Below are 144179 nucleotides of genomic sequence, written 5' to 3'. Positions count from 1 at the left end.
AAGTGGTATGAGGGTGACGTCACCCTATCCCCTCATCTCCACCTTGGGTCAAGCGTTCTTGGAAAACGCTGAGTCATGCTGTTTTGAATGCATTTAAGTTTAAATTTATTTCTTTAAACTTCCTCTTGTGCCGCCCACATCACTCCACCCTGGGTCAGCACTCCATATCACCTTGGGCAGAGTGTGCATTATGGAAAGCGCTTAGGAAAATGGATGGAGGGATGGGGGGGGAGATGTGACGTGGGTCACATCGTTTGGGTTTGTGGTGGGGTGTAGGAGTTAGTAAGTAGGTTAATATTTAGTGTTAGGTTAGTTAGTTTATGTTATGTTAGTTTAGTTTATTTATTTATTTGTTATTTATTAATATTTTTTTTTATTAGTTAGTTTACATGAATTTTAATTTGTCAGTATAATTAGTTTAATTTTATTTGATTGAAAGTATTTTAAATCTAGTTGTTTAATTATATTGTTCAACTTTTAATATATAATTTAATAATATTCATTTTAGTATTAGTCATTAAGTTGGTTTAGTATAATATTAATATTAAATGTAATATAGTTTAGGTTTTAATTAGTTAGTAGTTTTAAATAAATATATATTTAATATAGCGGAGTAGCAATTATAGTTTTAATTTGGTGTTAATTGAATGATGATCTCATTAAAATTTAAAGGATAAGTTTAATTTTGTTACAAATTATGTATCGTGCTAGATTATAGGTTCTATCATCATCTAACTTGTGGAACTATAGTTCTCTTCTAATATGTTTGTTTTTACTAGTTTTAATGTATTATTGTTTTATAATTAGTTAGTTGTTAGTAAATGAAATTTAAATTTAGTAAGATTAGATAATTGAAATGTTTAAAATTAAAAAAATTTAGATATATAAATATTCAGTTTTAATTTTAGTTAATTATTTTTTATTAAAAAGAGGCTTTACAATATCAGTTAGATTGTTAAATCAATATTTATCAAGAGATCTATAGTTGTTTTTAAATTTAGATATCTTTCAATTAATCTAAATTTTGAATACATTTACATTATCATTTAAATAATTGTTTCACATTGTTGTAAGCAAATAACATATCGTATCTTATGATCGATATCAATCTTGCCGATGTAATCTTCCACTAGAGTTTTAAACTTAAGATGTATTGTAGTGAACCTTTACTTCTCTTGCCGAAATTAGATTAAAATGTTGAGCACTCTAATTATTATAATTTAAAAAAAAGAATTATGTGTTTTTGCCCTCGTACTTTGGGCATGACAACTTGATCTTTGCGTATGTGAATATGAGCAAATGTGAGTATGAATTCCAGCAACAATTCGATGGAAATTCTCATTCAACCTTTCAAAATGAAGAGATGAGGGTCTCTTAAATAGACTTTCCTGGAATTCATCAACGGTTGAGATCGATTTCAATTAACGGTCAAGATTAAAAGTGAAGTTCAGTTATAAAGGGAGATTTCCAAATTAAAGGGAGTTAATAGATTTAATTTGAGTAAAATAAGGAGTTAACTAATTCAATTTGAGTAGAAAAAGGAGTTAACTGATTTAACTCATTTTTTATCAATAGTGAACTGGAAATTTCACTTTTTGAACTGAAGAGAGATTTTGTTGAGATATTTAATCTAATAAAATGAGATATGCTCTCATAATTACTTTTTCTATTTAATTAAGTAATATTTAATTAATTAGAGACAAATTTTTTATTTAATTAAATAAGTTCATTTAATTAATTAGGAATGGCTTCTCATTTAATTAAATAACTATGTTTAATTAATTCGAAGTAAGTACTTCATTTAATTAAATAATTTTGTTTAATTATTTCAAAATTCTTTTTGAAACTAGTCAACTCAAGTCAACCATGGTTAAATCTGGTCAACTTTTGGTCAAACTTGATCATTGCGTATGTGAATATGAGCAAATGTGAGTATGAATTCCAGCAACAATTCGATGCAAATTCTCATTCAACCTTTCAAAATGAAGAGATGAGGGTCTCTTAAAAAGACTTTCCTAGAATTCATCAACAGTTGAGATTGACTTCAATCAACGGTTATGATTAAAGGTGAAGTTCAGTCATAAAGGGAGATTTCCAAATTAAAGGGAGTTAACAAATTTAATTTAACTAAAATAATGAGTTAACTGATTCAATTTGAGTAGAAAAAGGAGTTAAATGATTTAACTCATTTTTTATCAATAGTGAATTGGAAATTTCCCTTTTTAAACTAAAAAGAGATTTTGTTAACATATTTAATTTAATAAAATGAGATATGCTCTCATAATTAATTTTTCTATTTAATTAAGTAATCTTTAATTAATTAGACACACTTTTCTTATTTAATTAAATAACTTCATTTAATTAATTAGGAATGGCTTCTCATTTAATTAAATATCTTTGTTTAATTAATTAGAAGTAAGTATTCCATTTAATTAAATAGTTTCGTTTAATTATTTAAAATTTATTTTCGAAACTAGTCAACTCAAGTCAATCGTGGTTAAATCTGGTCAACATTTGGTCAAACTTGATTTTTGCATATGTGAATATGAGCAAATGTGAGTATGAATTCCAGCAACAATTTGATGCAAATTCTCATTCAACTATTCTAAATGAAGAGATGAGGGTCTCTTAAATAGACATTACTGGAATTCATCAACGGTTGAGATCGATTTCAATCAGTGGTCAAGATTAAACGTGAAGTTCAGTCATAAAGGGAGATTTCCAAATTAAAGGGAGTTAATAGATTTAATTTGAGTAAAATAAGGAGTTAACTGATTCAATTTGAGTAGAAAAAGGAGTTAACTGATTTAACTCATTTTTAATCAATAGTGAACTGAAAATTTCCCTTTTTGAATCGAAGAGAGATTTTGTTGAGATATTTAATTTAATAAAATGAGATATGCTCTCATAATTACTATTTCTATTTAATTAAATAATCTTTACTTAATTAGAGACACTATTTTTATTTAATTAAATAACTTCATTTAATGAATTAGGAATGGCTTCTCATTTAATTAAATAACTTTGTTTAATTAATTAGAAGTAAGTACTCCATTTAAATAAATAATTTCGTTTAATTATTTCAAAATTCTTTTCGAAACTAGTCAAATCAAGTCAACCATGGTTAAATCTGTTCAACTTTTGGTCAAACTTGATCTTTGCATATGTGAATATGAGCAAATGTGAGTGTGAATTCAAGCAACAATTCGATCCAAATTCTCATTCAACCTGTCAAAATGAAGAGATGAGGGTCTCTTAAATAGACTTTCTTGAAATTCATCAACGGTTGAGATCGATTTCAATCAGTGGTCAAGATTAAAGGTGAAGTTCAGTCATAAAAGGAGATTTTCAAATTAAAGGGAGTTAACAGATTTAATTTGAGTAAAATAAGGAGTTAACTGATTCAATTTGAGTAGAAAAATGAGTTAACTGATTTAACTCATTTTTTATCAAGATTGAACTGAAAATTTCCCTTTTTGAACTGAAGAGAGATTTTGTTGAGATATTTAATTTAATAAAATGAGATATGCTCTCATAATTACTTTTTCTATTTAATTAAATTATCTTTAATTAATTAGAGACACTTTCCTTATTTAATTAAATAACTTTATTTAATAAATTGGGAATGGCTTCTCATTTAATTAAATAACTTTGTTTAATTAATTAGAAGTAAGTATTCCATTTAATTAAATAATTTCATTTAATTATTTCAAAATTCTTTTTGAAGCTAGTCAACTTAAGTCAACCGTGGTTAAATCGGGTCAACTTTTGGTCAAACTTGATCTTTGCGTATGTGAATATGAGCAAATGTGAGTATGAATTTCAGCAACAATTCGATGCAAATTCTCATTCAACCTTTCAAAATAAAGAGATGAGGATCTCTCAAATAGACTTTCTTGGAATTCATCAACGGTTGAGATCGATTTCAATAAGCGGTCAGGATTAAAGGTGAAGTTCAGTCATAAAGGGAGATTTCCAAATTAAAGGGAGTTAACAGATTTAATTTGAGTAAAATAAGGAGTTAACTAATTCAATTTGAGTAGAAAAAGGAGTTAACTAATTTAACTCATTTTTGATCAATAGTGAACTGAAAATTTTTCTTTTGAACTGAAGAGAGATTTTGTTGAGATATTTAATTTAATAAAATGAGATATGCTCTCATAACTACTTTTTCTACTTAATTAAATAATCTTTAATTAATTAGAGAACTTCTCTTATTTAAATAAATAACTTCATTTAATTAATTAGGAATGGCTTCTCATTTAATGAAATAACATTGTTTAATTAATTAGAAGTAAGTACTACATTTAATTAAATAATTTCGTTTAATTATTTAATAATTCTTTTTGAAACTAGTCAACTCAAGTCAACCGTGGTTAAATTTGGTCAACTTTTGGTCAAACTTGATCTCTGCGTATGTGAATATGAGCAAATCTCAGTATGAATTTCAGCAACAATTCGATGGAAATTCTCATTCAACCTTTCAAAATGAAGAGATGAGAGTCTCCTAAATAGATTTTTCTGGAATTCATCAATGGTTGAGATCGATTTCAATCAAGGGTCAGGATTAAAGGTGAAGTTCAGTCATAAAGGGAGATTTCCAAATTAAAGGGAGTTAACAGATTTAATTTGAGTAAAATAAGGAGTTAACTGATTCAATTTGAGTAGAAAAAGGAGTTAACTGATTTAACTCATTTTTGATCAATAGTGAACTGAAAATTTCCCTTTTTGAACTGAACAGAGATTTTGTTGAGATATTTAATTTAATAAAATGAGATATGCTTTCATAATTACTTTTTCTATTTAATTAAGTAATCTTTAATTAATTTGAGACACTTATATTGTTTAATTAAATAACTTGATTGAATTAATTAGGAATGGCTTCTCATTTAATTAAATAACTTTGCTTAATTAATTAGAAGTAAGTACTCCATTTATTTAAGTAATTTTGTTTAATTATTTCAAAATTCGTTTCGAAACTAGTCAACTCAAGTCAACTGTGGTTAAATCTGGTCAACTTTTGGTCAAACTTGATCTTTGCGTATCTGAATATGAGAAAATGTGAGTATGCATTTTAACAACAATTCAATGCAAATTCTCATTCAACCTTTCAAAATGAAGAGATGAGGGTCTCTTAAATAGACTTTCCTGGAATTCATCAATGGTTGAGATCAATTTCGATCAGCGGTTAGGATTAAAGGTGAAGTTCAGTCATAAAAGGAGATTTCCAAATTAAAGGGAGTTAACAGATTTAATTTGAGTAAAATAAGGAGTTAACTGATTCAATTTGAGTTGAAAAAGGAGTTAACTCATTTAACTCATTTTTGATCAATAGTGAACTGGAAATTTCCCTTTTTGAACAGAAGAGAGATTTTGTTGAGATATTTAATTTAATAAAATGACATATGCTGTCATAATTACTTTTTCTATTTAATTAACTAATCTTTAATTAATTAGAAACAATTATCTTATTTAATTAAATAGCTTTATTTAATTAATTAGGAACGGCTTCTCATTTAATTAAATAACTTTGTTTAATTAAATAGAAGTACTCCATTTAATTAAATAATTTAATTTAATTATTTCAAAATTCTTTTCGAAACTAGTCAACTCAAGTCAACCATGGTTAAATCTGGTCAAATTTTGGTCAAACTTGATATTTGCATATGTGAATATGAGCAAATGTGAGTATGAATTCCAACAAAAATTCGATGCAAATTCTCATTCAACCTTTCAAAATGAAGAGATGAGGGTCTCTTAAATAGACTTTCCTTGAATTCATCAATGGTTGAGATTGATTTCAATCAACGGTTAGGATTAAAGGTGAAGTTCAATCATAAACGGAGATTTTCAAATTAAAGGGAGTTAACAGATTTAATTTGAGTAAAATAAGGAGTTAAATAATTCAATTTGAGTAGAAAAAGGAGTTAACTGATAGAACTCATTTTTTATCAATAGTTTACTATAAGTTTCCCTTTTTGAACTGAAGAGTGATTTTGTTGAGATATTTAGTTTGATAAAATGAGATATGCTCTCATAATTAGTTTTTCTATATAATTAAATAATCTTTAATTAATTAGAGACACTTTTTTTATTTAATTAAACAACTTCATTTAATTAATTAGGAATGGCTTCTCATTTAATTAAATAACTTTGTTTAATTAATTAGAAGTAAGTATTCCATTTTATTAAATAGTTTCGTTTAATTATTTCAAAATTTTTTTTGGAACTAGTCACCTCAAGTCAACTGTGGTTAAATCTGGTGAACTTTTGGTCAAACTTGATCTTTGCGTATGTAAATATGAGCAAATGTGAGTATGAATTCCAGCAACAATTCGATGTAAATTCTCATTCTACTTTTCAAAATAAAGAGATGAGGGTCTCTTAAATAGACTTTCCTTGAATTCATCAACGGTTGAGATCGATTTCAATCAGCGGTCAGAATTAAAGGTGAAGTTCAATAATAAAGGGAGATTTCCAAATTAAAGGGAGTTAACAGATTTAATTTAAGTAAAATAAGGAGTTAACTTATTCAATTTGAGTAGAAAAAGGAGTTAACTGATTTAATTAAATAACTTCATTTAATTAATTAGGAATGGCTTCTCATTTAGTTAAATAACTTTGTTTAATTAATTAGGAGTAAGTGCTCCTTTTAATTAAATAATTTCATTTAATTATTTCAAAATTCATTTCGAAACTAGTCAACTCAAGTCGATCGTGGTTAAATCTGGTCATCTTTTGGTCAAACTTGATCTCTTCGTATGTGAATATGAAGAAATGTGATTATGAATTCCAGGAACAATTCAATGCAAATTCCCATTCAACTTTTCAAAATGAAGAGATGAGGGTCTCTTAAATAGACTTTTCTGAAATTCATCAACTGTTGAGATCGATTTAAATCAACGGTTAGGATTAAAGGTGAAGTTCAATCATGAAAGGAGATTTCCAAATTAAATGGAGTTAACAGATTTAATTTGAGTAAAATAAGGAGTTAACTGATTCAATTTTAGTAGAAAAAAGAGTTAACTTATTTAACTCATTTTTTTATCAATAGTGAACCTGAAATTTCCATTTTTGAACTGAAGAGAGATTTTGTTGAGATGTTTAATTTAATAAAATGAGATATGCTCTCATAATTACTTTTTCTATTTAATTAAATAATCTTTAATTAATTAGAGACACTTTTCTTATTTAATTAAATAACTTCATTTAATTAATTAGGAATGGCTTCTCATTTAATTAATTAACTTTGTTTAATTAATTATAAGTAAGTACTCTATTTAATTAAAAAATTTCATTTAATTATTTTAATTTTTTTTCAAAACTAGTCAACTCAAGTCAACCATGGTTAAATCTGGTCAACTTTTGATCAAACTTGATCTCTGCGTATGTGAATATGAACAAATGTGAGTATGAATTCTAGCAACAATTCGATGCAAATTCTCATTCAACCTTTCAAAATGGAGAGGTGAGGGTCTCTTAAATAGACTTTCCTGAAATTCATCAACGGTTGAGATCGATTTCAATCAATGGTTAGGATTAAAGGTGAAGTTCAGTAACAAAGGGAGATTTTCAAATTAAAGTGAGTTAATATATTTAGTTTGAGTAAAATAAGGAGTTAACTGATTCAATTTAAGTAAAAAATGGAGTTAACTAATTTAACTCATTTTTGATTAATAGTGAACTGGAAATTTCTCTTTTTGAACTGAAGAGAGATTTTGTTGAGATATTTAATTTAATAAAATGACATATGCTCTCATAATTACTTTTTCTATTTAATTAAATAATCTTTAATTAACTAGAGACACTTTTCTCATTTAATTAGATAACTTCATTGAATTGATTAGGAATGGCTTCTCATTTAATTAAATAACTTTGTTTAATTAATTAAAAGTAAGTAATCCATTTAATTAAAAAAAATTGTTTAATTATTTCAAAATTCTTTTCGAAACTAGTCAACCGTAGTGAAATCTGGTCAACCTTTTGTCAAACTTGATCTTTGCATATGTGAATATAAGCAAATGTGAGTATGAATTCCAGCAACAATTCGATACAAATTCTCATTCAACCTTTCAAAATGAAGAGATGAGGGTCTCTTAAATAGACTTTCCTGGAATTCATCGACGGTTGCGATCGATTTCAATCAACGGTTAGGATTAAAGGTGAAGTTGAGTCATAAAGGGAGATTTCCAAATTAAAGGGAGTTAACAGATTTTATTTGAGTAAAATAAGGTGCTAACTGATTTAATTTGAGTAGAAAAAGAAGTTAACTAATTTAACTCATTTTTTATCAATAGTGAACTAAAAATTTCCCTTTTTGAACTGAAGAGGGATGTTCTTGAGATATTTAATTTAATAAAATGAGATATGCTCTCATAATTAGTTTTTCTATTTAATTCTGTAATCTTTAATTAATTAGAGACAATTTTCTTATTTAATTAAATAACTTCATTTAATTAATCAGGAATGGCTTCTCATTTAATTAAATAACTTTGTTTAATTAATTAGAAGTAACTACTCCATTTAATTAAATAATTTCGTTTAATTATTTCAAAATTCTTTTCGAAACTAGTCAACTCAAGTCAATCGTGGTTAAATCTGGTCAACTTTTGGTCAAACATGATCTTTGCGTATGTGAATATGAGCAAATGTGAGTATGAATTCCAACAACAATTCGATGCAAATTCTCATTCAACCTTTCAAAATGAAGAAATGAGGATCTCTTAAATAGACTTTTTTGGAATTCATCAACGGTTGAGATCGATTTCAATCAACGGTCAGAATTAAAGGTTAAGTTCAGTCATAAAGGGATATTTTCAAATTAAAAAGAGTTAACAGATTTAATTTGAGTAAAATAAGGAGTTAACTGATTCAATTTGAGTAGAAATGAACGATTAGGATTAAAAGTGAAGTTCAGTCATAAAGGGAGTTAACAGATTTAATTTGAGTAAAATAAGGAGTTAACTAATTCAATATGAGTAGAAAAAAGAGTTAATTGATTTAACTCATTTTTGATCAATAGTGAACTGAAAATTTCCCTTTTTGAACTGAAGCGAGATTTTATTGAGATATTTAATTTAATAAAATGAGATATGCTCTAATAATTACTTTTTCTATTTAACTAAATAATCTTTAATTAATTAGAGATAGTTTTCTTATTTAATTAAATAATTTCATTTAATTAATTAGGAATGGCTTCTCATTTAATTAAATAAATTTGTTCAATTAATTAGAAATAAGTACTCCATTTAGTTAAATAATTTCATTTAATTATTTCAAAATTCTTTTCAAAACTAGTTAAATCAAGTCAACCGTGATTAAATCTGGTCAACTTTTGATCAAACTTGATCTTTGTGTATGTCAATATGAGCAAATGTGAGTATGAATCTCAGCAACAATTCGATGCAAATTCTTATTCAACCTTTCAAAATGAAGAGTTGAGGGTCTCTTAAATAGACTTTCTTGGAATTCATCAACGGTTGAGATCGATTTCAATCAACGGTAAGGATTAAATGTGAAGTTCAGTCATAAAGAGAGATTTCCAAATTAAAGGGAGTTAGCAAATTTAATTTCAGTAAAATGAGGAGTAAACTGATTCAATTTGAGTAGAAAATGGAGTTAACTCATTTAACTCATTTTTTAGCAATAGTGAAGTGAAAATTTTCCTTTTTGAATTGAAGAGAGATTTTGTTGAGATATTTAATTGAATAAAATGAGATATGCTCTGATAATTACTTTTTCTATTTAATTAAATTTTCTTTAATTAATTAGAGACACTTTTCTTATTTAATTAAATAAATTTATTTAATTAGTTAGGAATGGCTTCTAATTTAATTAAATAACTTTGTTTAATTAATTAGAAGTAAGTGCTCCATTTAATTAAATAATTTCGTTTAATTATTTCAAAATTCTTTTCGAAACTAGTCAACTCAAGTCAATCGTGGTTAAATCTGGTCAACTTTTGGTCAAACGTGATCTTTGCATATGTGATATGAGCAAATGTGAGTATGAATTCCATCAACAATTCGATGCAAATTCTCATTTGACCTTTCAAAATGAGGAGATGAGGGTCTCTTTAATAGACTTTCCTCGAATTCATCAACAGTTGAGATTGATTTCAATCAGCGGTCAGGATTAAATTTGAAGTTCAGTCATAAAGAGAGATTTCCAAATTAAAGGGAGTTAACAGATTTAATTTTAGTAAAATGAGGAGTTAACTGATTCAATTTGAATAGAAAAAAGAGTTAAATAATTTAACTCATTTTTTATCAATAATGAACTGGAAATTTCCCTTTTTGAACTGAAGAGAGATTTTGTTGAGATATTTAATTGAATAAAATGAGATATGCTCTCATAATTACTTTTTCTATTTAATTAAATTATTCTTAATTAATTAGAGACAATTTTCTTATTTAATTAAATAACTTCATTTAATTAGTTAGGAACGGCTTCTAATTTTATTAAATAACTTTGTTTAATTAATTAGAAGTAAGTACTCCATTTAATTAAATAATTTCGTTTAATTATTTCAAAATTGTTTTCGAAACTAATCAACTCAAGTCAATCGTGGTTAAATCTGGTCAATTTTTAATCAAACTTGATCTTTGCGTATGTGAATATGAGCAAATGTGAGTATGAATTTCAGCAACAATTCGATGCAAATTCTCGTTCAACCTTTCGAAATGAAGAGATGAGGGTCTCTTAAATAGACCTTCTTGGAATTCATCAACGCTTGAGATCGATTTCAATCAACGGTCAGGATTAAAGGTGGAGTTCAATCATAAAGGGAGATTTTGAAATTAAAGGGGTTAACAGATTTAATTTGAGTAAAATAAGGAGTTATCTGATTCAATTTGATTAGAAAAAGTAGTTAACCTAACTTATTTTTGATCAATACTGAACTGGAAATTTTCCTTTTTGAACTGAAGAGAGATTTTGTTGAGATATTTAATTTAATAAAGTGAGATATGCTCTAATAATTACTTTTTCTATTTAATTAAATAGTTTTTAATTAACTAGAGACACTTCTTTTTATTTAATTAAATATCTTCATTTAATTAATTAATTATTCTAACTTTGAGTATATGAATATGAGCAAACGTGAGTATGAATTCAAGCAACAATTCGATGCAAATTCTCATTCAACCTTTCAAAATGAAGAGATGAGGGTCTCTTAAATAGACTTTCCTGAAATTCATCAATGGTTGAGATCGATTTCAATCAATGGTCAGGATTAAATGTGAAGTTCAGTCATAAAGAGAGATTTCCAAAGTAAATGGAGTTAACAGAATTAATTTGAGTAAAATAAGGAGTTAACTGATTCAATTTGAGTAGAAAAAGGAGTTAATCGATTTAACTCATTTTTGATCAATAGTGAACTGAAAATTTCCCTTTTTGAACTGAAGAGAGATTTTGTTCAGATATTTAATTTAATAAAATGAGATATGCTGTCATAATTACTTTCTCTATTTAACTAAATAATCTTTAATTAATTAGAGACAATTTTCTTATTTAATTAAATAACTTCATTTAATTAATCAGGAATGGCTTCTCATTTAATTAAATAACTTTGTTTAATTAATTAGAAGTAAGTACTCCATTTAATTAAGTAATTTTGTTTAATTATTTCAAAATTCTTTTCGAAACTAGTCAACTCAAGTCAATCGTGGTTAAATCTGGTCAACTTTTGGTCAAATATGATCTTTGCATATGTGAATATGAGCAAATGTGAGTATGAATTCCAACAACAATTCGATGCAAATTCTCATTCAACCTTTCAAAATGAAGAAATGAGGATCTCTTAAATAGACTTTCTTGGAATTCATCAACGGTTGAGATCGATTTCAATCAACGGTCAGAATTAAAGGTTAAGTTCAGTCATAAAGGGATATTTTCAAATTAAAAAGAGTTAACAGATTTAATTTGAGTAAAATAAGGAGTTAACTGATTCAATTTGAGTAGAAAAAGGAGTTAACTAATTTAACTCATTTATTATCAATAGTGAACTGGAAATTTCTCGTTTTGAATTGAAGAGAGATTTTGTTGAGATATTTAATTCAGTAAAATGAGATATGCTCTCATAATTACTTTTTTCTATTTAATTAAATAATCTTTATTTAATTAGAGACACTTTTCTTATTTAATTAAATAAATTGATTTAATTAATTAGGAATGGCTTCTCATTTAATTAGATAACTTTGTTTAATTAATTGTAAGTAAGTACTCCATTTAATTAAATATTTTCGTTTAATTATTTCAAAATTCTTTTCAAAAATAGTCAACTCAAGTCAACCCTGGTTAAATTTGGTCAACTTTTGGTCAAACTCGATCTTTGTGTATGTGAATATGAGCAAATGTGAGTATGAATTTAAACAACAATTCAATGCAAATTCTCATTCATCCTTTCAAAATGAAGAGATGAGCGTCTATTAAATAGACTTCCCTGAAATTCGTCAACGGTTGAGATCGATTTCAATCAACGGTCAGGATTAAAGTTGAAGTTCAGTCATAAAGGGAGATTTCCAAATTAAAGGCAGTTAACAGATTTAATTTGAGTAAAATAAGGAGTTAACTGATTCAATTTGAGTAGAAAAATGAGTTAACTAATTTAACTCATTTTTTATCAATAGTGAACTGAAAATTTTCCTTTTTGAACTGAAGAGAGATTTTGTTGAGTTATTTAATTTAATAAAATGAGATATGCTCTCATAATTACTTTTTCTATTCAATTAAATAATCTTTAATTAATTAGAGGCACTTTTTTTATTTAATTAAATAACTTCATTTAATTAATTAGGAATGGATTCTCATTTAATTAAATAACTTTGTTTAATTAATTAGAAGTAAGTACTCCATTTAATTAAATAATTTCGTTTAATTATTTCAAATTTTTTTTCAAAACTAGTCAACTCAAGTCAACCGTGTTTAAATCTGGTCAACTTTTGGTCAAACTTGATCTTTGCGTATGTGAATATGAGCAAATGTGAGTATGAATTCTAGCAACAATTCGATGCAAGTTCTCATTCAACCTTTCAAAATGAAGAGATGAGGGCCTCTTAAATAGACTTTCTTGGAATTCATCAACTGTTGAGATCGATCTCAATCAGCAGTCAGGATTAAAGCTGAAGTTCAGTCATAAAGGGAGATTTTTAAATTAAAGGGGGTTAACAGATTTAATTTGAGTAAAATAAGGAGTTATCTGATTCAATTTGATTAGAAAAAGTAGTTAACCTAACTTATTTTTGATCAATACTGAACTGGAAATTTTCCTTTTTGAACTGAAGAGAGATTTTGCTGAGATATTTAATTTAATAAAGTGAGATATGCTCTAATAATTACTTTTTCTATTTAATTAAATAATTTTTAATTAACTAGAGACACTTCTTTTTATTTAATTAAATAACTTCATTTAATTAATTAATTACTCTAACTTTGAGTATATGAATATGAGCAAACGTAAGTATGAATTCAAGCAACAATTCGATGCAAATTCTCATTCAACCTTTCAAAATGAAGAGATGAGGGTCTCTTAAATAGACTTTCCTGAAATTCATCAACGGTTGAGATCGATTTCAATCAATGGTCAGGATTAAATGTGAAGTTCAGTCATAAAGAGAGATTTCCAAAGTAAATGGAGTTAACAGAATTAATTTGAGTAAAATAAGGATTTAACTGATTCAATTTGAGTAGAAAAAGGAGTTAGCTGATTTAACTCATTTTTGATCAATAGTGAACTGAAAATTTCCCTTTTTGAACTGAAGAGAGATTTTGTTCAGATATTTAATTTAATAAAATGAGATATGCTGTCATAATTACTTTCTCTATTTAACTAAATAATCTTTAATTGATTAGAGACAATTTTCTTATTTAATTAAATAACTTCATTTAATTAATCAGGAATGGCTTCTCATTTAATTAAATAACTTTGTTTAATTAATTAGAAGTAACTACTCCATTTAATTAAATAATTTCGTTTAATTATTTCAAAATTCTTTTCGAAACTAGTCAACTCAAGTCAATCGTGGTTAAATATGGTCAACTTTTGGTCAAACATGATCTTTGCGTATGTGAATATGAGCAAATGTGAGTATGAATTCCAACAACAATTCGATGCAAATTCTCATTCAACCTTTCAAAATGAAGAAATGAGAATCTCTTAAATAGACTTTTTTGGAATTCATCAACGGTTGAGATCGATTTCAATCAACAGTCAGAATTAAAGATTAAGTTCAGTCATAAAGGGATATTTTCAAATGAAAAAGAGTTAAGAGATTTAATTTGAGTAAAATAAGGAGTTAACTGATTCAATTTGAGTAGAAATGAACGGTCAGGATTAAAAGTGAAGTTCAGTTATAAAGGGAGTTAACAGATTTAATTTGAGTAAAATAAGGAGTTAACTAATTCAATATGAGTAGAAAAAGGAGTTAATTGATTTAACTCATTTTTGATCAATAGTGAACTGGAAATTTCCCTTTTTGAACTGAAGCGAGATTTTATTGAGATATTTAATTTAATAAAATGAGATATGCTCTGATAATTACTTTTTCTATTTAACTAAATAATCTTTAATTAATTAGAGATAGTTTCCTTATTTAATTAAATAGCTTCATTTAATTAATTAGGAATGGCTTCTCATTTAATTAAATAACTCTGTTTAATTAATTAGAAGTAAGTACTCCATTTAATTAAATAATTTTATTTAATTATTTCAAAATTCTTTTCGAAACTAGTCAACTCAAGTCAACCGTGGTTAAATTTGGTCAACTTTTGGTCAAACCTCATCTTTGCGTATGTGAATATGAGCAAACGTGAGTATGAATTCCAGCAACAATTCGATGCAAATTCTCATTCAACCTTTCAAAATGAAGAAATGAGGTTCTCTTAAATAGACTTTCTTGGAATTCATCAACGGTTGAGATCAATTTCAATCAGCGGTCAGGATTAAATATGAAGTTCAGTCATAAAGAGAGATTTCCAAATTAAAGGGAGTTAACAGATTTAATTTCAGTAAAATGAGGAGTTAACTGATTGAATTTGAGTAGAAAAAGGAGTTACCCGATTTAACACATTTTTTATCAATAGTGAACTAGAAATTTCTCTTTCTGAACTAAAAAGAGATTTTGTTGAGATATTTAATTTAATAAAATCATATATGCTCTAATAATTACTTTTTCTATTTAATTAAGTAATCTTTAATTAATTAGAGTCACTTTTCTTATTTAATTAAATAACTTCATGTAATTAATTAGGAATGGCTTCTCATTTAATTAAATAAATTTGTTCAATTAATTATAAATAAGTACTCAATTTAGTTAAATAATTTCGTTTAATTATTTCAAATTTTTTTTCAAAACTAGTTAAATCAAGTCAATCGTGATTAAATCTGGTCAACTTTTGATCAAACTTGATCTTTGTGTATGTCAATATGAGCAAATGTGAGTATGAATCTCAGCAACAATTCGATGCAAATTCTTATTCAACCTTTCAAAATGAAGAGATGAGGGTCTCTTAAATAGACTTTCTTGGAATTCATCAATGGTTGAGATCGATTTCAATCAACGGTAAGGATTAAATGTGAAGTTCAGTCATAAAGAGAGATTTCCAAATTAAAGGGAGTTAACAGATTTAATTTCAGTAAAATGAGGAGTAAACTGATTAAATTTGAGTAGAAAATGGAGTTAACACATTTAACTCATTTTTTAGCAATAGTGAAGTGAAAATTTCCCTTTTTGAATTGAAGAGAGATTTTGTTGAGATATTTAATTGAATAAAATGAGATATGCTTTGATAATTATTTTTTCTATTTAATTAAATTTTCTTTAATTAATTAGAGACACTTTGCTTATTTAATTAAATAAATTCATTTAATTAGTTAGGAATGGCTTCTAATTTAATTAAATAACTTTGTTTAATTAATTAGAAGTAAGTACTCCATTTAATTAAATAATTTTGTTTAATTATTTCAAAATTCTTTTTGAAACTAGTCAACTCAAGTCAATCGTGGTTAAATCTGGTCAACTTTTGGTCAAACGTGATCTTTGCATATGTGAATATGAGCAAATGTGAGTATGAATTCCATCAACAATTCAATGCAAATTCTCATTCGACCTTTCAAAATGAGGAGATGAGGGTCTCTTTAATAGACTTTCCTCAAATTCATCAACAGTTGAGATTGATTTCAATCAGCAGTCAGGATTAAATTTGAAGTTCAGTCATAAAGAGAGATTTCCAAATTAAAGGGAGTTAACAGATTTAATTTTCGTAAAATGAGGAGTTAACTGATTCAATTTGAATAGAAAAAGATGTTAACTAATTTAACTCATTTTTGATCAATAATGAACTGGAAATTTCCCTTTTTGAACTGAAAAGAGATTTTGTTGAGATAATTAATTGAATAAAATGAGATATGCTCTCATAATTACTTTTTCTATTTAATTAAATTATTCTTAATTAATTAGAGACACTTTTCTTATTTAATTAAATAACTTCATTTAATTAGTTAGGAATGGCTTCTAATTTTATTAAATAACTTTGTTTAATTAATTAGAAGTAAGTACTCCATTTAATTAAATAATTTCGTTTAATTATTTCAAAATTGTTTTCGAAACTAATCAACTCAAGTCAATCGTGGTTAAATCTGGTCAATTTTTTGTCAAACTTGATCTTTGCGTATGTGAATATGAGCAAATGTGAGTATGAATTTCAGCAAGAATTCGATGCAAATTGTCGTTCAACCTTTCAAAATGAAGAGATGAGGGTCTCTTAAATAGACCTTCTTGGAATTCATCAACGGTTGAGATCGATTTCAATCAACGGTCAGGATTAAAGGTGAAGTTCAATTATAAAGGGAGATTTTGAAATTAAAGGGGGTTAACAGATTTAATTTGAGTAAAATAAGGAGTTATCTGATTCAATTTGATTAGAAAAAGTAGTTAACCTAACTTATTTTTGATCAATATTGAACTGAAATTTTCCTTTTTGAACTGAAGAGAGATTTTGTTGAGATATTTAATTTAATAAAGTGAGATATGCTCTAATAATTACTTTTTCTATTTAATTAAATAATTTTTAATTAACTAGAGACACTTCTTTTTATTTAATTAAATAACTTCATTTAATTAATTAATTACTCTAGCTTTGAGTATATGAATATGAGCAAACGTGAGTATGAATTCAAGCAACAATTCGATGCAAATTCTCATTCAACCTTTCAAAATGAAGAGATGAAGGTCTCTTAAATAGACTTTTCTGAAATTCATCAACGGTTGAGATCGATTTCAATCAATGGTCAGGATTAAATGTGAAGTTCAGTCATAAAGAGAAATTTCCAAAGTAAATGGAGTTAACAGAATTAATTTGAGTAAAATAAGGAGTTAACTGATTCAATTTGAGTAGAAAAAGAAGTTAACTGATTTAACTCATTTTTGATCAATAGTGAACTGAAAATTTCCCTTTTTGAACTGAAGAGAGATTTTGTTCAGATATTTAATTTAATAAAATGAGATATGCTGTCATAATTACTTTCTCTATTTAACTAAATAATCTTTAATTAATTAGAGACAATTTTTTTATTTAATTAAATAACTTCATTTAATTAATCAGGAATGGCTTCTCATTTAATTAAATAACTTTGTTTAATTAATTAGAAGTAAGTACTCCATTTAATTAAATAATTTCGTTTAATTATTTCAAAATTCTTTTTGAAACTAGTCAACTCAAGTCAATCGTAGTTAAATTTGGTCAACCTTTGGTCAAACATGATCTTTGCGTATGTGAATATGAGCAAATGTGAGTATGAATTCCAACAACAATTCAATGCAAATTCTCATTCAACCTTTCAAAATGAAGAAATGAGGATCTCTTAAATAGACTTTCTTGGAATTCATCAACGGTTGAGATCAATTTCAATCAACGGTCAGAATTAAAGGTTAAGTTCAGTCATAAAGGGATATTTTCAAATTAAAAAGAGTTAATAGATTTAATTTGAGTAAAATAAGGAGTTAACTGATTCAATTTGAGTAGAAAAAGGAGTTAACTGATTTAACTCATTTATTATCAATAGTGAACTGGAAATTTCCCATTTTGAATTGAAGAGAGATTTTGTTGAGATATTTAATTCAATAAAATGAGATATGCTCTCATAATTACTTTTTTCTATTTAATTAAATAATCTTTATTTAATTAGAGACACTTTTCTTATTTAATTAAATAAATTCATTTAATTAATTAGGAATGGCTTCTCATTTAATTAAATAACTTTGTTTAATTAATTGAAAGTAAGTACTCCATCTAATTAAATATTTTTGTTTAATTATTTCAAAATTCTTTTCAAAAATAGTCAACTCAAGTCAACCATGGTTAAATTTGGTCAACTTTTGGTCAAACTCGATCTTTGTGTATGTGAATATGAGCAAATGTGAGTATGAATTTAAACAACAATTCAATGCAAATTCTCATTCATCCTTTCAAAATGAAGAGATGAGCGTCTCTTAAATAGACTTTCCTGGAATTCATCAACGGTTGAGATCGATTTCAATCAACGATCAGGATTAAAGGTGAAGTTCAGTCATAAAGGGAGATTTCTAAATTAAAGGCAGTTAACAGATTTAATTTGTGTAAAATAAGGAGTTAACTAATTCAATTTGAGTAGAAAAATGAGTTAACTAATTTAACTCATTTTTTATCAATAGTGAACTGAAAATTTTCCTTTTTGAACTAAAGAGAGATTTTGTTGAGATATTTAATTTAATAAAATGAGATATGCTCTCATAATTACTTTTTCTATTCAATTAAATAATCTTTAATTAATTAGAGGCACTTTTTTTATTTAATTAAATAACTTCATTTAATTAATTAGGAATGGCTTCTCACTTAATTAAATAACTTTTTTTAATTAATTAGAAGTAAGTACTCCATTTAATTAAATAATTTCGTTTAATTATTTCAAATTTTTTTTCAAAACTAGTCAACTCAAGTCAACCGTGTTTAAAGCTTGTCAACTTTTGGTCAAACTTGATCTTTGCGTATGTTAATATGAGCAAATGTGAGTATGAATTCCAGCAACAATTCGATGCAAGTTCTCATTCAACCTTTCAAAATGAAGAGATGAGGGCCTCTTAAATAGACTTTCTTGGAATTCATCAACTGTTGAGATCGATCTCAATCAGCAGTCAGGATTAAAGCTGAAGTTCAGTCATAAAGGGAGATTTTCAAATTAAAGGGAGTTAACAGATTTAATTTGAGTAAAATAAGGAGTTAAGTGATTCAATTTGAGTAGAAAAAGGAGTTAACTGATTTAATTCATTTTTGATCAATAGTGAACTGAAAATTTCCCTTTTTGAACTGAAGAGAGATTTTGTTGAGATATTTAATTTAATAAAATGAGATATGCTCTAATAATTACTTTTTCTATTTAATTAAATAATCTTTAACTGATTAGAGACAATTTTCTTATGTAATTAAATAACTTTATTTAATTAATTACGAATGGCTTCTCATTTAATTAAATAACTTTGTTTAATTAATTAGAAGTAAGTACTCCATTTAATTAAATAATTTTGTTTAATTAGTTCAAAATTCTTTTCGAAACTGGTCAACTCAAGTCAATCTAGTCAGCTTTTGGTCAAACTTGATGTTTGCATATGTGAAAATGAGTAAATGTGAGTATGAATTCCAGCAACAATTCGATTCAAATTCTCATTCAACCTTTCAAAATGAAGAGATGAGGGTCTCTTAAATAGACTTTTCTGGAATTCATCAACAGTTGAGATCGATTTCAATCAGCGGTCAGGATTAATGGTGAAGTTCAGTCATAAATGGAGATTTCCAAATTAAAGGAAGTTACCAAATTTAATTTGAGTAAAATAAGGAGTTAACTGATTCAATTTGAGTAGAAAAAGTAGTTAACTCCTTTAACTCATTTTTGATCAATAGTGAACTGGAAATTTCTTTTTTTGAACTGAAGAGAGATTTTGTTGAGATATTTAATTGAATAAAATGAGATATGCTCTCATAATTACTTTTTCTATTTAATTAAATAATATTTAATTAATTAGAGGCACTTTTCTTATTTAATAAAATAACTTCATTTAATTTGTTAGGATGGCTTCTCATTTAATTAAATAACTTTGTTTAATTAATTAGAAGTAAGTACTACATTTAATTAAATAATTTCATTTAATTATTTCAAAATTCTTTTCGAAACTATTCAACTCAAGTCAACCGTGGTTAAATCTGGTCAACTTTTGGTCAAACTTGATCTTTGCATATGTGAATATGAGCAAATGTGAGTATGAATTCTAGCAACAATTCGATTCAAATTCTCATTCGACCTTTCAAAAAGAAGAGATGAGTGCCTCTTAAATAGACTTTTCTGAAATTCATCAACGGTTGAGATCGATTTCAGTCAACGGTCAAGATTAAAGGTGAAGTTCAGTCATATAAGGAGATTTCCAAATTAAAGGGAGTTAATAGATTTAATTTGAGTAAAATAAGGAGTTAACTGATTCAATTTGAGTAGAAAAAGGAGTTAACTGATTTAACTCATTTTTTATCAATAGTGAAGTGGAAAGTTCTCTTTTTGAACTGAAGAGAGATTTTGTTGAGATATTTAATTTAATAAAATGAGATATGCTCTCATAATTACTTTTTCTATTTAATTAAATAACTTCATTTAATTAATTAGGAATGGATTCTCATTTCATTAAATATCTTTGTTTAATTAATTAGAAGTAATTAATCCATTTAATTAAATAATTTCATTTAATTATTTCAAAATTCTTTTCGAAACTAGTCAACTGTTGTTAAATCTGGTCAATTTTTTATCAAACTTGATCTTTGCATATGTGAATATGAGCAGACGTGGGTGTGAATTCCAGTAAGAATTCGATGCAAATTCTCATTCAACCTTTCAAAATGAAGAGATGAGGGTCTCTTAAATAGACTTTCCTGGAATTCATCAACGGTTGAGATCGATTTTAATCAGCGGTCAGGATTAAAGGTGAAGTTTAGTCATAAAGGGAGATTTCCAAATTAAAGGGAGTTAACATATTTAATTTGAGTAATATAAGGAGTTAACTGATTCAATTTGAGTGGAAAAAGGAGTTAACTGATTTAACTCATTTCTAATCAATAATGAATTGGAAATTTCCCTTTTTGAACTGAAGAGAGATTTTGTTGAGATATTTAGTTTAATAAAATGAGATATGCTCTCATAATTACTTTTTCTGTTTAATTAAATAATCTTTAATTAATTAGAGGCACTTTTCTTATTTAATTAAATAACTTCATTTAATTAATTAGGAATGACTTCTCATTTAATTAAATAACTTTGTTTAATTAATTAGAAGCGAGTACTCCATTTAATTAAATAATTTTGTTTAATTATTTCAAAATTCTTTTCGAAACTAGTCAACTCAAGTCAACCGTGGTTAAATCTGGTCAACTCTTGGTCAAACTTTGATGCAGAGCCACACTTTGGAAAATTCAGGAAGAATCAGTCACTCAACTGAGTTGCTTCAAAGGGCATCTACAACCTTCAGGATCACACACGATATATTATAACCATCCATTGTGATTTGAACCAACTGTTCTTATCATTATTATTATTATGAAAACACAACAAGAGATACCTTAGACTCAACTCATAAGACTCCTATAACCATCCACTAGATCTCCAAAAATTTCTTCTTGTTGCCTCCGAATAGACCTACACTCAAACATGAATAAATTTCGAATCGGAAAAGATTTACTCAATCAAACCGTTCAGATTTGGTGTAACTAGGTTTCAAACAACATATAAATTTTTTAGAGAAATCCAACGGTTCAAACTATAGATATTGACCATGCATTAGAGTACATTTTTCTGCAAAACATTGCTTCTTGCTGTCTCTAGATAGACCCGCGAACAGACATGTATAACTTTTTAACCAGACAATAGTTTCTCAATCTAACCATTGATATTTTGTGTAACTAGGTTTCAAACAACATATAAAAATTTGAGAGAAATCCAACGGTGCATTTTTGAGATATTACCCATGCACTGAGACTAATTTTCTGCAAACATACTGAATTCGACCCAAAACTAAAACTTTTTTAATCTTCTGCAAACTATCAACTTGTTTCCAGTGAGAAGATAAGAAAAATATGTTCAAAACTTAGACCATCGAAAACTTGCACAAAGACAAAATAAAAAAAAACATTCCATATCTCTCCAAATTCGATTCTTCTTTCTTTTCTTTTTTTACATAGCCGATTGGCTCTTATTTTAAAACTGACTTTCTTTTCCTAATTAAAGGATATGAAACATTTTCTTCTTAATTAGAAAAGAAGAACGTCTTCTATCCAAAAAAAGGATAAGAATCTGAAACATTTTTTCTACCAATATTAGACAGTTGTTTTCTAAGTCAGGAATATTCCAAAAATTGCCTACTACCTATTATTGGATTCTAAAAATTATTAAACACTCCACCTACGAACTAAAAAAAAAACTATTCTAATTTAAGATCCACACACCTGGTCGTAGGTGGCTATATCTGGAGAGCTTATCGAACTGCTACTCTAGGTATGCCACCACATGTAGGACGTTATTACAAACTTCAAAAACTAAAAGCATTTAAAACATAACATTAAATTCCATATTACATTTTCAACAATGTTTCCTCCTATAGCGTTTCTCTTCTCTGCCACTGCAGCATACTCCCCCATAGAATGAATCTCAAGTCCTCTTGAGATGATGTGTTGTAGAAATGAATCTCATTCTTCTTTCAAACTTTCCAATTTCTTTGAACTAGGATGAGCATATCTACAAGAAAAAAAAAAAAAATATCCAACTTCTCCACCTTGTAGCTTTGATTCTTTAATGTTGTAAATGTCACAGAAAATTCTCCAGCATGATTCACTATACATGAAATCTGCATCCCTGCATAAACATTATTAGAAGAAAATGTATCATCAGCATTAAGATTATTTGAGTTCTCTTTTTGAATATAAGCTTCCTTATACACCATGTAATGTGCATCATATCTATCTTCATCAATAGTAACCATAAACTTATCTGATTCTTGACTATCGACTAGTTTCACATCTTGAATCTTAAGAATCGTATTTATCTTTTCTTCCTTTATTAAAAATTTATCATCATCTTGATCTTCTGTAGTAATCTCACTTTCAAATATCTCTTTCTTATTACAACTTTGCTCAAGAACAATAACAGTATTGCACTCTTTCTTTTCTTCTTCAAGCTGAGTTTCTGTACTACCGCCATGCCTTTTCCATTCTCCCACAATGGCTGCAAATTTTTTCCATAAATCAGATTCTTCTTTAGAACTTGCTGTTACACATTCCTTAGCTTCATCTTCATGCCATTTCTCTTGACATTTTTTTTCATTATGCATATTTAAGGCTTCATCAATTGTCTCCAAAATCTTTTCCATAGGAGTACCTTCCAACATTGTACTCTTCTCTATTTTCAAAGGACATGTTACTGTTCCAACCACAAATTGTTCACACTCAAATCCCATAGGACTTTCCTCTTTATTCTTCTCATCAACATATAATTGCTGCAATTTATCTTCTTTCTGCTCTTTAGGTTCTTTCCCTTCCAAAGGACAACTTACATCTATAGATTCTTGTACGAACTTCACATACATCTACACTCTTTATGGCTGCCTTCTCTATAGTTTTGTTTGCCTCTACCAAAACTTCTTTCACTTCCTCTTTCACTTCATCATGCATTGGAAATGCTATCCTATCAATAAGACCTATACTTCTTGATTCCTTCCATGTTGTATCATCCTTCAATGGAAGCAAAACCATCTTCTTCCCATTCTTGTTGACGGTATATGTGTTCTCTCTACAATCATATATGGTTGACCTGTCATATTGCCATGCTCTTCCCAAAATCAAGTGACAATCTTTTAAGGGCATAATATCACATTTAGTGGTATCAAAATACGGTCCAATGTTAAAAGAAACATATGACTTTTCGAAGACATCAATCCACTGTTCATCTCCTAACCCATAAGCTCTGTAAGGTAAATCATGAGGTACTCTTGGAAGATTTAGTTTCTCAACCATTTCTACTGAGATTATATTTTCAAATGACCCACTATCAACTATAACTTTTCATTCCTTATTCTTGCACTTGCACTTTATTCGGAATATAGAATGTCTTTGGCTATAGCTTTGTCTTTGTGCTTCTTCTTGTCCCATCATTCCTTAGCTAGGTTATTTTCTTCTTATCTAGTCTCCTAGACTTCTTCTAAGACTATTTCTCTCAATCTTTCACAATCACACAAACATATACATAACTACTTTTTCCCAAACCTTTTGCTGAGCTCTGATACCAAAAATGATGCAGAGCCACACCTTGGAAAACTCAGGAGGAATCAATCACTCAACTGAGTTGCTTCAAGGGGCATCTACACCCTTCAGGATCACACACTAAAATCAGATTCAAAACAAAACTTTGAAAATAATTCGATTTTTTTTTCCTTTTTTTTTTACATAGCCGACTGACTCTCATTTTAAAACTGACTTTCTTTTCCTAATTAAAAGATGTGAAACATTTTCTTCTTATTTAGAAAAGAAGAACGTCTTCTATCCAAAAAAAGGATAAGAATCTGAAATGTTTTTTCTACCAATATTAGAAAGTTGTTTTCTAAGTCAAGAATATTCCAAAAACTGCCTACTACCTATTATTGGATTCTAAAAATCATTAAACACTCCACCAATGAAATTAAAAAAAAATTATTCTAATTTAAGATCCACACACCTGGTCCTAGGTGGCTATATCTGGAGAGCTTATCGAACTGCTACTCTAGGTATGCCACCACATGTAGGATGTTATTACAAACTTCAAAAACTAAAAGCATTTAAAACATAACATTAAATTCCCTATTACATTTTCAACAATGTTGCCTCCTATAGCGTTTCTCTTCTCTGCCACTGCAGCAAACTTGATCTTTGCGTATGTGAATATGAGCAAATGTGAGTATGAATTCCAGCAACAATTCGATGCAACTTCTCATTCAACCTTTAAAAATGAAGAGATGAGGGTCTCTTAAATAGACTTTCCTAGAATTCATCAACGGTTGAGATCAATTTCAATCAACGGTCAGGATTAAAGGTAAAGTTCAGTCATAAAGGGAGATTTCCAAATTAAAGGGAGTTAACAGATTTAATTTGAGTAAAATAAGGAGTTAACTTATTCAATTTGAGTAGAAAATGGAGTTAACTGATTTAACTCATTTTTCATCAATAGTGAACTGGAAATTTCCTTTTTTGAACTGAAGAGAGATTTTGTTAAGATATTTAATTTAATAAAATGAGATATGCTCTCATAATTACTTTTTCTATTTAATTAAATAATCTTTAATTACTTAGAGGCACTTTTCTTATTTAATTAAATAACTTCATTTAATTAATTAGGAATGGCTTCTCATTTAATTAAATAACCTTGTTTAATTATTTAGAAGTAAGTACTCCATTTAATTAAATAATTTTGTTTAATTATTTCAAAATTCTTTTCGAAACTAGTCAACTAGAGTCAACTGTAGTTAAATTTGGTCAACTTTTGGTCAAACTTGATCTTTGCATATGTGAATATGAGCAAATGTGAGTATGAATTCCAGCAACAATTCGATTCAAATTCTCATTCAACCTGTCAAAATGAAGAGATGAGGGTCTCTTAAATAGACTTTCTTGGAATTCAACAATGGTTGAGATCGATTTCAATCAATGGTCAGGATTAAAGGTGAAGTTCAATCGTAAAGGGAGATTTTCAAATTAAAGGGAGTTAACAGATTTAATTTGAGTAAAATAAGAAGTTAACAAATTCAATTTGAGTAGAAAAAGGAGTTCACTCATTTAACTCATTTTTTATCAATAGTGAACTGAAAATTTCCCTTTTTGAACTAAAGAGAGATTTTGTTGAGATATGTAATTTAATAAAATGAGATATGCTCTCATAATTACTTTTTCTATTTAATTAAATAATCTTTAATTAATTAGAAGCACTTTTCTTATTTAATGAAATAACTTCATTTAATTAATTAGGAATGGCTTCTCATTTAATTAAATAACTTTGTTTAATTAATTAGAAGTAAGTTTTCCATTTAATTAAATAATTTTTTTTAATTATGTCAAAATTCTTTTCGAAACTAGTCAACTCAAGTCAACTATGGTTAAATCTAGTCAACTTTTGGTCAAACTTGATCTTTGTGTATGTGAATCTGATCAAATGTGAGTATGAATTCCAGCAACAATTCGATGTAAATTCTCATTCAACCTGTCAAAATGAAGAGATGAGGGTCTCTTAAATAGACTTTCCTAGAATTCATCAACGATTGAGATCAATTTCAATCAACGGTTAGGATTAAAGGTGAAGTTCAGTCATAAAGGGAGATTTTCAAATTAAAGGGAGTTAACATATTTAATTTGAGTAAAATAAGGACTCAACTGACTCAATTTGAGTAGAAAAAAGAGTTAACTCATTTAACTCATTTTTGATCAATAGTGAACTGAAAATTTTCCTTTTTGAACTGAAGAGAGATTTTGTTGAGATATTTAATTTAATAAAATGAGATATGCTCTCATAATTACTTTTTCTATTTATTTAAATAATATTTAATTAATTAGAGACACTTTTCTTATTTAATTAAATAACTTTATTTAATTCATTAGGAATGACTTCTCATTTAATTAAATAACTTTGTTTAATAACTTAGAAGTATGTACTCCATTTAATTAAATAATTTCGTTTAATTATTTCAAAATTCTTTTCAAAACTAGTCAACTCAAGTCAACCGTGGTTAAGTCTGCTCAATTTTTGGTCAAACTTGATCTTTGCGTATGTGAATATGAGCAAATGTGAGTATAAATTCAAGCAACAATTCGATGCAAATTCTCATTCAACCTTTCAAAATGAAGAGATGAGGGTCTCTTAAATAGACTTTTTGGAATTCATCAACGGTTGAGATCAATTTCAATAAATGGTCATGATTAAAGGTGAAGTTCAGTCATAAAGGGAGAATTCCAAATTAAAGGGACTTAACAGATTTAATTTGAGTAAAATAAGGAGTTATCTGATTCAATTTGAGTAGAAAAAGGAGTTAAGTAATTTAACTCATTTTTGATCAATAGTGAAGTGGAAATTTCCGTTTTTGAGCTGAAGAGAGATTTTGTTGAGATATTTAGTTTAATAAAATGACATATCCTCTCATAATTTCTTTTTCTATTTAATTAAATAATCTTTAATTAAATAGAGACACTTTTCTTATTTAATTAAATAACTTCATTTAATTTATTAAGAATGGTTTCTCATTTAATTAAATAACTTTGTTTAATTAATTAGAAGTAAGTACTCCATTTAATTAAATAATTTTGTTTAATTATTTCAAATTTTTTTCGAAACTAGTCAACTCAATTCAACAGTGGTTAAATTTGGTCAACTTTTGGTCAAACTTGATCTTTGCGTATGTGAATATCAGCAAATATGAGTACGAATTCCAGCAACAATTCGATGCAAATTATCATTCAACCTTTCAAAATGAAGAGATGAGGGTCTCTTAAATAGACTTTCCTGGAATTCATCAACGGTTGGGATCGATCTCAATCAGCGGTCAGGATTAAAGGTGAAGTTCAGTCATAAAGGGAGATTTCCAAATTAAAGGGAGTTAAAAGATTTAATTTGAGTAAAATAAAGAGTTAACTAATTCAATTTGAGTAGAAAAAGGAGTTAACTGATTTAACTCATTTTTTATCAATAGTGAACTCGAAATTTCCCTTTTTGAAATGAAGAGAGATTTTGATGAGATATTTAATTTAATAAAATGAGATATGCTCTCATAATTACTGTTTTTGTTTAATTAAATAATCTTTAATTAATTCGAGGCACTCTTCTTATTTAATTAAATAATTTCATCTAATTAATTAGGAATGGCTTCTCATTTAATAAAATAACTTTTTTTAATTAATTAGAAGTAAGTACTCCATTTAATTAAATAATTTCATTTAATTATTTCAAAATTCTTTTCGAAACTAGTCAACTCAAGTCAACTGTGCTGAAATCTGGTCAACTATTGGTCAAACTTTATCTTTGCGTATGTGAATATGAGCAAATGTGAGTATGAATTCCAGCAACAATTCGATGCAAATTCTCATTCAACCTTTCAAAATGAAGAGATGAGGGTCTCTTAAATAGACTTTCCTGAAATTCATCAACGGTTGAGATCAATCTCAATCAACGGTCAGGATTAAAGGTGAAATTCAGTCATAAAAGGATATTTTCAAACTAAAGAGTTAACTAATTCAATTTTTGTAAAAAAAGGAGTTAACCGATTGAACTCATTTTTGATCAATAGTGAACTGGAAATTTCCCTTTTTGAATTGAACAGAGATTTTGTTGAGATATTTAATTTAATAAAACAAGATATGCTCTCATAATTACTTTTTCTATTTAGTTAAATAATCTTTAATTAATTAGAGGTACTTTTCTTATTTAATTAAATAACTTCATTTAATTAATTAGGAATGGCTTCTCATTTAATTAAATAACTTTTTTTAATTAATTAGAATTAATTAATGCATTTAATTAAATAATTTTGTTGAATTATTTCAAAATTCTTTTTGAAACTATTGAACTACCGGTTAAATCTGGTCAATTTTTTGTCAAACTTGATCTTTGCATATGTGAATATTAGCGAATGTGAGTATGAATTTCAGCAACAATTCAATGCAAATTCTCATTCAACCTTTCAAAATGAAGAGATGAGGGTCTCTTAAATAGACTTTTCTAGAATTCATCAATGGTGGAGATCGATTTCAATTAGCGATCAGGATTAAAGGTGAAGTTCAGTCATAAAGAGAGATTTCCAAATTAAAGGGAGTTAACAGATTTAATTTGAGTAAAATAAGGAGTTAACTGATTCAATTTGAGTGGAAAAAAGAGTTAACTGATTTAACTCATTTTTAATCAATAATGAACTAGAAATTTCCCTTTTTGAACTGAAGAGAGATTTTTTTGAGATATTTAATTTAATAAAATGAGATATGCTCTCATAATTACTTTTTCTGTTTAATTAAAGAATCTTTAATTAATTAGAGCCACTTTTCTTATTTAATTAAATAACTTCATTTAATTAATTAGGAATAGCTTCTCATTTAATTAAATAACTTTGTTTAATTAATTAGAAGTAAGTACTCCATTTAATTAAATAATTTTGTTTAATTATTTCAAAATTCTTTTCGAAGCTAGTCAACTCAAGTCAACCGTGGTTAAATCTGGTCAACTTTTGGTCAAACTTGATCTTTGCGTATGTGAATATGAGCAAATGTGAGTATGAATTCTAGCAACAATTCGATGCAAATTCTCATTCAACCATTCAAAATGAAGAGATGAGGGTCTCTTAAATAGACTTTCCTAGAATTCATCAACGGTTGAGATCGATTTCAATCAACGGTCAGGATTAAATGTGAAGTTCAGTCATAAAGGGAGATTTCCAAATTATTTGGAGTTAACAGATTTAATTCGAGTAAAGTAAGGAGTTAACTGATTCAATTTGAGTAGAAAAAGGAGTCAACTGATTTATCTCATTTTTTATGAATAGTGAACTGAAAATTTCCCTTTTTGAACTGAAGAGAGATTTTTTTTGAGATATTTAATTTAATAAAATGAGATAAGCTCTCATAATTAATTTTTCTATTTAACTAAATAATCTTTAATTAATTAGAGGCACTCTTCTTATTTAATTCAATAAGTTCATTTTATTAATTAGGAATGGCTTCTCATTTAATTAAATAACTTTGTTTAATTAACTAGAAGTAAGCACTCCAATTAATTAAATAATTTCGTTTAATTATTTTAAAATTCTTTTCGATACTAGTCAACTAAAGTCAACCGTGGTTAAATCTGGTCAACTTTTTGTCAAAAATAATCTTTGCGTATGTGAATATAACCAAATGTGAGTATGAATTCCAACAACAATTTGATGCAAATTCTCATTCAACCTTTCAAAATGAAGAGATGAGGGTCTTCTAAATAGACTTTCCTGAAATTCATCAATGGTTGAGATCAATTTCAATCAATGGTCAGGATTAAAGGTGATGTTCAGTCATAAAGGGAGATGTCCAACTTAAAGAGAGTTAACAGATTCAATTTGAGTTAAATAAGAAGTTAACTGATTCAATTTGAGTAGAAAAAGGAGTTAACTGATTTAACTCATTTTTGATCAATAGTGAACTGAAAATTTCTCTTTTTGAACTAAAGAGAGATTTTGTTGAGATATTTAATTTAATAAAATGAGATATGCTCTCATAATTACTTTTTCTATTTAATTAAATAATCTTTAATTAATTAGAAGCACTTTTCTTATTTAATGAAATAACTTCATTTAATTAGTTAGGAATGGCTTCTCATTTAATTAAATAACTTTGTTTAATTAATTAGAAGTAAGTACTCCATTTAATTAAATAATTTCTTTTAATTATTTCAAAATTCTTTTCGAAACTAGTCAACTCAAGTCAACCGTGGTTAAATCTGGTCAACGTTTGGTCAAACTCGATCTTTGCGTATGTGAATTTGAGCAAATGTGAGTATGAATTCCAGCAAAAATTCGATGTAAATTCTCATTCAACCTGTCAAAATGAAGAGATGAGGGTCTCTTAAATAGACTTTCCTAGAATTCATCAACGATTGAGATCAATTTCAATCAATGGTTAGGATTAAAGGTGAAGTTCAGTCATAAAGGTAGTTTTTCAAATTAAAGGGAGTTAACATATTTAATTTTAGTAAAATAAGGACTTAACTGACTCAATTTGAGTAGGAAAAAGAGTTAACTGATTTAACTCATTTTTTATCAATAGTGAACTAAAAATTTTCCTTTTTGAACTGAAGATAGATTTTGTTGAGATATTTAATTTAATAAAATGAGCTATGCTCTCATAATTACTTTTTCTATTTATTTAAATAATATTTAATTAATTAGAGGCACTTTTCTTATTTAATTAAATAACTTCATTTAATTCATTAGGAATGACTTCTCATTTAATTAAATAACTTTTTTTTAATTACTTAGAAGTAAGTACTCCATTTAATTAAATAATTTCGTTTAATTATTTCAAAATTCTTTTCAAAACTAGTCAACTCAAGTCAACCGTGGTTAAGTCTGGTCAATTTTTTGTCAGACTTGATCTTTGCGTATGTGAATATGAGCAAATGTGAGTATAAATTCAAGCAACAATTCGATGCAAATTCTCATTTAACCTTTCAAAATGAAGAGATGAGGGTCTCTTAAATAGACTTTCTTGGAATTTATCAACGGTTGAGATCGATTTCAAGAAACGGTCATGATTAAAGGTGAAGTTCAGTGATAAAGGGAGAATTCCAAATTAAAGGGAGTTAACAGATTTAATTTGAGTAAAATAAGGAGTTATCTGATTCAATTTGAGTAGAAAAAGGAGTTAACTGATTTAACTCATTTTTTATCAATAGTGAAGTGGAAATTTCCCTTTTTGAGCTGAAGAGAGATTTTGTTGAGATATTTAGTTTAATAAAATGAGATATGCTCTCATAATTACTTTTTCTATTTAATTAAATAAGCTTTAATTAATTAGAGACACTTTTCTTATTTAATTAAATAACTTCATTTAATTAATTAGGAAGGGCTTCTCAATCAATTAAATAAGTTTGTTTAATTAATTACAAGTAAGTACTCCATTTAATTAAATAAGTTCATTTAATTATTTCAAAATTCTTTTCGAAAGTAGTCAACTCAAGTCAATCGTGGTTAAATTTAGTCAACTTTTGGTCAAACTTGATCTTTGCGTATGTGAATATGAGCAAATGTTAGTATGAATTCCAGCAACAATTCGATGCAAATTCTCATTCAACCTTTCAAAATGAAGAGATGAGGGTCTCTTAAATAGACTTTCCCGGAATTCATCAATGGTTGAGATTGATTTCAATCAATGGTCAGTATTAAAGGTGAAGTTCAGTCATAAATGGAGATTTCCAAATTAAAAGGAGTTAACATATTTAATTTGAGTAAAATAAACAGTTAACTTATTCAATTTTTGTAAAAAAGGGAGTTAACCGATTGAACTCATTTTTGATCAATAGTGAACTAGAAATTTCCCTTTTTGAACTGAAGAGAGATTTTGTTGAGATATTTAATTTAATAAAATGAGATATGCTCTCATAATTACTTTTTCTATTTAGTTAAATAATCTTTAATTAATTGGAGCTACTTTTCTTGTTTAATTAAATAACTTCATTTAATTAATTAGGAATGGCTTCTCATTTAATTAAATAACTTTGTTTAATTAATTAGAAGTAATTAATCCATTTAATTAAATAATTTTGTTGAATTATTTCAAAATTCTTTTCGAAACTAGTCAACTGTGGTTAAATCTAGTCAATTTTTTGTCAAACTTGATCTTTGCGTATGTGAATATGAGCGAATGTGAGTATGAATTCCAGCAAAAATTCGATGCAAATTATCATTCAACTTTTCAAAATGAAGAGATGAGGGTCTCTTAAATAGACTTTTCTGGAATTCTTCAACGGTTGAGATCGATTTCAATTAGCAGTCAGGATTAAAGGTGAAGTTCAGTCATAAAGGGAGATTTCCAAATTAAAAGGAGTTAACAGATTTAATTTGAGTAAAATAAGGAGTTAGCTGATTCAATTTGAGTGGAAAAAGGAGTTAACTGATTTAACTCATTTTTAATCAATAATGAACTGGAAAATCTAATCAATCTTCTGTTGTTCTTTGCTCAGGTCTTCTGCTTCTCGAAGTAATTTAAGAGATTTCCTGCCTCTTTTACCCTTTATTCTGCCACAATTTGGTGATTTAGGTCATTCTTGGAACATATAGATACCTAGCTGATCTAGGTTTACTTCTGCTATCTGTGTTGTATCCTTTTTTCCTGTTATGGACTGATCTTGCTCTTTTGGTTCAACTTCTGATAGAATTTGTTTAGCTAGACTCTTGTGACTGACGAATTCTATTGCCAAGTCTTCGATTTGAATATTTATTATATCTCTTCTGAGATCTACATAAGTGTAATCCTCACCCCCTAACTGTAAAATTCATTGAACAAGCTCTTCCTTCTGCTCTGTTGTAGTATTGTCACAATCTTCAGGGCTGAAAGCTAGGACTAATTCATCAGTGAGCTGATTAATCTTCTCCCCTTCTTCCTCTGACATATCTAGTGCGATGTTATATGTATCTGAGAAATTTTCCTTGTTCAAGAATTCCTGAAATTCTTTGATTGTTAACCTAGCTTCTTTGTCACTTTCTTTATCTTGATCCTAAAGTCTATTATTAGGAGTGAATGGAGAGCTGCAGGTAGCTACTGGAGTTTGCCAAAACTTATTTTTTTCTTTGGGCTTCTTCGACATGCTATCCACAATCCTTGGTTGATTAGGTTTTGGTGAGCTTACATCCTTTTGAGTTTCTTGAATACTGCTATCCCTGCAAGAAGATAATAGCATGCAATTTTCCATCTCTTCTACTTGATTTTCTTGGAAATCTTCTGGATCATCTATTTATTGAGGATCATGGATCTTTCCCTGTTGACAATCTTTTCTTTTTGTGGCTATAGTTCTCTTATAATCCTTGTGTTGTTTACCATTTGGTTCTTCCATTTCTTTGTTGCAATTCCTTTTGATGCTTGAAAACTATTTCTTTAAACTGTCAGATCCACTTTTATTAGTCTTGTGTTTCTTTCTTTGAGCTCCTGTTTCTTTAAATTTCTTGTCATTTTTAGGGGAAGCACCCTTCTTCATTACCCTTATATCTTTTGTTGAATCCTCTTTTGAGGCTATTGGTGAGCTTACTATCTTATTTGAGATTATAATTTTCAATGAATTCCTCTGCCCTGTCTGAGGAGCTTGAATGATCTGTAAATCTGGATGTTTGATTTGTTTTTCTTGGTTTTTGTTTCTGCTGACAATCTTAGAACTTAGCTTTTGAAAATTGTTCCTGAAGTACTTGTTGAGGGGAAGGACCTCAACATTGTTACTATGTTTACTATCAGATTTCAAAATATCAATGATTTTCCCTTTATAAGCTTGAAAGCTTATAACATAGGAGGCTTTCTTGGTAATAATTTTCTTTTGAAACTCTGAAGGGTGATTGATATACAGATTAATTAGATTTTTTACACTATTGTAACTAAAAAAGGAAGTGTCAATAGCAATAACTTTACCTATTGCATAGCATATCTCAATAATAATGTCAACATCACATAGTTCCGAAGGGAGAGATATCATGGAGAACCATAACGGAATCATGCAATCCACACTATCTATATGGAAATTTGGAAGCCATTCTACAAATTTTACACATAAACCTTTAAAGAAACATTCACAGACAGCAATAAATTCTTTTTTAATCGATTCTACTTCACATTTTAAAAATAAAGTGTTTTCATCATGGTGGAAAATACTTACCTATTCCTGGCAGTTACCCGATAGCCAATCCATTAGGGGATGGATATCTTTGGGAGGACCAGTCCAAATTGCAAAGATCCCTTTCGATTGACATTCAGACAAAGAATTATTGATATCTTTGATGGTGATGTGAATAGGTTTATCAAGGGGGTTTGATCGCAGCGTTTCGGGAGAGTACTTGCGGATGGATGATTGGGGATTCTGGGTATGCCATTTGTGAGGAGGTATATAAGATGAAGGGGAGGCTGGTTTCATATCAAATTTGTCAAATGAAAAGCCAAAATAAGATACAGTGTTTCTTTGTACAATTTCGGATACGGATGGGTTTGGATAAGAATACTTTGTCATATTAAAAATACTGATCTGTTTATCAAGCTTATCTACCATAAAAATAGGCAATTGTGGGCGACTTCCATGTTGATCTTTGCAATTAGAGGGGGCTTCCGTATTGGTTTTGGCTACTGGAAGCCCTTCTTCCTGACTCAAGTTAATTGTTGCCGATATAGATTTGTCCAGTGCCCTAAATCTGTTGGTTGTAGGGACCTCGAACCTTGCATCTATAGTTCAAAATTTTCTATAATGAGTCTTGCTTTGGTTCGTTGGAGAGCATCCTTGCCTGGTTATTTCGATCACGTGAGAGTTCCTAAGGTGTCTCCTTTTGTCCCTCTGTCCTCGATTCGGGCCTGAATGAAGGATTGGAATTTTCGCTATCGGCATATTCGCAGAGCAGAATAATTTGCTTATATTACCATAAGACACGTTCGATTTAACTCATTTTTGATCAATAGTGAACTGGAAATTTCCCTTTTTGAACTAAAGAGAGATTTTGTTGAGATATTTAATTTAATAAAATGAGATATGCTCTCATAATTACTTTTTCTATTTAATTAAATAATCTTTAATTAATTAGAGACACTTTTCTTATTTACTTAAATAACTTCATTTAATTAACTAGGAATGGCTTCTCATTTAATTAAATAACTTTGTTTAATTAATTAGAAGTAAGTACTCTATTTAATTAATTAATTTCATTTAATTATTTTAAAATTATTTCTGAAACTAGTCAACTCAAGTCAACCATGGTTAAATCTGGTCAACTTTTGGTCAAACTTGATCTTTGCATATGTGAATATGAGCAAATGTGAGTATGAATTCCAGCACCAATTCGATGCAAATTCTCATTCAAACTTTCAAAATGAACAAATGAGGGTCTCTTAAATAGACTTTCTTGAAATTCATCAATGGTTGAGATCGATTTCAATCAACAGTCAAGATTAAAGATGAAGTTCGGTCATAAAGGGAGATTTCCAAATTAAAGGGAGTTAATAGATTTAATTTGAGTAAAATAAAGAGTTAACTGATTCAATTTGAGTAGAAAAAAGACTTAACTGATTTAACTAATTTTTAAACAATAGTGAACTAAAAATTTCCCTTTTTGAATTGAAGAGAGATTTTGTTGAGATATTTAATTTAATAAAATGAGATATGCTCTCATAATTACTTTTTCTATTTAATTAAATAATTTTTAATTAATTAGAGACACTTTTCTTATTTAATTAAATAACTTCATTTAATTAATTAGGAATGGCTTCTCATTTAATTAAATAACTTTGTTTAATTAATTAGAAGTAAGTACTCCATTTAATTAAATAATTTCATTTAATTATTTCAAAATTCTTTTTGAAACTAGTCAACTCAACTCAACCATGGTTAAATCTGGTCAACTTTTGGTCAAACTTGATCTTTCCGTATGTGAATATGAGCAAATGTGAGTATGAATTCCAGCACCAATTTGATGCAAATTCTCATTCAACCTTTCAAAATGAAGAGATGAGGGTCTCTTAAATAGACTTTTCTGCAATTCATCAACGGTTGAGATCGATTTCAATCAATGGTTAGGATTAAAGGTGAAGTTCAGTCATAAAGGAAGATTTCCAAAGTAAAAGGAGTTAACAGATTTAATTTGAGTAAAATAAGGAGTTAACTGATTTAATTTGAGAAGAAAAAGGAGTTAACTCATTTAACTCATTTTTTTTATCAATAGTGAACTGAAAATTTCCTTTTTTGAACTGAAGAGAGATTTTGTTGAGATATTTAATTTAATAAAATGAGATATGCTCTCATAATTACTTTTTCTATTTAACTAAATAATCTTTAATTCATTAGAGACACTTTTATTATTTAATTATATAACTTCATTTAATTAATTAGGAATGGCTTCTCATTTAATTAAATAACTTTGTTTAATTAGTTAGAAGTAAGTACTCCATTTAATTAAATAATTTCATTTAATTATTTGAAAAAAATAAATATGAAACTAGTCAACTGAAGTCAACCATGGTTAAATCTAGTCAACTTTTGGTCAAACTTGATCTTTGCGTATGTGAATATGAGTAAATGTGAGTATGAATTCTAGCAACAATTCGATGCAAATTCTCATTCAACCTTTCAAAATGAAGAGATGAGGGTCTCTTAAATAGACTTTCCTGTAATTCATCAATGGTTGAGATCGATTTCAATCAACGGTAAGGATTAAAGGTGAAGTTCAGTCATAAAGGAAGATTTCCAAATTAAAGGGAGTTAACAAATTTAATTTGAGTAAAATAAAGACTTTACTGATTCAATTTGAGTAGAAAAAGGCGTTAAATGATTTAACTCATTTTTTATCAATAGTGAACTGAAAATTTCCCTTTTGAACTAAAGAGAGATTTTGTTGAGATATTTAATTTAATAAAATGAGATATGCTCTCATAATTACTTTTTCTATTTCATTAAATAATCTTTAATTCATTAGAGACACTTTTCTTATTTAATTAAATAACTTCATTTAATTAATTAGGAATGGCTTCTCATTTAATTAAATAACTTTGTTTAATTAGTTAGAAGTAAGTACTAAATTTAATTAAATAATTTCCTTTAATTATTTTAAATTTTTTTCGAAAAAAGTCAACTCAAGTCAACCGTGGCTAAATCTGGTCAACTTTTGGTCAAACTTGATCTTTGTGCATGTAAATATGAGCAAATTTGAGTATGAATTCTAGCAACAATTTGATGCAAATTCTCATTCAACCTTTCAAAATGAAGAGATGAGGGTCTCCTAAATAGACTTTCCTAGAATTCATCAATGGTTGAGATCGATTTCAATCAACGGTAAGGATTAAAAGTGAAGTTCAGTCATAAAGGGAGATTTTCAAATTAAAGGGAGTTTACAGATTTAATTTGAGTAAAATAAGGAGTTAACTGATTCAATTTGAGTAGAAAAAAGAGTTAACTGATTTAACTTATTTTTGATCAATAGTGAACTGGAAATTTTCCCGTTTGAACTGAAGAAAGGTTTTGTTGAGTTATTTAATTTAATAAAATGAGATATGCTCTCATAATTACTTTTTCTATTTAATTAAATAATCTTTATTTAATTAAAGACACTTTTTTTATTTAATTAAATAACTTCATTTAATTAATTAGGAATGGCTTCTCATTTAATTAAATAACTTTGTTTAATTAGTTAGAAGTAAGTACTCTATTTAATTAAATAATTTTGTTTAATTATTTCAAAATTCTTTTTGAAACTAGTCAACTCAAGTCAACCGTGGTTAAATCTGGTCAACTTTTGTTCAAACTTGATCTTTGCATATGTGAATATGAGCAAATGTGAGTATGAATTCCAGTAACAATTCGATGCAAATTCTCATTCAACTTTTCAAAATGAAGAGACGAGGGTCTCTTAAATAGACTTTCTTGAAATTCATCAATGGTTGAGATCGATTTCAATCAACGGTCAGGATTAAAGGTGAAGTTCAGTCATAAAGGGAGATTTTCAAATTAAAAGGAGTTAACAGATTTAATTTGAGTAAAATAAGGCGTTAACTGATTCAATTTGAGTAGAAAAAGGAGTTAACTGATTTAACTCATTCTTGATCAATAGTGAACTGAAAATTTCCCTTTTTGAACTGAAGAGAGATTTTGTTGAGATATTTAATTTCTTAAAATGAGATATGCTCTCATAACTACTTTTTCCATTTAATTAAATAATCTTTAATTAATTATAGACAATTTTCTTATTTAATTAAATAACTTCATTTAATTAATTAGAAAAGGCTTCTCATTCAATTAAATAACTTTGTTTAATTAGTTAGAAGTAAGTACTCCACTTAATTAAATAATGTTATTTAATTATTTCAAAATTCTTTTCGAAACTAGTCAACTCAAGTCAACCGTGGTTAAATCTGATCAACTTTTGGTCAAACTTGATCTTTGCCTATGTGAATATGAACAAATGTGAGTATGAATTCCAGCAACAATTCGATGCAAATTCTCATTCAACTTTTCAAAATAAAGAGATGAGGTTCTCTTAAATAGACTATCCTGGAATTCATCAACGGTTGAGATCGATTTCAATCAATGGTGAGGATTAAAGGTGAAGTTCAGTCATAAAAGGAGATTTCTAAATTAATGGAAGTTAACGGATTTAATTTGAGTAAAATAAGGAGTTAACTGATTTAATTTGAATAAAAAAAGGAGTTAATTCATTTAACTCATTTTTTTTTATCAATATTGAACTGAATATTTCCCTTTTTTAACTAAAGAGAGATTTTGTTGAGATATTTAATTTAATAAAATGAGATATGCTCTTATAATTACCTTTTCTATTTAATTAAATAATCTTTAATTAATTAGAGACACTTTTCTTATTGAATTAAATAACTTCAATTAATTAATTAGGAATAGCTTCTCATTTAATTAAATAACTTTGTTTAATTAGTTAGAAGTAAGTACTTCATTCAATTAAATAATTTCAAAATTCTTTTCGAAATAGGTCAAATCAAGTCAACCGTGGTTAAATCTGGTCAACTTTTGGTCAAACTTGATCATTGTGTATGTGAATATGAGAAAATGTGAGTATAAATTCTAGCAACAATTTGATGCAAATTCTAATTCAACCTTTCAAAATGAAGAGATGAGGGTCTCTTAAATAGACTTTCCTAGAATTCATCAACGGTTGAGATGGAATTCAATCAACGGTCAGGATTAAGGGTGAAGTTCAGTCATAAAAGGAGATTTCCAAATTAAAGGGAGTTAACGGATTTAATTTTAGTAAAATAAGCAGTTAAATGATTCAATTTGAGTAGAAAAAGGAGTTAACTAATTTAACTCATTTTTTATCAATAGTGAACTGGAAATTTCCCTTTTTGAACTGAAGAGAGATTTTGTTGAGATATTCAATTTAATAAAATGAGATATGCTCTCATAATTAATTTTTCTATTTAATTAAATAATTTTTAATTAATTAGAGACACTTTTCTTATTTAATTAAATAACTTCATTTAATTAATTAGGAATGGCTTCTCATTTAATTAAATAACTTTTTTGTAATTAATTAGAAGTAACTACTCCATTTAATTAGATAATTTTATTTAATTATTTCAAAATTCTTTTCGAAACTAGTCAACTCATGTCAACTGTGGTTAAATCTGGTCAACTTTTGGTCAAACTTGATCTTTGCGTATGTGAATATGAGAAAATGTGAGTATGAATTCCAGCAACAATTCGATACAAATTCTCATTCAACCTTTCAAAATGAAGAGATGAGGGTCTCTTAAATAGAACTTCCCGGAATTCATTAATGGTTGAGATTGATTTCAATCAACGGTCAGGATTAAAGGTGAAGTTCAGTCATAAAGGGAGATTTCCAAATTAAAGGGAGTTAACAGATATAATTTGAGTAAAATAAGGAGTTAACTGATTTAATTTGAGTAGAAAAAGGAGTTAACTGTTTTAACTCATTTTTTATCAATAGTGAACTGAAAATTTCCCTTTTTGAACTGAAGAGAGATTTTGTTGAGATATTTAATTTAATAAAATGAGATATGCTCTCATAATTACTTTTTCTATTTAATTAAATAATCTTTAATTAATTAGACACAATTTTCTTATTTAATTAAACAACTTCATTAAATTAATTAGGAATGGCTTCTCATTTAATTAAATAAATTTATTTAATTAGTTAGAAGTAAGTACTCCATTTAATTAAATAATTTTGTTTAATTATTTAAAAAAAAAATTTCAAACTGGTCAACTCAGGTCAACCGTGGTTAAATCTGATCAACTTTTGGTCAAACTTGATCTTTGCATATGTGAATATGAGCAAATGTGAGTATGAATTCCAATAACAATTCGATGCAAATCTTCATTCAACCTTTCAAAATGAAGAGAATAGGGTCTCTTAAATAGACTTTCGTAGAATTCATCAATGGTTGAGATCAATTTCAATCAACGGTCAGGATTAAAGGTGAAGTTCAGTCATAAAGGGAGATTTCCAAATTAAAGGGAGATAACAAATTTAATTTGAGTAAAATAAGGAGTTAACTAATTTAAGTTGAGTAGAAAAAGGAGTTAACTGATTTAAGTCATTTTTGATCAATAGTGAACTAGAAATTTCCCTTTTTGAACTGAAGAGAGATTTTGTTGAGATATTTATTTTAATAAAATGAGATATGCTCTCATAATTACTTTTTCTGTTTAATTAAATAATTTTTAATTAATTAGAGACACTTTTCTTATTTAATTAAATAACTTCATTTAATTAATTAAGAATGGCTTCTCATTTAATTAAATAGCTTTGTTTAATTAGTTACAAGTAAGTACTACATTTAATTAAATAATTTTGTTTAATTATTTCAAAAAAATTTCGAAACTAGTAAACTCAAGCTAACCGTGGTTATATCTGGTCAACTTTTGGTCAAACTTGATCTTTGCGTATGTGAATGTGAGCAAATGTGAGTATGACTTCCAACAACAATTCGATGCAAATTCTCATTCAACATTTCAAAATGAAGAGATGAGGGTCTCTTAAATAGACTTTCCTAGAATTCATCAACGGTTGAGATCAATTTCAATCAACGGTCAGGATTAAAGGTGAAGTTTAGTCATAAAGGGAGATTTTCAAATTAAAGGGAGTTAACATATTTAATTTGAGTAAAATAAGGAGTTAGCTGATTCAATTTGAGTAGAAAAATGAGGTAACTAATTTAACTGATTTTTGATCAATAATGAATTGAAAATTTCTTTTTTTGAACTGAAGAGAGATTTTTTTGAGATATTTAATTTAATAAAATGAGCTATGCTCTCATAATTACCTTTTCTATTTAATTAAATAATCTTTAATTAATTAGAGACACTTTTCTTATTTAATTAAATAAATTCACTTAACCAATTAGGAATGGCTTCTCATTTAATTAAATAACTTTATTTAATTAGTTAGAAGTAAGTACTCCATTTAATTAAATAATTTCGTTTAATTATTTGAAAATTCTTTTTGAAACTAGTCAACTCAAGTCAATCGTGGTTAAATCTGGTCAACTTTTGGTCAAACTTGGTCTCTGCGTATGTGAATATGAGCAAATGTGAGTATGAATTCCAGCAACAATCCAATGCAAATTCTCATTCAACCTTTCAAAATGAAGAGATGACAGTCTCTTAAATAGACTTTCCTTGAATTCATCAATGGTTGAGATCGATTTCAATGAACGGTCAGGATTAAAGGTGAAATTTAGTCATAAAGGTAGATTTCCAAATTGAAGGGAGTTAATAGATTTAATTTGAGTAAAATAAGGAGTTAACTGATTAAATTTGTGTAGAAAAAAGAGTTAACTGATTTAACTCATTTTTTATCAATAGTGAAGTGGAAATTTCTCTTTTTGAACTGAAGAGAGATTTTATTGAGATATTTAATTTAATAAAATGAGATATGCTATCATAATTACTTTTTCTATTTAATTAAATAATCTTTAATTAATTAGAGACACTTTTTTTATTTAATTAAATAACTTCATTTAATTAATTAGGAATGACTTCTCATTTAATTAAATAATTTTGTTTAATTAGTTAGAAGTATGTACTCCATTTAATTAAATCATGTCGTTTAATTATTTCAAAATTCTTTTCAAAACTAGTCAACTCAAGTCAATCGTGGTTAAGTTTGGTCAACTTTTGGTGAAACGTTATCTTTGCGTATGTGAATATGAGCAAATGTGAGTATGAATTCCAGCAAAAACTCTATGCAAATTCTCATTCAACCTTTCAAAATGAAGAGACGAGGGTCTCTTAAATAGACTTTCTTAGAATTCATCAACGGTTGAGATCGATTTCAATCAACGGTCATGATTTAAGGTGAAGTTTAGTCATAAACGGAGATTTCCAAATTAAAGCAAGTTAACAGATTTAATTTGAGTAAAATAAGGAGTTACCTGATCCAATATGAGTAGAAAAAGGAGTTAACTGATTTAACTCACTTTTGATCAATAGTGAAATGAAAATTTCCCTTTTTGAACTGAAGAGAGATTTTGTTGAGATATTTAATTTAATAAAATGAGATATGCTCTCATAATTAGCTTTTCTATTTAATTAAATAATCTTTAATTAATTAGAGATACTTTTCTTATTTAATTAAATAACTTCATTTAATTAATTAGGAATGGCTTCTCATTTAATTAAATAACTCTGTTTAATTAACTAGAAGTAAGTACTCCATTTAATTATATAATTACATTTAATTATTTCAAAATTCTTTTCGAAACTAGTCAACTCAAGTCAACCGTGGTTAAATCTGATCAACTTTTGGTCAAACTAGATATTTGCGTATGTGAATATGAGCAAATGTGAGTATGAATTCCAGCAACAATTTGATGCAAATTCTCATTCAACCTTTGAAAATGAAGAGATGAGGGTCTCTTAAATAGACTTTCCTAGAATTCATCAATGGTTGAGATCGATTTCAATCAACGGTCAAGATTAAAGTTAAAGTTCAGTGATAAAGGGAGATTTTCAAATTAAAGGGAGTTAACAGATTTAATTTGAGGAAAATAAGGAGTTAAATAATTCAATTTGAGTAGAAAAAGGAGTTAACTCATTTAACTCATTTTTGATCAATAGTGAACTAGAAATTTCCCTTTTTGAACTGAAGAGAGATTTTGTTGAGATATTTAATATAATAAAAAGAGATATGCTCTCATAATTACTTTTTCTATTTAATTAAATAATTCTTGAACTAATTAGAGACACTTTTCTTATTTAATTAAATAACTTTATTTAATTAATTAAGAATGGCTGCTCATTTAATTAAATAACTTTGTTTAATTAATTAGAAGTAAGTACTCAATTTAATCAAATAATTTTGTTTAATTATTTCAAAATTCTTTTCGAAACTAGTCATCTCAAGTCAACCGTGGTTAAATCTAGTCAACTTTTGGTTAAACTTGATCTTTGCGTATGTGAATATGAGCAAATATGAGTATGAATTCCAGCAACAATTCGATGCAAATTCTCATTCAACCTTTGAAAATTAAGGGATGAGGGTTTCTTAAATAGACTTTTCTAGAATTTATAAACGGATGAGATCGATTTCAATCAACGGTCAGGATTAAAGGTGAAGTTCAGTCATAAAGGGAGATTTCCAAATTCAAGGGAGTTAACAGATTTAATTTGAGTAAAATAAGGAGTTAACTGATTCAATTTGAGTATAAAAAGGAGTTAACTGATTTAACTCGTTTTTGATCAATAGTGAAATAAAAATTTCTCTTTTTGAACTAAAGAGAGATTTTGTTGAGATATTTAATTTAATAAAATGAGATATGCTCTCATAATTACTTTTTCTATTTAATTAAATAATCTTTAATTAATTAGAGACACTTTTTTTATTTAATTAAATAACTTCATTTAATTAATTAGGAATGGCTTCTCATTTAATTAAATAACTTTGTATAATTAATTAGAAGTAAGTACTCCATTTAATTAAATAATTTCGTTTAATTATTTCAACAATTTTTTTGAAACTAGTCAACTCAAGTCAACTGTGGTTAAATCTGGTCAACTTTTGGTCAAACTTGATCTTTACGTATGTGAATATGAGCAAATGTGAGTATGAATTCTAGCAACAATTCGGTGCGAGTTCTCATTCAACCTTTCAAAATGAAGAGATGAGGGTCTCTTAAATAGACTTTGTTAGAATTCATCAATGGTTGGGATCGATTTCAATCAACGGTTAGGATTAAAGGTGAAGTTCAGTTATAAAGGGAGATTTCTAAATTAAAAGGAGTTAATAGATTTAATTTGAGTAAAATAAGGAGTTAACTGATTCAATTTGAGTAGAAAAATGAGTTAATTGATTTAACTCATTTTTAATCAATAGTGAACTGAAAATTTCCCTTTTTGAACTGAAGAGAGATTTTTTTGAGATATTTAATTTAATAAAATGAGATATGCTCTCATAATTACATTTTCTATTTAATTAAATAATCTTTAATTAATTAGAGACACTTTTCTTATTTAATTAAATAAATTCATTTAATTAATTAGGAATGGCTTCATATTTTATTAAATAACTTTGTTTAATTAATTAGAAGTGAGTACTATATTTAATTAAATAATTTTGTTTAAATTTTTCAAATTTTTTTTTGAAACTAGTCAACTCAAGTCAACCGTGGTTAAATCTGGTCAACTTTTGGTCAAACTTGATCTTTGCGTATGTGAATATGAGCAAATGTGAGTATGAATTCCAGCAACAATTCGATGCAAATTCTCATTCAACCTTTCAAAATGAAGAGATGAGGGTCTCTTAAATAGACTTTCCTTGAATTCATCAACAGTTGAGATCGATTTCTATCAACGGTCAAGATTAGAGGTGAAGTTCAGTCATAAAGGGAGATTTTTAAATTAAAGGGAGTTAACAGATTTAGTTTGAGTAAAATAAGGAGTTAACTGATTCAATTTGAGTAGAAAAAGAAGTTAACTCATTTAACTCATTTTTTATCAATAGTAAACTGAAAATTTCCCTTTTTGAACTGAAGAGAGAGTTTTTTGAGTATTTAATTTATTAAAATGAGATATGCTCTCATAATTACTTTTTCTATTTAATTAAATAATCTTTAATTAATTAGAGACACTTTTCTTATTTAATTATGTAACTTCATTTAATTAATTAAGAATGTCTTCTCATTTAATTAAATAACTTTGTTTATGTAGTGTCTGCCCTTGGATCGCATTTTGTTATCTTTGCTGAACTCTTTTAGAGTGAGTTTTATGTTGTTGGTTAGCAGCATTCTTTTGAGATTATCAGATATTTTGCTATGAATTCAATTTATTATGTGATGTGATTACTTAGACTCTACATTTCATGTATGTATGATGGTTATTTTTTGTGTTTGCAATTATTGATGATGATTATTACATTGCTTTCAATTATTAATGATGATTAGTAAGATGATTTATTATCATATGTGTTTTATTATGGATACTTACCCCATACTTGCATGTGTATGGTGTCTGTGTTTGCTTTGCATGTTTGCTTTTGTATGACGTTTCTGATGTGGTTAAGGGAGTCGTAGTCACCTACTAGTCAGGATCTACACAATGCACCACTTTCTACCATTGCCTGTTTAGTTTAGTATATATTATGTTTGTACATGCATGGTTGTTATGCAGGTTGCAGGTACCGAGTATCAACTTCTCTGAATTATCAGGATGAGCGTACCCTATCACATCATCTCAATCATAAGAGAGGGGAGATAAATTTTGTAGTCCAAATCCCAACCCTTTAAGCCATTTGTCCTAATTGAAAAATTAGGACAAGTATCCGAGTTGAGTACCCTCTGAATGCGTCAGATGATGTAATTCATGATTTAAACCCTTGGTTTGATTTTGTATGTATTTTGGCTATGATGAGTTTTCATATTTTTATCTTATGAGTCTTTGATGTATTTTTTATTAATTAAGTCTAATTAAAAGATTTAATTAATGGTTTAATTTAATGAAAAATTAATATCATATTTTAATATTTATTTTATATAATTAATTAGAAATTAATTAAATAAAATAATTAAATTTGAAAATAAAAAGTTATAATTTTAAATTTGGAATGTGACAATATTCATTTTAATAATAATATATTTGGAGCTCATTTTTAAATAAATGACTAAATAATATTATTACTAAAGCTAATAAATATTTTAGCAATTAAGTTGTGAAAATAAAATTTAAAAGTGAAAAATATATTTAAATTAATAAAAGATTCTAAATCTCATGTGATTAAAATATAAATATATGAAGATTGAAAAGTGGAATTATCAAAGTTAGTGCATGAGACTTAATAAATAAATTAATTAAATTGGAAAGAGTAAAGTAAATATTATATTAATTAATGTGCATTATTTTAATGTTTGCTCACATAGGAGTTGGCAAATTCTCGAGAGTTGTCATGTAGACACCACAAGAGTTTGCACTCTAAGAATGCACAAGTTGTCTACACTTAGAAGTTAGCATTTTATTTGAGCACATGGTGTCTACAACCTTAAGACTCATCTAGAAGGTTGGAGAAGACCCATGCTTGGTTGTCATGCTTATCTTCTAGTTGTTTCTAGAGACACTCTAGATGCATCTTAGAGGCCTTTAAATAGAGGCTCTCCTAGTGTGTTTTGGACAAGCTGAATGGAAGTTACAAGCTACAAGCTTCAAGCTAAAATAGAAGCTTCAAAGCTTACAAGCATTGGAGAAGCTCATATGCTCGTATGTTTTTACTTGCTTCTATGCTTCTTCTAGCACTTCTAGTCACTTGGAGGATTCGATTGGCTTGGATTCTTGGAGGAATTACGAATGATGGAGAAGGAAGGAATTTTCTATGGACTTCTGAAGCAAGGCAAATTAACATTAGTGTCCAGGTGCACTCATGATATTCGCATATTCTCTTTGCATTATTTCTTTTCCTGTCTTCATTGTGTCTGTTATATGTGTCTGAATATCCTCTGTGATTGAATTTGCAATTTTAAAATTAGAATCTAGATATGCTATTTGGTTGAGAAGAAAACAATAGAAAAAAACCTAGATCCAATTAAGGAGAAATAATTAGATCTAAAATGGGTTTGGATTCGATTTGGAATCAAATTGATTAATGGACTTTAAAAATGGTTTCTAAAACTATTAGAACAATTGGATAAATTTAGAGAATAATTATTTTAAGAGAAAATTCTTAATTCATCACAACTTGTCCTGTCGCTGCCCCTTGGATAGACCCAAACTCAGTCATTCATAGCTTTTTATCATGGTCGAATTTATTCGATCACTCCAGTCAGAATTGACACAATTTGGTCCTCTCCAACATATTTCAATTTCAGCCCAATCCAGCAGTTCATTAGGGAGATATGGCCCTCGTACTGAGAATATTTTATTCAAGGACAGATATTTCTCCATTTTCCATAACCAAGAGTTCTTTATGCTTAAACTTCACAAAAATAATATATCAAAGCATGGAATGAATTAAAAATATTACTGTAATCTTTTCTTATTAGAATATTATTAATATAGTTTTATATAGTTTATTATCTAATCTAATTAAATCAAATTTAATTAAGATTAGTTAATAGTAGAAGAAGTGTAATTAATTATTAGTCAATCTAAGTAAATAGATTTTTAAATGAAAGAAAATTAAAATAAAAGAGATTTTAATATAGTTTATATAGTGGACTTTTTATAATGTATATTAAATACTATTTAATATATATTAAATAATTTAGAGATGGTAATTTTATATTACGTTTTTAAACGAAAAGACTTTAATGATAATGGATTAAGATTTAATTGACATGGAGTCATTGTTATAACATTGCTATAATTTGAATTACTATGGTATTATTAATACGTTTTATATTATTAACTAAATTATTGATATATCTTAATGGTATTAAGAGTTAGCTAATGAAGCTTATGTAAAGTTCTTTAGATCGATTAATAATAGTTTTGATGAGTTTATTATTTATTAATGTTTGTTGGGTCTAAAAAACTATTAATAAATAATAGTATAAATAGTTTAAATAGTTATCAATTAATACGATCAGAGTTAATCTAGAGGAGATTAGTTAATGATTGAAATATTGTAAAAGATATTAATCAAATTGAATTGGTTAATAATTTGAAAGAGTATCAATTAACTGAATCAATGTACATAGGGGAAACTTATTTGAGATAATAATACTTGGTATTGGAGATTTATTATAACTTGTTATTATTAAAATATAAATGGGAACATTGTTGCAGATGTCATGCCCAAACTACATGGGCAAAACACAATTTTTTTAAAATAGATTTAATTGGAATAATTTGACCTTTGCCAATAATTTCTTTTAAATGAAAATCTATAAAGCCTAATTACAACCTTAACATACAAGAATATGAATTATCTATTTTAAATCAATGATGCAAGAATTGTTTGATTCAAATAATCATGCAACCTGAATCTACATCCATGATCATAATTTTCATTTTCAACATGAAAGAAAACTTGAAATTTTACCAAATTGAACATCATCAATTCCATACTATTTTTGAGATACATCCATCTAAATTTAAATCACGATTTAATCACATGATAACCAATTATACTCAACCACCAATTTTATTGGCAAACTTGATTCAAAGGCTCAGACGGGAAAGAACCAAGAAGAAAACTCGGCTTCGTTTCCATTTACAAAAAAGTTTAAAATACAATTACAATAGGATATCAATCCCAAATTTAACAATATAATTGAATTTTCTTCATGTCCCTCATCAAGGGATTCATTTCAAAAAAATTTGCAACACATTTCTATGAACCGAGGAGGAAACAAATATCTGATCGGGTGACAACCAAGCATAATCAAGAGACAATCAAACAAGCATAATCATACATGGCTTACACAATAGGATTCACAATGAATCAAAACTAGGGAAAGGTGGATTCTTCCAACCAGGAGAAGTCAACCACAACACCAAACAGATGCCCAATTGGGGCTATATACCAAGAACTTTCGTTCTTCCATTTCAACATACCATAATCATACAAGGTTTGTGCTGACAAGTAGGGCCCCATAACACAATACCCTTTCTCCCTCTTCTCATCCTGAGAAGAGACTCTACACTGGTTGGAGTCTGACTAAACAAACCTTTCCCAAAATTGGTCACTTCTGCCCTCTCCAAGGGTGAGTAATACCAAAAAACCCATGCAAGAAAAATTTCAAAATTGCAAACATAAACATGAAAGGAAATCATCCAAAAATAACATGTTTTTCGAAGCTTCCCAACATACCCACAAACATACGAACATTGAAACAACAACAAGGTAGCATAAGCATGAAACAAGAATAAAATTTGAACAAGGGAGATGAGGAATCCAACCTTCACAAGAGGTAATGGCAACGAACAAGTTTGAGTAGAGTTTCCTTCTCCTTGCTTCAATCTTCAAGAACTCCTCTCTAAATGTAGAGATTGGGTAAACCCCTCAACTAGTCCAATGAAGGCCTCTAAATAAGCCTCCAACTCAACCACCCAAAAGGAGCAATAAATGCTTTCACCCACTAGCAATTCTAGAAACTCCTAACTCAACCTACACTATGGTTAAACCCTAAGTGGGGATGAGGTGAGGTAACTCAAGATAACCATGGTCAATTTTCGCACAAAGGCAAAAAGAGACTTTTTGAGTGACCTCAAAAGTCAAAAAAAGTGTCTTAGGGGTTGGAAAAGACCCCTAACCCATACCCATACCCTTTGGGTATAATTATATCATGTTTTAAGCCTTAGGAAAGAGGTTTAGAGCCAAACAAAATCTAGAAATAAAATAGGACCAACTAATAACTCTAAAATGCAGATTAAGCACTAATCTGGATTAAGGGTGACTAAACTCGATTAAGAACCCAATTAGCAAATTGACACCAACTTAAGCCAACTTGGGTCCAAAGGTTACACAACTAACCCTAATCAGCACACTGAAGAACATAAACAATTTACGAGTGTCAAGCGACACTAAAAGAACATAGTTACGAACACTAACATTTATTGAACATAGAAAGATACACATACATACATCTCACAGTATAATACGTGAATTACGAACAACAAGGTTTTCAAAATTAGCACATAGAAATCAGTTCTGTTCCTCCGTCGATTTCCTTGGCTAAAATTATTTGCACACTCATTGCACACATCAGTAGTCCCAAAAATGACATGCACATATGTATGTATCAGAAATTCACATAAATTGAAACATACATCAATCAGGGTTTCTTTCATCCTACTTAATTCTTAACCAATTAAAATATCCCAAACCAAAATATCAATCCTACATTACTGATTTCATCAACATACATATATATGAAACATTAAATGACAATCATCAAATATATCTGAAAGTAACATCACACAACATGAAATAATAAAGTATGTTTGAGTATCTGATAATGTCTCGATATCTCGAGTTGTGAGTAACAAAAAAGATAAAGTAACAACTAAGGCTACAAAGGGTCGGGGCAAACTTAGAACATAATGCTTTAATTACTTAACTATTTAATTCATTTCTACTCACATTTAATCATCAGAAATTACATCATCAATATGACATATAACTTATTCATTAATTCAGATTAAATACGAGAATAATCATTGTTAGGCATGCATATACCTAAACATCATAACATCACCAATAGTAAATATTGAACTATCTAACTGCATAGAATCCTAATCATTGAGGTAACAAAATCAATGACATCGTCATTAAGTGAAACACCTTGTATTATTGTTAGTGCAAATTAATGTTTTAAATAGTTGAGACAACATAGTCGTTCTAATCTTCAAGTATTAAAGCATGGATGTATCTATTGTTCTCAATTTTCATTAGGACATCTAAGAAAACTACAACATTACTCCATATCCATTCAAATCTCCTACAATGGACTTGACAGAGAAATTCATATTTAATAAGTACGTGCGAGAAGGGACCTCACATCCTCCCCCACTAGCCTTTGACTTCCTCCTAGAAGTCGCACAACTACAATGTTCATCTTATGCTAGACTTTTTCTAGACCTGTTCCAAAATTTATTCTTATAAAAAGAATGATTAATAATTCACTTACATATTCAGGGGAGATAACATATTTTTCTGATGACCATGTTAAAAGAGAAGTTCAATCCAAAATTCTAACATGGTTATATTTTCCAGGGTCAATTATTCCTTAAAACATATAGGTCATATATAAACAACATTTTAATCTCTTATAAAATACTTATGAAGTCTCTAATAATAATAAAAAAAACCAAGGTATTTTGAATTCCGCGTACCCACTCATAGAGTAACAGTTGTACAAGATTCCCTTAAACAAGGTTTCATAATAAGCAACTTGTCCCTTTATTCAAGGTCAAACATTGTTACTTTAGAGTTTCCACAATGTACTGATTTCTCGATAGGATACTAAACAACCCATTGCAATCTATCACTCATAATAGTTAACAAAAAAAAAATTCATTGCACTAAATCTTGAAGTCTTGGGAAAGGGTGGGGCATGACTACTCTTACTGATAACCCCATACCCTAGTGTTACACATCCACTTAATTGTCATGAATCCCTCTGGTAGGCCCATCATATGCAACTTTTGCCAACAACACTTAGAAAACAAAAAAAATGCCTCAAAATTTAAATTCAACATCAAGGATGAAACATCCAACACAAAAAGTCTGAAATCAAAGAAATAAAGAGTGGCCACAATAGTGAAATTTTAATCAAGAAATAAAGACATAACGAAGAGGAAAAATAGAATTATCAATAATACATTTGGCTAATAGTCCCACATCACACTATTTGGAAAAAAGAAAAGAGCATTAAATATCAAAAATCTGCAATCAGACAAATATGGAAAGAAAAAAAAAATCCAATTACTTACAAATTGACATTACTGACATAAGGCGGCCATGTTGGAAATATTCAAGATATAACAGTTTACTGAGAGGGGAGGGGTGAATCAGTAAACATAAAATCTTAAATCAATTCATATTAACCAGTAAAATATTTAATCACCTAATCTGCAGTATGTAGACATTCATAACACATAAGCACAGAGATTTTGGTGACCCAGAAACCTTCCAAAATAGAAAGTAAAACTGGGGTGGGGATGAAACCCACAAATCTTCTTTACTGCAGTAGGAAGTTAGCCGGTTAAGGCATACAATGATCACTTCTGGTGATCTGCCCTGTTAGGAGCATAAAGGATTGTTATATCCACCTTGTTAAAGGATTTGAAACATACTTCATAAGTATGCACTCTGTTAGGAGATTTAGTACAAAGACTGTTAAGTCTACCCTGTTAAAGGATTTATAAAAACTGATTCACCTGTTAGAATGAAATAGTGGATCTGAATACAACTGATTGCTGATAAGATCCGCTATGCTCTGATTGTCCTTGATATGACAGATAAAACATTTCTGCTCCAATGCTGACCTTGCTGAAAACCTTCAAAATTCAGCTTACATGCTTTCGCACACATTCTTCACATATTCTTCACATACTCTTCACATACTCTTCACATACATTTAGAATGATTCAATACATTACATATATATACCATCCAAGTTAAAATTACATGCAATGGTCGGCTGAATAAAAGTAGACAAAATTTAACTGAGTCGGCCAAATAGCAAAACAAACTCGGTAGAACAAACTTCTTTGTTTACCGACTGAGCTCGGTTAACACTGAGTCCTATGTTAATCGACCGAACTTGGTTAACACTGCATCCGTCTTTACTCGGTTAATATTGAGTTCTTAATTAACCGATCAAACTCGGTTAATGCTGAGTTCTTAGTTAACCGACTGAACTCCGTTAATACTAAGTTCTATGTTAACCGACTGAACTCGATTAATACTAAGTTCTATGTTAACCGACTGAACTCGATTAACACTGAGTTCTTCTTTACTCGATTAATACTGTGAGAAAAGTGTTGTCACTAATGGCAAATAACTTTATGCCAACAGGCCATACCAAGGTCTTTGAGGAAAATGACGAATCTTAGGTCCCCCAATACATTGCAAGGATCAAGAATAGAAATTAGATGGGGGTCTAACGACCATGTCACCCAACTATGATTGATCCCACGTACTAACTACATACCAATCTTCACCAACATCGCCCTATGATTAAGGTTTGTTGTACTAAGGGGTTTGCCTTGATCAAAACTCATTCAAAAGTGCAAATGTGAGGATACTGAAATGAGGTTCCATCAATTCTCTTGTTGTTATATTAGTTTCCTTTCGAAGAATCTTAGCATGTGGGGACAACAATGCCAGAAGAGTTGGTTGATCAAAATTTAGGTTCGCTCTCCTAGGTGAACTAGTTCTACATCTTCCACAAGTTATCTAATACCTTAATACTTGATTCCAATTGTTAAAATAACTATTAAACTAATTTTTAAAAAAATAAAAAAATTAATTAATTAATTATCATTAAATTAATTACCAAGTTCATTCCATCTTCAAACTTAATCAAATTTACCAACTCAAGAAAGATGTCTAGCCAATCCCTTATAAACATTTCACACACATTAACATGTCCTGATAACTCCTTAAAATCAAAACATTAATAACAATATCATCATATCAAAACAATTATTTACTAGAATAATATACTGCTTAGGTTCATTCATTATTTTAAAACTAAGTATAGACATATTCATTCATCAAAGGGCATTTGGGTTAAACTCCAATACTAATTTTATAGACTAATGTTCATAATACCTTTTACCCACTTTATTAAATTTTTGCCTATTAGTATAATTAAATTTAAAATGAAATCCTAACATATAACTTTGAACAATAACAATTAAATCTAATTATTTATTTATCCATTCAAAACTTAAATTAAAAACCAACACTAAGACATACTAAATAAATAACTTAATGCAACATAAAACTTATGCAATTATTCCTATCTCCAACAATTTAACCAAAAAATTAAATAATCATTTCTATTTAACATCAACTATTAACACTAAGCATTCTTTACTAACCACTAATCATCTAAATTAAAATATAGTGTTCATAAAACATAAATTAACACCTACATTAATTAAAGCTATTAACTTTATCACTTATTAATATTGTTCTTAACCTAACACCTACCATAACTAGCTTAACAAATAAAAAGATGTTAGGACAAATAAATAAATAAAAATAAACTAACTACTTCCTAACATCTAACACATTCTAAAATAATTCTAATTTTATAATACATTCTATTAAACTAAATACCAACTAATTAAATCCTAAGTTAATTACCCATACTCATCATTTTAATTTTACGCAAACCAACAAACTAACAAGCTAACTTTAAAACTAACATATATTACTAACTACTTCTATCATTTAACTAAAAGTAAATATTGGGATAAATAATAACTAATTAAATTAGAAGGTCACTAACATATTTAAAATTACTAACTAACATTTAAGTACTAACAAACACTAACAAATTTCTACATTACATCTTACTAACCTTCAAATCTAACCATACTTGTTTCACGAGCCTTAGCAAGAGCACCAATGACAATTTCATAAGAAGAAAATAAATTCTAAAATTTCCTCTCTCTCATAGTACGTACTATATCAATAGCATGTCTCAGTAATCCAACACTGGTATAGATCTTTACAACTTCTACACAGGAAGTAACTGATTGTTCAATTCCATCCATACTCATATCCTTGAGTAGACATTGCAATTTCTTGGTTTGCATGTTATTAGCTAGCAATAAGAGGAGGGGATCATAAACTTCTAAATTAAGTTTGAAGTTTGTTTGACCTTGTGCCCACCTAAAGTAATTCAGTGTTGTTTTTGTATCCTTTTGTCTCTTCTGTCATGCCCAGAAAGTAAGGGCAAACACACACAATTTTTTTTTTTTTTTTTTTTAACTTACTAGGTTCACTAGGGTTTAAGAGTTGATTCACAAAAATTAGATTTACTACACTCATCCTGAATTATACTCACGTGAAGAAATGCATAGATAAAGTAAATTGTCGTTATTAAATTTGTAACAACATTTAGTTCGTTGTCACATGAAGATCTCAACGATAATTTTAAATCATTTGAAGAACAATATAAATTTGTCTTAAATTTAACTACGTAGAACGAATCACATTATCTTGGTAGTCTAACATAACTTGTTATGGTTACAAACATAATGATTAACTTTTTTTAACATCTAACTACCTTTTTACTAATCAAATCAAAACTAATTAATATTTACAAACTAAATCTAAACTAAGTGACTAATCTCTACAATCAACTTTAATACAACTGAGATTCAACTTAGTAATTACTAGTTACTAGCACAATAATACTAAATTACTTCTTTTAACAAATCAAATCAAACAACATTACTTAAACGAAATATTATACCAATAATGGAAACTAACTTTCTAATTACTATCCAATATTTAATCGATTGAATATTAAAAGCTCAATTAAATTTAACTATTCAACTCATGCTAACTACGTATAAAAAAAAAATACTTTCATCCAAAATCTAATCCGCCATGGATATACACATAGAATTAGAGGTAAACATTATCATCCATTATACTGCATATTATAATCATTGTAATACTCACATTAGGTAAGTTTTGCGATCGTAATTTAAGTATAGGTTCTCTACATTACGTTTTAGGATTAAAAACATGAAGACGATTACATCGTTAAGATTTTGAAACTTTTGTTATTAGATTTATATCGATAAAATTATGGTAAAAGTTATTTAAATAATGATACAGATGACTACAAATTTAGTTTAAAGAAACAACTAACCAAATAACATCGACATTAAAACTTATTTAAAATAGACAATAATCTTAACTCTAAAACTAATTAGTACTCAAAAATTCAGACTTACTTCAATACCAAAACTAAATACATTTAAAAATAATAATAATTCAAAGGAATCAAATCTAAATTAACGATTATATCCATAATATCTAACAATTGAAAGAATCGAAATCGAACTAACTCACATCTATAATTTTAAATTAAGACTAATTGATTTCTGATTATAACTATTACTAATTTAACATTATATTTACTATTGATTTTAAATTATTAAAAGAAACTTTCTAAATTTAATACTCTCTTTTTTTTTGGCAAAAAAACTAATCTACTAACTAACACTAACAAAATACGAGCAACTAAACTAACCTAAACTAATTTTAAACTAAACTCTTTATGAATTAACATATATCTTTAAAACTTAAATAAAATTAAAACTATCTCCTAACGCTATAATCCAAACTAAATTTCACTTTATACCAACTCAAATTTATAACTACAAGTTAGATTTTAAAATAAATTATAATTTAAATAAATTAAACTAACTTACTAATACTATAATTCCAAAACTTAATTTATAAATCTACAAATTTTACTAACAAATTAATTTACATTTAAAACATAACTAACAAAAAGTATAACAATTTACAAAGTAACTATCTATAAAACATATTCTAACTTACTTAAAAATTATGCAACACATACTAACCCCTATTACAACTAACACTAACCTAACACTAACTTAACTAACAACAACTAATAAAGTAAAATCTAAAACTACTAACCTACACTAACATCTTAACTTAAATCTAACACTAACTAATTTAATATAACCTAATCTACATAAAACATAAACTAACTATACTAACATAACATAAAAATCTACTAACCTACATATTAGAAAAGCTAGCCTAGACCCACCCACGATCCAAGCACTCGGCTTCCCCTGCAATGATACTCATGCTACCCAAGGAAACTGTGTGTAGACCTGTTCCCTCTGCCCTTGCGTGACTGAAGTTCCATGTCTTAAGTCAAACACATGGGGGAAATGTTAAGCAATGACACCATAAATTTTAAACAACCTTCTTCACTCCCATCGATGTGACATGGGTCTCCACACAGGCCGAGTATGGTATGGCCAGTGGTAGATGGGAACATAGTTCCAGTGCCAAGGAAGATACATGCGCAGGGTACAGTGGCCAAGAAGGTGGTTGCAAGTTTTGGAGTAACCAATAAGTCTCTTGCTTTAATACATGGTGGAGACCTGCGATAAGGGGGTGGTGGCATAGGATATAATCCTAGAAAATTCTATTTCCATTGCTCGATACCCTTTGCTAAGCCTACACTCCAACCCTCAATCAAATCAAACTGACGCCTAGGGAGAAGTAGTCATGAGGAGAGAAAAGTAGAGTGACTAGATAGGATATCCTAGGGTAGTTATTACTAAAGTTTTATAGTTGAGATAGGATATTTTCAATCTATTTAATTATTATTATTTTTGCAATTAAGTCATTTCATCTGTTTAAAAGAAACAATGATCATAAAGAGAAAGGCATCTAGCAGAATATGCTCTGTTGCTAATGGGTCAAGTTTTGCAATCCACATACAAATTCCAGAGAGAAAATTTGCTCCTGGACGTGTTCATTTTTTTTTTTGAAGTAATAATTTACTCATTAGCTAAAATGTGATGTTGCTATCAAATTAGTGGTATCTATACTTGTGATAACATTGATTTATACTTAACAAACATATTAATACAAGGAAATGTGTAAGGTCATTATTATTATTATTATTATTTTGGTTCTTCCTCTTATAATCTATGTTTAATCAATCATCATATGCAAGTGTATGTTCATTTTTATTTGAATTCAATGAAATACACACTTCTCTTGATTAATTGATTTTTTTGATCTTAATGAACTTAACAAGGAATATGATCCTATATTGAGAATTTAAAAAGGGGATGGGTAATTCTTAATCAATTTTAATTGTGTTCCTAATGGAACTTAACAATGAAGAGATAACATGATGATCTCAAGAAGGATTATTATTTCATGACAATACTCCAAACATTGAATTGAAAACTCAACACATCAATTGCCTTTCATTACCATGATTGAAAAACTTGCAAATTTTATAATTCAAGACATCACCTATCATCCTATTTTCTCACTTACATAACCCAAACTTTAAATCACAAGAAGACATTGCAAGGTAGATTTCATAATCTCTTTTATTTTCTTTTCTATTATGCATCCTGGTTCAAGGCTCCATCGGGAAAGAACCAGTAAGAAAACTCGATGTCATTGCCAATCATTCATAATATCAATTTACATATGATCACATAAAATTTACAATTCAATGATAATCTCATCAAGCTTCTTCACAAGACTTTCTTCTTTTAACTTCAAAACTTCATGGAAACACAAGGAGAACAAGGCTGACCCAAGGTAATTCAACACAACACAAAGACACATTTCAACACACACCAATCCCGATTTAACACAATAGATCCATCCATAGGACCCTATTTAGGGGGGGAGGTGGATTTTCCCAATGGGAGATGTCAATCACCATACCTTAACATAGCCCTTTCGGGGCTAAAATATTAGGAACTTTCTTTGTTCCACAAATGCCCTTTTGGGGCCAATCTAACAAGGAATTTCTTTCCTTTCCATACTCAAGATTTCACATTATCAACAAGGTATGTGATGATCGGTAGGGGCCCATACACCCTACCCATTTTTCCCTCCTCTCACCATGAAAGGAGACTCTGCACCATTGAGGTCCAACTAAAGCCCTAACCCCAACGTGGCCACTTCTTCCCTATCCAAGGGTGAGTAATGCCAAATACACCCCATGAAAACCCCTCAAAAAAATACATCAAGACATACAAGGAAACATCAAGAACAACACAAAAAAAAAAACTCTCCAAATCAACCCAACATACAAGCAAGCAACATGTAACAACACAACACTATATGCAAGAACAAGCATGATCCAACATGGAGAAAGGAAAATACAAGAGCCAAGAATCCTACCTTCACCAAGGAGTTATAGTAACAATGGAGGTTGAGAAGAGCTTATCCTTTTTTTCCTTCCATCTCCAACTATCTTCCAAACTTTCTCTAAAACTAGAGATTGGGTGACAACCCCAAAACTTTCTCCAAAAAATCCACTAAATAGGGATCCCCTCACTCAACTAGACTTCATGAAACCTTATGATGGAGTTTGAGTTCCACTCAAGTGGATGACAATCCATTTTCGCAATCCACCATAAATGGGATTTTTGAGTGACCCTAAAAGTCAACTAGGGTGGCAAAAGTGGGTGGAAAGTACCCTCAACCCATACCCTTACCCATGGGTGCTTAAATTTAACATTTTTAAGCCTTAGAGACTTGGTAGGAATACATAAAAGTTAGGGGAAAAATAAAATCAAATAACAACCTTTAAAGATGGACAATACAAGGATAACAAAATTTAAAACAAGGGGTTCAGCTTGTTTGTCCATTGGATTTCCCGACTAGATTACCTGCACACTCATTGCACCCATCAGTAGTTCAAGAAACATATGTTCATAAAATACGCATCAAGATTTTCACGTTAATAAAAGCATTCATTTCCACAATTCAATTATCCATCTTATTCTATTCATTAAACTTGTAAAAATTCAAAGTGTTAGTTCGCATTCATTCACTTCATCATACATGTTTATAAGCATTAATTTAGATCGAATTACTAGAATAATCATTGTTAGGTATGCATATCATAAGCATCATTGATAAGATAATATGAACTATCTAAAGGCATACCAATTAATCATTGAGGTACCAAAATTGGCAAACCTCATTATCAGGTGAAAGCACCTAGCATCATTGTTAGTAACAATTAATGTTTTAAATAGTCAAGGTGATGAAATAGTTCTTGAATCAATAAGCGTAACATGGTTGAGCCAACTGCTCTCAGTTTCATTAGGGCATTCACAATATAAAACATAACTTCATATCCATCCAATTCTCATACAACAGATTTTTACAGAGGAATTCATAGTCAATAAGTACGTGCGAAGAGGAACCTTACATTCTCCCCCACTAGCCTTTGACTTCCTCCCGAAAGTCGCATATCTAAAATGTTCATTCTGTGCTAGACCTTGTCTGGACTTATTCCAAAATTTACTCTTATTAAAAGAATGATTAATAATTCACATACATACACCAGAATGATAAACTGTTTGTCTGATTACTATTGCTAAAAGAAGAAGTTCAACCCTAAACTCTGACGTGGTTACAATTTCCAGGGTCAATTATTCCTTAAACATCTTGGTCATATATATAAACAACACTCTAAACCCTTATGAAAATAAGCTTCTAATAATAATAGCAAGGTAAGGTATTCCACAAGTCCATCGCTACACATGCACATCTAAGAGTCCTTTCAATTAACCTATTCCCTTAACCAAACTTATGTTGGTGTACAATTTTGTTACTCATAATAGTCAATAGATAACATTAATTCTATGCTCAAGGTCCTGGGAGAGGGTGGGGCACAAATATACTCACCAATAATTCCAAACTAAATGTTAAACATCCACTTAACTATCAAAATCTTGTTTTGGTAGGCCGACCATATGTCACTAAAAAAAAAATTCACAAGAAAAGCCTCCAAATTTATATTCAACATCAAGGATAAAACATCCAATGCAAGGATCTAAAATCAAGGAAATAAAGAGTGGCCACAATAGTAAAATTTTAAATAAAATAAAAATAAAATGAAGGCATAACCAAGAGGCCAAATGGAATTATCAATAATACAGTTCGCTACACATCCCCACATTACATTAATGGCGACAAGGAAGAACATCAAGAGTACAAAAATCTGAAATCAAACAAATAAGGAAATAAGTCCGATCACTTACAAAATGTACATAACTGACATAGTGCGGCCGTACCAAGGTATTTGAAGAAAAAGAGAAATCTTAGGTCTTCCAATTACATTGTGGGGATCTTGAACTGATCTCATAAGGTGGTCTGATGACCATGTCACTCAAACTCTGGTTGATCCCACACACTAACTACATACTTATCTTCATCCACACTACTCTACATTTAGGGTTCATAACTAGTTTCCCTTTAGGGTGATTTTGTTCAATATAGTTTCCAGTTTCTTAATAAGATCATAATATACTCTAATATAACTATAACATTATTACACTTAAATCAATTGTTTTTTTTAAGCCCTAAAGACTACATGTATCCAATGTGGTTAAGCATCTTCAAAAGTTAATAGAAATTCCAAGTTTTGCTTACTTTTATTCTTAGTATCATTGTTTAAAAAGAATACATTAGCTTCGTAAAATTATGCAAGGAGAATTCCCTGTTTCGTATGGTAATACTTAAACGTCCACTCTTATCGTGGACCCATTATTGCCCAAGTGTTACGAAACCTTGCTCTGATACCAAAATGTCATGCCCAGAAAGTAAGGGCAAACACACACAATTTTTTTTTTTTTTTTTTTTAACTTACTAGGTTCACTAGGGTTTAAGAGTTGATTCACAAAAATTAGATTTACTACACTCATCCTGAATTATACTCACGTGAAGAAATGCATCGATAAAGTAAATTGTCGTTATTAAATTTGTAACAACATTTAGTTCGTTGTCACATGAAGATCTCAACGATAATTTTAAATCATTTGAAGAACAATATAAATTTGTCTTAAATTTAACTACGTAGAACGAATCACATTATCTTGGTAGTCTAACATAACTTGTTATGGTTACAAACATAATGATTAACTTTTTTTAACATCTAACTACCTTTTTACTAATCAAATCAAAACTAATTAATATTTACAAACTAAATCTAAACTAAGTGACTAATCTCTACAATCAACTTTAATACAACTGAGATTCAACTTAGTAATTACTAGTTACTAGTACAATAATACTAAATTACTTCTTTTAACAAATCAAATCAAACAACATTACTTAAACGAAATATTATACCAATAATGGAAACTAACTTTCTAATTACTATCCAATATTTAATCGATTGAATATTAAAAGTTCAATTAAATTTAACTATTCAACTCATGCTAACTACGTATAAAAAAAAAATACTTTCATCCAAAATCTAATCCGCCATGGATATACACATAGAATTAGAGGTAAACATTATCATCCATTATACTGCATATTATAATCATTGTAATACTCACATTAGGTAAGTTTTGCGATCGTAATTTAAGTATAGGTTCTCTACATTACGTTTTAGGATTAAAAACATGAAGACGATTACATCGTTAAGATTTTGAAACTTTCGTTATTAGATTTATATCGATAAAATTATGGTAAAAGTTATTTAAATAATGATACAGATGACTACAAATTTAGTTTAAAGAAACAACTAACCAAATAACATCGACATTAAAACTTATTTAAAATAGACAATAATCTTAACTCTAAAACTAATTAGTACTCAAAAATTCAGACTTACTTCAATACCAAAACTAAATACATTTAAAAAAAATAATAATTCAAAGGAATCAAATCTAAATTAACGATTATATCCATAATATCTAACAATTGAATGAATCGAAATCGAACTAACTCACATCTATAATTTTAAATTAAGACTAATTGATTTCTGAATAACTATTACTAATTTAACATTATATTTACTATTGATTTTATATTATTAAAAGAAACTTTCTAAATTTAATACTCTCTTTTTTTTTGGCAAAAAAACTAATCTACTAACTAACACTAACAAAATACGAGCAACTAAACTAACCTAAACTAATTTTAAACTAAACTCTTTATGAATTAACATATATCTTTAAAACTTAAATAAAATTAAAACTATCTCCTAACGCTATAATCCAAACTAAATTTCACTTTATACCAACTCAAACTTATAACTACAAGTTAGATTTTAAAATAAATTATAATTTAAATAAATTAAACTAACTTACTAATACTATAATTCCAAAACTTAATTTATAAATCTACAAATTTTACTAACAAATTAATTTACATTTAAAACATAACTAACAAAAAGTATAACAATTTACAAAGTAACTATCTATAAAACATATTCTAACTTACTTAAAAATTATGCAACACATACTAACCCCTATTACAACTAACACTAACCTAACACTAACTTAACTAACAACAACTAATAAAGTAAAATCTAAAACTACTAACCTACACTAACATCTTAACTTAAATCTAACACTAACTAATTTAATATAACCTAATCTACATAAAACATAAACTAACTATACTAACATAACATAAAAATCTACTAACCTACATATTAGAAAAGCTAGCCTAGACCCACCCACGATCCAAGCACTCGGCTTCCCCTGCAATGATACTCACGCTACCCAAGGAAACTGTGCGCAGACCTGTTCCCTCTGCCCTTGCATGACTGAAGTTCCATGTCTTAAGTCAAACACATGGGGGAAAAGTTAAGCAATGACACCATAAATTTTAAACAACCTTCTTCACTCCCATCGATGTGACATGGGTCTCCACGCAAGCCGAGTATGGTACGGCCAGTGGTAGATGGGAACATAGTTCCAGCGACAAGGAAGATACATACGCAGGGTACAGTGGCCAAGAAGGTGGTTGCAAGTTTTGGAGTAACCAATAAGTCTCTTGCTCTAATACATGGTGGAGACCTGCGATAAGGGGGTGGTGGCATAGGATATAATCCTAGAAAATTCTATTTCCATTGCTCGATACCCTTTGCTAAGCCTACACTCCAACCCTCAATCAAATCAAACTGACGCCTAGGGAGAAGTAGTCATGAGGAGAGAAAAGTAGAGTGACTAGATAGGATATCCTAGGGTAGTTATTACTAAAGTTTTATAGTTGAGATAGGATATTTGAAATCTATTTAATTATTATTATTTTTGCAATTAAGTCATTTCATCTGTTTAAAAGAAACAATGATCATAAAGAGAAAGGCATCTAGCAGAATATGCTCTGTTGCTAATGGGTCAAGTTTTGCAATCCACATACAAATTCCAGAGAGCAAATTTGCTCCTGGACGTGTTCATTTTTTTTTTTGAAGTAATAATTTACTCATTAGCTAAAATGTGATGTTGCTATCAAATTAGTGGTATCTATACTTGTGATAACATTGATTTCTACTTAAAAAACATATTAATACAAGGAAATGTGTAAGGTCATTATTATTATTATTTTTTTGGTTCTTCCTCTTATAATCTATGTTTAATCAATCATCATATGCAAGTGTATGTTCATTTTTATTTGAATTCAATGAAATACACACTTCTCTTGATTAATTGATTTTTTTGATCTTAATGAACTTAACAAGGAATATGATCCTATATTGAGAATTTAAAAAGGGGATGGGTAATTCTTAATCAATTTTAATTGTGTTCCTAATGGAACTTAACAATGAAGAGATAACATGATGATCTCAAGAAGGATTATTATTTCATGACAATACTCCAAACATTGAATTGAAAAGTCAACACATCAATTGCCTTTCATTACCATGATTGAAAAACTTGCAAATTTTATAATTCAAGACATCACCTATCATCCTATTTTCTCACTTACATAACCCAAACTTGAAATCACAAGAAGACATTGCAAGGTAGATTTCATAATCTCTTTTATTTTCTTTTCTATTATGCATCCTGGTTCAAGGCTCCATCGGGAAAGAACCAGTAAGAAAACTCGATGTCGTTGCCAATCATTCACAATATCAATTTACATATGATCACATAAAATTTACAATTCAATGATAATCTCATCAAGCTTCTTCACAAGACTTTCTTCTTTTAACTTCAAAACTTCATGGAAACACAAGGAGAACAAGGCTGACCCAAGGTAATTCAACACAACATAAAGACACATTTCAACACACACCAATCCCGGTTTAACACAATAGATCCATCCATAGGACCCTATTTAGGGGGGGAGGTGGATTTTCCCAATGGGAGATGTCAATCACCATACCTTAACATAGCCCTTTCGGGGCTAAAATATTAGGAACTTTCTTTGTTCCACAAATGCCCTTTCGGGGCCAATCCAACAAGGAATTTCTTTCCTTTCCATACTCAAGATTTCACAATATCAACAAGGTATGTGATGACCGGTAGGGGCCCATACACCCTACCCATTTTTCCCTCCTCTCACCATGAAAGGAGACTCTGCACCATTGAGGTCCAACTAAAGCCCTACCCCCAACATGGCCACTTCTTCCCTATCCAAGGGTGAGTAATGCCAAATACACCCCATGAAAACCCCTCAAAAAAATACATCAAGACATACAAGGAAACATCAAGAACAACACAAAAAAAAAACCCTCCAAATCAACCCAACATACAAGCAAGCAACATGTAACAACACAACACTATATGCAAGAACAAGCATGATCCAACATGGAGAAAGAAAAATACAAGAGCCAAGAATCCTACCTTCACCAAGGAGTTATAGTAACAATGGAGGTTGAGAAGAGCTTATCCTTTTTTTCCTTCCATCTCCAACTATCTTCCAAACTTTCTCTAAAACTAGAGATTGGGTGACAACCCCAAAACTTTCTCCAAAAAATCCACTAAATAGGGATCCCCTCACTCAACTAGACTTCATGAAACCTTATGATGGAGTTTGAGTTCCACTCAAGTGGATGAAAATCCATTTTCGCAATCCACCATAAATGGGATTTTTGAGTGACCCTAAAAGTCAACTAGGGTGGCAAAAGTGGGTGGAAAGTACCCTCAACCCATACCCTTACCCATGGGTGCTTAAATTTAACATTTTTAAACCTTAGAGACTTGGTAGGAATACATAAAAGTTAGGGGAAAAATAAAATCAAATAACAACCTTTAAAGATGGACAATACAAGGATAACAAAATTTAAAACAAGGGGTTCAGCTTGTTTCTCCATTGGATTTCCCGACTAGATTACCTGAACACTCATTGCACCCGTCAGTAGTTCAAGAAACATATGTTCATAAAATACGCATCAAGATTTTCACGTTAATAAAAGCATTCATTTCCACAATTCAATTATCCATCTTATTCTATTCATTAAACTTGTAAAAATTCAAAGTGTTAGTTCGCATTCATTCACTTCATCATACATGTTTATAAGCATTAATTTAGATCGAATTACTAGAATAATCATTGTTAGGTATGCATATCATAAGCATCATTAATAAGATAAAATGAACTATCTAAAGGCATACCAATTAATCATTGAGGTACCAAAATTGGCAAACCTCATTATCAGGTGAAAGCACCTAGCATCATTGTTAGTAACAATTAATGTTTTAAATAGTCGAGGTGATGAAATAGTTCTTGAATCAATAAGCGTAACATGGTTGAGCCAACTGCTCTCAGTTTCATTAGGGCATTCACAATATAAAACATAACTTCATATCCATCCAATTCTCATACAACAGATTTTTATAGAGGAATTCATAGTCAATAAGTACGTGCGAAGAGGAACCTTACATCTTCAATACCTCTATAATAGACACTTGATGAATACAACAACCAACATTTTCAAGTGCCTGTTCCATATAAGAACCCCATTTGCATATACTCATAATGCGACACACACAAGCTATGCATGTTTGTACGCTTCCTCTGACAATACAAATTTTAGATTGCTGTCCACAATCAAGTAGTTGATATCTACTAGCTACTTGAAAAGCTTCATTTGGCAATGACGAAAGTTGCCTTCTCCAGGCAAGTGAACAATTGAAAATAGAATATTGGTACCAGAGATGTAAATACAGGCCTGCCTGTACATGATCTATATGTCTCTGAAATAAGTGCGCTTTTCCAACCTATATACTCGCTGCACAAAGATGGTGAAGTGCATGTCAGAGATGACAACACTTGGGAAGGAAGTTATAACGTTTAGAAGCAAGGTAAATTTAATATATGTTGACTTAGCTCCTTTTAAACTTATCCACACTCCCTCACCCCAAGATTTTCCATGCTACCCAAGGCTCACATGGGCACTCCCTTACGTGGGTCTGCCAAAGGAAGGACATAGGAGGCCGTAGTTTTGGGGTGCATAGAGGGGGAGTCAATGATGATAGGCATGCGTCCTCTCTCCCCATATTTGGTTTGCATGCCAAATAATTTTTTTTAGCTCCTTCATAACATAACACCGCCCTCCCTCATCAGTTAATATATCGCCACCCAGCACGTGGCCCAATAGAGATTCATAGGTGAAATACAAATGGGTGTGGAGAAGATGGATCAAATGCTTGACTAAATAAATCTGTTGCCCATTAGCAAGAGGCCAGCCAAGACCATACGCATTGACTCCAAACCACGCACATGGGCGCAGAACCCCACGCTGCCCATCCCCTTACATGGCATGCTGCTCCTATCTTACCAATCACATGGTCTGCATTTTTCCAGCTTGGGCGGCTCCCAACTCTCTCTACACATGAACCAATGAGAGGCTAGTCACATGCATGGTGAAGTGAGGGTGGTTAAAAGCCGTCCTCCCCACTTGCTCAAATTCACATGATTTTTTTTGAAAAGGAGACCCCCTCCAAACAATATGCATTTAATATATGCACCAAGTCAAGGATGACTGCGCTTAGGGCTAGAAGGCTAAGAAGAATTATGGTTTTAAAGTAAGGTTGGTAGAATCCTAGGATATTTAAGAGTAGATATTTATCTTTCTTTCTTTATTTTTTTTTTTTAATTTTTAATAATTTTTTTTATTTTTTTGAATTTTAAATTTTAAATGAGTAATTGTAGAGAATATTCCCTGTCAACACAAGGGGATTAAACTTCTTTTCGCATACAGAAAACAAAGAATTACTTTTATCTAAGAATGAACAATTTCTCAATGCCCATTTTTTTTTTAAGGGTGGGATTTTCAATTTTATTTATATAGTCAAGGGGGAATTTTTTTTCAATTATAGCATAGAGTTTAAATGTCTAATTAATACAATAAGATAGGATTATTTCTCCTTCCAATCAAATACGAATATGCTAGAGGAGATTTAATTCATGTAGTTTTAAATGTCCGCATTTTACATGGACCCATTGTTGCCCAAGTGTGACGAAACCTGGCTCTGATAATAGAGTGACGTATGTGATCATTAAAGATTTAATAATAAGATTTCTACTATAGCTTGTCCTTAAATATTAGCAAGTTATTATTATTGAACTATGAACATGAATATTTGTGTATGGCTGACTTTTAGTTATTAGTCAACTAATATTCATTAGGTTGATGGTTTGGTTGTGAAATTATTAATTAAATCAATTAACTAGAGTTAATTGGATTCAATTAATAATTATGTTATGTAATGGAGATTTAGTTGATATAATTCTTTTAATGAGATTGTAAATTATCTATATCGAAGTTGATAAGTCTTATGATTTGAATAATGACTTTAGATATTATATGGTTGTCGACGTTGATAACAATTAAATTAAAAGACTCAAACTTTAGTAATACTTAATTAAGTTTCTAATTGAAAACTATTAGAATGTAATAGGTCATGGATGGTGTACCTATGTTAGTTGATCATTTTAATAAAGTTATAATCTTCTTATTTGAAAACTAGTAACTGGCTTTCTTATAACCTAAACGAATAATGATCCTTGATTTATGTTAAAAGTTGAAGTAACATTAAAGAAGAGTTAATCAATTAAAATATGGATCTTAGTTAAATGAAGAGAACAATTTAACTAAAGGACAATGATGATCAGTTTAGTGAATATTTATCCTTAAGTTATTCTTAGAATGTAATTCTTAATAATGGAAGGATAATGCTATCGGGGAACAAATGGGTGTCTTGTAGGTCAAATGATGAAACTTAGACACTTGAAGTATATTTTCAAATAGAAAACTAGAAACCCATACACATTATTCAACTATGTAATATAGAAAAACCAAAACATGTGTTTCCATCGTGTTTTCTATATGCTTCTTGTTTTGGGTTTTGGGTTGACTAGTGTTGACCAGTCCCTAAGTTGTTACCAGAGGCTCAGGGGTTATGAGATATGATAACATGTTGATTTTATTTGGTTTCGATCTTTATAAGCCCAACCATGGTAATGTGATCGTATGCTCTATGAAATGTTTGTATTTACTGATTGTTATTGTTCATCAGTCTTCATGTGTGAATCTGAGATGTATATGCATGAGACACTTGAGCTAATCATTTTTTTGAGTCATCAATTAGTTATCCTTGGATTATTTTCTAGTCGCCATGATGGGACTGAAATGTGGATTTATTTATTGATGATGTCATATTGTGACATGTTAGACTCAACCATTTTGGAGTCTTCGATCAGTATGATTTTGAGATATTCTTGGTTGCTTGTTGAGAACCAATGGATATGGTGATTTATTCTGAGATATATTTTGGTTATTGAGAACCAATGATTATTATGATTATCAGTGATGCCTTCAGTTGCCAATAGAGAACTGTTGTGGTCATGATTTTCTATGGATGCTTTTTCAGATGCTCATGGAGATTTGATGATTCTTATCTTGGAGATTTGATGATTCTTATTATGGATATTTGATGCTTATATTGTGGATATTTAATGATTCTTTTTTTATGGATTATCTTTTGGATTTTCTTTCTAGTCGCTTGTATAGGACTGGGGTGATTTTATGATTCCATGAGCTTAGGGTAGGTAATATGCTTGTAGTGTCGGGAAGTGGCTTGCAATGGGGGTCGGGGCCCTAAGTGGCTACCAGGGTAACTCATTGTAAGTTTTGTTAATAAGTGATAACATTTACACACTAAATGGGGATTAAATGAACCTAAAAAGATAATTGTTGATGTTCTCGCCCATGCCTTGAGCACTTGTACAAGCTAGGATGGGAGTAGTGAGAACGCATGGTTGCGATCGTGCATTTCGTAGTATGCCTCGTCAGTATGAGAGGATACTAGTGGCCGCATGAGATCAGTATGGACTCGTAGAGTTTAGCTAACTGCCAGGGTACCTTGTATGTGATAATTGCGATGACACTTTCCTGCTTGCATAGTAGGTTTCCTACATGTCATTGTGTGCTTCTAGAAATTAGATGTTGATTTTGTGTCTGATGGAAATTTTGAGTTAGTATACTTTTATGATTCTTGGACTTATAGAGATTTGTGCTTTGTGAGTTGATATCCTATTTGGGACTTGAGATTATCTCCTCAGCACGGTGGGAGTGGACCACTTAGGTTCCACGCGGTCAGATGGTACTGTATTTCCACTCTTATCATTTGAGATCCATTGCGACACCGTGGCTGGAGTATTCTTGGTTGGTATTCATCTTCATTATGTTCTTGGAGTATTATGATAGATGGTATACTCTATGATGGATGTATTTATTGGTATGTTTTCTTATATTGATGATTTGCATATGTTAGATGACGGTATCCTATGCTTTACTTTGCATTTTAGTAGGATGTTTTAGGAGTGACATTCTTAATATATTAATAGTCGATGATCTCTTCGGTGCTTTGGAATGTTACGCACGGAGGGATGGCTAGGATCCACGATGGTCTAATGATGCTATTTATCGTTGGGAGGAACCGTGCACTTAGTTATTTATGTTTGTGGTATATGGTTATCTTTTATGATGGATGTTTATATCTTTATGATGATGATGTATCATGTATTGTTTATGGTTTCATTATGTTATTGCATCATGAATTAATATTCGATGATGATATACTTTATTTATATGAATGTTTATTCTTTTAAGCCTTTCATACCTCATAACATGTACAGTGGATGATTGAGCTAAACTAAAATGTAATTACAAAAAAAAAGACACTTGTATATGGTTCAAGAACATTGGATGTATCATTGTTATTTCATAAGGATGTGATGTTAGACAAATGGTTATGATTAGATGTGATTCAACATTAAGATATCTTTAAAGAATGTAATTTGTTATGTTGTGTTATGTTTACTTTCAGTTGGATGCTACTATTGCTTCCGCAAATGTTATGAATGTTTTTACTTTCATGTTTAACAAAAAAAAAAAAAAATTGTTTGGCAAACTTAGTGAAATTCTTTGGATCCCTTGGCGGGGCATTACAGTTTAATTAACAAGAAGTAAGTACTCCATTTAATTAAATAATTTCGTTTAATTATCTCAAAATTCTTTTCGAAACTAGTCAACTCAATTCAACTGTGGTTAAATCTGGTCAACTTTTGGTCAAACTTGATCTTTGCGTATGTGAATATGAGAAAATGTGAGTATGAATTCTAGCAACAATTCGATGCAAATTCTCATTCAACCTTTCAAAATGAAGAGATGAGAGTCTCTTAAATACACTTTCGTGGAATTCATCAACGGTTGAGATTGATTTCAATCAATGGTCAGGATTAAAGGTGATGTTCAGTCAAAAAGGGAGATTTCCAAATTAAAGGGAGTTAATAGAGTTAATTTGAATAATATAAGGAGTTAAATGATTCAATTTGAGTAGAAAAAGGAGTTAACTGATTTAACTCATTTTTTATCAATAATGAACCGAAAATTTCCCTTTTTGAACTGAAGAGAGATTTTTTTGAGATATTTAATTTAATAAAATGAGATATGCTCTCATAATTACATTTTCTATTTAATTAAATAATCTTATATTAATTAGAGACACTTTTCTTATTTAATTAAATAACTTCATTTAATTAATTAGGAATGGCTTCTCATTTAATTAAATAACTTTGTTTAATTAATTAGAAGTAAGTACTCCATTTAATTAAATAATTTCGTTTAATTATTTCAAAATTCTTTTTGAAACTAGTCAACTCAAGTCAACCATGGTTAAATATGGTCAACTTTTGGTCAAACTTGATCTTTGCGTATGTGAATATGAGCAAATGTGAGTATGAATTCCAACAACAATTCGATGCAAATTCCCATTCAACCTTTCAAAATGAAGAGATGAGGGTCTCTTAAATAGACTTTCCCAGAATTCATCAACGGTTAAGATTGATTTCAATCAACGGTCAGGATTAAAGGTGAAGTTCAGTCATAAAGGGAGATTTCCAAATTAAAGGGAGCTAATGGATTTAATTTGAGTAAAATAAGGAGTTAACTGATTCAATTTGAGTAGAAATAGGAGTTAACTGATTTAACTCATTATTGATCAATAGTGAACTGGAAATTTCCCTTTTTGAACTGAAGAGAGATTTTTTTGAGATATTTAATTTAATAAAATGAGATATACTCTCATAATTACTTTTTCTATTTAATTAAATAATATTTAATTAATTAGAGACACTTTTCTTATTAAATTAAGTAACTTCATTTAATTAATTAGCAATCGCTTCTCATTTAATTAAATAACTTTATATAATTAAGTAGAAGTAATTACTCCATTTAATTAAATAATTTCATTTAATTATTTTATAATTCTTTTCGAAAGTAGTCAACTCAAGTCAACCGTAGTTAAATCTGGTCAACTTTTGGTCAAACCTAATCTTTGCGTATGTGAATATGAGCAAATGTGAGTATGAATTCTATCAAAAATTTGATGCAAATTCTCATTCAACCTTTCAAAATAAAGAGATGAGGGTCTCTTCAATAGACTTTCATGGAATTCATCAACGGTTGGGATCGATTTCAATCAACGGTCAGGATTAAAGGTGAAGTTCAATCATAAAGGGAGATTTCCAAATTAAAAGGAGTTAATAGATTTAATTTGAGTAAAATAAGGAGTTAACTGATTCAATTTCAGTAGAAAAAGGAGTTAACTTATTTAACTCATTTTTTATCAATAGTTAACTGGAAATTTCCTTTTTTGAACTGAAGAAAGATTTTTTTGAGATATTCAATTTAATAAAATGAGATATGCTCTCATAATTACTTTTTCTATTTAATTAAATAATCTTTAATTAACTAGAGACACTTTTCTTATTTAATTAAATAACTTCATTTAATTAATTAGCAATGGCTTCTCATTTAATTAAATAAATTTGTATAATTAACTAAAAGTAAGTACTGCATTTAATTAAATAATTTCATTTAATAATTTGAAAATTCTTTTCGAAACTAGTCAACCGTGGTTAAATTTGGTCAACTTTTTGTCAAACTTGATCTTTGCGTATGTGAATATGAGCACATGTGAGTATGAATTTCAGTAACAATTTGATGCAAATTCTCATTCAACCTTTCAAAATGAAGAGATGATGGTCTCTTAAATAGACTTTCTTAGAATTCATCAACGGTTGAGATCGATTTCAATCAACGGTCAGGATTAAAGGTGAAGTTCAGTCATAAAAGGAGATTTCCAAACTAAAGGGAGTTAATAGATTTCATTTTAGTAAAATAAGGAGTTAACTGATTCAATTTGAGTAGAAAAAGGAGTTAACTGATTTAACTTGTTTTTGATCAATAGTGAACTGAAAATTTCCCTTTTTGAACTGAAGAGAGATTTTGTTGAGATATTTAATTTAATAAAATGAGATATGCTCTCATAATTACTTTTTCTATTTAATTAAATAATCTTTAATTAATTAGAGACACTTTTCTTATTTAATTAAATAACTTCATTTAATTAATTAGGAATGGCTTCTCATTTAATTAAATAACTTTGTTTAATTAACTACAAGTAAGTACTCCATTTAATTAAATAATTTCATTTAATTATTTCAAAATTCTTTTCGAAACTAGTCAACTCAAGTCAACCATGGTTAAATCTGGTCAACTTTTTGTCCCACTTGATCTTTTCGTATGTGAATATGAGCAAATGTGAGTATGAATTCCATCAACAATTTAATGCAACTTCTCATTCAACCTTTCAAAATGAAGAGATGCGGGTCTCTTAAATAGACTTTCCTGGAATTCATCAATGGTTGGGATCGATTTCAATCAACGGTCAGGATTAAAGGTGAAGTTCAATCATAAAGGGAGATTTCCAAATTTAAGGGAGTTAACAGATTTAATTTGAGTAAAATAAGGAGTTAACTGATTCAATTTGAGTAGAAAAATGAGTTAACTGATTTAACTCATTTTTGATCAATAGTGAACTGGAAATTTCCCTTTTTGAACTGAAGAGAGATTTTGTTGAGATATTTAATTTAATAAAATGAGATATGCTCTCATAATTACTTTTTTTATTTAATTAAATAATCTTTAATTAATTAGAGACACTTTTTTTATTTAATTAAATAACTTCATTTAATTAATTAGCAATGGCTTCTTATTTAATTAAATAACTTTGTATAATTAACTAGAAGTAAGTACTCCATTTAATTAAATAATTTCGTTTAATTATTTCAAAATTCTTTTCGAAACTAGTCAACTCCAGTCAACCGTGGTTAAATATGGTCAACTTTTGGTCAAACTTGATCTTTGCATATGTGAATATGAGCAAATGTGAGTATGAATTCCAGCAACAATTCGATGCAAATTCTCATTCAACCTTTCAAAATGAAGAGATGAGGGTCTCTTAAATAGACTTTCCTAGAATTCATCAATGGTTGAGACCGATTTCAATCAATGGTCAAGATTAAAGGTGAAGTTCAGTCATAAAGGGAGATTTCCAAATTAAAGGGAGCTAACGGATTTAATTTGAGTAAAATAAGGAGTTAACTGATTCAATTTGAGTAGAAAAAGGAGTTAACTAATTTAACTCATTTTTGATCAATAGTGAACTGGAAATTTTTCTTTTTGAACTGAAGAGAGATTTTGTTGAGATATTTAATTTAATAAAATGATATATGCTCTCCTAATTACTTTTTCTATTTAATTAAATAATCTTTAATTAAGTAGAGACACTTTTCTTATTTAATAAAATAACTTCATTTAATTAATTAGGAATGGCTTCTCATTTAATTAAATATCTTTTTATAATTAATTAGAAGTAAGTACTCCATTTAATTAAATAATTTTGTTTAACTATTTCATAGTTCTTTTCGAAACTAGTCAACTAAAGTCAACCATGGTTAAATCTGGTCAACTTTTTGTCAAACTTTATTTTCGCGTATGTGAATATGACAAAATGTAGGTATGAATTCCAGCAACAATTCGATGCAAATTCACATACAACCTTTCAAAATGAAGAGATGAGGGTCTCTTAAATAGACTTTCTTGGAATTCATCAATGGTTGAGATCGATTTCAATCAACGGTCAGGATTAAAGGTGAAGTTCAGTCATAAAGGGAGATTTCCAAATTAAAGCGAGTTAACAAATTTAATTTGAGTAAAATAACGAGTTAACTGATTCAACTTGAGTAGAAAAAGGAGTTAACTGATTTAACTCATTTTTTATCAATAGTGAACTGAAAATTTTCCTTTTTGAACTGAAGAGAGATTTTGTTGAGATATTTAATTTAATAAAATGAGATATGCTCTCATAATTACTTTTTCTATTTAATTAAATAATATTTAATTAATTAGAGACACTTTTCTTATTTAATTAAATAACTTCATTTAATTAATTAGGAATGGCTTCTCATTTAATTAAATAACTTTGTATAATTAATTAGAAGTAATTACTCCATTTAATTAAATAATTTCGAATAATTATTTCGTAATTATTTTCAAAACTAGTTAACTCAATTCAACCGTGGTTAAATCTGATCAACTTTTGGTCAAACTTGATCTTTGCGTATGTGAATATGAGCAAATCTGAGTATGAATTCCAGCAACAATTCGTTGCAAATTCTAATTCAACCGTTCAAAATGAAGAGATGAGGGTCTCTTCAATAGACTTTCTTGGAACTCATCAACGGTTGGGATCGATTTCAATCAACGGTCAAGATTAAAGGTGAAGTTAAATCATAAAGGGAGATTTCCAAATTAAAAAGAGTTAACAGATTTAATTTGAGTAAAATAAGGAGTTAACTGATTCAATTTGATTAAAAAAAGGAGTTAACTGATTTAACTCATTTTTGATCAATAGTGAACTGGAAATTTTGCTTTTTGAACTTAAGAGAGATTTTGTTGAGATATTTAATTTAATAAAATGAGATATGCTCTCATAATTACTTTTTATATTTAATTAAATAATCTTTAATTAATTAGAGACACTTTTCTTATTTAATTAAATAACTTCATTTAATTAATTAGGAATGGCTTCTCATTTAATTAAATAACTTTGTTTAATTAACTAGAAGTAAGTACTCCATTTAATTAAATAATTTCGTTTAATTATTTCAAAATTTTTTTTGAAACTAGTCAACTCAATTCAACCGTGGTTAAATCTGGTCAACTTTTGGTCAAACTTGATCTTTGCGTATGAGAATACGAGCAAATGTGAGTATGAATTCCAGCAACAATTCGATGCAAATTCTCATTCAACCTTTCAAAATGAATAGATGAGGGTCTCTTAAATAGACTTTCTTGGAATTCATCAACGGTTGAGATCGATTTCAATCAAGGGTCAGGATTAAAGGTGAAGTTCAGTCATAAAGGGAGATTTTCAAATTAAAGGGAGTTAACAGATTTAATTTGAGTAAAACAAGGAGTTAACTAATTCAATTTGAGTAGAAAAAGGAGTTAACTCATTTAACTCATTTTTGATCAATAGTGAACTGGAAAGTTTCCTTTTTGAACTGAAGAGAGATTTTGTTGAGATATTTAATTTAATAAAATGAGATATGCTCTCATAATTACTTTTTCTATTTATTTAAATAATCTTTAATTAATTAGAGACACTTTTCTTATTTAATTAAATAACTTCATTTAATTAATTAGGAATGGCTTCTCCTTTAATTAAATAACTTTGTTTAATTAACTAGAAGTAAGTACTCTATTTAATTAAATAATTTTGTTTAATTATTTCAAAAATCTTTTCGAAACTAGTCAACTTAAGTCAACCGTGGTTAAATCTGGTGAACTTTTGTTCAAAATTGATCTTTGCGTATGTGAATATGACCAAATGTAGGTATGAATTCCAACAACAATTCGATGCAAATTCTCATTCAACCTTTCAAAATGAAGAGATGAGGGTCTCTTAAATAGACTTTTCTGGAATTCATCAACGGTTGAGATCGATTTCAATCAACGGTCAGGATTAAAAGTGAAGTTCAGTCATAAAGGGAGATTTCCAAATTAAAAGAAGTTAACAGATTTAATTTGAGTAAAATAAGGAGTTAACTGATTCAATTTGAGTAGAAAAAGGAGTTAACTGACTTAACTCATTTTTGATAAATAATGAATTGAAAATTTTCCTTTTTGAACTGAAGAGAGATTTTGTTGAGATATTTAATTTAATAAAATGAGATATGCTCTCATAATTACTTTTTATGTTTAATTAAATAATCTTTAATTAATTAGAGACACTTTTCTTATTTAATTAAATAACTTCATTTAATTAATTAGGAATGGCTTCTCATTTAATTAAATAACTTTGTTTAATTAACTAGAAGTAAGTACTCCCTTTAATTAAATAATTTCATTTAATTATTTCAAAATTCTTTTCGAGACTAGTCAACTCAAGTCAACCGTGTTAAATCTGGTCAACTTTTTGTCAAACTTGATCATTGCGTATGTGAATATTAGCAAATGTGAGTATGAATTCCAACAACAATTTGATGCAAATTCTCATTCAACCTTTCAAAATGAAGAGATGAGGGTCTCCTAAATAGACTTTCCTGGAATTCATCAACGGTTGGGATCGATTTTAATCAATGGTCAGGGTTTAAGGTGAAGTTCAGTCATAAAGGGAGATTTCCAAATTAAAGGGAGTTAACAGATTTAATTTGAGTAAAATAAGGAGTTAACTGATTCAATTTGAGTAGAAAAAGAAGTTAATTGATTTAACTCATTTTTGATCAATAGTGAACTGAAAATTTCTCTTTTTGAACTGAAGAGAGATTTTGTTGAGATATTTAATTTAATAAAATGAGATATGCTCTCATAATTACTTTTTCTATTTAATTAAATAATCTTTAATTAATTAGAGACACTTTTCTTATTTAATTAAATAACTTCATTTAATTAATTAGGAATGGCTTCTCATTTAATTAAATAACTTTGTTTAATTAACTAGAAGTAAGTACTACATTTAATTAAATAATTTCATTTAATTACTTCAAACTTCTTTTCAAAACTAGTCAACTCAAGTCAACTTTGTTTAAATCTAGTCAACTTTTGGTCAAACTTGATCTTTGCGTATGTGAATATGACCAAATGGATGTGAGGCCTCACCCCAACCCTTCGTAGCCTTAGTGGTACTTTATCTTTTTTGTTACTCACGACTCGAGATGTCGAGACATTATCTGATGCTTAGAACATACTTTATTATTTCATGTTGTGTGATTTTATTTTTTAGATATATTTGATGATTGTCATTTAATGTTTTATGTATATGTATGTTGATGAAATCGGTAAATGTACGATTGATGCTTTGATTTAAGAGATTTTAAATGGTTAAGAATTAAGTAGGATGGAAGAAACCCTGATTGATGCATGGTTCAATTTATGTGAATTTCTGATACGTATATATGTACATGTGATTTTTGGGACTACTGATGTGTGTAATGAGTGTGCAAATATTTAGCCAAGAAACCCTACGGAGGAACAAAACTGATCTCTTTGTGCTAATTTTGGAAGCCTTGTTGTTCGTAATTCACGTATTGTATTTGGAGATATATGTATGTATCTTCTTTGTTCAGTGAATGTTAATGTTTGTAATTATGTTCTTTCAGTGTCGCTTGACACTCATAAAATGTTTATGTTCTTCGGCGTGCTAGTTAGGGTTAGTTGTGTAACCCATGGACCTAAGTCAGTTTAAGTTAGTGTCAGTTTGCTAATTAGTTCTTAATCAAGTTTAGTCACACTTAATCCAGTTTAGTGCTTAATCTACTTTTTAGAGTTGTTATTTGGTCCTTTTTATTTCCTAGATTTTTTTTTGGCTCTAAACCTTTTCTTAAGGCTTTAAAACATGGAATTCTTATACCCAAAGGGTATGGGTATGGGTTAGGGGTCTTTTCCAACCCCTAAGACCCTTTTGTTGACTTTTGAGGCCACTCAAAAAGTCCCTTTTTGCCTTTGTGCGAAAAATGCATGTGGTTATTATGAGTTGTCTTACCCCACCTCCTTTTAGGGTTTAACCATAGTGTGGGTTGAGTTAGGAGTTTCTAGAATTGTTAGTGGGTGGGAGAAGTTATTGATCCTTTTGGGTGGTTGAGTTTGAGGCTTATTTAGAGGCCTTTCTTGGACTAGTGGAGGTTGTTACCCAATCTCTACATTTAGAGAGGAGTTCTTGAAGATTGAAGCAAGGATAGGGAAGCTCACTAGTACATTTGACCCCAATTTTCAACCAAAATTTTTGACCATCTATTAAAATGTTTTAGATTGGTCGAAATATGCAAGGAAAAATATCTTTTTTTAAAAATCCATGCACATGTTGGTCGAATTTTTGACCAACACGGGCTTCATATGTTAAATTTTTTTAAAAAGTGGGAAAAACTCATTGTTGCTGAGGACAAAAATGGAGGAAGGGTTTCACAGGCTGGAGGAGGCAAAGGCGAAGGTTTTTGAGAAAGGGGCATCTATGTATAAGGGGTGCATGGAGACGGGTGTGGTAGCGACGGTGTTAATGAAATCCTTGCAATCAATGTTGTTGTCTGCTAATGAGGAGGCCAAGTTAGGGATGAAGATGAGAGTGGTAGCATTGGTTAATGAGGATGGGGTGTTTTGATAATGTAGGATCTGTTAATTGCTGGTTTCGACATCACTAGTGCAACAATAGAATGGGCAATGGTAAAACTCACTCATAATCTAGATAAAATGGAAAAAGTCCAAGGGGAGTTAGAGGAGGTTGTAGGTCATAGTAGAAGAGTGGAGGAATCTGATATTGATCATCTACCTTACCTTCATGCAATGGTGAAAGAAGTGCTTCAACTGTATCCTCCTGGTCCTCTTTTGATCCCTCATAAAGCATCAAGATCTTGTGAAATAAGGGTTTGTGATTCCCAAAGACACACAAGTATGGGTTGATGTGTGGGCGATTGTGAGGGATCCTGTTGTGTTGGAAGGAGCCTTCCAAATTTATGTGAGAGAGGTTTTTGGAGGGAGAGGGAGCTACTGTGGACTTTAAGGGACAAGATTTTGAGCTTATACCATTTGGAGTAGGGAGAAGAATATGCCTAGGGCTTCCTTTGGCTGATAAGATGCTTCATTTAATTTTGGCTTCGCTGGTTCACTCCTTCGACTAGAGTCTTCCTAATGGAATGAGCACAAAGGAACTAGACATGGACTATATATTTAGAGTGGTATTGTGGAAGAGTCAGAATTTGGAAGCAATCCCACTACACCTGCAACATCACTTGTATTAATTCTTCAATATTAAGGTAATTTCTTCAATACGTTGGATCACAAAGTCTAATATGATAATGCCGTTTAGAATGGAGGTGTCATAATAGATTTAGTAAGTTGACTGACTTTCCCTACAATAATTTTATTAGTGTCTAAGACTCTAAAGTATCAAGAAAAGTGACATCTGTGTACACAACATAGTAAATGAGGGCTACCATTTCTTTCTTAGGTGTCACACCTCTGTATCAAGAGAGACATACCCATACAACGTAGACCCTTCCCGGACTCTACATGGCACTACTTCTGTGCATATCAATGAATTTGAATGCAATATTATAAATAATTTCTGCATGCAACTTCTTACCATTATATACTTATTTTTGTTTAAATTAATATGATCATAAATGAGTTTGAAATTTGTATTAGAAAGACTTTGAGATTTTTATATGGTTTTTGTAATGTAATATGGGTCTTATTCAATGTTATACCACTTCTTTGAGTGTGTTTCATATTGTTTCAAGGAAATTCAAGGAAATTTGGATTTATTTGTAGCTACGGGTTCTTGTACTTTGTCTTGATAATAAAACATGAATTGGCATCGGATGGACATTCTAGATTATCTACTTTGAAACGTGAATTTGTTGACGTATGGGGTGAAAACCTCTAATGTATCCTTGGCATGCACTGATAATAAATGGCATATTTTTATCTTGATGTCCAAGCCCACAAGTTATGTGGAGTAACAATGGTTGAATATCGAAGTCTCTGAGAGAACCTTGGAGACATTACGACTCATTTATTGGATCTTTATTACTAACTCCTGCTTAAGATCCATGTGGAAGGGTTTGGGTTTATCACTAGTCCATAAATATTGTCATGCATAAATGTTAAAATGCCAGTATCATTACTATTAACGAGATATATTTCCACCAGGTTTATAAAACTCTTTATAGAGTCATTTACCAAAAGCTCTCTATTAATAGGCTCTAAAAATACTCTATTAATAGACTTTAAAAATACTACATTTTCAATAATAAGCATTCATAACTGATATAGTACAAGGCTAAAAAATCCATTTATTTAGATTCTTTTTTTTTAAAATGTTGCTAACTCTTCAGAGCCCTTTATTCATCTAGCTCAATTGCAAATGTTCTGATCTGGAACACAAACATTTACGTGCTTTAATTCAATGGAGAGTGTTGTATGGGGGCATTTCTGAATTTATTCAAGTCAATTGCAAATCAACAGCTCTGTGTCAATCTCCAGCTGCAGCATCTACAGGAAATATGGCTTTGATTTCATTCATATCATCTGCTGTCAATTTTACCGAGAGAGAAGATATTATCATCCAGGTTTCTTAAACTGATCTTACTTAGCTTTAGTAATAGATCTTGGTTCCACTCAAGATTCTCACCTTAAAACCTCGAATTCCCCTATTCAACAAATCAATTATTATGATATGAAACAATCAACAATGACAAAATCAAATCAAATTAATTTTTACCTTTATTGTCAGTCTTGTCATGTAGATTTTTGTTTAGATTTTACTTTGTTGTTCAGTCTCAATGTTTGAACTCAACATCAGATCATCTTTAAAATGGTACAATTATTAAATGGAAAAAAAAAACCTATCCTTTACCTTACGAAGTAATTATCTATCACACTTTGAAGAATTTTTCCTCCTGTGCTGAAGAAACCCATGTCTAAAGGACTGTATGGAACAATCCCAATCCCCAACTCCCTATGAATGGAATAAAATGAAATAAAATAAATATAAGTAAGCTTGTATTCCTTATCTAAGTTCAAATGGAACAAAGTTCAAAAAAAATCTTATTAAAAACTTCAACTTTTGGTATATACTGTGAACCCAATTCACAAATATTTATTCTCAATTCTCTGCAATCTATAAAGTAAACATTGAATCACTGACTGTTGAGGTATTATATCGTCACAACGTTTACCTAGAGGTGGGAATAATTTGGGCCTTAGAATCCCTACTCCAAAGAGACCATTCAAGTTGCACAACAATGATTGGATGCACTGCATGGGCCGTACGGATTGTTGAAGTAGAGGCTTCAAATAGACTCACATATTTTATATTTCCCTCTTCTACCAACTTCTTCAGTTCACCCATCTGTATAAAAGGAAAATTGATTTGCTTGTTATCAGATTTCTTATGTTTTGCTAGGCATCGGTAAAGAGCTAGAGGGATACAATCTTGCCCTCCAAAGCCATACAACCTTGATTATTAGACACATATTTTCTAGTAAAATTAGAGGTTTGAAATTTTGATTTTGTTGCTTTTGAGACAAATTCATTGACTCATGTTACATTAGCTTCATAAGAACTCAACTCTCATGACAATAAGTTGGAGTAGTATTGCACTTAGTGACCTTCTGGAAAGGCTTAATGCTTCACCTTATGAGCATCATCTAAATGTAATGAGTACTACATGTTCCATTCATTCTTATGAAAAATGAGTTCTTGTGAACCACTATTAAAATAACTTGTGTCAATGCGTTTCACTAGAAAACCACACAGTTGAATCCTTGTAGTAAAATCACAATTTGACTTGCTATAGAAAATATGTCATACTTATCAATCTCAAGAATTGATATGTAAAATATATTTCTCACATCAAATCAAATTCAAGATTCAACTATGTAGTTTTTGGAGAAAAACCATTGCCCAAAATTTTATAAATAAGATTAAAATAAAAAACCTGTCACAGTAGTACAGATTTTGAATCTTAAAACTTACAGCACCATGACAAAATAGTATTTTGGTGCAAGGTTAAGGGTTTGGAATCCGAAGACTTATAGTAGCTTCTATGGGTATAGTAATATCCACCCTGTGCTGGTAATAAAGATCAATGTAGTCTATATCAAGCCTCTTGAGGCTTGCTTCACAGGCAGCCCTGACATATGCAAGATCTCCCTTCACATCAAATTCTCCATTACTCCAAGTCAATCCAAACTTAGTTATAATATGAACCTTCTCTTTGACACCTTTCAGAGCCTATTTAGGAAGGAACAATAAAAGCATTATGCACGGTGTTAGAACAATCAAGCTTAGAGAATTAATAGATTAAGAAATGGAAACAGTATGAGTTGGAAACAAGATGTGCATCTTTTGATCAATCAATGGTTTTAACAAATGCATCTTTTGAGTAATATTGATCACTTTTCAGTGATGGTTTATATAGTTTTCAGCTATGTAAGGATTTCATACAGTTGATGCTTCCGCAGCTCATAATTATGTTATAATGTTGAATTACTTTTCAGAAGAGTCTTCTAGTGCAGGCTAGAAAAGAAACGTTAGAACTTAAGTATAAACACACAAGAGAGCTTGTTAGGTTTGTTTACATGAATGATCCAATGTTTTCCAAGATGACACAAAATAAAACAGCATGTATGGTAGAACCATTTTTTAAATTGTAAAGTGAAGCTTCTCGACACCTAACATATAGAAACTATTATCCAAATTTGCTCATCTACATCACCACTTATCAGTTACAACAGTAATCTTAAACTATATCATAGCAGTAATTGGGAGCCATGCATGCTCAGATCAACATGTATGGTAGTCACAATCAAACATGGATTTCAAGATTTTTTAAGGAAATGAAAGCATTTCATTTTATTCATGCTGCCTATCCAAGAACCTTGAATGGCACAAAGAAATATTACTCCTTTTGTCATATATTCTAATCTTTTGTCTAACATGAGAAGTCATACAAAATATTTGGAAATACCTTCATCTCTGAGTTACAAGGCATAGAATCATGCTAAATTGCTTTAATCCACCTTAGGTTCAGATTTCTTGATTATGCTTTGCAAATATTGATACACTGTTATCCTCTTTTGTAAATCCAATTTGACATTATTTGATTGGTAGTTTCTTTGTATTATGCATTAATGGTAGTCCATGTTCAGAGAATGTAATCCCATCTTTGTTATATGAATAGAGTTTGCATAAGAGATGTTGGTATGGTTTTTATAAAGTAGGTTAACAGCTCTGTCTTCTAAGTTCTTTCTTATAAATGGACATTTGGATATGGTGATAGTAATGAAGGGTCTATATTGGTCAATATGATTGTGTTGGAATAGACAAACAAAGGAAGTAATCAAAGCAATTAAGAAACGCATTGCCAATAAGAATCCTAAGATCCAAATTCTTTCTCTGACGGTTAGTATTGAATAATATTATAAATTTCTATATACATTTTGATTTATTTTAAGTTATCATTACTGAGATATTTGGTTGAATTCTGAGTGCAAAAAATTTAGTATAGTAAGAATTCATTTATGATTGACTTTGATGGATAACTTTGATTTAATATTTTCCTGGTTATTTTTGCAGCTATTAGAGATACTTAAAAAAATTTTTGGTGATACTGTTCACTTGCAAGTTGCCGAGAGAGATGTGCTACATGAAATGGTCAAGATAGTAAAGAAAAAGTTCTGTAAAAAAAGCTTTTGTGTAACTTGCACATGTTTTTTTGGGTTGTAGTTTAAACAATTTTTGGTTTGTGCTCTGAGTGCATATTTTCAGCAATCCTTTATGTGGGTTTTATTTGTATTTTATTTTGTAGCCTGATTTAAATGTTAGAGAAAAGATCTTGGTCCTGCTAGATACATGGCAGGAAGCTTTTGGGGGGTCAAATGGAAGATATCCACAATATTATTCTGCATACCACGAGTTACAGGTAAGGAAAAAAAAAATGAATCTTAAGGATGTTCAATAAATCTCATGTTTTTCAACGGTAGGTTGAATATATTTGACTGATTCTGCCAAATGGCAGGGTAAAACATTGACCTTGAGATTGACCCTCATTTTTGTTACCTAGATTTTCTTTCTAGCTCGCATACTTTAAATGCCATTTGGAAGTAGTGTATATTGTTAAACTATTCCAGGATGCAGTGCAGCAGTGATGTTGGCATAATGACATTAGTTAGTAATTAATTTCATGCTGCATGTTCTTAGTTTGAAGTTTTATTTGTCATTTTAGAGCCCAGTGGCTCTAGGGCCTTGAGTATGGTAACCTGAGAGAGTGCATGAATTATTTGCTATTGCATATTAAAATGTGATTGCCTGCCTCAGTTTGCTACATTTGTAGATGCTTTAAGGCTTTCCAAAAAACAACAATAATTGAAAGTATATGTATGTTTTGTGAAATGCATCTTCAGATTTCATTCTTCAAATAGAAAACCCTGATTATTCAAAAATCTGTAAATAATCACCTTAAAGATGCAATTTGTAGGCATTGGATAGTTTTTTCCTATGTTGTGCCAGAGATGTGGTTGTTTATTGTGATAAGATTTTGGAACTTGCTCTGGACTACATAAGCTATGATCCAAACTACATTGATAATATGGAAGAAGGTATAGAAGAGAGTAATGGAGAGGAGGATGAGTATGTTAAAATTGCTTAAGATAATTATTTGCTTGAGAAAATTTAATTTTTGCACAATGGTGTCTTTTATTTTCATGTAATTATGAATTTTATGACCAACATGTGAATACTATTCTGTTGATGTAGAGAGAGTGCTAATGAATATAGCGATGATGAGGATATCGGCTAAAAGGTTCAGAGGGCAGAAGCTAAGTGTTTGTGTACTATGATAACATCTCGCCCAGAAATGCTATTAAAGTTGTATGAGGAGGCATGTGATTTGAACCTTTCTCAATTGTTGATGGGAGATATTTATCATTTTCATAAAATTTGACTCTATTTATCCTATACATTTGCCATGTTTTTTGACCTTTGTGTGCCCAATAATTTTGGCTTAGTGTCTCTTCAGAGTTTATGGCTTACCTCTAAAGAGTGACAAGAATGGTCCTTTGTCTTTGTTAGAGTCAAGAGGATACATAAATTCCATTCTCTTGGCATAACACTAACCTGCTAATGTTATGCACAAATAGGAATAAATTGAGTTTTAAATGATATATATCAGTTGTTATCTCATTTCAAAATGTGGTTAGCTTTAGGAATTCTTTTATAAGATGTTATATGAAATGATTGCTAGCTAACACCTGCCAAGGAAACATAACTTGCTTCTTCTCACAGTGAATTCTGCTCAAGGTTTTGGCATTGTGAAGTGTAGCCCAGTTCTTTATGTGCCAATGGCAATGCTGAGAATGCTAAGAGATGGCATGGTTACTCTCGTTGATGTTATTTCTTTGTTGATAAATTTATCTATTGCATTTTCCTTGGTTTTTTAAATGGGAAGTAATCTAAGGGGAGAACACTTCGTTATGTTTCCAAGTAAGTGTTTTTATAAATATAAAATGATAGCATTATTTAGACTTGCACAATACACCAAATTTTTCTTTGCTTCAAGTGACTTGGAGGGGTGACTTGGTGAGTTGACTTGACGAGCCGACATGGCGAGCGAACTTGGTGAGCAAACTTAAAGAGTTAAGCCATCTCACAAATTTCAAAAGAAAATGTTGATAGCTAATCCAACAATAAGATGCTGCTCTAACTAAGTGCAAAGAAAAGAAGGTTATTCACGATATTCAAAGAATGAGTTTGATGAGAAAAACAAGTGCAAATATATGAATCTAAAGAACATAGAGTAAATCATACAGGCCTCTAGAAATTCAAGAAATAATACAGATCACAATTAATATTTTATATCTTCTATACATGCTAGGCTGGAATGCTTTTTCCTTTATGGAATTGTTTTTGGGCTTCTACATGCTTTTTGGTCTATGAAACCTTGCTTTGTCAAGCCTGCCCCGGATGTACAAAGTTTTACCACAATTGGAAGAGAGATTTCTTGGTACTGGGCCAAAAAGACAAGGATAATAAAATGTGTATCATCTAATATCTCACTAAGAAACTAACTTCAACAGATTGCTGGTATTCTGAATAAGAAGAAGCTAAACAAGGAAACATTAAACTGACAAAAGAAGCAATCCTTGAACTCCACAAATGTTTTGAAGATTAAACCATATATATTCAGTGTGATGAGAATCAGATATGATATTATTGGTGTCAACACATATTTCTTACAGGAAATGGTTCTTCTATCAGAACTAATGGTCTTACTATTAGACAAAGGCCATCAAGGAGATGGGTTGCAGAGATAGAAGACAACATTCAAAAGATCAGTTTGTTGGGCACCTTTGACACTACAAAGGATGAAGTAGCCTGCCTTTTGAGGGGCAAAGAGACTGCCAAGATGCTCCTCCTTAGGTTCAAGGATGCTCGTGCCAGAAACAAGACTATCAACTCTAGTTCAAGTCCTAATTTTCTCTCTAATTCTGAGGCAAATTGTCTCAAGAATCATTTCATACAGTCAAAAGTCAAGCTGGGAACATAGTATCTTAGCTCTAATGCCCATGTCCAAAATGCTGAACTTACCGTTAGAGAAGTCCTCTTGCATTGGAAGTAGGATTTCCAGCCTAACAAACATGCACATTACTCCAAGTAAGTCCATGGGTGAGGGGAATTTCGAAGGTAAAGACAATGACTCAACTGGTTTTTCTCACAACTCTATACAATAGAGACATAGTAATGGTGAAAGACAATGGCTATAAATGTTAGTGAACCATAATTTGGTAAACTTTTAGTTTTCCATCCCTTGTCTCTCTTCTATTTAAAAATGTTCTTTGTTTTGGTAAACTTTTAGTTTTCCATCACCTTGCCGATTAGGATCCGCCTTGTAGATTTGAGGCGACATGTTTGGATTGGATCTGGTTTAGGTCCTTGTTTACGAGTTTTGTGCCCAGATTTGGGTCTTATTTCATGTGGCTAAGGCCTATATGTTTCATATTCTGGGCCGAGGCCCACATGTTACCCTTTTGAGGTTAGATCTGTCTCAAACTTAGCCTGGTATATGTTCCCAAATTCACACCCTATATGCTAAAGCCCTAGCCACTTGGATCTAGGCCTAATTAGGCCTGTATGTCAGCTATTGGGGCCTAATCGAGCCCATTCTACATTGAATTATGGACTTGTCTAATTAGATCAGGTCCATTCATTAGACCGAGAGGCTGTTTAAATAATTTTTAGGCTCCAATCTCGAGTTTTGAGTTTCATGTTTCATCGTAGGCCTGATTATAGGCATCATTATATCTAGTTTAAGCTTGATTTGGTCATATAAGGCCCACGTGTTTCATTACAAAGGGCTTGCTGATTGGTTGATATTATATGGGTCTTTAGGAATGTGCCAACACTCCCATAGGAATCTGTGACCTGAGAGGAATCAGTCATGGAGAAAAGAGAGGAGTGAGCATTGCCTTAGAAATTCCTATGAGCTAGTATAATAATATGGTTCATTGGTTCAATAGATCTCAAAGTTTGTCATTTTTTCACTTAATAATTATCATAACATAATTATTGTTCCTCCATATTGGTATCGGTTATGAGTGTTGCATGCTTATTATTGCTTAGTCATATGTTGATTGATGTCCTCTTGATTATTTATATTTATTGATACAACTTCTCCTGATTTGTGTATCATCCTGTTACATAGTAATCATGGACCATCATTGGATATACATATGATCATTGATCAATTATCACTTGGTTTTTGGTCTTCATAGTAGCTATCATACTTATCAGCACTTGGGAACCGGAATACCCATTATGGATTCCTCATTTGCTATTATGTATCACTCCATATTGATTTAGTAATTGGTTCATTAACCAAATCACTTCTTCTCATGATGTTGATGTGTATTGACTGCTCTTCAACTTCTTCCATGTATGATGCTGATTGATATCTTAGCTACTAGTGAAAATAGTTCTAAATGACGATTTATCCATAGTTGTGATTCTCTAATATGAGTACTTTCCTTCATCTAGGAATGATTGCTCAATACTATATGTCACGCTGAGGATCCTTCACCATTTGATCATGGATAATCTTGTGATGGTTATTGCTTTACAATTTACATGATGACTAGTTTGAAGATGTCATGCTGACTGTCCCTTTGAATGGTTTACCCATACAACATAAAGTGTTTGAGGCTGATGAAAGCCTATATATGAACTACTTGAGCTCCTCCTTTCCTCTTGTTGGTAGTTGTAATGATTTTTATGCATCCATAAACAAAATCCACATCAACCTCTAATTGAAGACAACACAATTTACAGTTTAGAAACTACCATGTGTATGCCTATTGCTTGATGAAGATAAATACTAACTTAATTCCTTTATATTGTCATCTCCTATGCTGCATCTTCTCAGCGTGAAAACAAAGGTTGTGATGTGTTTGACTATTTTTCATCTCGCGATGCTAATCTATGTAACTTGATATCTTTCTGTTTTGATTTGTTTAATTTTGTAACAATATTAACTAGTTCATGTTGTATTCAGATTGGTGGAGGTTCTTACTCATCTTTGTATTCAAGTCGTGGCATGGGTGGTGGATACTTAAGTGGCCGTGGCTCATCCTATTATTAAACTGTAAGTATAATAGTCAGATTTTTTACTATAAATTTATAGTCTCTAATAGTAAAGTCTAATCTTTTGTTTGTGAGACCTTAATGTGGTTTGAGTAGTAGACTACAAAGTTGTCTTAGTATGATGTCTCTTTAACACATCTCTATGGCATACAGATATGTGATCACGAGGCTGCCATAGCCTAGAATAGAATCAAGCTTTGAGAGGAATAATTTAATTTTTTAAAGGCAACATTCTTTTTATATGAGAAGAGGCTCTTGTAGCTTGAGGTGGCTGAATGAGAATCGAAGTGCAAAAATATTATACAAGCTACTAGTTGGTAGCTTGAGAATTTGAAGAGATTTTGGTGGTAGCATTTACTATTTCATAAATTAAAGATATTAATATCTCAGGTGTGGGAAGGCATAGTATGCAAGATGAGTAGCACATTATTGTTTACTTGTATTTGGAACTTTGTTATTTTTGTAGGAATTTTCATCGAATGAATCTTGCAGATAAAGGATGATGAGCTTGCATATTTTGTCAATGCTTTTGACATGAACTGGAAGACATTTTTTTTCCGCAAGCATATTAGGTATCTAACTAAAATAATAAGATAGCTCAATATAAGCATAACTATATTGAAATACAGTATAGGATGCCCATGCAGAGTTTTGACCTTTATAGTTAAGAAGCTTAATGTAAAAAATTAAAAATCTTTGCCTATGTACATGCCATGTATCTTAGTTCAAGATAACTACCTTGTAAATGTTTTAGTTAATTTGATAAATTTCTTAATGGACCAGGTACCTTGACTATGGTCTGTGCAACTTCATTAATATTATAATATATCTTAGCCGAAGTGATAAATAGAAACTGTGGAGATGATATGAAAAACCTTAGTTTGAATGTGAGATGGACAAATAGATTCCCCTTTAGTCTGCCTTATGGAACTATTGTCAATTATCAACCATACAAATCTTTTTATCTCTTAGTTGCTACCTTTTAGAAGGAATTCAACTTAGGTAATGAAGGTCACTGAGTTTGAATGTGAGATAAGAGACACAGACTCATGTACTATTAGGAATATCCATTCATATGGAGCTTAGATGACTTTTCAACAATGTGCCAATTTATTTCTCATAGTTGCTTTACAATAAAATTGTAGTAGCTCTATGCTTTACAGTCTGCATTCTTAAAACAAACTTATGTAATGTGGTAAAAAACATTTGTGTTGGTTTTCTATTAATTATTTAATGAAAATGCTAGGAATGGTTTTTTCCTTCTGTAAGGTTGATTGATCATGATGCATCTTAACTTATCTAACAAGACACAAATTAAATACTGAGGAAAAGCTAATGTTTAGTTTATTCATGTTCTTTGTAATTAGGATACAATGGCCAGGTGACCAGTTGATCTAGAGGAAGAGTTGAGGTTGATGTCTCAGGAAGTATGTGGTTATGTGGAAGCTGTTCTGAATAGTCTTGCTACAAATGTACCCAAAGTAAGAACCTTAGAACATCCTTGCATTAAAGCACTACAAAAATAGGTGTTCTTCTGTATGGTTCTCATGAGTATTAACTTGTCCTTCAATGATTGACAGGTTGTGGTGCTCTACCAAGTTGAGAAATCCAAAGAGGAAATGCTGACTCAACTTTATAGCTCTGTCAGGTGAAGGTTAATTACATGTGGCTAATATGGCCATGGTACTAGTTATATTTTTTTTCTGTGTTCCTCATATATTATTTTTCAATTATACTTCAAATAGCTCTCAGAGTACAACAAAGATTGAAGAACTTCTCCAAGAAGATCAGAATGCAAAAAGGAAACGTGAGAGATTCAAAAAATAGGCATCTTTATTGTCAAGACTTACTCATCAATTAAGTATCCATGATGTTCGAGCAACAAGTGATAATTTTTCTTCAAATGGAGGTACTCAATATATTAGTTTTTGTTAAGTGAAATGTTTCTTTTCATAGTAATTGAATAATATATTTAATTTCTTATAATGTTTATATCTATATACAGCTTCATATAAAGGGAGAATTGTTATAGTAGATCTATAACCTCCATTATATTTAGAAGCTTCATATATGCTTAATGTTCTTTATAACAATATTTTATTGTGAAGATATATGCTGTTCATTTTTGTTGTCAAACAGAATTGCACTTGCATTTTAATATATGTTTTTAATGAATATTCAATCACAATAACTCAAAACCAAAATGATAAGAAAAATTATAGCAGATATTGAGAGGGATCATCACATTTGAGGAACCATCCATGTAGAGAAAAATATATTGAGATTATTTTGTTTGTTAGTGATGTCATTTTTCTCTACTCCTAGCTACATTCTGCAACTAAAAATAGTTGAAGCAAAGGAATATTTTGTACAGATATGATCTTGGAAAACCAACATATACTTTCTAAGTCTACAATAGTATCATTGGCTCAAATTTTTTAAATAACCATTTCTTTGCAAGGGCTGGCACAAGCTATATGCCTAAGGTCCATCAAATTGCTTGAATAGAGTTTTTCTCAAAGATAATACCTCTAACATTTACTTGCACCTTTTGAAAGACTTCTTTGACACTTAGCATAAAGAATAGGAGTCCCCATCTGGACAGAACTTCTTACCATCATCTTTATCTTTATGAACCTGCATTGCCACATTATTCACAACAATAGATAATGTGGCATCTAGATAGACATAGAAGAGTTATCCCCTACAACCAATTTATTAAGAAACAAAACTATCTGAAAAAATGACTTTTTTAGGTAGATAATTAGACCAAATTATTGTCTCTTAGCCCAAACATTCCTAGAATCATGAAGACCTCATAGGAGGTTCAATTAATTGCACCAATCCGCAGAGGGTAGTCAAGCATACATGTAATCAGGAGTAACTTGAAAGAGTTTCTTACCACCAACCCATTTAATATTCTTCTACAAGCCAAAATTGCAATGTATTCTTGTATAACAATATTTGATTAGTTAACACAATTGCACACGTGCCTAGATAAGTCCCCAACCTTATTTTTGCAAAGAGTTTGAGTTTGTTGTAAAGTTTGTGATTTGTTGGGTATTTGAGCAAGTATTCTCACAATTTGATGGTCCAATTGATATGGGTTCCCCTATTACGATTTCATGGTCAAGCCTTCATAAGAAATATCAAAATGAGTTTTGTCTCTTTCTTATCAAATTTTAAATTTGATATCAGTGTTCCTTCCCACAGAATTACCACTTGTGTTGGGGATGCTGCTACGTTGCTTGCTATATGGCACATGCCATACATATTGATAGCAAACTTTTTGAAATCTAGTTTACTTTTCATGGGGTACTCAGATATGTTATTTTGTAGATTCTGTCTAATATTTCAGTTCTTCTCAATTTGTATACTAGCTATTTTCCTGCCCACGAATCTTGTCTCAGGGCAATTAAGCTTTCAGAGTATATGGTGACTAGATGCATTTGGCATCTTGACAAATTGATTCATGACCACTGTCATTTGATACCTATCTTGTTGGTATTTTTTTTGTGAAAGAAATATATAGTGCTGTAATAGTCATTATTTTTACTCCAAAATCAAGTTATGGATGTCATATTAGGTTTTGTTGGAGGAAGGCTTGGGGTTGGACTTAGTTAACTACCTTGCCATAATTATTGGTCCTTTTTAAATTTAATTTGAACATCACTGCTTATGGCCATTGATGTTACCTTGATGTGGGAAACAATGAAAATCAGAGCTATGTCTATGTTTAAGGAGTCAAAATTGAGAATGTAAAGAGTTTGTGAAGGGAAAAATGTCTAATTATTGAGGGCAAAGTCAGGTTCTCATCAAATAATATATTTGCCCCAATTTTGATTTGTAAAGGATCTTGATAGCATTTCCTAAAGTCTCATAAAAGAAAATTGTTAGTTGGGGAAAATCTATTCAGCCATCCATCTTATCTTTCTGGACCAAGTCTCTCAGTAATAAATTGTAGTGCCATTTAAAGATTTACAAGTTTATCATAGAGGCTTCAAAGTAGTTTCAATTAAATATGAAATTTTTCTTTAGTGTTGATTGAATCCAAGAAATTATATTTTTTTGTTCTTGTTGCATATGGTGTAGAGCTTGTTGACATGTTATATTGGATGTAGAAGACAATGGTCCCGCTGCAAAATATGCTAAATGTATAAGTTTTGACTCAAACCCTCCTCGCAGTTGAATCTTGATGAATTAACATAATTTGATACACTGGAAACAATACTCATATGGGAATTAAAGTTACAATATCCATAAAGATAGAGGTTTCACACATCACATATCCTTTTGTTATTCATTGATTACATGATCAATAAAGTTAACTAAAATCTCTACATTTCATGTTATATCCATTTGCAGCATGTGCCTCATGGCTATGTTTTTGTGATGGGCGATAATCAGAACAACAACTGTGACTCTCATGTTTGGTAAGTAGAGTGGAAGCTTAAGTTTCTAATAGACTGTGTGCCACCTATATTTGTATATCTGACTTTTAAATGGACTAACTCTGATTTGTCTTATTTTAAAACAGGGGATCTCTTCCTGTCAAGAACATTCTAGGAAGATATGTAATGTGTTATTTGCGACTGTCACAATTGGGATCCGACATATACAGACATCATTAGAAATTTAGAGGCATGAGATTTGCTAGGATGTTACTAGACAATAGCTTTTATGACAATATGAATTTGTTTTTGTGGAGAAAATCCTAGTGGTAGTCATGCATCATATGCAACCTTCAAATATTGGCAGGGACCCTGGTGGACAAAAAACTAGTGTATGTGAGTATGTGTCATTGGAGTATCAATTCCTGACTGGGGTAAAGCTTCTTAGGAAAATGCTATCTATAGTAAAATGAGCAACTACAAACTCTGCAGACTCACTTCTTAGTCACATAATTTGGTGGTTGTAATTTCCTTATGTTTCTGATTATGAGATACTACTTGAATTCTTCAAAATTCAATGAATATAAAAATAGTTTCTTTATTAAAGTAATATTTGAATGATTCTTAATACCAAATGTATATACAATATGGTTTAGATCAAAATAATTATGATTGCATAACAATCAAGATGATATATATTTGCTATTTCTGATATACAGGAAATTACATGCAATGATTGAGGAAATTCTCAGTACCTTGTACTGTTCGTTGTGTCTGATATACAAGTAAGAATTTGCAAATATGCAGGCCGTCTCTGATATAACTTTATATTTATGCTCTAAATAATGTGATAAGTTTTCTGATATGACAATATAAATATACTCAAAGATGATGATGTTTCTGATGGTAGACTTTATATGCCTGCACTGAATGGGTGCCAAAGGCAATATGCTCTCTTACAGAGCGATCATTGTGAGATACAAAATATAATAAGTTCTTCCAATCATCCTGAGTTGAATGATAGAACTACCTTTTTACAGCTTTCATTAGAAATGATTAGTCATGTCGTAAATGACGTGAGTTATCTCTCTTTTTAGTCGCACCCTTTCATAATAATCTCTAATCACTTCTCTTATGATCCAAATTGGTTTGTTCATAATAAGCACTAGGTGGGGGTGACTTGGTGAGCTGACCTAGGGGGTGGACTTGGTGAGTGAACATAAAGAGTCCAGTTGGTGAGCATACTTGAATTGTTGGCTTGGCGAGCTGACTAGGAGAGTCGGCCTAGCGAGCTGACATGGTGAGCCGACTTAAAGTGGCGAGTTGGTGGGGCAAGTGGGGGTGACTTGGTGAGCTGACTTGGAGAGTTGGCCTAGGGGGCAGAATTGGTGAGTGAACTTAGAGAGTTGACTTGGTGAGCATACTTCAATTGTCAGCTTGGCGAGCTGACTTGGGGAGCCGGCCTGGCGATCTAACATGGTGAGTGGGCTTAAAGTGGCAACTTGGTGGGGCAAGTTGGCGAGCCAAATTAGCGAGGCCACTTAGAGACGTGACATAGCGAGCTGACTTGGTGAGCAAGCTCGATGAGCAGACCTAAAGACTGACCTTGATGAGGCACTTTGGTGGGGTGACTTGATGACCGAACTCAAAGAGTCAACTTGGCAAGCATACTTGAACAGTCGACTTGGTGGGGCAAGTTGGCGAGCCGACTTAGTGAGTCCACTTGGTGAGGTGAGAGGTGAGTCAACTTGGCAAGCTGACTTGGTGAGCAGACTTAAAGACTGACCTTGATGAGGTGCTTTGGTGGGGCAACTTGATGAGCGAACTTAAACAGTTAACTTTTTGAGCGTACTCGAACAATCGACTTGGTGACATGACTTGGTGGGCTAGCTTGGCGAGCCGACCTAGCATGCATACTTGAATAGTAGACTTGGTGAGCTGACTAAAAGAGTCAACTCATTGAGGTAACTGGGTGGGAGTGACTTGGTGAGTTGACCTAGAGAGTTGACCTAGGGGATGGGCTTGGTGAGAAAAATTAGAGTTGACTTGGTGGGCGCACTTGAATTGTCAGCTTGGAGAGCAAACTTGAGGACTTGGTGGGACTTGTGGGTGAGCTGACTTGGTGAGGCAACTTGGTGACATGAATTGGTGGACTGGCTTGGCGAGCCAACCTTAAAGAGTCAACTTTGTGAGTGTACTCAAACAATTGACTTGGTGACATGACTTGGTGGGCTTGGCGAGCCGACCTGGCGTGTGTACTTGAATAGTAGACTTAGTGAGCTGACTTAAAGAGTCAACTCATTGAGGTGACTCAGTGGGGGTGACTTGGTGGGCTAACCTGGAGAGTTGACCTAGGGGGCAGACTTGGTGAGCAAACTTAAAGAGTTGACTTGGTGAGCGTACTTGAATTGTCAGCTTGGTGAGCTAACTATGGGGGTCAGCCTGGCAAGTTGATATGGCGAGTCGACTTAAAGTGGCAACTTGGTGGTGCAAGTTGGTGAGCTGACTTATCGAGACCACTTGGTGAGGCGACTTCATGAAGCAACTTGGTGAGCCGATCTACTAAGTGTACTTAAAGACTGACCTTGATGAGGTGCTTTGGTTGGGTCACTTGATGAGAAAACTTAAAGTGTCAACTTGGCGTGTTAACCAAGTGAGTTTACATGGTGAGCGAGCTTAGAGAAGCAACTCTATGGGGCAACTTCGTAAGCACACTGAGTGAGCCCACTTGCTAGGGCAAGGTGGTAAAACCACTAGGTGAGTCAACTTCATGAGTTGACTTAATGAGTCAACTTGTTGAGGTGACTGGGTGGGGGTGACTTGGTGAGCTGACCTGGAGAGTTGGCCTAGGGGGAAGACTTGGCGAGCGAACTTAGAGAGTCAATTTGGTGAGCATACTTAAATTGTCAGCTTGGCGAGCTAACTTGGGGAGTCGGCCTGGCGATCTAACATGGTGAGTGGGCTTAAAGTGGCAACTTGGTGGGGCAACTTGGTGAGCCGACTTAGCGAGGCCACTTAGAGACGTGACATGGCAAGCTAACTTGGTGAGCAAGCTCGATGAGTGGACTTAAAGACTGACCTTGATGAGGCACTTTGGTGGGGAGACTTGATGATTGAAATCAAAGAGTCAACTTGGTGAGCATACTTGCACTAGTGTATTTGGGTTCATTTTTTGACCTTCATTGATCAAATTTTTGACCCAATTTTCAACCAAATTTGACCAACCCATTGGTCAAAATTTTTTTGGTCAAAATTTTGACCAACTCACTGGTACATGATTTGTCTCAATCATATAACTAATTATATATTTTTCATATTAGTTACTGTTAGTGTTTTTCAGGCATTCTATAAAATAGTTCACATACCTTACGTATGATATGACATTCTGCATCCATCCTGCACTCTCTCTCATCTAGCTAATGATGGATTACGTAGAGTGATCTGAAACCATGATGCTAAAAAACACACAATCAAATCCAAAATGAACTTGCACTACAAATGGATTGTGGAAATCTGATATTGGTAAAATTGCATGCATGTCTACCAGGACAATCACAACTTAAACATATATTTGTCTTGGTAGACATGCATGCAAAATTAACAATATCAGATTTCCACAATCCATTTCTAATGTAAGTTTGTTTTGGATTTGATTGTGTGTGTTTTTTAGCATCATGGTTTTAGATCACTCTCCATAATCCATCATCAACCGGATGAGAGTGCAGGATGCATGCAAAATGTCATATCATACACAAGGCATGTGACTGTTTTATAGAATGCCTAAAAAAAAATTTACACCTACCTGTTGGTAGAAATTTCTACCTTTATTGGTCAAAATTTCTACCTTCATTGGTCAAAATTTCTACCTTCATTGGTCGAAATTTCTACCTTCATTGGTCAAAATTTTTGACCTTCATTGGTCGAAATTTCTACCTTTATTGGTCGAATTTTTTGACTTTCATTGGTCAAAATTTTTACCTTTATTGGTCGAAATTTTTTTCCTTCATTGATCGAAATTTCTACCTTTATTGGTCGAAATTTTCTACCTTCATTGGTCGAAATTTTGACCAATTCCTAATAGAACTTGCACCATGGCTATGGAGGTTTTTTGACCAATGTATTTGTCAAAATTTTGACCAACCAGAAGGTTGGTCAAAATTTTGACCCAAAAAATTCTGACCAATGGGTTGGTCGAATTTGGTCGAAGTTTGGTCAAAAATTGGGTCAAAATTTTGACCAATAATGGTCGAAAAATGGTCTTAAATGTACTAGTGGCTCTACTCAAACTTATTCATTTGCCATTACCTCTTTGTGAAGATTGGAATTCTCATCTCCGTTGTTCAGATTTCATTCTTGTTTCATGCTTATGCTACCTTGCTGTTGTTTCAATGTTTGTATGTTTGTGGGTATGTTGGGAAGCTTTGGAAACCATGTTATTTTTAGTTGATTTCCTTTCATGTTATGTTGCAATTTTGAGATTTTTCTTGCATGGGTGTTTTGGTATTACTCACCCTTGGAGAGGGCAGAAGTGACCAATTTTGGGAAAGGTCTGTTTAGTCAGACTCCATCCAGTGTAGAGTCTCTTCTCAGGATGAGAAGAGGGAGAAAGGGTAGGGTGTTATGGGCCCCTACCTATCAGCACAAACCTTGTATGATTCTGGTATGTTGAAATGGAAGGACGGAAGTTCTTGGTATATAGCCCCGATTGGGCATCTGTTTGGTGTTGTGCTTGACTTCTCCTGGTTGGAAGAATCCACCTTTTCCTAGTTTTGATTCATTTTGAATCCTATTGTGTAAACCATGTATGATTATGCTTGTTTGATTGTCTCTTGATTATGCTTGGTTGTCACCCGATCAGATTTTGTTCCCTCCATGGTTCTAGAAATGTATTGCAAAATGGGATGTTGAACCCTTGTTGAGGGTCATGAAGGAAATTTCATTTAAGTGTTGTAATTCAGGATTGAATCCTATGTAAATTGTATCTCAAAATTTTGTTGGATTGGCAACAAAGCCGAGTTTTCTTCCTGATTCTTTCTCGACTGAGCCTTTGAATCAGGTTGGCCAATAAAATTGGTGTTAAGTATAATTTCTTGTCATGTGATTTAATCATAAATTTTAAATTGAATGGATGCATATCAAAATAGGATGGAATTATGATGATATGATTTTAATTAAGCAAATTTTTCTAGTATTCCTTATATGATATATGTGAAAAACTATGTTGGGGAAAGGATAATGGTTAAGGTTGATTTAGTTTAATCCACGTTATTTAGAAGATCAAACTAATCAAGTATTATTGTGACAAGATTATTAACACCATGTTTAAATCCATTCAATTCTACTCCCTTGTATAAGTGACGGAAGGATATTGATCAAAGTATGATCTGTGAATGCCCCTACATGAAATTTGGTGTGAATTGAATGACAAATTTAGTCCTTGGTTAAACTATTTTAGATGTGATAAGAAAGTGTATTAAGAATGAAAGTTTAGTTTCTGTGATTATTGGAATTAGATCAATTCTTGCATTGTGGTTTATATGGATAAATAAATCTCTTGATTTATTAATTTGTAAGTAGTCTTCATAGATTTACTTATATATATATATATATATATATATATATATATATATATATATATATATATATATATATATATATATAAGTTAATAATCAAATTCAAAATTCTTACTTAGAAAAATATAAGACAAAAAAAAAAAGTGCCAAGAGAGCAAAAAAACTCTCTGGATTTTGTATGGGGAGCAATTTAAATGCTCCCCCTTGAGACAGAGAATCTATTAGATTCTCTTATTATCTTATTGTTTTGTGAATATTATTTTTTCTAAACTAAATATAATAATGGAAGAAACAAAGAAATTTAAGAAAAAGAAAATTGCAATATAACAAATATCCTAACTTACCTAAGAAACTTTATGTCATCAATGTCTAGCTTTCTCCTTGGGCAGTAGTTAGGAAGCTTATAATTTAAAAAGGTTATTTAAAAAAAAAGTTATTGTAAACATCAAATCAACATGGGTGGGGGGGTGACGTCACTCTGTCCCCATGTCCCATCCCTTCTCCTTATCAAAGCAAGGTGTTCACCTCAGCCATGGGCAACATAAATTGTTTTTGAAAGCAAGTCAATGCCATCATAAGGCATGATGTTGCCTGTCCTCTCCATAAATTTTCACAGACCATGGACCATGCAAAGTAGATTAAATTTGTTTTTATTTTATCTCCCCACCTTGCATCTTGGTCGCCACCTTTCCAAGCTTGGGCCACGTGACATGTTTCTCCCTAGGACAAGGGTCCGACCTGCCATGCGCAGGCCTCGGGCAGTGCATGCGCAGGCCTAAGGAGAACATGGTGGGGAAGGGTAGGTGTAGGGGTAGTTATAGGTTAATGTTAGGGGAGATTAGTATTGGTTAGTTTAGTTTAGTCTAGATTAATAATAGTTAGATCATTTTAAGATTAGTTTAGTTTTAAATTTATGATTAATTAATATTAGTTAGTTAGGAATTTATCTTTTATATATAGTTTAATTATTATGATCTTTTTAAAATATCGATTTTTGATATATTGTTTTTATGTTATTTTTAAAAGTTAGTAAAATTAAGTTAGTAGAATTTAAAGAATTAGTTTAAAATAATATTTGTTTATTTTTAGTTAATTTTAGTATTAGTTTTTAGTTGTAGTTTAGATTAGTTTTTATGTTATTTTAGTTTAGTTTTAGATTAGTTGTTTGTTAATAAATTTAGTTAGATTAAGTGTAGGTTGTGTGTTCTAGTGTTTACTTTAGTTTTTTTATTAAATTAAATTACTTAGTTTAAAATTTTAAGTTAGTTTTAGTTTAGTATTATGTTAAGCTAGTCTAGATTAGATTAGTATGTGTTGTATTTTTTTTAAGTCTTAAGTTAGTATGTTACTTACAAATATGTTTTAATTTATTAAAATTATTTTGGTTAGTAGACTTTATATTATGTTATTTTAGTTAGCTTTTTATTCAGTTAAATCTTAAAGATTTGTTTTGTTAATTATTAAATAAATTTAGCTATATTTTTGTTAATTCATTTTTGTATAGTATTTAATTAATTTAAAGATTAGATTACGTTAGATGTAGTTAGTTTAGTTTTAAAATTGAATTAGTTGTTAATCAACTTAGAAAGCCATAACATTATGATTAGTTAAAAGATTAGTTAATTTTAAGATTAATATTACATTAGTCCTTGAATATATATATTTTTAATATAGCTTAGTTGCTATTATAGTTTTAATTTTGTGACAATTGAATTTGGTATTTGATTTATGATTGTATTAAAAATCAAAATGATAAGTGTAGTGTGGTTATGAATTAGTATCATGTTAAATTAATATTAAGTTATAGGATCTACCATCTTTTAAATTAGTGTAATGTTAGTGCTATACTAATATGATTTTAATTAGTTTAAATGTATTTTTTATTTATATTTAGTAAGATTTTGATAGTTTATTAATTTGTTAAAAATAGTTGAAATGTTAAAGTTAATAAATTTGATATACATATATTCAGTTTGAATTCTAGTTAAATTGTTTTTCCTTAAAGTGACTTTTCAATATCGATTAGTTTCTAAATTGATTATTGTCTAAGAGTTTTATAGTTGATTTTAAATATACATTTTCAATGAATCTAAACTCGAATACATTACATTGTCATTTAAATTAATTGTATCTTATTGTTGAAGGTTAATGTAGAGAACATGTACTAAAACTTTTATCTATCATTTCAACTTAGAGCATGCTTAATTATTAATTATTATTCAAAATAAAAAAATTTGGAGTGTGTTTTTGCCCTCGTAGTTTGGGCATGACAATGTAGGTATGAATTCCAGCAACAATTCGATGCAAATTCTCATACAACCTTTCAAAATGAAGAGATGAGGGTCTCTTAAATAGACTTTCTTGGAATTCATCAACGGTTGATATCGATTTCAATCAACGGTCAGGATTAAAGGTGAAGTTCAGTCATAAAGGGAGATTTCCAAATTAAAGGGAGTTAACAGATTTAATTTGAGTAAAATAAGGAGTTAAATGATTCAATTTGAGTAGAAAAAGGAGTTAACTCATTTAACTCATTTTTGATCAATAGTGAACTGGAAATTTCTCTTTTTGAACTAAAGAGAGATTTTGTTGAGATATTTAATTTAATAAAATGAGATATGCTCTCATAATTACTTTTTCTATTTAATTAAATAAAATTTAATTAATTAGAGACACTTTTCTTATTTAATTAAATAACTCCATTTAATTAATTAGGAATGGATTATCATTTAATTAAATAACTTTATTTAATTAATTAGAAGCAAGTACTCCATATAATTAAATAATTTCGTTTAATTATTTCAAAAGTCTTTTCGAAACTAGTCACCTCAAGTCAACCGTGGTTAAATCTGGTCAACTTTTAGTCAAACTTGATCTTTGCGTATGTGAATATGAGCAAATGTGAGTATTAATTCCAGCAACAATTCGATGCAAATTCTCATTCAACCTTTTAAAATGAAGAGATGGGGGTCTCTTACATAGACTTTCTTGGAATTCATCAACAGTTGAGATTGATTTCAATCAACGGTTAGGATTAAAGGTGAAGTTCAGTCATAAAGGGAGATTTCCAAATTAAAGGGAGTTAACAAATTTAATTTGAGTAAAATAACGAGTTAATTGATTCAATTTCAGTAGAAAAATGAGTTAACTGATTTAACTCTTTTTTGATCAATAGTGAACTGAAAATTTCCCTCTTTAAACTAAAGAGAGATTTTTTTGAGATATTTAATTTAATAAAATGAGATATGCTCTAATAATTACTTTTTCTATTTAATTAAATAATTTTTAATTAATTAGACACAATTTTCTTATTTAATTAAATAACTTCATTTAATTAATTAGGAATGGCTTCTCATTTAATTAAATAACTTTGTTTAATTAACTAGAATTAAGGACTCCATTTAATTAAATAATTTCATTTAATTACTTCAAATTTCTTTTCGAAACTAGTACACTCAAGTCAACCGTGGTTAAATCTGGTCAAACTTGATCTTTGGGTATGAGAATATGAGAAAATGTGAGAATGAATTCCAGCAACAATTCGATGCAAATCCTCATTCAACCTTTCAAAATGAAGAGATGAGGGTCTCTTAAATAGACTTTCTTGGAATTCATCAACGGTTGAGATCGATTTCAATCGACGGTCAGGATTAAAGGCGAAGTTTAGTTATAAAAGGAGATTTCCAAATTAAAGGGAGTTAACAGATTTAATTTGAGTAAAATAAGGAGTGAACTGATTCAATTTGAGTAAAAAAATGAGTTAACTCATTTAACTCATTTTTGATCAATAGTGAATTGAAAATTTTTCTTTTTGAATTGAAGAGAGATTTTGTCGAGATATTTAATTTAATAAAATGAGATATGCTCTCATAATTACTTTTTCTATTTAATTAAATAATATTTAATTAATTAGAGACACTTTTTTTATTTAATTAAATAACTTCATTTAATTAATTAGGAATGGCTTCACATTTAATTAAATAAATTTGTTTAATTAACTAAACGTAAGTACTCCATTTAATTAAATAAATTCATTTAATTATTTCAAAAAAAAATTTGAAATTAGTCAACTCAAGTCAACCGTGGTTAAATCTGATCAACTTTTTGTCAAACTTGATCTTTGCATATGTGAATATGAGCAAATGTGAGTATGAATTCCAGCAACAATTCGATGCAAATTCTCATTCAACCTTTGAAAATGAAGAGATGAGGGTCTCTTAAATAGACTTTCGTGGAATTCATCAACGGTTGAGATCAATTTCAATCAACGGTCAAGATTAAAGGTGAAGTTCAGTCATAAAAGGAGATTTCCAAATTAAAGGGAGTTAACAGATTTAATTTGAGTAAAATAAGGAGATAACTGATTCAATTTCAGTAGAAAAAGGAGTTAACTGATTTAACTCATTTTTTATCATTAGTGAACTGGAAATTTCTCTTTTTGAACTGAAGAGAGATTTTGTTGAGATATTTAATTTAATAAAATGAGATATGCTCTCATAATTACTTTTTCTATTTAATTAAATAAAATTTAATTAATTAGAGACACTATTCATATTTAATTAAATAACTCCATTTAATTAATTTGGAATGGATTATCATTTAATTAAATAACTTTGTTTAATTAATTAGAAGCAAGTACTCTATATAATTAAATAATTTTTGTTTAATTATTTCAAAAGTCTTTTCGAAACTAGTCACCTCAAGTCAACCGTGGTTAAATCTGGTCAACTTTTGGTCAAACTTGATCTTTGCGTATGTGAATATGAGCAAATGTGACTATGAATTCTAGCAACAATTCGATGCAAATTCTCATTCAACCTTTGAAAATGAAGAGATGAGGGTCTCTTAAATAGACTTTCCTAGAATTCATCAATAGTTCAGATCGATTTCAATCAACGGTCAGGATTAAAGGTGAAGTTCAGTCATAAAGGGAGATTTCGAAATTAAAGGGAGTTAACAGATTTAATTTGAGTAAAATAAGGAGTTAACTGATTCAATTTCAGTAGAAAAAGGAGTTAACTGATTTTAACTCATTTTTGATCAATAGTGAACTGAAAATTTCCCTTTTTGAACTGAAGAGAGATTTTGTTGAGATATTTAATTTAATAAAATGAGATATGCTCTCATAATTACTTTTTCTATTTAATAAAATAATCTTTAATTAATTAGAGACACATTTCTTATTTAAATAAATAACTTCATTTAATTAATTAGGAATGGTTTCTCATTTAATTAAATAACTTTGTTTAATTAACTAGAATTAAGTACTCCATTTAATTAAATAATTTCGATTAATTACTTCAAATTTCTTTTCGAAACTAGTACACTCAAGTCAACCGTGGTTAAATCTGGTCAACTTTTGGTCAAACTTGATCTTTGCGTATGTGAATATGACCAAATATAGGTATGAATTCTAGCAACAATTCGATGCAAATTCTCATACAACCTTTCAAAATAAAGAGATGAGGGTCTCTTAAATAGATTTTCTTGGAATTCATCAACGGTTGAGATCGATTTCAATCAACGGTCAGGATTAAACGTGAAGTTCAATCATAAAGGAAGATTTCCAAATTAAAGGGAGTTAACAGATTTAATTTGAGTAAAATAAGGAGTTAACTGATTCAACTTGAGTAGAAAAAGGAGTTAACTGATTTAACTCATTTTTTATCAATAGTCAATTGAAAATTTTCATTTTTGAACTGAAGAGAGATTTTGTTGAGATATTTAATTTAATAAAATGAGATATTCTCTCATAATTACTTCTTCTATTTAATTAAATAATATTTTATTAATTAGAGACACTTTTCTTATTTAATTAAATAACTTCATTTAATTAATTAGGAATGGCTTCTCATTTAATTAAATTACTTTGTTTAATTAATTAGAATTAAGTACTCCATTTATTTAAATAATTTCGTTTAATTATTTCAAAATTCTTTATCGAAACTAGTCAACTCACGTCAACCATGGTTAAATCTGGTGAACTTTTGGTCAAACTTGATCTTTGCGTATGTGAATATGAGCTAATGTGATTATGAATTCCAACAACAATTCGACACAAATTCTCATTCAACCTTTCAAAATGAAGAGATGAGGGTCTTTTAAATAGACCTTCCTAGAATTCATCAATGGTTGAGATCGATTTCAATCAACAGTCAGGATTTAAAGGTGAAGCTCAGTCATAAAGGGAGATTTCCAAATTAAAGGGAGTTAACAGATTTAATTTGAGTAAAATAAGGAGTTAATTGATTCAATTTGAGTAGAAAAAGGAGTTAACTGATTTAACTCATTTTTGATCAATAGAGAACTAAACATTTCCCTTTTTGAACTGAACAGAGATTTTGTTGAGATATTTAATTTAATAAAATGAGATATGCTCTCATAATTACTTTTTCTATTTAATTAAATAATCTTTAATTAATTAGAGACACTTTTCTTATTTAATTAAATAATTTCATTTAATTAATTAAGAATGGCTTCTCATTTAATTAAATAACTTTGTTTAATTAATTATAAGTAAGAACTCCATTTAATTAAATAATTTTATTTAATTATTTCAAAATTCTTTTCGAAACTAGTCAACTCAAGTCAAGCATGGTTAAATCTGATCAACTTTTGGTCAAACTTGATCTTTGCGTATGTGAATATGAATTCCAGCAACAATTCGATGCAAATTCTCATTCAACCTTTGAAAATGAAGAGATGATGGTCTCTTAAATAGACTTTTCTGGATTCATCAACGGTAGAGATCGATTTCAATCAATAGTTAGAATTAAAGTTGAAGTTCAATCATAAAGGGAGATTTCCAAATTAAAGGGAGTTAACAGATTTAATTTCAGTAAAATAAGGAGTTAACTGATTCAATTTGAGTAGAAAAAATAGTTAACTTATTTAACTCATTTTTGATCAATAGTAAACTGGAAATGTCTCTTTTTAAACTGAAGAGAGATTTTGTTGAGATATTTAATTTAATAAAATGAGATATGCTCTCATAATTACTTTTTCTATTTAATTAAATAATTTTTAATTAATTAGAGACACTTTTCTTATTTAATTAACTAACTTCATTTAATTAATTAGGAATGGCTTATCGTTTAATTAAATAACTTTTTTTAATTAATTAGAAGTAAGTACTCCATTTGATTAAATAATTTTTTTTAATTATTTCAAAATTCTTTTTGAAACTAGTCAACTCAAGTCAACCGTGGTTAAATTTGGTCAACTTTTGGTCAAACTTGATATTTGCGTATGTGAATATGAGCAAATGTGAGAATGAATTCCAGCAACAATTCAATGCAAATTCTCATTCAACCTTTCAAAATGAATAGATGAGGGTCTCTTAAATAGACTTTCCTAAAATTCATCAACGGTTGAGATCGATTTCAATCAATGGTCAGGATTTAAAGGTGAAGTATAGTTGTAAAGGGAGATTTCCAAATTAAAGGGAGTTAACAGATTTAATTTGAGTAAAATAAGAAGGTAACTAATTCAATTTGAGTAGAAAAAGAAGTTAACTGATTTAACTCATTTTTTATCAATAGTGAACTGAAAATTTCCCTTTTTGAATTGAAGAGAGATTTTGTTGAGATACTTAATTTAATAAAATTAGATATGCTCTCATAATTACTTTTTCTATTTAATTAAATAATCTTTAATTAATTAGAGACACTTTTCTTATTTAATTAAATAACTTCATTTAATTAATTAGAAATGGCTACTCATTTAATTAAATAACTTTGTTTAATTAATTAGAAGTAAATACTCGATTTAATTAAATAATTTTGTATAATTATTTCAAAATTCTTTTCGAAACTAGTCAACCGTAGTTAAATCTGGTCAACTTTCATCAAACTTGATCTTTGCGTATGTGAATATGAGCAAATGTTAGAATGAATTCCAGCAACAATTCGATGCAAATTCTAATTCAACCTTTCAAAATGAAGAGATGAGGGTCTCTTAAATAGACTCTCTTGGAATTCATGAATGGTTGAGATCGATTTTAATCAACCGTCGGGATTAAAGGCGAAGTTCAGTTATAAAAGGAGATTTCCAAATTAAAGGGAGTTAACAGATTTAATTTGAGTGATATAAGGTGTTAACTGATTCAATTTGAGTAAAAAAATGAGTTAACTCATTTAACTCATTTTTTATCAATAGTGAATTGAAAATTTTTCTTTTTGAACTGAAGAGAGATTTTGATGAGATATTTAATTTAATAAAATGAGATATGCTCTCATAATTACTTTTCCTATTTAATTAAATAATCTTTAATTAATTAGAGACACTTTTTTTATTTAATTAAATAACTTCATTTAATTAATTAGGAATGGCTTCTCATTTAATTAAATAACTTTTTTTAATTAACTAAAAGTAAGTACTCCATTTAATTAAAAAAAATCATTTAACTAATTCAAAAAAAAATTTGAAATTAGTCAACTTAAGTCAACCGTGGTTAAATCTGATCACTTTATTGTCAAACTTGTTCTTTGCGTATGTGAATACTAGCAAAAGTGAGTATGAATCTCAGCAACAATTCGATGCAAATTCTCGTGCAACCTTTGAAAATGAAGAGATGAGGGTCTCTTAAGTAGACTTTCCTAGAATTCATCAACGGTTGAGATCAATTTCAATCAACGGTCAGGATTAAAGGTGAAGTTCAGTCATAAAGGGATATTTCCAAATTAAAATGAGTTAACAGATTTAATTTAAGTAAAATAAGGAGTTAACTGATTCAATTTGAGTAGAAAAGCGAGTTAACTCATTTGACTCATTTTTGATCAATAGTGAACTGAAAATTTCCCTTTTTGAACTAAAGAGAGATTTTGTTAAGATATTTATCTTAATAAAATAAGATATGCTCTCATAATTACTTTTTCTATTTAATTAAATAATCTTTAATTAATTAGAGACACTTTTCTTATTTAATTAAATAACTTCATTTAATTAATTAGGAATGGCTTCTCATTTAATTAAATAACTTTGTTTAATTAACTAGAATTAAGTACTTCATTTAATTAAATAATTTCATTTAATTACTTCAAATTTCTTTTCGAAACTAGTACACTCAAGTCAACCGTAGTTAAATCTGGTAAACTTTTGGTCAAACTTGATCTTTGCGTATGTGAATATGACCAAATGTAGGTATGAATTCCATCAACAATTCGATGCAAATTCTCATACAACCTTTCAAAATGAAGAGATGACGGTCTCTTAAATAGAGTTTCTTGGAATTCATCAACGGTTGAGATCGATTTCAATCAACGGTCAGGATTAATGGTGAAGTTCAGTCATAAAGGGAGATTTCCAAATTAAAGGGAGTTAACAGATTTAATTTGTGTAAAATAAGGAGTTAACTGATTCAACTTGAGTAGAAAAAGAAGTTAACTGATTTAACTCATTTTTTTATCAATAGTGAGCTGGAAATTTTCCTTTTTGAACTAAAGAGAGATTTTGTTGAGATATTTAATTTAATAAAATGAGATATGCTCTCATAATTACTTTTTCTATTTAATTAAATAATATTTTATTAATTAGAGACACTTTTCTTATTTAATTAAATAATTTCATTTAATTAATTAGCAATGGCTTCCCATTTAATTAAATAACTTTGTTTAATTAATTAGAATTAAGTACTCCATTTAATTAAATAATTTTTTTTAATTATTTCAAAATTCTTTTCGAAACTAGTTAACTCAAGTCAACCATGGTTAAATCTGGTGAAATTTTGGTCAAACTTGATCTTTGCGTATGTGAAAATGAGAAAATATGATTATGAATTCCAGCAACAATTCGATACAAATTCTCATTCAACCTTTCAAAATGAAGAGATGAGGGTCTCTTAAATAGACTTTCCTGGAATTCATCAATGGTTGAGATCGATTTCATTCAACGGTTAGGATTTAAAGGTGAAGTTCAGTCATAAAAGGAGATTTCCAAATTAAAGGGAGTTAACAAATTTAATTTGAGTAAGATAAGGAGTTAACTGATTCAATTTGAGTAGAAAAAGGAGTTAACTCATTTAACTCATTTTTTATCAATAGTGAACTGAAAATTTCCCTTTTTGAACTGAAGAGAGATTTTGTTGAGATATTTAATTTAATAAAATGAGATATGCTCTCATAATTACCTTGTCTATTTAATCAAATAATCTTTAATTAATTAGAGACACTTTTCTTATTTAATTAAATAACTTCATTTAATTAGTTAGGAATGGCTTCTCATTTAATTAAATAACTTTGTTTAATTAATTAGAAGTAAGTACTTCATTCAATTAAATAATTTCATTTAATTATTTCAAATTTTTTTTTGAAACTAGTCAACACAAGTCAACCATGGTTAAATCTGATCAACTTTTGGTCAAACTTGATCTTTGCGTATGTGAATATGAGCAAATGTGTGTATTAATTGCAGCAATAATTCGATGCAAATTCACATTCAACCTTTCAAAATTAAGAGATGATGATCTCTTAAATAGACTTTTCTGGAATTCATCAACTGTTGAGATTGATTTCAATCAATGGTTAGGATTAAAGGTTAAGTTCAATCATAAAGGGAGATTTCAAAATTAAAGGGAGTTAACAGATTTAATTTGAGTAAAATAAAGAGTTAACTGATTCAATTTGAGTAGAAAAAAGAGTTAACTGATTTCACTCATTTTTGATCAATACTGAACTGGAAATTTCACTTTTTAAACTGAAGAGAGATTTTGTTGAGAAATTTAATTTAACAAAATGAGATATGCTCTCATAATTACTGTTTCTATTTAATTAAATAATCTTTAATTAATTAGAGATACTTTTCTTATTTAATTAAATAACTTCATTTAATTTAATAATTTCATTTAATTATTTCAAAATTCTTTTCGAAACTAGTCAACTCAAGTCAACCGTGGTTAAATCTGGTCGGCTTTTGGTCAAATTTGATCTTTTTGTATGTGAATATGAGCAAATGTGAGTATGAATTCCAACAACAATTTGATGCAAATTCTCATTCAACCTTTTAAAATGAAGAGATGAGCGTCTATTAAATAGACGTTTATAGAATTCATTAATGGTTGAGATCGATTTCAATCAATGATCAGGATTAAATGTGAAGTTCAGTCATAAAGGGAGATTTCCAAATTAAGGGGAGTTAACAGATTTAATTTAAGTAAATTAAGTCGTTAACTAATTCAATTTGAGTAGAAAAAGGAGTTAACTGATTTAACTCATTTTTAATCAATAGTGAATTGAAAATTTCCCTTTTTGAGCTGAAGAGAGATTTTGTTGAGATATTTAATTTAACAAAATGAGATATGCTCTAATAATTACTTTTTCTATTTAATCAAATAATCTTTAATTAATTAGAGACACTTTTCTTATTTATTTAAATAACTTCATTTAATTAATTAGAAATGGCTTCTCATTTAATTAAATAACTTTGTTTAATTAACTAGAAGTAAGTACTCCATTTAATTAAATAATTTCATTTAATTATTTCAAAATTCTTTTCGAAACTAGTCAACCATTGTTAAATCTGGTCAATTTTTGGTCAAACTTGATCTTTGCGTATGTAAATATGAGCAAATGTGAGTATAAATTCTAGCAACAATTCGATGCAAATTCTCATTCAACTTTTCAAAATGAAAAGATGAGGGTCTCTTAAATAGACTTTCATGGAATTCATCAATGGTTGAGATCGATTTCAATCAACGGTCAGGATTAAAGGTGAAGTTCAGTCATAAAGGGAGATTTTCAAATTAAAGGGAGTTAATAGATTTAATTTGAGAAAAATAAAGAGTTAACTGATTCAATTTGAGTAGAAAAAGGAATTAACTGATTTAACTCATTTTTGATCAATAGTGAACTTAAAATTTCCCTATTTGAACTGAAGAGAGATTTTGTTGAGATATTTAATTTAGTAAAATGAGATATGCTCTCATAATTACTTTTTCTATTTAATTAAATAATCTTTAATTAATTAGAGACACTTTTCTTATTTAATTAAATAACTTCATTTAATTAATTAGGAATGGGTTCTCATTTAATTAAATAACTTTGTTTAATTAACTAGAAGTAAGTGCTCCAATTAAATAAATAATTTTATTTAATTATTTCAAAATTCTTTTTGAAACTAGTCAGCTCAAGTCAACTGTGGTTAAATTTGGTCAACTTTTGGTCAAACTTGATCTTTGCGCATGTGAATATGAGCAAATGTAATAATGAATTTCAGCAACAATTCGATGCAAATTCTAATTCAACCTTTCAAAATGAAGAGATGAGGGTCTCTTAAATAGACTTTTTTGAAATTCATCAATGGTTGAAATCGATTTCAATCAACGGTTAGGATTTAAAGGTGAAGTACAGTCATAAAGGGAGATTTCTAAATTAAAGGGAGTTAACAGAATTAATTTGAGTAAAATAAGGAGTTAACCGATTCAATTTGTGTAGAAAAAGGAGTTAACTGATTTAACTCATTTTTGATCAATAGTGAACTGAAAATTTTCCTTTTTGAACTGAAGAGAGATTTTGTTGAGATATTTAATTTAATAAAATGAGATATGTTCTCATAATTATTTTTTCTATTTAATTAAATAATCTTTAATTAATTAGACACACTTTTCTTATTTAATTAAATAACTTCATTTAATTAATTAGGAATGGCTTCTCATTAAATTAAATAACTTTCTTTAATTAATTAGAAGTAAGTACTCCATTTAATTAAATAATTTTGTTTCATTATTTTAAAATTCTTTTCGAAACTAGTCAACTCAAGTAAACCGTGGTTAAATCTGGTCAACTTTTGGTCAAACTTGATCTTTGAATATGTGAGTATGAGAAAATGTGAGTATGAATTCCAACAATAATTCGACGCAAATTCTCATTCAACTTTTCAAAATGAAGAGATAAGGGTCTCTTAAATAGACTTTCTTGAAATTCATCAATGGTTGAGATCGATTTCAATCAACGGTCAGGATTAAAGGTGAAGTTCAGTCATAAAGGGAGGTTTTCAAATTAAAGGGAGTTAATAGATTTAATTTGAGTAAAATAAGGAGTTAACAGATTCAATTTGAGTAGAAAAAGGAGTTAACTGATTTAACTCGTTTTTCATCAATAGTGAACTTGAAATTTTTCTTTTTGAACTGAAAAGAGATTTTGTTGAGATATTTAATTTAATAAAATGAGATATGCTCTCATAATTACTTTTTCTATTTAATTAAATAATCTTTAATTAATAAGAGACACTTTTCTTATTTAATTAAATAACTTCATTTAATTAATTAGGAATGGCTTCTCATTTAATTAAATAACTTTGTTTAATTAATTAGAAGTAAGTACTCCATTTATTTAAATAATTTCATTTAGTTATATACAAATTCTTTTCGAAACTAGTTGACTCATGTCAACCATGGTTAAATCTAGTCAACTTTTGGTCAAACTTGATCTTTGCGTATGTGAATATGAGCAAATGTGAGTATGAATTCCAGCAACAATTCGATGCAAATTCTCATTCAACCTTTCAAAATGAAGAGATGAGGGTCTCTTAAATAGACTTTCCTAGAATGAATCAACGGTTTAGATCAATTTCAATCAACGGTCAAGATTAAAGGTGAAGTTCAGTCATAAAGGGAGATTTTCAAATTAAAGGGACTTAACAGATTTAATTTGAGTAAAATAAAGAGTTAACTGATTCAATTTGAGTAGAAAAAGGAGTTAACTGATTTAACTCATTTTTTATCAATAGTGAACTGAAAATTTCCCTTTTTGAACTGAAGAGAGATTTTGTTGAGATATTTAATTTAATAAAATGAGATATTCTCTGATAATTACTTTTTCTATTTAATTAAATAATCTATAATTAATTAGAGACAAATTTCTTATTTAATTAAATAACTTCATTTAATTAATTAGAAATGGCTTCTCATTTATTTAAATAACTTTGTTTAAATAACTAGAAGTAAGTACTCCATTTAATTAAATAATTTTGTTTAATTATTTCAAAATTCTTTTCAAAACTAGTCAGCTCAAGTCAACCGTGGTTAAATTTGGTCAACTTTTGGTCAAACTTGATCTTCGCGTATGTGAATATGAGAAAATGTGATTATGAATTCTAGCAACAATTCGATGCAAATTCTCATTCAACCTTTCAAAATGAAGAGATGAGGGTCTCTTAAATAGACTTTCCTCGAATTCATCAACGGTAGAGATCGATTTCAATCAACTGTCAGGATTAAAAGTGAACTTCAGTAATAAAGGGAGATTTCCAAATTAAAGGGAGTTAACAGATTTAATTTGAGTAAAATAAGGAGTTAACTGATTCAATTTGAGTAGAAAAAGGAGTTAACTGATTTAACTCATTTTTTATCAGTAGTGAACTGAAAATTTCCATTTTTGAATTGAAGAGAGATTTTGTTGAGATATTTAATTTAATAAAATGAAATATGCTCTCATAATTACTTTTTCTATTTAATTAAATAATCTTTAATTAATTAGAGACACTTTTCTTATTTAATTAAATAACTTCATTTAATTAATTAGGAATGGCTTCTCATTTAATTAAATAACTTTGTTTAATTAACTAGAAGTAAGTAGCTTTTCAAAAAAAAATTCGAAACTAGTCAACTCAAGTCAACCGTGGTTAAATTTGGTCAACTTTTGGTCAAACTTGATCTTCGCGTATGTGAATATGAGCAAATGTGATTATGAATTCTAGCAACAATTCGATGAAAATTCTCATTCAACCTTTAAAAATGAAGAGATGAGGGTCTCCTAAATAGACTTTCTTGGAATTCATCAACGGTTGAGATCGATTTCAATCAACGGTCAGGATTTAAAGGTGAAGTACAGTCATAAAGGGAGATTTCTAAATTAAAGGGAGTTAACAGAATTAATTTGAGTAAAATAAGGAGTTAACCGATTCAATTTGAGTAGAAAAAGGAGTTAACTGATTTAACTCATTTTTGATCAATAGTGAACTGGAAATTTTCCTTTTTGAACTGAAGAGAGATTTTGTTGAGATATTTAATTTAATAAAATGAGATATGTTCTCATAATTATTTTTTCTATTTAATTAAATAATCTTTAATTAATTAGAGACACTTTTCTTATTTAATTAAATAACTTCATTTAATTAATTAGGAATGGCTTCTCATTAAATTAAATAACTTTCTTTAATTAATTAGAAGTAAGTACTCCATTTAATTAAATAATTTTGTTTCATTATTTTAAAATTCTTTTCGAAACTAGTCAACTCAAGTAAACCGTGGTTAAATCTGGTCAACTTTTGGTCAAACTTGATCTTTGAATATGTGAGTATGAGAAAATGTGAGTATGAATTCCAACAATAATTCGACGCAAATTCTCATTCAACTTTTCAAAATGAAGAGATAAGGGTCTCTTAAATAGACTTTCTTGAAATTCATCAATGGTTGAGATCGATTTCAATCAACGGTCAGGATTAAAGGTGAAGTTCAGTCATAAAGGGAGGTTTTCAAATTAAAGGGAGTTAATAGATTTAATTTGAGTAAAATAAGGAGTTAACAGATTCAATTTGAGTAGAAAAAGGAGTTAACTGATTTAACTCGTTTTTCATCAATAGTGAACTTGAAATTTTTCTTTTTGAACTGAAAAGAGATTTTGTTGAGATATTTAATTTAATAAAATGAGATATGCTCTCATAATTACTTTTTCTATTTAATTAAATAATCTTTAATTAATAAGAGACACTTTTCTTATTTAATTAAATAACTTCATTTAATTAATTAGGAATGGCTTCTCATTTAATTAAATAACTTTGTTTAATTAATTAGAAGTAAGTACTCCATTTATTTAAATAATTTCATTTAGTTATATACAAATTCTTTTCGAAACTAGTTGACTCATGTCAACCATGGTTAAATCTAGTCAACTTTTGGTCAAACTTGATCTTTGCGTATGTGAATATGAGCAAATGTGAGTATGAATTCCAGCAACAATTCGATGCAAATTCTCATTCAACCTTTCAAAATGAAGAGATGAGGGTCTCTTAAATAGACTTTCCTAGAATGAATCAACGGTTTAGATCAATTTCAATCAACGGTCAGGATTAAAGGTGAAGTTCAGTCATAAAGGGAGATTTTCAAATTAAAGGGACTTAACAGATTTAATTTGAGTAAAATAAAGAGTTAACTGATTCAATTTGAGTAGAAAAAGGAGTTAACTGATTTAACTCATTTTTTATCAATAGTGAACTGAAAATTTCCCTTTTTGAACTGAAGAGAGATTTTGTTGAGATATTTAATTTAATAAAATGAGATATGCTCTGATAATTACTTTTTCTATTTAATTAAATAATCTATAATTAATTAGAGACAAATTTCTTATTTAATTAAATAACTTCATTTAATTAATTAGAAATGGCTTCTCATTTATTTAAATAACTTTGTTTAAATAACTAGAAGTAAGTACTCCATTTAATTAAATAATTTTGTTTAATTATTTCAAAATTCTTTTCAAAACTAGTCAGCTCAAGTCAACCGTGGTTAAATTTGGTCAACTTTTGGTCAAACTTGATCTTCGCGTATGTGAATATGAGAAAATGTGATTATGAATTCTAGCAACAATTCGATGCAAATTCTCATTCAACCTTTCAAAATGAAGAGATGAGGGTCTCTTAAATAGACTTTCCTCGAATTCATCAACGGTAGAGATCGATTTCAATCAACTGTCAGGATTAAAAGTGAACTTCAGTAATAAAGGGAGATTTCCAAATTAAAGGGAGTTAACAGATTTAATTTGAGTAAAATAAGGAGTTAACTGATTCAATTTGAGTAGAAAAAGGAGTTAACTGATTTAACTCATTTTTTATCAGTAGTGAACTGAAAATTTCCATTTTTGAATTGAAGAGAGATTTTGTTGAGATATTTAATTTAATAAAATGAAATATGCTCTCATAATTACTTTTTCTATTTAATTAAACAATCTTTAATTAATTAGAGACACTTTTCTTATTTAATTAAATAACTTCATTTAATTAATTAGGAATGGCTTCTCATTTAATTAAATAACTTTGTTTAATTAACTAGAAGTAAGTAGCTTTTCAAAAAAAAATTCGAAACTAGTCAACTCAAGTCAACCGTGGTTAAATTTGGTCAACTTTTGGTCAAACTTGATCTTCGCGTATGTGAATATGAGCAAATGTGATTATGAATTCTAGCAACAATTCGATGAAAATTCTCATTCAACCTTTAAAAATGAAGAGATGAGGGTCTCCTAAATAGACTTTCTTGGAATTCATCAACGGTTGAGATCGATTTCAATCAACGGTCAGGATTTAAAGGTGAAGTACAGTCATAAATGGAGATTTCCAAATTAAATGGAGTTAACAAATTTAATTTGAGTAAAATAAGGAGTTAACTGATTCAATTTGAGTAGAAAAATGAGTTAACTCATTTAACTCATTTTTTATCAGTAGTGAACTGGAAATTTCCCTTTTTGAACTGAAGGGAGATTTTGTTGAGATATTTAATTTAATAAAATGAGATATGCTCTCATAATTACTTTTTTTATTTAATTAAATAATCTTTAATTAATTAGAGGCACTTTTCTTATTTAATTAAATAACTTCATTTAATTAATTAGGAATGGCTTGTCATTTAATTAAATAACTTTTTTTAATTAATTAGAAGTAAATACTCCATTTAATTAAATAATTTCATTTAATTATTTCAATTTCTTTTCTTCGAAACTAGTCAACTTAACTCAACACGGTCCTTATTTGCGAATTTGTCACGGAATGAACATTGAATTGTTCATCTAAAATTTGCCCTGCAAAGCGACCTGTTGCTTTCTATCTAAAGGGATTTTGCTTGTTAATATCCTCAGTATCGAGGTGCAGGCAACCAGACTCTCTAAGAACGAAGGATTTGTCAATGGAATTAAGCTAAGAATGAGTATACAGATTAATCTTTAGAAAATGAAAGATGCAATGTAATCTAAGAACAAATGAAGCAAACTAGATTAAGCATATGCATGATTAAACTAAAATGAGATCAAACTAAGAATGAGAATGTATGCAAGAAATGTAGGTAAACATGAGCATGAATTTCAATAGCAATTCGATAGCAAATCAATTCATCCTCCTAAAATGAAGACATGAGGGTCTCTTAAATAGAGTCTCCTAGAATCCATCAACGGTTGAGATCGATTCAGATCAACGGTTATGATTGAAGATGAGTTTCAATCATAAAGGGAGATTCCCAAATTAAAGGGAGTTAACAGACTTAATTTGAGTAAATAAAGAGTTAACTATTTTAATTTGAGTAGAAAAAGAATTTAACTGAGTTAACTCATTTTTGATCAATAGTGAACTGAAAATTCCCTTTTTTTGAACTGAAGAGAGATTTTGTTGAGATATTTAATTTAATAAAATGAAATATGCTCTCATAATTACTTTTTCTATTTAATTAAATAATCTTTAATTAATTAGAGAAACTTTTGTTTAATTAAATAACTATATTTAATTAATTGGGAATGGCTTCCCATTTAATTAAATAACTTTGTTTAATTATTTAGAAGTAAGTACTCCATTTAATTAAATAATTTATTTTAATTAATTAGAAATACCTTTCCCATTTAATTAAATAATTACATTTAAATAATTAAGATAGGCATATTTATTAAAATAAATAAATTTAATTCCATAGTACATTAGCCTTAGGATATAATTTAATTTAATTAAAGTATAAATACTTTAATAATTAAATTAAATATTAATCAATAAGTTTAATGTGACTAATATGAGTAAATACTATAGGAATTAAATAATAAGTATGATGAATTTAGATTTAGGTTTTCTGCATCGGACAATTAAGTCATGTAGCGAATAGCAGAATGAGAATTGCCTATTAGAATAGGACTTTGAAATTATCAGGAATAGACTAGAATTGGTATAATGGCAATGAGCCAGTTTTGGGGTATTACATTTTGCCCCTCTTTGAATGAATGTGCGACCAACACACTGTATTTAAAGATAATCAGAAAGCATGATGTGAACACGAGATTAGTTTCGAAGGTGATGATATGGAGACCAATTGATAAGCTTTTTAAGGACTATCTCTAGAATAGAGCTTAATCCTAAGGAATCCAAGCAGAGCACTTAGATACCTAAGATTGATAGCATTTAAAAGACTACCTCCAGAATGAAGCGTAATCTTTAAGGATCCAGACAGAACGTCTAGATACCTAAAATTGAGAAGCATTTAAAAAGTTTCTTCAAAATGAAGTTTAACCTTTAAGAATCTAGATAGAACACCTGGATACCTGAGAGTGATAGAGCATTTAAAAGACTATCTCCAGAACAGAGCTTAATCTTCGAGGATCTAGATAGAACACCTAGATACCTAGAATTGAAAGCATTTAGAAGATTATCTCCAAAACAGAGCTTAAACTTCAAGGATCCAGATAGAACACCTAGATACCCAAAATTGATAAAAGAAAGATAACAAGGTTCAATCATGAGTTGTAGAATCATCCTCAGAACGAGGCTTGATCCTCAGGAGAAGGGGTTTAGACTATCCCAATACTTGTCTATTGAACTCTGAGAAGAGTTGTTATAAGGTTGATCAATTGATGAAAAGATAAGATAGATGGTAGAGATGCTAGATAGAAGGGAACAATATGCCCCAAGTGATGTGATGCCCCAAGTGACTAGGACATAAGATGGGAACTATATGCCCCGAGCAATAAGTATTTAATGATGTAATCATCTTGCCCCCTTGGGAGCGAAATCGAAAGATGACACACTAGAAATATGATTGAAGCAGTATATCATGTCGGCAAAATCTAGAAGAGATCAGAATGATCTAAAGATTGGGTTGATTTGAAATGATTGTGAAGTCACAATGAGTTTGACCAAAAGTTGACCAAAGTCAGCCACAGTTGACATAAGTCGACTATTTTCAAAATGAATTTTGAAAATATGGAGAATGTAAAGTTTAAAGGATTCCAAGAATCATAAATTATTAGAAAGATTTGGGCTGCACAAGCGTTCGATCACGTCGGTCCCCAAAATTTTAAAAAGCATTTTAAAGGCTCTTAGGTGTGTCAGATTTTGAATTTGATCCCGAAAATGGATCCAGAATGGTCCAATTAGCTAAGGGTGCGATTTTTGCACAAATCCGAGCACTTTGAAAAATTTGGTCAACACCTATATAAGGGCTCGAAGGGTCATTTTCAATTCATTTGTGCTTTTTGTCTTATAATGGTTTTGAGCTCCTGGAGGCGAGAGTTCAGGATAGAGTTAGATGCTCTGTGCCTAATTTTTTATTTTGATCTCTGGCTATGTATCGATTAGTGTGCCATCACCACATGTATCATTTTTTTTTATCGATTGCGCTCGAGTAGCGCCCATTTTTGTACTGACCCATTCTTTGATATATATATATATATATACGAGATTTTGAGCCGAGTATTCTTGTGTACATGTCATTGTCTGTTTTGTTTTGCTCTAATGTACATGAGATGTATGTTTAGATAGAACGCATATCTATGAACTGACATCTGATGTAGTGTTGTGTGTTTTTGTTTGACAGTCACAGGTATTCCATTGAGGAGCGAGAATCGACGAACCAAATGCTTGTGCAGCCATGGAAGAATCTGATGCATGTGGAGTATGAACAGGATTACCATCGAATCACATGCTAATGCAAATGAAGTATGCAAGACTATGTTAAATGCAACCCTAGGTCTGGTTACCACGCCTCGATGATTTATCATCATTAGATATAAAATAAAGCTTGTATGTTATACAATTTCCATTGACATTGCAATCATGAAAATATGAATATAAAATACGTTATTGGGATGTCGGGATTAAATGTAAGCATTCGAGGCACAATAAGCCAGAATGACCAGAACATTTGTCCCTTTTAATGTAGCAAGTTAACATAAGCATCAAAGCATGAATGCTAGGATGACCTGAATGTTGCTTGCATGACAGGCACACCAAACACATGGGAGATTCCTCTTATGCTAAGTATTCAATATTCATTCTGTCCACAACGACCCTTGCATTTGTAACCTGAGACAGAAGTGTGCTAGATATACTCGCAGTGACCTGTATGTTCACTTAATAGGACAAGTATCAATATTTACTGTAGCATGAAGAGTTCACTCCACCAAACAAGGAGAAGAACCAATGTCATTGACGTATCTGTATAAAAGGAGTTGAGGTACACACGGCCATCCAATACGAGATGGAGGCTCTTATAGTGGACACCCCTCTTATAGGAATAGATCAACTTATTAGAACTAAACCGCAAACAAAAAGCAAAGAAAAAGATCATGCCCCCAGTCATTACCTCTCTAGTCGAAGATGACATCATTGAGTTACTTGAGGAGATATGATAAAGCAAAACAAAGAAAATAAAGAAAATGCTCAACATATCCAAACAACTATATCATTGAGTTTAATGTTTTTGGGATTGATGTCAAGTGTCAATGTCCAGAATATGTAAGAAAGAAATCTCTTCAGTAGGGTGACAACAGTAGGCAGACGTAGTCAGAATGACTGGTGACTGAGGTCAAAGAGGAATTTTCACAATGAAGAACCTAAGAAGGACTAAGCAATAGTAGACAGACACAGCCAGGATGACTGGTGACTGATGCAAAAGAGATCTTCCATAAAAGAATCTTGAGACATGACCCGAGCAATGGTAGGCAGACATAGCTAAAATAGCTGGTGACCATTGCGAAAGAGATTCTATGAGGAGAATCTCAAAAAGAGTGACACTGGCGACCGTAGGCAGACATAATCAGAATGACTGGTGACTGTCGCATAAGAGATTCTATGAGGAGAATCTCGAAAAGAGTGACACTAGCGACAGTAGGCAAACACAGTCAGAACGACTGGTGACTGTCACGTAGGAGATTCTATGAGGAGAATCTCGAAAAGAGTGACACTGGCGATAGTAGGCAGATGCAGTCAAAATGACTTGTGACTATCGTGTAGGAGATTCTATGAGGAGAATCTCGAAAAGAGTGACACTAGCGACAATAGGCAGACACAGTCAGAACGACTGGTGACTATCGCGTAGGAGATTCTATGAGGAGAATCTCGAAAAGAGTGACACTGGCGACAATAGGTAGACGCAGTCAAAATGACTGGTGATTGTCGCGTAGGAGATTTTATGAGGAGAATCTTGAAAAGAGTGACACTGGCGATAGTAGGAAGACACAGTTAGAACGACTGGTGACTGTTGTGTAGGAGATTCTATGAGGAGAATCTCGAAAAGAGTGACACTGGCGACAATAGGCAGATGTAAGAAGAACGACTGTGACTGTCGCGTAGGATATTCTATGAGGAGAATCTTGAAAAGAGTGACACTGGCGACAGTAGGCAAACATAGTCAGAACGACTTGGTGACTGTCGCGTAGGAGATTCTATGAGGAGAATCTCGAAAAAGAGTGACACTAAGGAGGGAATGCCCTCGAGCTATGACAAGACTCAATCCATGGATACATGAGTAGGAAAAGTAGGAAAGCGAAAGCATGAAAGTGACTAACAAGAGGCACCTGTTTACCAGGTTTTCACCTTCTTGGCAGGATTTTCCTTTTTTTTTTCTTTTTTTTTTTTTAAATTTTAGGATTTTTTTTCTGAACATTTAGATATGTATAGAGAGCTTGCTGAGATTGAATCAACTGTAAAACTGTTTCAGGTGGAGAGTGTTCATAGGCTCTTTAAGCACTTCTTCTTCAGTTGTGGAAAGTTGATAGGCGCCAGATCCATATACTGCAGTAATGATGTAAAGACCTAGCCAGTTTAGTTCAAACTTTCCCTTTTGCATTCATTGTTGTTGATTCTTAGGATTCTCCCTTAGGATGAGATCACCCAACTAGAAGTCACGCGGCCTAATTCTCCTATTGTAGCTTCGTGCCATTCTTTGTTGATATGCTCATAGATGATCACAGGCCACTTGTCATCGTTCATCTAGCAACATGAGCTCTTGAAGCTGGGCTATCCTATAGTCATCATCTGTGATAAGACCTTTCATAGAGATTCTCAAGGTAGGAATCTCGACCTCTATCGAAAGCAAAACATCCGCCCCATATACCAACACAAAAGGAGTCGTTCCCATTGGAGTTCTAATGCTTGTCCTATATGTCGACAGGGCTGGATTGATTTAGAGATGCCAGTCTCGCCCTGACTTACTGACTGTGTGATGAAGAATTTTGAGGATCACCTTATTGGATGCCTCATCTTGGCCATTACCCTAGGGGTAATAAATGGAAGACCAATGTTGTGTAATTTTGAATTTCTTGCACAGTTCCTTAAGGTCTTTATTTTTGAATTGTCCTCCATTATCAGTAATGATTAAGGATGGTATACCATATCTACAGATGATGTAGTTTGTGATAAAAAGTACTATAATTTTGCCATTAGCAATTGTGAGAGGGACTGCCTCTACCCATTTCGTGAAATAATCTGTAGCGGTGATAATGAACTTATGTCGATTAGAAGAGGTTGGGTGAATCTATCCCACCAAGTCAAAGGCCCATTGTTGAAATGGCCATGTTGTAGTAGAGGGAATCAACTCTCTAGCTAGAGCATGAATGAGATTCTCGTGTAGTTGACACTGTTTGCATGACCTAGCATATTTAATAGCTTCTTGCTCCATTTTAGGCCAGCATTAACCAGCACGAAGGAATTTGCGAGCTAGTGTTAGGCCATTGGAATGAGATCCGCAAATGCCTTCGTGAATGTCAATTAGTGCACATTTGGACTCGTTGGGTTCTAAACACCTAAGGAGTGTTCCATCGAGACCTCTCCTATACAGATCGTCAGCAATAATGACATAATGTGAAGCGTTACGAATTAAGTAACATTTCTCATTTTGGGTCAAACCTTTCGAAATGGTTTGATTATGAAGGTAGGAATAGATGTGATGGTAGCGGGATGATTTTTTTCCTATAATAGAACATATCATCTTGGAATTAGGTGTGTCATAGGCTGGGTAGTGTAACGCTTCCACCAAGAACTTGTGTCGGAGATCATTTTCTGGCATTTGTAGAAGGGAGGCCAGAGTGGCCATGGTATCAGCCTCTTTATTATCTGCGCATGGAACCTATTGGAAGGTGATGTGTGCAAAATATTTTGTCAAGTCATCAACCATGTGTTTGTAAGGAATTAGTTTTTCATCCTTTGTTTGATACACATCATTTACTTGGTTGATGACAAGCTGAGAGTCACCGAAGATATCGAACTGATCTACTCTCCATTTAGCTACAATTTTCATACCATTGATCAAAGCTTCATATTCAACAATGTTATTTGTACAAGGAAATAGAATCTTGTATGCTTTGGGCAATGAGTATTTCTATGGTGTGATGAAAAGTAATCCAGCACCTGATCCTTGTTGTGTGAAGGATCCATCGAAGAACATAACCCATGTATGGTGAGTGAGTGTTAGAATTGACTCAACTAGAAAATCAATGTTTATTGGTAGAAGACTCTATATGGGTGCCTCGGCCAGCTGATCTATAATTGCTTGTCCCTTTATGGCTTTGTGTTCAACATATTGGATGTCAAACTCACTTAGTATCATGACCCATTTAGCCAATCTTCCTGTGAGAGTTTCCTTACTGAGCAAGTACTTTAATGGATCTATTTTAGCCACAAGCCATGTAGTGTGGGCAAGCATGTAGTGTCTCAACTTTTGGAAAGCAAAGACAACTGCTAAGCAAGCTTTCTCAATAATACTGTAATTTTTCTCATAAGATACCAATGTTTGGCTTAAGTAATAAATAGCTCTTTCTTTGTTGTCATTATCTTCTTGAGCCAACAGGATTCCCAAAGATGTTTCAATGGCTAAAATGTATAAAAGCAAAGGCTTCCCATGCATAGGAGGCATCAGGATTGGTGGATTCACAAGATATTGTTTAATCTGTGTTAAGCTTTGCTCATAATCCTGGCTCCAATTGAATTTCACACCCTTATGTAAGATCTTTGTGAAAGGTTGTGATTTATCCACCAATTGTGAAATAAATCTGCAAATAGATTGAAGCCTTCCCTGTAGTCCTCTCATTTGACTGATGTTTCGAGGTGGTGGCATGTCCATTATTGCTTGTACTTCTTTTGGATCTACTTCAATTCCCTTTTCAGAAACAATATATCCTAACAATTTTCCTGATGTGACACCAAATGCACATTTCTTAGGATTGAGCCGAAGACTAAACTTTTCCATACGATCTAGGATTGGTCCCAAATCTTGCAAATGAGTATTCCATTTAGCGCTTTTGACCAAAGTATCATCAATATAGTCCTCCATATTTCTATGCATCATGTCATGGAAAATTGTAGTAACAGCCCGCTAATACGTAGCTCCAGCATTCTTTAAACCAAATGGCATCACATTCCAACAAAAGGTTCCCCATGCACATGTGAAAGCTATTTTCTCTTGATCTTCTGGCACAATTTTTATCTGATTGTATCCAGAAAAACCATCCATAAGTGAGTACATCTCATAACCAGCCATCATGTCCACGATCATATCAATATTAGGGAGCAAAAAATCATCTTTAGGACATGCCAAGTTAAGATCATGAAAGTCTGTACAAACTCTGATAGACTTATCATGCTTGGACACAGGGACAATATTGGATATCCATTCAGCATAATCAATTGTATGAATGAAACTAGCCTTCAAAAGTTTCTCCAATTCAGCTTTGACTAGTAATGCAACATGAGGATGCATTTTCTAAAGCTTCTGTTTAACTGGTTTTATGCCTGGTGTTATGGACAAGTGATGCATAATAAGATCAGGATCCAATCCTGGCATGTTAGAATATGTCCAGGCAAAATTTATTTTCTTTTCCTTGAAAAAGGCAATGAATTGTTCCTTTTCTTCAGTTGACAATGACTGAGCCAGATGAATCACATGAGGATGTTCTTCTATGCCCAGGTTAATCGGCTGTGTTAGCTCTATTAACACTAATGATCTCTCCTGAAAGTGATTGGGAAGGACATCAAATATCTCATCTGTGGGCGCCTCAGAGAGGTTTTCACCCTTGGATACATCTTTTGTTTTTACTTTTTTTTGGATCTGACACTGCCACAATGTGGTTTTCACCATCGGACCTCTTACATTTTTTCTTTTTAATTATGTGACTGAGATATTTGATGTCTGCCTCAGTCATGTTGACACTCTGCTCATTGGTGGAAGATTTTACAGGTTCGATAGTGTTTAGGTAACATGCAAGAGTATAGTCATTCTGGAATGTGGGGACTTTGTTAGATGCATTGGGGTTCCAGTCTATAAGCTCGGGATGTGCGAGTGAGAGAGTAGTGGTTGGTTCAATTGCGTTCACAGTATAGTTATTAAATGCGTGGACCAGCAATTTGAGACCTACAGTGACCTCACCCATAGGTGTATTCAAATGTCTTGGAATATGAACATTAGTAATTGACAACTCTAAGACATTAGTTGGATTAGACCCTTGTGACCTATCCCTAGACATTTCACTCACTTCGATTTGATTTTCATAGACATGCACTTGGTCAATGTCTTTATCAGTAGTCGCTTCTGAAAGATTGTCAAATTCATATTCATGAGAATCAGTGCTACATGGTGAGAGACTATAGAACTCCCCAATAGTGATAGGGACATACTCTCCTTCAGCATCTGGATTGTTACACAAATACTCAATATGGCATGACTGACTAGATTCCCCCTTTTCTGAATGATATTTGAGTTGCTCAGTATTGTCCTCAGAAGAATCACTAGTATCATCCACAGTGCTAACACGTGGCACAAAGTCATCTGGATCAGCAAAGAATTTAGCAAGATCATAAGGAATAGGATGAGGGTAAGAATCCTCATCATCAGATTCTTCCTCTCGAGTACCTGATTCAGATTGTGACTCATTTTCAGATGAACTCTCAGGTACGAGTATGAATTTATTGGATCCCAAATGGAAAGGGACCTTCTTGAACCCTAGGCCAGTTGTGTCACTATTGCTTTGACAGGATCTATTAAACCATTATTATTACACCTGATAGGGCCGGTTCCCTTGTAGCCAAAATGGTTCATAAGCTTAAGACCAGGTCCATACTTCTTAGGAGTGATTTCTCAAGCTTGTTCTGTTAGGTCTACCGGAGACTCTTCTTTGTAAAGCCATGCAGCAATGGCTCTGTTTTCACTTTCATCTTCTAAGGGAATTGTAGCTTTGACAAAAGAGCCATTAAACTTGGTCTGAGGTGTCAAGATGAATGGCTTCTTTGCTACTGAGGGTCTCTCAAAATGTCGAGGGGACTCTGGAATTGATGTTAATGATAACACTGGCTCCATGTGGTACTCTCCCATACCAATTTCTTTCAATTTAAATGACTGCTCAATTTTTTTCAGCTTATTGTTGTGACAATCAGTAGACTCATGGTTAGCAGGGATGAAAGAATCAGTAGCTTTGAGCATATTGCAAGTGTAGCTAGTAGTTGCAGGAATAGTAACATCAGAGCCATGAAATGGGAATTTAATGCATTGGTGGTATGTGGATGGCACAACGCGTATCTCATGTATCCATGGTCGTCCCAACAGAATGTTGTAGGCTAAGGGAATGTCAAGCACCTGACAGGTGACATCCCTTTCGACAGGACTGACGCGAATTGGTAAAGTCACAAGACCTAGTGACTTTCGTTCTACTTCATCGTATGCTTTAATAGTGATCTTTCATCGAGGATCATCAGAGTCCTCAGAATAATCCAATTGTCTAAGCAGATCCGCAGAAACAATATTTAGGCTAGCACCATTGTCAATGAGTACCCGATGAACACGTGTCTAGTGGATCATAACCTCAATGTGTAGAGGCTGATTGTGTGGGTGATTCAGTGAGTTTTCATCCTCCTCGAAGAAGGTCATTAGATGAGGTGAGGTCAAGTGACCTACCATGGATTGAAATCATTCAAGATCAAGATCTTGAAGAATGTTTGCCTCAGTGAGGGCTTTGTCTAGAATTTGCCTATGAGCAGGCGAGATTTTAAGTAGCTCAAATATAGAAATGTGAGTATTGGTTCATTTCAATTGATCTAGAACACTATAACTGGTTGTATTCAAGTTCGTCGTGTGTTTTGCACCTTTACTGGATGGACCAGCAAGGGCTTTGTCCTTGTGTTGTTCAAGATTTGAAGTAGGAGGTGTAGGGCCTTTGAGCACCAATTTCGCAAGAGAGCGAGTAAAAGCATTAGCACAGTGTTGCAAAGACGCATTATCCATGTTATTGGAAGTAGGGCCTCTCAAGAAAAATGGTGTCTTGGGTTTATCATTATCTTGCTTCCCCTTTATGGTAATAACGTCGCAGTATTCAAAATCTACAAGTTCAACCATGTGAATGACATTGTCATCATTGGAATACGTATAGTTGACCTTTATGTAGGGTTCTGGTTTCAAAGTCTCTCCTTTTTCATTAGCTGGGAAAGGCTCTTTGAACGCCTTGTGGTCCGAGTTTTTGTTATGTCCATCTACCACAAGTTCACCAGCATCAATCATGTCCTGGACTTTATGACGTAAGTCTATATAGTTGATGGTTTTATGTCCCTTGTTTCGGTGATACTCACAAAATGAGGTCTCATTCCACCATGGTGGACATGGTTGTGGATCATATGGACGAGGGTTATCCATTGGTGACATAAGCTTGTGTTGTAGCAATGTTTTGTAAACCACATCCAAAGGTTCTCCTAAAGGTGTATACTCTCGCTTGGGTCATGCTGCCCATGAGTTTCTCAATTTGTTCTGAGATGTTTTATTGTCAAGAGGAGGCTTCTCAACACTTTTGGCCACTTTGAAGCAGTCTATGAGATTAAATGTTTCTTTAGCAGGTTTTGGTGTGACATTATCAACAACCCCATCATGTACAATTTCTTGGTTGTTGTTGACATGTTTGGTTTTATCCCTATTGGAAGTGGAACCTTGTTTTGAGTCTCTCTAAAGAGTGAGCTCACCTTTCTTGGCCATAATTTCTTCGATACGGATAGCCTGTGTAATCATGTCTTCAAAGGTACGTGGACCTTGTAGTTGGAATCTATACTCAAAATCAGGTAAGAGGTTATCAGTGAAAATGTTGAGCTTCTCCGTTTCTGGGATTTTATGGGAGTACTTAGTATAAAGCTGTCTCCACCATTGGAGGAAAGTGAGAAAAGGCTCACCAACCTTCTGTTTGAGGTTGCATATATCTCAAATATTTACAGGATATTGAATGTTATGAGAATATTTCTGAACAAATGAATTAGCAATTTTGTCAAACGTCTTGATACCAGGAGGTAAATGTGAGAACCACTCCAAAGCTTGACCACCTAGGCTTCTAGGGAATAAACGCATGAGGTACGTTTGATTATGTATAAATTCCATAGACAAGGCACCAAATTCTCGCAAGTGATCTTGGGGATCAGTAGTACCAATGTACTTGTCATATTTGGGTAGTTCTACACCTCTTGGGAAAGGTGACATGTTTATACTTTTGTCAAATGGAAATGAACAAAGAGCGTCCAATGTGTATGTCTTTTTGGGTTTCTCTTTGTCATGCATCATCTGAGCCAATTGGTCTTGCATAATTTTCAGTTGTTTTTGGAGTTTAGTGGTCTCAGTTTCTTCTTCACGTGTGATAATGGTCTCCACATCGAAATGTGTGGGCAGTTTAGCTCCCTCTTGGGTGAGTTTGAGAAAGTACTTCTCTTTCTCTTCATTGATTAGGATTCCCATGACCTTTTGAAAGTTTTTGTCTCTTTGACATCTTGCTATGTGTTCAGGAAGGATTTCCACCTCTTCTTGTTCTTCATCAGTGTCATTTTCTTTCTCTTTCTCCTTGTCATCCCTAGGTTGTTCTTGATATCGACTATGGCTACCCCGTTCAGGTTCACGATTAGTCATTATAGGAACTTGTTCAGTTTTCGCACGTTGTGTTTCAAAAGGGTCTGTGGAGAAAGGGTCATACATTGTGTTTGAGAATGCAAGACTCCTACCTATCTCAGTATCCTTTTGGTAAAAAGGATTCCTAATTTGTTGCAAATTGGAAAATGTTCGTTGAACTTGAGATGACCTTGCAGGTGAGGAAGACCATGAAGACGCCTCACTAGCCAAACTTGATATAGATTGCATAGCGAAAGGTAAGCTACCTCTATCACGATTACGACCCCTAGCGCGACCACGTCTAATGTTATCAAGATAAAACACGTTGCCGCTTCTGGTTGTGACAGTCATAGGCAAGGACAAGAACCTATAACCTGGACAAGGACTATACTAAAACTGAGTCTCAAAAAGGACAAGATAGTAGCAAGAATGATGTTCACTAAGGCACAAATGGTCTGATTTAAAGGCTAGAATAGCCAGAGATTATGACCACTGCGGCACAAAGAATGACAAGCATTAAGATGAGGACCAAGATTACGTATGAGATGAGACTAGTCAAGGTATAAGACACAAGTTTCAGTTAAGCGAAGTGTCGCTATTCCAGTACTATTTGCAAACAAAGAGCAATAAAAAGACATAGAAAAGGATAGCTTGCAGGCTACAGATAGCTAGAACAGACCTAGATTGTAAATGATGATACAAAATCTCACGCAAAAAACCTTTACGGGTCGTGCGAAGAAGTTTTATGGGCCACGTGAAGATGTTTCTATCTCGTGCGAAGATTAGTAACAGTTTTTAATTTCACGCGTGAATTTTTCTGAATCGCGAGAAGATGCGCAATAGAACCTTAATTTCATGCGAGGGAAAAATGGCTTCGCGCGAGAGCCAAATGATTTTGTGCGAGAGCCAAATGATTTAGTGCGAGACCAAAATATTTCGTGCGAAAGGACAGAACAGTTTCACAATAGCGACTAATTTTGACAAAATTTTTGATCGATCCAATAACCAGGCAGATAAATAGGCACATAGAATAGCAAGCAAGTGATTTCAGGCACGTCTGAAAATAATAAGCAAGGGCAAAAGCAACCTTGTGCATGGATAATCAAGTGACTTAGTTTGTGCTAATCCTTAAGAGAGCTATTTGTGTACATTTTTAAAGAGTTTTGCAATCATTGCACACATTCCTAGAAAATAAAAGTTGGCTTCTCTAAGGTATTTAATAATGGTTTGACACTGCAACTTTTATGGCTCACAGGGGTGACCTCCAATCCCGGTGCACCAAGGTTTTGACATAGTCTGAGAACTTAATCTTCAAGAGCTGCTAGGGAGATCTGACAACCCACAATGAACCACACCCGTGGAGATTTCTTCCACAAGGACATTTATATAGCGGTTGCCACTACCATGGCGAAAATGGCTATTACCGCTTGAGGTTCCTTCATCACAGTTTTCCCTGTAGAGGGATTGTCTGCTACAGTTAACCCTCTCTAAAGGTGACCAACTCACAACAGTATACCACAAGGGGACTTAGCTTCCAGATTCAAGGTTTTGACACCTTTTCACCTTTAGCCCAATCAAAACAAATAGATTAATCCGACACACTAGACTAAGATTATCTCTTAAAGATCTATGATATCATCTTCTTGTGATCTATCAACCTTTCCGAAGAAAGGATGCCTTAATCAACAAGCTGAAGATTCATCTATCTACGAGATGCTCAAAGTATCCTCCCCACCCATAAGGAATCTATCTTAGAGAGGAGTTTCACTAGGAATCCACTCCCTCAAGATCCACGAATAATGTTCATGGGGGCTTAATTACTATGTGTGTACATATGTTAATTCTTGAAAGCAAATTTATCTAAAAGTAATCAAAAAGCACAAGGTGGTACACTTAATGCTTTAACTAATGTGAGGTGAGTCCAAAGATGTGGAACATTTAACCCCTCACACAAGCCAAAATGAGTCCACAACTCAGAAATTAGTGAGTTCTAAAAAGCCCAAAAGGGTTGCCTTGTGGAGCCTTTAATGCTTATGTCCTATAGACCCCTCCCCTATTTAACATGGTGCTGAGCTTGCAACCACAGGGTGGAACGAGGGGCCAACAGATTAGCGAGTCCAATAAGCCTGCTAAATGAATACTAACAGAGATTACACCCTAGTATGAGTTTATGCATGTGTTGTAAAATGGAAATACAGAAGGAAACACACAAGCTCAACACGAAAGATGTTTGTTTTAGATCCAAATGAAATGTTATCGGCTGGTGAAGATTACTCGGTGATCCTCGCAACTCGCTTAGTAGATTTTTACCTATTTTTGACAACTTTAGCACGCTTTTCCCATTGTTCCACAAATCGCTGCTATGTTGTTCAAAAAAAATCAAAATACACAAAAACACTAGAAATCGCAAATAGTCAGCAGAAAAATCAGAAAAAGACGCAAATCAATGCAAAAAAATTGCCTCTGTCAACAGGGTTTTGCATGAAATTCCTGACAGTCCGCGCGAAGAAGTTTTACTGCCTGCACGAAATCAAATTCAGCTCACGCAAAATTAAACTCGGCTCGCGTGAAATTAAAATCAGCTCGCGCGAAGAAACAAGTCTCATGCGAAGCTTCATGCGCCAAAAAACTTTCTCGTGCGATGCAGAAAGAATCTTCGTGTGAAGATTCTAGATCCTCACGCAAAAATGAATAGTTTCGCGTGAAGATTCCCAAATCTGTACGGAACAGTATGGATAGAGAAAAAAAAAATGATTTTAAAAATATAGAAAGAGGCCAAAAAAATTGATTTTCATGCCCCACGGTGGGCACAAGAAAGGTGCATGTGAAAGTGTAGCCTATGCTAACACATGCACTTCAACATGGTCCTTATTTGCAAATTCATCGCGGAATGAACATTGAATTGTTCATCCGAAATTTTCTCTGCAAAGCGACCTTTTGCCTTCTATCTAAAGGGATTTTGCCTGTTAATATCCTCAGAATCGAGGTGCACGCAACCAGACCCTCTAAGAATGAAGGATTTGACAATAGAATTAAGGTAAGAATGAGTATATAGATTAATCTAAAAAAAATGAAAGATGCAATGTAATCTAAGAACAAATGAAGCAAACTAGATTAGGCATATGCATGATTAAACTAAAATGAGATCAAACTAAGAATGAGAATGTATGCAAGAAATGTACGTAAACATGAGCATGAATTTCAACAGCAATTCGATAGCAAACCAATTCATCCATCTAAAACGAAGAGATGAGGGTCTCTTAAATAGAGTCTCCTGGAATCCATCAACGGTTGAGATCGATTTAGATCAACGGTCAGGATTGAAGATGAGTTTTAATCATAAAAGGAGATTTCCAAATTAAAGGGAGTTAACAGACTTCATTTGAGTAAAATAAGGAGTTAACTATTTTAATTTGAGTAAAAAAAGGAGTTAACTGAGTTAACTAATTTTTGATCAATAGTGAACTAAAAATTCCTCTTTTTTGAACTGAAGAGAGATTTTGTTGAGATATTTAATTTAATAAAATGAAATATGCTCTCATAATTACTTTTTCTATTTAATTAAATAATCTTTAATTAATTAGAGACACTTTTGTTTAATTAAATAACTTCATTTAATTAATTGGGAATGGCTTCCCATTTAATTAAATAACTTTGTTTAATTATTTAGAAGCAAGTACTCTATTTAATTAAATACATTTCCCATTTAATTAATTAAGATAGGCATATTTATTAAATTAAATAAATTTAATTCCATAGTACATTAGCCTTAGGATATAATTTAATTTAATTAAAGTATAAATACTTTAATAATTAAATTAAATATTAATCAATAAGTTTAATGTGACTAATATGAGTAAATACTATAGGAATTAAATAATAAGTATGATGAATGTAGATTTAGGTTTTCTACATTTGACAATTAAGTCAAGTAGCGAATAACAGAATGAGAATTGCCTATTAGAATAGGACTTTGAAATTATTAGGAATAGACCAGAATTGGTATAATGGCAATGAGCCAATTTTGGGATATTACAAATATGAGCAAATGTGAGTATGAATTCCAGAAACAATTCGATGCAAATTCTCATTCAACCTTTCAAAATGAAGAGATGAGGGTCTCTTAAATAGACTTTATTGAAATTCATCAACGGTTGAGATCGATTTCAATCAACGGTCAGGATTAAAGGTGAAGTTCAGTCATAAAGGGAGATTTTCAAATTTAAGGGAATTAATAGATTTAATTTGAATAAAATAAGGAGTTAACTGATTCAATTTGAGTAGAAAAGGAAATTAACTGATTTAACTCATTCTTGATCAACAGTGAACTAGAAATTTTCCTTTTTGAACTGAAGAGAGATTTTGTTGAGATATTTAATTTAATAAAATGAGATATGCTCTCATAATTACTTTTTCTATTTAATTAAATAATCTTTAATTAATTAGAGACACTTTTCTTATTTAATTAAATAACTTCATTTAATTAATTAGGAATGGCTTCTCATTTAATTAAATAATTTTATTTAATTAATTAGAAGTAAGTACTCCATTTCATTAAATAATTTTGTTTAATTATTTCAAAAACAATTTCAAAACTAGTCAACTCAAGTCAATCGTGGTTAAATCTGGTCAACTTTTGATCAAACTTGATCTTTGCATATGTGAATATGAGCAAATGTGAGTATGAATTCAAGCAACAATTCGATGCAAATTCTCATTCAACTTTTCAAAATGAAGAGATGAGCGTCTCTTAAATAGACTTTCTTGGAATTCATCAACAGTTGAGATTGATTTCAATCAACGGTCAGCATTAAAGGTGAAGCTCAGTCATAAAAGAAGATTTCCAAATTAAAGACAGTTAACAGATTTAATTTGAGTAAAATAAGGAGTTAACTGATTCAATTTGAGTAGAAAAAGGAGTTGACTGATTTAACTCATTTTTGATCAATAGTGAACTGGAAATTTCCCTTTTTGAACTGAAGAGAGATTTTGTTCAGATATTTAATTTAATAAAATGAGATATGCTTTCATAATTACTTTTTCTATTTAATTAAATAATCTTTCATTAATTAGAGACACTTTTCTTATTTGATTAAATAACTTCATTTAATTAAATAGGAATGACTTCTCATTTAATTAAATAACTTTATTTAATTAATTAGAAATAAGTACTCCATTTAATTAAATAATTTCTTTTAATTATTTCAAAATTTATTTCGAAACTAGTCAACTCAAGTCAACCATAGTTAAATCTAGTCAACTTTTGGTCAAACTTGATCTTTGCGTATGTCAATATGAGAAAATGTGAGTATGAATTCCAGCAACAATTCAATGCAAATTCTCATTCAACCTTTCAAAATGAACTGATGAGGGTCTCTTAAATAGACTTTCCTGGAATTCATCAACGGTTGAGATCGATTCCAATCAACGGTCAGGATTAAAGGTGAAGTTCGGTCATAAAGTGAGATTTCCAAATTAAAGGGACTTAACAGATTGAATTTGAGTAAAATAAGGAGTTAATTGATTCAATTTGAGTAGAAAAAGGAGTTAACAGATTTAACTCATTTTTTATCAATAGTGAATTAGAAATTTCCCTTTTTGAACTGAAGAGATTTTGTTGAGATATTTAATTTAATAAAATGAGATATGCTCTCATAATTACTTTTTCTATTTAATTAAATAATCTTTAATTAATTAGAGACACTTTTCTTATTTAATTAAATAACTTTATTTAATTAATTATGTATGGCTTCTCATTTAATTAAATAACTTTGTTTAATTAATTAGAAGTACTCCATTGAATTTAATTATTTCGTTTAATTATTTCAAAATTCTTTTCGAAACTAGTCAACTCAAGTCAACCTTGGTTAAATCTGGTCAACTTTTGGTCAAACTTGATCTTTGCGTATGTGAATATGAGCAAATGTGAGTATGAATTCCAGCAACAATTCGATGCAAATTCTCATTCAACCTTTCAAAATGAAGAGATGAGGGTCTCTTAAATAGACTTTCCTGAAATTCATCAACGGTTGAGATCGATTTAATTCAACGATGTGGATTAAAGGTGAAGTTCAGGCATAAAGGGAGATTTCCAAATTAAAGGGAGTTAACAGATTTAATTTGAGTAAAATAAGGAGTTAACTGATTCAATTTGAGTAAGAAAAGGAGTTAACTGACTTAACTCATTTTTGATCAATAGTGAACTGGGAATTTCCCTTTTTGAACTGAAGAGAGATTTTGTTGAGATATTTAATTTAATAAAATGAGATATGCTCTCATAATTACTTTTTCTATTTAATTAAATAATCTTTAATTAATTAGAGACACTTTTCTTATTTAATTAGATAACTTTATTTAATTAATTAGGAATGGCTTCTCATTTAATTAAATAACTTTATTTAATTAATTAGAAGTAAGTACTCCATTTAATTAAATAATTCTGTTTAATTATTTCAATTTTTTTTTGAAACTAGTCAACTCAAGTCAATCGTGGTTAAATCTGGTTAACTTTTAGTCAAACTTGATCTTTGCGTATGTGAGTATGAGCAAATGTGAGTATGAATTCCAGCAACAAGTCGATGCAAAGTCTCGTTCATCTTTCAAAATGAAGGGATGAGGGTTTCTTAAATAGACTTTCTTGAAATTCATCAACGGTTGAGATCGATTTCAATCAACGGTCAGGATTAAAGGTGAAGTTCAGTCATAAAGGGATATTTCCAAATTAAAGAGAGTTAAAATATCTAATTTGAGTAAAATAAGGAGTTAAATGATTCAAATTGAGTAAAAATAGGTGTTAATTGATTTAACTCACTTTTGATCAATAGTGAACTGGAAATTTTCCTTCTTGAACCGACTAGAGATTTTGTTGAGATATTTATTTTAATAAAATGAGATATGCTCTAATAATTACTTTTTCTATGTAATTAAAAAATCTTTAATTAATTAGAAACACTTTTCTTATTTAATTAAATAACTTCATTTTATTAATTAGGAATGGTTTCTCATTTAATTAAATAACTTTGCTTAATTAATTAGAAGTAAGTACTCCATTTAATTAAATAATTTTATTTAATTGTTTCAAAATACTTTTCAAAACTAGTCAACTCAAGTCAACCGAGGTTAAATCTGGTCAAGTTTTGGTCAAACTTGATCTTTGCGTATGTGACTATGGACAAATGTAAGTATGAATTCCAGCAACAATTCGATGGAAATTCTCATTCAACCTTTCAAAATGAAGAGATGAGGGTCTTTTAAATAGACTTTCTTGGAATTCATCAACGGTTGAGATCGATTTCAGTGAACGGTGAGGATTAAAGGTGAAGTTCAGTCATAAAAGGAGATTTCCAAATTAATTAGGAATGGCTTCTCATTTAATTAAATAACTTTGTTTAATTAATTAGAAGTAAGTACTCAATTTAATTAAATAATTTTGTTTAATTATTTCAAAATTCTTTTCGAAACTAGTCAACTCAAGTCAACTGTGGTTAAATATGGTCAACTTTTGGTTAAACTTGATCTTTGCATATGTGAATATGAGAAAATGTGAGTATGAATTCTAGCAACAATTCAATGCAAATTTTTATTCAACCTTTCAAAATGAAGAGATGAGGGTCTCGTAAATAAACTTTTCTGGAATTCATCAACAGTTGAGATCGATTTCAATCAATGGTCAAGATTAAAGGTGAAGTTCAGTCATAAAGGGAGATTTCCAAATTAAAGGGAGTTAACATATTTAATTTGAGTAAAATAAGGAGTTAACTGATTCAATTTGAGTAGAAAAAGGAGTTAATTGATTAAACTCATTTTTGATCAATAGTGAAGTAGAAATTTCACTTTTTGAACTGAAGAGAGATATTGTTGAGATATTTAATTTAATAAAATGAGATATGCTCTCATAATTACTTTTTCTATTTAATTAAATAATCTTTAATCAATTAGAGACACTTTTCTTATTTAGTTAAATAACTTCATTTAATTAATTAGAAATTGCTTCTCATTTAATTATATAACTTTGTTTAATAAATTACAAGTAAGTACTCCATTTAATTAAATAATTTCATTTAATTATTTTAAAATTCTTTTCGAAACTAGTCAACTCAAGTCAATTGTGGTTAAATTTAGTCAACTTTTGGTGAAACTTGATCTTTGCGTATGTCAATATGAGCAATGTGAGTATGAATTCGAGCAAGAATTCGATGCAAATTCTCATTCAACCTTTCAAAATGAAGAGATGAGGGTCTCTTAAATAGACTTTATTGGAATTCATTAACGGTTGAGATCGATTTCAATCAACGGTCAGGATTAAAGGTGAACTTCAGTCATAAAGGAAGATTTTCAAATTAAAGGGAGTTAATAGATTTTATTTCAATAAAATAAGGAGTTCACTGATTTAACTCATTTTTTTATCAATAGTGAACTGAAAATTTCTCTTTTTGAATTGAAGAGAGATTTTGTTGAGATTTTTAATTTAATAAAATGAGATATGCTCTCATTATTACTTTTTCTGTTTAATTAAATAATCTTTAATTAATTAGAGACACTTTTATTATTTAATTAAATGACTTCATTGAATTAATTAGGAATGGATTCTCATTTAATTATATAACTTTGTTTAATTAATTAGAAGTATGTACTATATTTAATTAAATAATTTCATTTAATTATTTCAAAATTTTATTCGAAACTAGTCAACTCAAGTCAACCATGGTTAAATCTAGTCAACTTTTTGTCAAACTTGATCTTTGCGTATATGAATATGAGCAAATGTGAGTATGAATTCATGCAACAATTCAATGAAAATTCACATTCAACCTTTCAAAATGAAGAGATGAGGGTCTCTTAAATAGACTTTCATGGAATTCATCGATGGTTGAGATCGATTTCAATTAACGGTTAGAATTAAAGGTAAAGTTCAGTCATAAAGGGAGATTTCCAAATTAAATGTAGTTAACAAATTTAATTTGAGTAAAATAACGAGTTAACTGATTCAATTTGAGTAGAAAAAAGAGTTAACTCAGTTAACTCATTTTTTATCAATAGTGAACTGGAAATTTCACTTTTTAAACTGAAGAGAGATTTTGTTAAGATATTTAATTTAATAAAATAAGATATGCTCTCATAATTACTTTTTCTATTTAATTAAATAATCTTTAATTAAATAGAGACACTTTTCTTATTTAATTAAATAACTTCATTTAATTAATTAAGAATGGCTTCTCATTTAATTAAATAACTTTGTTTAATTAATTAAAAGTAAGTACTCCATTTAATTAAATAATTCCATTTAATTATTTCAAAAAAAATTTTGAAACTAGTTAGCTGAAGTCAATTGTGGTTAAATCTGGTCAACTTTTGGTCAAACTTGATCTTTGCGTATGTGAATACGACCAAATGTGAGTATGAATTTCAGCAAAAATTTGATACAAATTCTCATTCAAGCTTTCAAAATGAAAAGATGAGGGTCTCTTAAATAGACTTTCATAGAATTCATCAATGGTTGAGATCGATTTAGATCAACGGTCAAGATTAAAGGTGAAGTTCGGTCATAAAGGGAGATTTTCAAATTAAAAAGAGTTAACAGATTTAATTTGAGTAAAATAAGGAGTTAACTGATTCAATTTGAGTAGAAAATGGAGTTAACTGATTTAACTCATTTTCGATCAATAGTGAACTGAAAATTTCCCTTTTTTAACTAAAGAGAGATTTTGTTGAGATATTTAATTTAATAAAATGAGATATGCTCTCATAATTACTTTTTTTATTTAATTAAATAATCTGTAATCAATTAGAGACACTTTTGTTATTTAATTAAATAACACTATTTAATTAATTAGGAATGGCTTCTCATTTAATTATATAACTTTATTTAATTAATTAGAAGTAAGTACTCTATTTTATTAAATAATTTCACTTAATTATTTCAAAATTCTTTTTGAAACTAGTCAAATCAAGTGAATCGTGGTTAAATATGGTCAACTTTTGGTCAAACTTGATTTTGCATATGTGAATATGAGCAAATGTGAGTATGAATTCCAGCAACAATTTGATGCAAATTCTCATACAACATTTCAAAATTAAGAGATTAGGGACTCTTCAATACACTTTCCTGAAATTCATCAACGGTTGAGATCGATTTCAATCAACGGTCACGATTAAAGGTGAAGTTCAATCATAAAGGGAGATTTTCAAATTAAAGGGAGTTAACAGATTTAACTCATTTTTAATCAATAGTGAAATGGAAATTTCCCTTTTGGAACTGAAGAGAAATTTTGTTGAGATATTTAATTTAAGAAAATGAGATATGCTCTCATAATTACTTTTTCTATTTAATTAAATAATCTTTAATTAATTAGACACACTTTTCTTATTTAATTAAATAACTTCATGTAATTAATTAGGAATGACTTCTCATTTAATTAAATAACTTTGTTTAATTAATTAGAAGTAAGTACTCCATTTAATTAAATAATTTCGTTTAATTATTTCAAAATTCTTTTCAAAACTAGTCAACTCAAGTCAAGTGTGGTTACATCTAGTCAACTTTTGGTAAAACTTGATCTTTGCGTATGTGAATATGAGCAAATGTGAGTATGAATTCCAGCAACAATTCGATGCAAATTCTCATTCAACATTTCAAAATGAAGAGATGAGGGTCTCTTAAATAGACTTTTCTGGAATTCATCAACGGTTGAGATCGATTTCAATCAACGGTCAAGATTAAAGGTGAAGTTCAGTCATAAAGGGAGATTTTCAAATTAAAGGGAGTTAATAGATTTAATTTGAGTAAAATAAGGAGTTAACTGATTCAATTTGAGTAGAAAAAGGTGTTAACTCATTTAACTCATTTTTTATCAATAATGAACTGGAAAGTTCACTTTTTGAACTGAAGGGAAATTTTGTTGAGATATTTAATTTAACAAAATAAGATATGCTCTCATAATTACTTTTTCAATTTAATTAAATAATCTTTAATTAATTAGAGACACTTTTTTTATTTAATTAAATAACGTCATTTAATTAATTAGGAATGACTTCTCATTTAATTAAATAACTTTGTTTAATTAATTAGAAGTAAAAAATCTATTTAATTAAATAATTTCGTTTAATTATTTAAATTTTTTTTCGAAACTAATCAACTCAAGTCAATCGTGGTTAAATCTGATCAATTTTTGTTCAAACTTGATCTTTGCATATGTCAATTGAGCAAATGTGAGTATGAATTCCAGCAACAATTTGATACAAATTCTCATTCAACCTTTCAAAATGAAGAGATGAGGGTCTCTTAAATAAACTTTTCTGAAATTCATCAATGGTTGAGATCAATTTCAGTCAACGGTCAGGATTAAAGGTAAAGTTCAGTCATAAAAGAAGATTTCCAAATTAAAGAGAGTGAACAGATTTAATTTGAGTAAAATAAGAAGTTAACTGATTGAATTTGAGTAGAAAAAGGAGTTAACTGATTTAACTCATTTTTGATTAATAGTGAAATGAAAATTTCCTTTTTTGAACTGAAAAGAGATTTTGTTGAGATATTTAATTTAATAAAAAGAGATATGCTCGCATAATTACTTTTTCTGTTTAATTAAATAATCTTTAATTAATTAGAGACACTTTTCTTATTTAATTAAATAAATTCATTTAATTAATTAGGAATGGCTTCTCTTTTAATTATCTAACTTTTTTTAATTAATTAGAAGTAAGTAATCCATTTAATTGAATAATTTCATTTAATTATTTCAAATTTTTTTTCGAAACTAGTCAACTCAAGTCAACCATAGTTAATTCTGGTCAACTTTTTGTCAAACTTAATCTTTGCGTATGTGAATATGAGCAAATTTGAGAATGAATTCCAGCAATAATTCAATGCAAATTCTCATTCAACCTTTCAAAATGAAGAGATGAGGGTCTCTTAAATAGACTTTTCTGAAATTCATCAACGATTGAGATCTATTTCAATCAACGGTCAAGATTAAAGGTGAAGTTTAGTCATAAAGAGAGATTTCCAAATTAAAGGGAGTTAATAGATTTAATTTTAGTAAAATAAAGAGTTAACTGATTCAATTTGAGTACAAAAAGGAGTTAACTGATTTAACTCATTTTTTATCAATAGTGAACTGAAAATTTCCCTTTTTGAACTGAAGAGAGATTTTGTTGAGATATTTAATTTAATAAAATGAGATATGCTCTCATAATTACATTTTCTATTTAATTAAATAATCTTTAATTAATTTGAGACACTTTTCTTATTTAATTAAATAACTTCATTTAATTAATTAGGAATGGCTTCTCATTTAATTAAATAACTTTGTTTAATTAATTAGAAGTAAGTACTCCATTTAATTAAATAATTTTGTTTAATTATTTCAAATTTTTTTTCGAAACTAGTCAACTCAAGTCAACCGTAGTTAAATCTGATCAACTTTTTGTCAAACTTGATCTTTGCCTATGTGAATATGAGCAAATGTGAGTATAAATTCCAGTAACAATTTAATGCAAATTTTCATTCAACCTTTCAAAATGAAGACATGAGGGTCTCTTAAATAGACTTTTCTGGAATTTGTCAACAGTTGAGATCGATTTCAATCAACGGTCAAGATTAAAAGTGAAGTTCAGTTATAAAGGCAGATTTCCAAATTAAAGGGAGTTAATAGATTTAATTTGAGTAAAATAAGGACTTAACTGATTGAATTTGAGTAGAAAAAGGAGTTAACTCTTTTAACTCATTTTTGATCAATAGTGAACTGAAAATTTCCCTTTTTGAACTGAAAAGAGATTTTGTTGAGATATTTAATTTAATAAAATGAGATATGCTCTCATAATTACTTTTTTTATTTAATTAAATAATCTTTAATTAATTAGAGACACTTTTCTTATTTAATTAAATAACTTGATTTAATTAATTAGGAATGGCTTCTCATTTAATTAAATAACTTTGTTTAATTAATTAGAGTTAAATGCTCCATTTAAGTAAATAATTTTGTTTAATTATTTCAAAATTCTATTCAAAACTTGTCAACTCAAGTCAACCGTGGTTAAATCTAGTCAACTTGTGGTCAAATTTGATCTTTGCATAGGTGAATATGAGCAAATGTGAGTATGAATTACAGCAACAATTTGATGCAAGTTCTCATTCAACCTTTCAAAATGAAGAGATGAGGGTCTCTTAAATAGACTTTTCTGGAATTCATCAACTGTTAAGATCGATTTCAATCAACGGTCAGGATTAAAGGTGAAGTTCAGTCATAAAGGGAGATTTTCAAATTAAAGTGAGTTCACAGAATTAATTTGAATAAAATAAGGAGTTAACTGATTCAATTTGAGTAGAAAAAGGAGTTAACTCATTTAACTCATTTTTGATCAATAGTGAACTGAAAATTTCCCCTTTTGAACTGAAGAGAGATTTTGCTGAGATATTTAATTTAATAAAATGAGATATGCTCTCATAATTACTTTTTCTATTTAATTAAATAATCTTTAATTCATTAGAGAAACTTTTCCTTTTTAATTAAATAACTTGATTTAATTAATTAGGAATGGCTTCTCATTTAATTAAATAACTTTGTTTAATTAATTAGAAGTAAGTACTCCATTTAATTAAATAATTTCATTTAATTATTTCAAAATTCTTTTCGAAACTACTCAACTCAAGTCAACCGTGGTTAAATCTGGTCAACTTTGGGTCAAACTTGATCTTTGCGTATGTGAATATGAGAAAATATGAGTACGAATTCTAGCAACAATTTGATGCAAATTCTCATTCAACCTTTCAAAATGAAGAGATGAGGGTCCCTTAAATAGACTTTCCTGGAATTCATCAACGGCTAAGATCGATTTCAATCAACGGTCAGGATTAAAGGTGAAGTTCAGTCATAAAGGGAGATTTCCTAATTAAGGCGAGTTAACAGAATTAATTTGAATAAAATAAGGAGTTAATTGATTCAATTTGAGTAGAAAAACGAGTTAACTGATTTAACTCATTTTTGAACAATAGTGAACTTGAAATTTCCTTTTTTGAACTGAAGAGAGATTTTGTTGAGATATTTAATTTAATAAAATGAGATATGCTCTCATAATTACTTTTTCTATTTAATTAAATAATCTTTAATTAATTAGAGACACTTTTCTTATTTAATTAAATAACTTCATTTAATTAATTACGAATGTCTTCTAGTTTAATTAAATAACTTTGTCTAATTAATTAGAAGTAATTAATCTATTTATTTAAATAATTTTGTTTAATTATTTCAAAATTATTTTTGAAACTAGTCAACTCAAGTCAACCGTAGTTAAATCCTGTCAACTTTTGGTCAAACTTGATCTTTGCGTATGTGAATATGAGAAAATGTGAGTATGAATTCCAGCAACAATTCGATGCAAATTCTCATTCAACCTTTCAAAATGAAGAGATGAGGGTCTCTTAAATAGACTTTCCTAGAATTTATCAACGGTTGAGATCAATTTCAATCAACGGTCAGGATTAAAGGTCAAGTTCAGTCATAAAGGGAGATTTCCAAATTAAAGGGAGTTAATAGATTTAATTTGAGTAAAATAAGGAGTTAACTGATTCAATTTGAGTAGAAAAAAGAGTTAAC

This window comes from Cupressus sempervirens, chromosome 9, assembly GCF_028749045.1.
Source record: "Cupressus sempervirens isolate cs-2001-9-10 chromosome 9, ASM2874904v1, whole genome shotgun sequence".
Classification (NCBI taxonomy): Eukaryota; Viridiplantae; Streptophyta; class Pinopsida; order Cupressales; family Cupressaceae; genus Cupressus; species Cupressus sempervirens.
Note: the sequence above shows the minus strand (reverse complement) of the source record.